We start from the raw sequence: 117,011 nt of genomic DNA on the forward strand, positions 1-117,011 counted from the left end.
TATCTTTGAAATTGTAAGGTTAAATGCATTTTTTTAACAAAAGATTTTGAAGGTTGGAAAGTAAAACTTAGTTAAGCATTAAGGGATTAAGGTCCTTACCCAGGTGTTTCATCCTTTAGCTCTTCTCTAACCCTTTCTTACCCAGTTCCAAAGCTTGTAAATGAAAGAATATGATTACAATTTTACAAATCCTAAAGGAAATGAGAGAAAACAGCCAGAGTAAAGAGATCATAAATGATGTTGCCATTGCTAAGGGTGAAGGATAAAGAGGGTCAATTCTGGGAGACTCTAAATGAGTCAAAGAAAGTTTTATTTGCACTTGTTGCCTTAAAAATTAACTTACCCTACTACTATACACCTCTTCCCCATAAGAGATGGTTACCAACAAATGAATTTCCTGCAATATTTACTACATCTTATGCTCCATTCATCTAAAAGAAGTATGTATGATGTATATTGTTAGAGATCTACTGTTATACAATTTGTTTAATAGGGCCATAGGTCATAAAACTTTATTGAAATTTTTTACATTTATTTCAGGATTTTTAGAATATTGTTGATCTTTAATGGATTAAGTCAAGAGTAACTGCATTATGATATCCATGACAGTCAGTATAGATCATAAGTTGATAAAGTGCTTATTTTCAAAAGTATCAGAACACAATTGATGTTTACAATTTTCAGATTTTCACTAGAAAAAGGTTTGAAGTTTCATCGTGCTCTTTATTTTTTTGGAAAGAAATAAACTTTACGCATAAGTGTTGATGCTGTGTAAGGTATTTGCTTGTTTTTGTGAAGTATGTTATCACCTGGAACATACGATTCATAATGAATAGCTACTTCTCGTGTGACTCTAAGGAGCATTGAGGCCAAGTCGTCATCCTGAGCATCTTCAATTAATACTTGAGCCAGAAAATGTAGAAATACACTTCCATTCAATCCTTTGTTTCCAGACTTGAATGCATACATACCTGTAAGAATAGACAGATTATCAAAGACAGAAAGGGATTCTCTAAGGGCTACAAGCATGTTAAGACCAACATACCTAAGATATGCTAAATCTTTTTAAACCATAAGGGATCTTATGTGAGCCATTATCAATTTCAGGCTTTGTTTCAGCTGTGTAGATTTTCTCCAGTTAAGAACAACTGCAGTGTAACTTCACATAATATTTATCATGATTTTTGCAGAACCCATTCATAAACTTTAATACTGGTGTAGCTAATTTCTCTATGTCAAATAACCTATTATTACACTTGGATAAAGCACAAACACTAAAGATTTTGAAAGTCTCCACAGGTTTGGGTTGAATTATAAACACAAAGAGATTGTATTAGCTATGTAATCATCAAGCACAAGATGAAATTAAATCTTTTTAAAACATAAGGGATTCTAAGAGTGCTTTAGATACTGCAATGTTACTTCACCTAATTTTTGTCATGATATTTTTCAGAACTCATTCATCAACTTTAGTACTGGTCCAGCTAATATCTCCTTATCCAGTATGCTACCTCTACACCTGGATAAAGCTGAAGACTCAACTTTTCAGTAGTCTCGGCCTTAGGTATCAACATATGATAGCAGTATACCTGCATTACATGATGAGAAAAAAGGAGAGATAGGTAGTATGTTTGAGGAAAGCAACCTGGATGTTTTGGCTCTGAGTGAAACGAAGCTCAAGAGCAAAGAGGAAGAGCGGTTTGGGAATGTCTTAGGAGTAAAGTCAAGGGTTGATGAGAGGACAAGGGCAATGGGGGTAGCAGTACTCCTGAAGCAGGAGTTGTGGGAGTATGTGATAGAGTGGAAAAAAGTAAACTCTAGATCGATACGGGTAAAACTGAAAGTGGATGGAGAGAGAGGGGTGATTATTGGTGCCCATTCACCTGGTCATGAGAAGAAAGATCATGAGAGGCAAGTGTTTTGGGAGCAGCTGAGTGCGTGTGTTAGCAGCTATCATGTACGAGACCAGGTTATAGTGATGGGTGATTTGAATACAAAGGTGAGTAATGTGGCAGTTGAGGGTATAATTGGTGTACATGGGGTGTTCAGTGTTGTAAGTGGAAATGATGAAGAGCTTGTAGATTTGTTGCTGAAAAAGGACCGGTGATTGGGAATACCTGTTTTAAAAAGAGATATACATAAGAGTAAGTATGTAAGTAGTATGGCTAGAGAGTGTTATTGGATTACGTGTTAATTGATAGGCGCATGAGAGAGACTTTTGGATGTAAAATGTGCTGAGAGGGGCAACTGGAGGTATGTCTGATCACTACCTTGTGGAGGCGAAGGTGAAGATTCGTAGAGGTTTCTAGAAAAGAAGAGAATGTAGGGTTGAAGAGAGTGGTGAGCGTAAGTGAGCTTGGAAAGGAGACTTGTGTGAGGAAGTATCAGGAGAGATTGAGTGCAGAATGGAAAAAGGTGAGAGCAAATAATGTAAGGGGAGTGGGGAAGGAATGGGATGTATTTGGGGAAACAGTGATGGCTTGCGCAAAAGATGCCTTTGGCATGAGAAAGATAGGCAGTGGGCAGATTAGAAAGGGTAGTGAGTGGTGGGATGAAGAAGTAAGATTGTTAGTGAAAGAGAAGAGAGAGTCATTTGGACAGTTTTTGTAGGAAAATAATGCAAATGACTGGGAGATGTATAAAAGAAAGAGGCAGGAGGTCAAGAGAAAGGTGCAAGAGGTGAAACAGAGGGCAAATAAGAGTTGGGGTGAGAGAGTATCGTTAAATTTCAGGGAAAATAAAAAGATGTTTTGGAGGGAGGTAAACAAAGTGCGTAAGACAAGAGAACAAATGGGAACACTGGTGAAGGGGGCTATTGGGGAGGTAATAACAAGTAGTGGGGAAGTGAGATGGAGTGAGTATTTTGAAGGTTTGTTGAAAGTGTTTGATGATAGAGTGGCAGATATAGGGTGTTTTGGTCGAGGTGGTGAGCGAATGGAGTGGGTCAGGGAGAAGGTTTGGTAAACAGAGAAGAGTTAGTGAAAGCTTTGCGGAAGATGAAAGCCAGCAAGGAGGTGGGTTTGGATGGTATTGCAGTGGAATTTTATTAAAAAAAAGGGGGTGACTGTGTTACTAACTGGGTGGTGAGAATGTTCAATGTATGTATGACTCATGGTGAAGTGCCTGAGAATTGGTGGAATGCATGCACAGTGCCATTGTATAAAGGCAAAGGGGATAAAGGTGAGTGTTCAAATTATAGAGGTATAAGTTGTCCCTGGGGATAGGGGAGAAAGAATACTTCCCACGCATTCCTCACGTGCCGTAGAAGGTGACTAAAGGGGACGGGAGCAGGGGGCTAGAAACCATCCCCTCCTTGTATTTTAACTTTGTAAAAGTGGAAACAGAAGGAGTCACGCAGGGAGTGCTCATCCTCCTCGAAGGCTCAGATTGGGGTGTCTAAATGTGTGTGGATGTAACCAAGATGAGAAAAAAGGAGAGATAGGTAGTATGTTTGAGGAAAGGAACCTGGATGTTTTGGCTCTGAGTGAAACGAAGCTCAAGGGTAAAGGGGAAGAGTGGTGTGGGAATGTCTTGGGAGTTAAGTCAGGGGTCAGTGAGAGGACAAGAGCAAGGGAAGGAGTAGCACTACTCCTGAAACAGGAGTGGTGGGAGTATGTGATAGAGTGTAAGAAAGTAAATTCTAGATTGATATGGGTAAAACTGAAAGTTGATGGAGAGAGATGGGTGATTATTGGTGCATATGCACCTGGGCATGAGAAGAAAGATCATGGGAGGCAAGTGTTTTGGGAGCAGCTGAATGAGTATGTTAGTGGTTTTGATGCACAAGACCGGGTTATAGTGATGGGTGATTTGAATGCAAAGGTGAGTAATGTGGCAGTTGAGGGAATAATTAGTATACATGGGGTGTTCAGTGTTGTAAATGGAAATGGTAAAGAGCTTGTAGATTTATGTGCTGAAAAAGGACTGGTGATTGGGAATACCTGGTTTAAAAAGTGAGATATACATAAGTATACGTATGTAAGTAGGAGAGATGGCCAGAGAGCGTTATTGGATTACGTGTTAACTGATAGGCACGCGAAAGAGAGACTTTTGGATGTTAATGTGCTGAGAGGTGCAACTGGGGGGGATGTCAGATCATTATCTTGTGGAGGCAAAGGTAAAGATTTGTAGGGGTTTTCAGAAAAGAAGAATGTTGGGGTGAAGAGAGTGGTGAGAGTAAGTGAGCTTGGGAAGGAGACTTGTGTGAAGAAGTACCAGGAGAGACTGAGTACAGAATGGAAAAAGGTGAGAACAAAGGAGGTAAGGGGAGTGGGGGAGGAATGGGATGTATTTAGGGAAGCAGTGATGGCTTGCGCAAAAGATGCTTGTGGTATGAGAAGCGTGGGAGGTGGGTTAATTAGAAAGGGTAGTGAGTGGTGGGATGAAGAAGTAAGATTATTAGTGAAAGAGAAGAGAGAGGCATTTAGACAATTTTTTCAGGGAAAAAAAATGCAAATAAGTGGGAGATGTATAAAAGAAAGAGGCAGGAGGTCAAGAGAAAGGTGCAAGAGGTGAAAAAGAGGGCAAATGAGAGTTGGGGTGAGAGAGTATCATTAAATTTTAGGGAGAATAAAAAGATGTTTTGCAAGGAGGTAAATAAAGTGCGTAAGACAAGGGAGCAAATGGGAACTTCAGTGAAGGGGGCTAATGGGGAGGTGATAACAAGTAGTTGTGATGTATGAAGGAGATGGAGTTAGTATTTTGAAGGTTTGCTGAGTGTGTTTGATGATATAGTGGCAGATATATGGTGTTTTGGTCGAGGTGGTGTGCAAAGTGAGAGGGTAAGGTAAAGGACTTGGTAAACAGAGAAGAGGTAGAAAAAGCTTTGCGGAAGATGAATGCCGGCAAGGCAGCAGGTTTGGATGGTATTGCAGTGGAATATATTAAAAAAGGTGGTGACTGTATTGTTGACTAGTTGGTGAGGTTATTTAATGTATGTATGAATCATGGTGAGGTGCCTGAGGATTGGCGGAATGCGTGCATAGTGCCATTGTACAAAGGCAAAGGGGATAAGAGTGAGTGCTTAAATTACAGAGGTATAAGTTTGTTGAGTATTCCTGGTAAATTATATGGGAGGGTATTGATTGAGAGGGTGAAGGCATGTACAGAGCATCAGATTGGGGAAGAGCAGTGTGGTTTCAGAAGTGGTAGAGGATGTGTGGATCAGGTGTTTGCTTTGAAGAATATATGTGAGAGATACTTAGAAAAGCAAATGGATTTGTATGTAGCATTTATGGATCTGGAGAAGGCATATGATAGAGTTGATAGAGATGCTCTGTGGAAGGTATTAAGAATATATGGTGTGGGAGGCAAGTTGTTAGAAGCAGTGAATAGTTTTTATCGAGGATGTAAGGTATGTGTACGTGTAGGATGAGAGGAAAGTGATTGGTTCTCAGTGAATGTAGGTATGCGGCAGGGGTGTGTGATGTCTCCATGGTTGTTTAATTTGTTTATGGATGGGGTTGTTAGGGAGGTGAATGCAAGAGTTTTGGAAAGAGGGGCAAGTATGCAGTCTGTTGTGGATGAGAGAGCTTGGGAAGTGAGTCAGTTGTTGTTCGCTGATGATACAGCGCTGGTGGCTGATTCATGTGAGAAACTGCAGAAGCTGGTGACTGAGTTTGGTAAAGTGTGTGAAAGAAGAAAGTTGAGAGTAAATGTGAATAAGAGCAAGGTTATTAGGTACAGTAGGGTTGAGGGTCAAGTCAATTGGGAGTTAAGTTTGAATGGAGAAAAACTGGAGGAATTAAAGTGTTTTAGATATCTGGGAGTGGATCTGGCAGCAGATGGAACCATGGAAGCGGAAGTGAGTCATAGGGTGGGGGAGGGGACGAAAATTCTGGGAGCCTTGAAGAATGTTTGGAAGTCGAGAACATTATCTTGGAAAGCAAAAATTGGTAAGTTTGAAGGAATAGTGGTTCCAACAATGTTGTATGGTTGCATGGCGTGGGCTATGGATAGAGTTGTGCACAGGAAGGTGGATGTGCTGGAAATGAGATGTTTGAGGACAATATGTGTTGTAAGGTGGTTTGATCGAGTAAGTAATGTAAGGGTAAGACAAATGTGTGGTAATAAAAAGAGTGTGGTTAAGAGAGCAGAAGAGGGTGTTTTGAAATGGTTTGGTCACATGGAGAGAATGAGCGAGGAAAGATTGACCAAGAGGATATATGTGTCAGAGGTGGAGGGAACGAGGAGAAGTGGGAGACCTAATTGGAGGTGGAAAGATGGAGTGAAAGAGATTTTGAGTGATCTGGGCCTGAATATGCAGGAGGGTGAAAGGCATGCAAGGAATAGAGTGAATTGGAACAATGTGGTATACCGGGGTCGACGTGCTGTCAATGGATTGAACCAGGGCATGTGAAGCGTCTGGGGTAAACTATGGAAAGTTGTGTGGGGCCTGGATGTGGAAAGGGAGCTGTGGTTTCGGTGCATTATTACATGACAGCTAGAGACTGAGTGTGAACAAATGGGGCTTTTGTTGTCTTTTTCTAATGCTACCTCACACACATGAGGGGGGAGGGGGTTGTTATTCCATGTGTGGCTAGGTGGTGATGGGAATAAATAAAGGCAGACAGTATGAATTATGTACATGCGTATATATGTATATGTCTGTGTGTGTATATATATGTATACATTAAGATGTGTAGGTATGTATATTTGCATGTGTGGATGTGTATGTATATACATGTGTATGTGGGTGGGTTGGACCTTTTTTTTGTCTGTTTCCTTGTGCTACCTCACTAACGCGGGAGACAGCGGCAAAAAAAGAAAATAAATGAATAAATAAATAAAAGTTTGTTGAGTATTCCTGGAAAATTATATGGGAGGGTATTGATTGAGAGGGTGAAGGCATGTACAGAGCATCAGATTGGGGAAGAGCAGTGTGGTTTCAGAAGTGGTAGAGGATTGTGGATCAGGTGTTTGCTTTGAAGAATGTATGTGAGAAATGCTTAGGAAAGCAGATGGATTTGTATGTAGCATTTATGGATCAGGAGAAGGCATATGATAAGAGATGATAGAGATGCTTTGTGGAGGTATTAAGAGTATATGGTGTGGGAGGTGAGTTGCTAGAAGCAGTGAAAAGTTTTTATTGGGGATGTAAGGCATGTGTACGAGTAGGAAGAGAGGAAAGTGATTAGTTCCCAGTAAATGATGGTTTGCGGCAGGGGTGCGTGATGTTTCCATGGTTGTTTAATTTGTGTAGGGATGGGGTTGTTAGGGAGGTGAATGCAAGAATTTTGGAGAGATGGGCAAGTATGCAATCTTTTGTGGATGAGAGGGCTTGGGAAGTGAGTCAGTTGTTGTTCGCTGATGATACAGCGCTGGTGGCTGATTCGGGTGAGAAATTGCAGAAGTTGTTGACTGAGTTTGGTAAAGTGTGTGAAAGAAGAAAGCTGAGAGTAAATGTGAAGAAGAGCAAGGTTATTAGGTTCAATAGGGTTGAGGGACAAGTCAAGTGGGAGGTAAGTTTGAATGGAGAAAAACTGGAGGAAGTGAAGTGTTTTAGATATCTGGGAGTGGATTTGGCAGCGAATAGAACCATGGAAGCGGAAGTGAGTCACAGGGTGGGGAGGGAGCAAAGGTTCTGGGATTGTTGAAGAAAGTGTGGAAGGCGAGAACATTATCTTGGAGAGCAAAAATGGGTATGTTTGAAGGAATAGTGGTTCCAACAATGTTATATGGTTGTGATGTATGGGCTATAGATAGGGTTGTGCGAAGGAGGGTGGATGTGTTGGAAATGAGATGTTTGAGGACAATATGTGGTGTGAGGTGGTTTGATCGAGTAAGTAATGAAGGGGTAAGAGAGATGCGTGGTAATAAAAAGAGCGAGGTTGAGAGAACAGAAGAGGGCGTATTGAAATGGTTTGATCACATGGAGAGAATGAGTGAGGAAAGATTGACAAAGAGGATATATGTGTCAGAGGTGGAGGGAACCAGGAAAAGTGGGAGACAAAACTGGAGGTGGAAGGATGGAGTGAAAAATATTTTGAGCGATCGGAGCCTTAACATACAGGAGGGTGAGAGGCGTGCAAGGAATAGAGTGAATTGAAAGGATGTGGTATACCGGGGTCGACGTGCTGTCAATGGATTGAACTAGGGCATGTGAAGTGTCTGGGGTAAACCATGGAAAGTTTTGTGGGGCCTGGATGTGGAAAATGAGCTGTGGATTCGGTGCATTACACATGACAGCTAGAGACTGAGTGTGAATGAATGTGGCCTTTGTTGTCTTTTCCTAACTTTCTCACATGTACATGGGGGGAGGGGGGTGCCATTTCATGTGTGGCGGGGTGGCAACAGGAATGGATGAAGGCAGCAAGTATGAATATGTAAATGTGTATATATGTATATGTCTGTGTACATATACATTGAAATGTATAGGTATGTATATGTGTGTGTGTGTGTGGGCATTTATTTATATACATGTGTATGTGGGTGGGTTGGGCCATTCTTTCATCTGTTTCCTTGAGCTGCCTCGCTAATGCGGGAGACAGCGACAAAGTATAATAGAATAAAAAAAGTAACCTGCTTACATAGTTGAAATGTGATTATCAAAGAATTCTTTTTCCCCAGTAAAGGCATGCAAAGAAAATTTGCAAAATAAAGTATTTTGGCATACATGTATACTGTACGTACCAGGATAAGAAGCCCACATCATAAGCATGTCTGCATTTTCAGGTATAACATATTCCTCTATGATATTAGTTTGTTGAGAATCAGCTTGTACCCTGAGAGCTTTTGGTTGCTTTAGGCAGACTCCCTTATCAGTTTCCTCCCCCCGACAGGCCTGAAATAATATAGAAAGGAAACAGCAAGTCATTTTATGCACACAGTTAACGTTACAAGAACATTAGCGGTTAAGGAAAGTTTATGAAGTTATGTAAGTAATGCTGAAGTCTATCTGCTGTCATTTTAATATTCAGTTGTTCATTTTACAATAGGTTGTTCCTAGCAGAATCTCCCACTTATAGCTAATATTATGTTATTCTGAAAAAAAAAAAAAGCATTACAAGCTGTCATACACAAAAGAATTTATTTACTCGTGTTTTCCTTTTACCACCTTCCCACATCCATTCTTCCCAGATACCCATACTACCTTTACTTCAACTCCTCAGGATCTCTCCTCTCTGTTTGTAATTTCCACTATATCTTTAGCTCACATATTTCTTCAACTGTAGGAGCTCCCATCTCTTAACCTCTAATAACCATCATACATATCTATAAACATTTTTGCACTTGTACTATTAACTTCATCCTGACTTAGCTTATTCTCCATATCTAATATTGTTCTGCTGTCAAGAAAGTGCTTTCTCACTTCATTTCTGACTAGTTCATATGCCTAATATCCCATTCTTTCCTGTAGCTGATTATTACTTCAACAGAGAACCAAACTCTGTTAACCCTTTGTCTATGGTGTTCTCAGTATTACATGAAGTGCTGCCATTAAGATATCCAAGTGAAACACCAAAGCAGTAGTCTCTTTAGACTTATTATACAATTTGTTAAACTCTGTAGTATTACTACGAGGACTATATTACTCTTAGATATGTCTTGGATTTATTTTGGGCCTTGATCACCAACTGTTTCTAGCTAATACTATACATCCCTCCGAGATTTCTGTTTGAAAAGATTGAATGATTTTCTCTCTTCTAATCATACTATTTTCATCATACATGAAAAACTTTTCATACATCCATTACCACCGCCTCTTTACAGTAACCTATCAGTCCCATGCAAACACCAGTGTAACCATATAAGGCATCAGTGTAATGTTCATTTATAATTGGTGTATGGGCAACAATTAGAATTTATTCTTTTTGTGTCTTAGGCTCTGGCCATGGGCAAAAGTTCTCATTGAAGCCAAGCCTTAAGTATGAAATAGGTTAAAAAGGTAGAGAATAGATAGAAAAAAGTTAAGACCATCTAAAAGCTTTAGGGGAACTGGAAATTATTCTTTGTAAAATATGTTTGGTTGTTAAAAAAGATATAGCCTTAGTTGCCTGTACCATATCAACTGACATAAAAGATAAGTAAAGAGTTTCAAAGCTTAGAGGTTTAGAAATAGAAACAGACATCACAATACTTAACTCTTTAGTTGCCAGTGACTATTGTAGGTTTGAGGGAGGTTTTGGAAAGCATTATTGGTCATTGGTATATAAGTGCATTTGGTTATCTATCACAGATAGAAAATTGTTAATGAAAAGAAGAAAGGCTTAGGGGCAATACACACCCAGTTGGACATCACTGTTGATACAGGAAGAGGGAGAGGTTAATCAATCAACAATTAAGATGGCAGATTTGCCAGAGAGGAAGCTAGTTGTGAGAGAACAGAGTATGGAAGAAACACTAAAAGAGATGTGTCTTGATATAAGACTCTGATGCCACATTCAGTCTGCCTTGATTTAAGATTCTGATGCTAAATACAGTCAGAAGCTTTTGATGCATCAAGGGCTACATTTTAGGATTTTCCAAATCTTTTGGAGAAGATGACCAGGCATTTGGATCTAACCTTGTAAAAGAAATATTGATGATATTCATTTCAAGCTAGAAGTTTCAGTTTTCTAAATTATTTCTTACATTTTTCATATGTTTTTTTTTTTTTTCATACTATTCGCCATTTCCCGCATTAGCGAGGTAGCGTTAAGAACAGAGGACTGGGCCTTTGAGGGAATATCCTCATATGGCCCCCTTCTCTGTTCCTTCTTTTGGAAAATTTAAAAAAAAATGAGAGGGGAGGATTTCCAGCCCCCCCGCTCCCTTCCCTTTTAGTCGCCTTCTACGACATGCAGGGAATACGTGGGAAGTATTCTTTCTCCCCTATGTATATTTATCTATTTATTCACTTTGCCCCGCCGCCGTCTCCCGCGCTAGCGAGGCAGTGCAAGGAAACAGACGAAAGAATGGCCCAACCCACCCACACACACATGCATACACATACACGTCCACACACACCACACATACACACCTATACATCTCAACGCACACATATACACACACACACAGACATATACATATATACCCATGTACATAATTCATACTGTCTGCCTTTATTCATTCCCATCGCCACCCTGCCACACATGGAATAACAACATCCTTCCCCCTCATGTGTGTGAGGTAGTGCTAGGAAAAGACAACAAAGGCCCTATTCGTTCACGCTCAGTCTCTAGCTGTCATGTAATAATGCACCGAAACCACAGCTCCCTTTCCACATCCAGGCCCCACAGAACTTTCCATGGTTTACCCCAAACGCTTCACATGCCCTGGTTCAATCCATTGACACCATGTCGACCCCAGTATACCACATCGTTCCAATTCACTCTATTCCTTGCACGCCTTTCACCCTCCTGCATGTTCAGGCCCCGATAACTCAAAATCTTTTTCACTCCATCTTTCCCCCTCCAATTTGGTCTCCCACTTCTCCTCGTTCCCTCCATCTTTGACACGTACATCCTCTTTGTTAATCCTCCTTACTCATCCTCACGAGTCCAAATTATTTCAACAAAGCCACTTCTGCTCTCTCAACCACTCTTCTTATTACCACACATATCTTTTACCCTTTCATTACTTAGTCAATCAAACCACATATATTTTATTTCATATATATTTGTCATTTCCCATATTAGTGAGGTAGTGTTAAGAACATGAGGATAGAGGACAAAGAGGATATATGCATCAGAAGTGGAGGGAACAATCACCCCGCCAATTAATACCAATTTCTCAACTGCCCATATCCCATATCTCTTGCACATGCTATCACTGCTTCACTAAATATCTCCCATTCCCCTTGCTTCATTTGCTTACAACTTTAGCTATTCTATACCCAATCTCTTCTAGTATTTCACACACACACACACACACACACACACCTCTTTTTTCCAAGCTCATTTCTTTCTCACCCTCTTCTCATTCATATTAGTTTCCCCTCCCAAGACATTAACATCTAGGAGTCTATCTTTTGCACACCTATAAATTTGTACAGAGTCCAACACTTCTCTCTGACCAGGTTCCCTACTCACTGATGTATATTTATGCATGTCAAAAAAAAAAACGTATTCCTAATCACCATACCATTTTCTGCACACAACTCCACATATATATGTATATGTGTGTGTGTGTGTATATGTGTGTATGTAAAATGGGAAACAGAAGAAGGAGTCACGCGGGGAGTGCTCATCCTCCTCGAAGGCTCAGACTGGGGTATCTAAATGTGTGTGGATGTAACCAAGATGTGAAAAAAGGAGAGAGAGGTAGTATGTTTGAGGAAAGGAACCTGGATGTTTTGGCTCTGAGTGAAACGAAGCTCAAGGGTAAAGGGGAAGAGTGGTTTGGGAATGTCTTGGGAGTAAAGTCAGGGGTTAGTGAGAGGACAAGAGCAAGGGAAGGAGTAGCAGTTCTCCTGAAACAGGAGTTGTGGGAGTATGTGATAGAATGTAAGAAAGTAAATTCTCGATGAATATGGGTAAAACTGAAAGTTGATGGAGAGAGATGGGTGATTATTGGTGCATATGCACCTGGGCATGAGAAGAAAGATCATGAGAGGCAAGTGTTTTGGGAGCAGCTGAATGAGTGTGTTAGTGGTTTTGATGCACGAGACCAGGTTATAGTGATGGGTGATTTGAATGCAAAGGTGAGTAATGTGGCAGTTGAGGGAATAATTGGTATACATGGGGTGTTCAGTGTTGTAAATGGAAATGGTGAAGAGCTTGTAGATTTATGTGCTGAAAAAGGACTGGTGATTGGGAATACCTGGTTTAAAAAGCAAGATATACATAAGTATGCGTATGTAAGTAGAAGAGATGGCCAGAGAGCGTTACTGGATTACGTGTTAATTGACAGGCATGCGAAAGAGAGACTTTTGGATGTTAATGTGCTGAGAGGTGCAACTGGAGGGATGTCTGATCATTATCTTGTGGAGGCTAAGGTGAAGATTTGTATGGGTTTTCAGAAAAGAAGAGTGAATGTTGGGGTGAAGAGGGTGGTGAGAGTAAGTGAGCTTGGGTAGGAGACTTGTGTGAGGAAGTACCAGGAGAGACTGAGTACAGAATGGAAAAAGGTGAGAACAATGGAAGTAAGGGGAGTTGGGGAGGAATGGGATGTATTTAGGGAATCAGTGATGGATTGCACAAAAGATGCTTGTGGCATGAGAAGAGTGGGAGGTGGGTTGATTAGAAAGGGTAGTGAGTGGTGGGATGAAGAAGTAAGATTATTAGTGAAAGAGAAGAGAGAGGCATTTGGACAATTTTTGCAGGGAAAAAATGCAATTGAGTGGGAGATGTATAAAAGAAAGAGACAGGAGGTCAAGAGAAAGGTGCAAGAGGTGAAAAAGAGGGCAAATGAGAGTTGGGGTGAGAGAGTATCATTAAATTTTAGGAAGAATAAAAAGATGTTCTGGAAGGAGGTAAATAAAGTGCGTAAGACAAGGGAGCAAATGGGAACTTCAGTGAAGGGCGCTAATGGGGAGGTGATAACAAGTAGTGGTGATGTGAGAAGGAGATGGAGTGAGTATTTTGAAGGTTTGTTGAATGTGTTTGATGATAGAGTGGCAGATATAGGGTGTTTTGGTCGAGGTGGTGTGCAAAGTGAGATGGTTAGGGAAAATTATTTGGTAAACAGAGAAGAGGTAGTAAAAGCTTTGCGGAAGATGAAAGCCGGCAAGGCAGCAGGTTTGGATGGTATTGCAGTGGAATTTATTAAAAAAGGGGGTGACTGTATTATTGACTGGTTGGTAAGGTTATTTAATGTATGTATGACTCATGGTGAGGTGCCTGAGGATTGGCGGAATGCGTGCATAGTGCCATTGTACAAAGGCAAAGGGGATAAGAGTGAGTGCTCAAATTACAAAGGTATAAGTTTGTTGAGTATTCCTGGTAAATTATATGGGAGGGTATTGATTGAGAGGGTGAAGGCATGTACAGAAGCATCAGATTGGGGAAGAGCAGTGTGGTTTCAGAAGTGGTAGAGGATGTGTGGATCAGGTGTTTGCTTTGAAGGATGTATGTGAGAAATACTTAGAAAAGCAAATGGATTTGTATGTAGCATTTATGGATCTGGAGAAGGCATATGATAGAGTTGATAGAGATGCTCTGTGGAAGGTATTAAGAATATATGGTGTGGGAGACAAGTTGTTAGAAGCAGGGAAAAGTTTTTATCGAGGATGTAAGGCATGTGTATGTGTAAGAAGAGAGGAAAGTGATTGGTTCTCAGTGAATGTAGGTTTGCGGCAGGGGTGTGTGATGTCTCCATGGTTGTTTAATTTGTTTATGGATGGGGTTGTTAGGGAGGTGAATGCAAGAGTTTTGGAAAGAGGGGCAAGTATGAAGTCTGTTGGGGATGAGAGAGCTTGGGAAGTGAGTCAGTTGTTGTTCGCTGATGATACAGCGCTGGTGGCTGATTCATGTGAGAAACTGCAGAAGCTGGTGACTGAGTTTGGTAAAGTGTGTGAAAGAAGAAAGTTGAGAGTAAATGTGAATAAGAGCAAGGTTATTAGGTACAGTAGGGTTGAGGGTCAAGTCAATTGGGAGGTAAGTTTGAATGGAGAAAAACTGGAGGAAGTAAAGTGTTTTAGATATCTGGGAGTGGGTCTGGCAGTGGATGGAAGTGGAAGTGGATCATAGGGTGGGGGATGGGGCGAAAATTCTGGGAGCCTTAAAGAATGTGTGGAAGTCGAGAACATTATCTCGGAAAGCAAAAATGGGTATGTTTGAAGGAATAGTGGTTCCAACAATGTTGTATGGTTGCGAGGCGTGGGCTATGGATAGAGTTGTGCGCAGGAGGATGGATGTGCTGGAAATGAGATGTTTGAGGACAATGTGTGGTGTGAGGTGGTTTGATCGAGTAAGTAATGTAAGGGTAAGAGAGATGTGTGGAAATAAAAAGAGCGTGGTTGAGAGAGCAGAAGAGGGTGTTTTGAAATGGTTTGGGCACATGGAGAGAATGAGTGAGGAAAGATTGACAAAGAGGATATATGTGTCGGAGGTGGAGGGAACGAGAAGTGGGAGACCAAATTGGAGGTGGAAAGATGGAGTGAAAAAGATTTTGTGTGATCGGGGCCTGAACATGCAGGAGGGTGAAAGGAGGAATAGAGTGAATTGGATCGATGTGGTATACCGGGGTTGATGTGCTGTCAGTGGGTTGAATCAGGGCATGTGAAGCGTCTGGGGTAAACCATGGAAAGCTGTGTAGGTATGTATATTTGCGTGTGTGGACGTATGTATATACGTGTGTATGGGGGGGGGTTGGGCCATTTCTTTCGTCTGTTTCCTTGTGCTACCTCGCAAACACGGGAGACAGCGACAAAGCAAGAAAAAAGAAATTAGAAAACAGTAAAATTCAAGATGCTGAAGGAGAATGAAGATGCTGTAAGTAGAAGGCAGGCAACCATCAGTAAGGGAAGCACTACCAACTGGTTACTGGGAGAGTTTATGATGGGAACATAGTGAGCCAACACTCATATTTGACATCCTCCGCTTGCTCATTTTACTTTTTGTTTTTCTCACTTTTCCTCAACTACATGCGAGTTGCTGGCATTAGATCCTCAAACTCACTATCTCCATCTCATACACAATACTTTTTATCACACATGTCCACCATTTTCCACATCAGTGAGTTCTTGCCAGAGACAAAGAAATGGCCTCATTAACTCCACTCTCTAGCTGTCATGCACAATGTATCAAGAGCAGAGCCACCTCCAATTTGGTGATCTTGAAGGCACTGGACCATGAGTTTTACAGGTATGGATTTTCAGTATTCTACCTTTACCAAAGCACAATCTAACCAAATCCAATTGCAAGTGCAAGCTGATGAAAGAAAATAATCAAAATCTTGCAAAAACTCTATTCCCAACATTTCAGACAAATCCCATTTCATTACAGTATGTTCCATTAAACATTTTCACTTTGTAATAAATGTTTTTGATTTTTTAATGATGTTAATGTTTCTAGAAAACTTTCATCAAATTTCATTTAATCTGACCAAATATTAAAATCACATTGCACTTTCTTTAGCAGTTCAAAGAGGCATATGAAAATTTTCTTATCCTGTATATAAAACTTAAGGGAAAAATGTAAATTAATTTGCTTACTTTTTAAAAAGTTTACCCACTTGAAACTTACAAGTCACCTTTACATAACATGAATAAATGAATGATGATTGAGGCTACTGGATCACTTTTTTGATACCATAAGCAAGATTCAAGTAAGCTCAATACTGATTTGTTGTATTACCTGAATGAAAAACATCTTTGGTTTTCCAGCAAGTGATGGACATTTCTCAGCATTGAAGTTCTTCCATAGTTCTATTGTGTCAACCTTTGCATCATAAGTCCAGATGAACTCCTTATTGGTCTTTCCATGTAGACCTCCATGACTCATGAACACCAATACCAGTCCATCAGAATCAGTGTGGTCTTGTTGAGAAACTGTAGAGTAACAGGTGAAATTATTGACTGAAGACTCAAGTAAATAATCCTATAGAGAGTCTCCTGAAGGTAAGAATATCATGCCTATTTACATATGTAATAGTATCAAAACAGTGATACTTTATAATGCATGTGCTTCAGATACATGAAAGCAGATAAGGGTGGCAGTCATGGTAGTCTCCTATATTAATAACTTTTTCATTAATACCATTATCCTACAGGATCGTCATATAGTAAATGAACATTCATGGTGCAGGTCACAGGTTACATTTATGAATATGAAGGAGAAAATGACAAATGCCAACAGCAAAGGTAGCTACATGCTTCCCTAATAGACTGTCATTCCTATATGCCTCTCCTTGTTTATAATTACCTATTTATACAGTATGGGAGGAGTTTTAAACTTGTGTGGCCTTTCTCTTGAGCATTTTTCACAACCATATAACTTTTTGATTTTCCTTATACTCATCCTCCTCGAAGGCTCAAATTGGGGTGTCTTAAATGTGTGCGGATGAAATCAAGATGAGAAAAAAGGAGAGATAGGTAGCATGTTTGAGGAAAGCAACCTGAATGTTTTGGGTCTGAGTGAAACAAAGCTCAAGAGTAAAGGGGAAAACTGGTTTGGGAATGTCTTGGGAGTAAAGTCAAGGGTTGGTGAGAGGACAAGAGCAAAGGAAGGAGTAGCAATACTCCTGAAGTAGGAGTTGTGGAAGTATGTGATAGAGTGTAAGAAAGTAAACTCTAGATTGATATGGGTAAAACCGAAAGTAGATGGAGAGAGATGGGTGTTTATTAGTGTCTATACACCTGGTCATGAGAAGAAAGATCATGAGAGGCAAGTGTTTTGGGAGCAGCTGAGTGACTGTGCTAACAGCTCTGATGTGCAAAACTGGGTTATAATGATGGATGATTTGAATGCAAAGATGAGTAATGTGGCAGTTGAGGGTATAATTGGTGTACATGGGGTGTTCAGTGTTGCAAATGGAAATGGTGAAGAGCCTGTAGATTTGTGTGCTGACAAAGGACTGGTGGTTGGGAATACCTGGTTTAAAAAGAGAGATACACATAAGTATATGTATGTAAGTAGGAGAGATGGTTAGAGAGCGTTATTGGATTACATGTTAATTGATAGGCACATGAAAGAGAGACTTTTGGATGTTAATGTGCAGAGAGGGGCAACTGGAGAAATGTCTGATCATTATCTTGTGGAGGCAAAGATGAAGATTTGTAAAGGTTTTCAGAATAGAAGAGAGAGACTGTTGGGGTGAGGAGAGTGGTGAGAGTAAGTGAGCTTGGAAAGGAGACTTGTGTGAGGAAGTACCAGGAGAAATTGAGTGCAGAATGGAAAAAGGTGCGATCAAATAACGTAAGGTGAGTGGGGGAGGAATGGGATGTATTTAGGGATGCAGTGATGGTTTGTGCAAAAGATGCCTGTGGCATGAGAAAGGTGGGAGGTGGGCAGATTAGGGGTAGTGAGTGGTGGGATGAAGAGGTACGATTGTTAGCAACAGAGAAGAGAGAGGTGGTTGGGCGATTTTTGCAGGGAAGTAGTGTGAATGACTGGGAGATGAATAAAAGAAAGAGGCAGGAGGTCAAGAGAAAGGTGCAAGAGGTGAAAAAGAGGGCAAATGAGAGTTAGGGTGAGAATATCATTAAATTTTAGGGGGAATAAAAGATGTTTTGGAAGGAGGTAAATAACTTGCTTAAGACAAGAGAACAAATGGGAACATCGGTGAAGGGGGTTAATGGGAAGGTATTAACAAGTAGTGGTGAAGTGAGGAGATGGTGTGGGTATTTTGAAGGTTTGTTGAATATGTGTGATGATAGAGTGGCAGATATAGGGTGTTTTAGTTGAGGTGGCGTGTGAAGTGAGAGGGTCAGGGAGAATGATGTGGTAAGCAGAGAAGAGGTAGTGAAAGCTTTGCAGAAGATGAAAGCCGGCAAGACGACAGGTTTGGATGGTATTGCAGTGGAATTTATAAAAAAGGGGGTGACTGTGTTGCTGACTGGTTGGTAAGGATATTCAATGTATGGTTCATGGTGAAGTTGCTGAGAATTGTCGGAATGCATGCATAGTGCCATTGTATAAAGGCAAAGGGGATAAAGGTGAGTGTTCAAATTACAGAGGTATAAGTTTGTTGAGTATTCCTGGGAAATTATATGTAAGGGTATTGATTGAGAGGGCAAAAGCATGTACAAAGCATCAGATTGGGGAAGAGCAGTATGGTTTCAGAAGTGGTAGAGGATGTGTGGATCAGGTGTTTGCTTTGAAGAATGTATGTAAGAAATACTTAGAAAAACAAATGGATTTGTGTGTAGCATTTATGGATCTGGAGAAGGCATATGATAGAGTTGATAGAGATGCTCTGTAGAAGGTATTAAGAGTATATGGTGTGGGAGGTGAGTTGCTAGAAGCAGTGAAAAGTTTTTATCAAGGATGTAAGGCATGTGCACAAGTAGGAAGAGAGGAAAGTGATTGGTTCCATGAATGTCGGTTTGCAGCAGGGGTGCATGATGTCTCCATCGTTGTTTGATTTGTTTATGGATGGGGTTGTTAGGGAGGTGAACGTAAGAGTTTCAGAGAGAGGGGCAAGTATGCAATCTGTTGTGGATGAGAGGGCTTGGGAAGTAAGTCAGTTGTTGTTCACTGATGATACAGTGCTCGTGGCTGATTCAGGTGAGAAACTGTAGAAGTTGGTGACTGAGATTGGTAAAGTGTGTGAAAGAAGATAGCTGAGAGTAAATGTGAATAAGAGCAAGGTTATTAGGTACAGTAGGGTTGAGGGACAAGTCAACTGGGAGGTAAGTTTGAATGGAGAAAAAATGGAGGAAGTGAAGTGTTTTAGATATCGGGGAGTGGATTTGGCAGCAGATGGAACCATGGAAGTGGAATTGAGTCACACGGTGGGGAGAGGCGAAGTTTCTGGAAGCATTGAAGAATGTGTGGAAGGCGAGAACATTATCTCGGAGAGCAAAAATGGATATGTTTGAAGGAATATTGGTTCCAGTAATGTTATATGGTTGCGAGGCATCCGCTATAGATAGGGTTGTGCAGATGAGGGTGGATGTGTTGGAAATGAATTGTTTGAGGACAATATGTTGTGTGAGGTGGTTTGATCGAGTAAGTAATGAAAGGGTAAGAGAGATGTGTGGTAATGAAAAGAGTGTGGTTAAGAGATCTGAAGAGGGTGTATTGAAATGGTTTGGTCACATGGAGAGAATGAGTAAGGAAAGACTTACAAAGAAGATATATGTATCAGAGGTGGAGGAAATGAGGAGAAGTGGGAGACCAAATCGGAGGTGGAAGGGTGGAATGAAAAAGATTTTGAGCGATCAGGGCCTGAATATACAGGAGGGTGAAAGGCATGCAAGGAATAGAGTGAATTGGAACGATGTGGTATACCAGGGTTGACATGCTGTCAATGGATTGAACCAGGGCATGTGAAGCATCTGGGGTAAAGCATGGAAAATTTTGTGGGGCCTGGATGTGGAAAGGGAGCTGTGGTTTCGGTGCATTACACATGGCAGCTAGAGACTGAGTGTGAACGAATGTAGCCTATGTTGTCTTTTCCTAGTGCTACCTCGCACGCACGTGGGGGGAGGGGTGCCATTTCATGTGTGGTGGGGTAGCGGCAGGAATGGATAAAGGCAGCAAGTATGAATATGTACATGTGTATATGTCTGTGTATGTACATGTATGTATATGTTGAAATGTATAGGTATGTATATGTGTGTGTGTGTGTGTGTCGGCGTTTATGTATATACATGTGTCTGTGGGTGGGTTGGGCCATTCTTTCGTTTGTTTCCTCGTGCTACCTCGCTAACACGGGAGACAGCAGCTAATTATAACAAATAGATAAATAAAATATAAATAAATACTATTTCCATTCACAGTTTTCTCAGTATATCCTATTCATCCACAGCTTTAATACCATATTGATATACTTCTTTACATCTTTTCTAATAAGTTCCTAACTTAATTCTTTTTATGACCTCTAAATCCGATACATATATGGAAAAAAAACACGGGAAAATGAAACATGACAGGTTCCCAAAAGTACTTTCATGTAATGATTACATCGTTAGGGGAGATACAATAATGAGATAGATGATAAAGAACAGACAGTTGATATACATGGAAGAGATGTTGCTAAGATGTCATTGGTAAACAAGCATTACTAGATAGTTGTGTTTGGGACTGGCAACATGCATGTCATAAAATCTTTATTATATGGGAAAAAAAGGGAACTGTTTACAAAATTTTCTCACAGAAAACAGAGACTGTTATCTAGGAAACAGAGGAAACAGAGATTGTTATCTAGGAGAGCAAAAATGGGTAAGTTTGAAGGAAAAGTAGTTCTAACAATATTGTATGGTTGTGAGGCATGGGCTATTATAGACAGGGTTGTATGGAGGAGGGTGGATGTGTTGGAAATGAAATGTTTAAGGAAAATATGTGGTGTGAGGTGGTTTGATCAAGTAAGTAATGATCAGGTAAGAGAGATGTGTGGAAATAAAAAGAGTGTGGTTGAGAGAACAAAAGAGGGTATGTTGAAGCGGTTTGGACATACAGAGAAAATAAGTAAGGAAAGGTTGACAGAGAGGATATATATGTCAGAGGTTGAGGGAACAAGGAGAAGCAGGAGACTAAATTGGAGGTGGAAGGATGGAGTGAAAAAGATTTTGACCGATTGGGGCCTGAACATACAGGAGGGTGAGATGCTTGCAAGAAATAGAGTGAATTGGAATGATGTGATATACCGGGGTAAACATGCTGTTATGGACTGAACCAGGGCATGTGAACGTCTGAGGTCAGCCATGTAAAGGTCTGTGGGGCTTGGATGTGGATAGGGAGTTGAGGTTTTGGTGCATTACACATGACAGCTAGAGATAATGTGAATGAATGTGACCCTTTTTTTTGTCTGTTTTCTTGGGGCTACCTCGCTGAAACAGCAGGTAGTGATGCTGTTTCCTGTGGGGTAGGGTAGCCCCAGGAATGGATGAAGGCAAGCAATTTAATTTTCCCTTAACCCTATTGAACCTAATAACCTTGCTCTAATTCACGTTTATTATCGACTTTCTCCTTTCACACATTTTTCCAAACTAAGCCACCAACTTCTGCAGTTTCTAACTCAAATAAGCCTTCAGAGCTGTATTATCGGCGAACAACAACTGACTTACTTCCCAGGTCCTCTCATCCTCAACAGACTGCATACCCCCTTGCTGTAGACCAACCTTCACAGGAAACCAATCACTCTCCTCTCTTCCTGCTTGTACACATGCCTTACATCCCCAATAAAAACTTTTCACTGCTTTTAGCAGCTTACCTCCCACACCATATACTCTTAAGACCTTCCACAAAGCATCTCTATCAACCCTGTCATATGCCCTCTCCAGATCCATAAATGCTACGTACAAATTCATTTGTTTTTCTAAGTATTTCGCATACATACCACAAAGCAAGTACCTGATCCACACATCCTCTACCACTTCTGAAACCACACTGCTCCTCCCCAATCTGGTGCTCTGTACATCCCTTCATCCTCTCAATCAATACCCTCCCATACATTTTTCCAGGAATACTCAACAAACTTAGGCCTCTGTAGTTTGAACACTCACCTTTATCCCCTTTGCCTTTGTACAATGGCACTATGCATGCATTCCACCAATCCTCAGGCACTTCACCATGTTCCATACATACACTGAATATTCTTATCAACCAGTCAACAACACAGTTACCCCCCTTTCTTAATTTATTGTACAGCAATACCATCCAAACGTGCTGCCTTGCCAGATTTCATCTTAACCATACCATTCTCCCTGACCCTCTCACTTCGTACACCACCCCAACCAAAACACCGTACATCTGCCACTCTATCATCAAACACATTCAACAAACCTTCAAAATACTTACTCCACCTCCCTTTTCACTTCATCACTTGTTATTACTTTCCCCCATGCCCCCTTCACTGATGTTGCCATTTGTTCTCTTGTCTTATGCACATTATGTACCTCCTTCCAAAACATCTTTTAATTCTCCCTAAGGTTTGATGATACTCTCTCACCCCAACTCGTATTTGCCCTTTTTTCAACCCTTACACCTTCCTTTTGACCTCCTGCTGCTTTCTTTTATACATCTCCAAGTCGTTTGCACTCCTTCCTTGTAAATATTGTCCAAACGCCTCTCTTGTCTCTTTCGCTAACAACTTTACTTCTTCATCCTACCACTCACAACCCTTTCTAATCTGCCCAACCCCTCGTTTCTCATGCATCTTTTGCACATGCCATCACTGCTTCCCCAAATACATTCCATTCCTCACCCACTCCCCTCATGCCATTTGCTCTCACCTTTTGCCATTTTACACTCAATCCCTCCTGGTACTTCCTCACACAAATCTCCTTTCCAAGCTCACTTACTCTCACCACTCTTCTCCCAACATTGTCTCTTCTTTTTTGAAAACCTATACAAATCTTCATCTTTGCTTCCATAAGATAGTGATCAGACATCCCTCCAGCTGCCCCTCTGAGCATATTAACATCTAAAAGTCTCTCTTTTACATGCCTATCAATTAACACGTAATCCAATAATGCCCTTTGACTCTCTCCTACTCACATATATATATTATTATTATTATTATTATTATTATTATTATTATTATTTTTTTTTTTTTTTTCTTTTTTCAAACTATTCGCCATTTCCCGCGTTAGCGAGGTAGCGTTAAGAACAGAGGACTGGGCCTTTGAGGGAATATCCTCACCTGGCCCCCTTCTCTGTTCCTTCTTTTGGAAAATTAAGAAAAAAATGAGAGGGGAGGATTTCCAGCCACCCGCTCCCTTCCCTTTTAGTCGCCTTCTACGACACGCAGGGAATACGTGGGAAGTACTATTATTATTTATTTTATTTATTTTGGTGTCGCTGTCTCCCGTGTTAGCGAGGTGGCGCAAGGAAACAGACGAAAGAATGGCCCAACCCACCCACATAGACATGTATATGCATACACGTCCACACACGCACATATACATACCTATACATCTCAACGTATGCATATATATACACACACAGACATATACATTAATACACATGTACATAATTCATACTGTCTGCCTTTATTCATTTTCATTGCCACCCCGCCACACATGAAATAACAACCTCTTTCCCCCACGCTGTGCACGAGGGAGTGCTAGGAAAAGACAACAAAGGCCACATTCGTAACACTCAGTTTCTAGCTGTCATGGGTAATGCACCCAAAACCACAGCTCCCTTTCCACATCCAGGCCCCACAAAACTTTCCATGGTTTACCCCAGATGCTTCACATGCCCTGGTTCAATCCATTGATGGCATGTCGCCCTGATATACAGCATCGTTCCAATTCAATTTATTCCTTGCATGTCTTTCACCCTTCTGTATAATCAGGCCCCGATCGCTCAAAATCTTTTTCACTCCATCCTTCCACCTCCAATTTAGCCTACCACTTCTCATTCCCTCCACATCTGACACATATATCCTTTTTGTCAATCTTTCCTCACTCATTCTCTCCACATGACCAACCCTTTCAATACACCCTTTTCTGCTCTCTCAACAACACTCTTTTTATTACCACACATCTCTCTTATCCTTTCATTACTTACTCGATCAAACCACCTCATACCACATTATTGTCCTCAAACATCTCATTTCCAACACATCCACCCTCCTCCGCACAACCCTTTCTATAGCCTATGCCTCGCAACCATATAATATTGTTGGAACCATTATTCCTTCAAACATACCCATTTTTGCTCCGAGATAATGTTCTCGCCTTCCACACATTCTTCAACGCTCCCAGAACCTTCGTCCCCTCCCCCACCCTGTGATTCACTTCCGCTTCCATGGTTCCATCCGCTGCTAAATCCACTTTCTAAGCCCTCTCATCCAGAATAGACTGCATACTTGCCCCTCTCTCTGAAACTCTTGCATTCACCTCCCTAACAACCCCATCCATAAACAAATCAAACAACCATGGAGATATCACGCACCCCTGCAGCAAACTGACATTCACTGAGAACCAATCACTTTTCTCTCTTCCTACTTGTACACATGGCTTATATCCTTGATAAAAACTTTTAACTGCTTCTAGCAACTTACCTTCCACACCATATACTCTTAAACAAAGCATCTCTATCAACTCTATCATATGCCTTCTCCAGATCCATAAATGCTGCATACAGATCCTTCTATTTCTTTAAGTATTTTTCACACACATTCTTCAAAGCAAACTTCTTTTATTCTCCTCAAAATTTAATATGTATACTTATGTATATCTCTCTTTTTAAACCAGGTATTCCCAGTCACCAGTCTTTTTTCAGCACACAAATCCTCAAACTCTTCCCCATTTCCATTCACAGCTCAGAATACCCCATGTGCACCAGTTATTCCCTCAACTGCCATATTACTTACCGCATTTAAATCACCCATCACTAATACCCAGTCTTGTGCACCAAAACTGCTGAGACACTCACTCAGCTGCATAAGCACCAGTAATCACCTATCTCTCTCCATCCACTTATAGTTTTACCTACATCAATCTTGAATTTGCACTCCTCTATCACACAATTTCATGACTCCTGCTTTAGGAGTACTGCCACTCCTTTCTTAGCTTTTGTCCTCTCACCAACCCCTGACTTTACTCCCAAGACTTTTCAAACCACTCTTCCCCTTTACCCTTGAGCATTGTTTCACTCAGAGGCAGAACGTCCTGGTTTCTTTCCTCAAACATACTACCTACCTCTCCTTTCTTCTTATCTTGGTTAGATCCACACACATTCAGACACCCCAATCTGAGCCTTTGGGAGGCTGAGCACTCCCCGCTTGACTCCTTCTTTTCATTCTCCTTTTAGAAATTGAAATACTAGAGGGGAGGGTTTCTAGCCCCCCCTCCACACACACACACACACACACACACACACACCTCCACCCACCCACCCACCCTCTTTAGTCACCTTCTACAACACATGGGGAATACATAGGAAGTATTCTTTTTCTCCTATCCCCAAAAGAAGGAACAGAGAAGGGGGCCAAGTGAGGATATTCCCTCTAAAGCTCAGTCCTCTGTTCTTAACGCTACCTCACTAACATGGGAAATGGCGACTATACATGTATGAAAATATTTATGAGTGTGGGTGTGTTGGAAATGAAATGTTTTAACAAAATATGTGATATTAGGTGGTTTGATCAAGTAAGTATTGAAAAAGTACGAGAGGTATGCTAATAAAAAAGAGTTTGGTTAAGAGAGGTGAAGAGGGTGTGCTGAAATGGTTTGGACATACGAAAAGAATGAGTAAGGAAAGGTTGACAAAAAGGATATACAGTATGTTGCAGAAATGGAGGGAACAAGGAGAAAGGGAAAACCAAATGGAAATGGAAGGATGGAGTGAAAAAGTTTTTGAGTAATTGGGGCCTGAACAGAAGCTGTTGGAAGCAGCAACCAAATGTATAGAGGTAGAATGGCAACATCATGACCAAAAGAAAATGCAGGTTAAAGAGAAGTGATGCCATTAGTGTAGGGGGAAGATTTCCAGCCCCCATGCTCCTGCCTGTCATAGTTGCCTTCTGTGACATAGGGGAGATATGTGGGCAGTTTTTTTTCTAACGTAACTCCATGGGTTCCATGTGTTTTCTTTTATTCAGGATTAGCTACAGGATTATGGTAAATATCAATATGATAGTAAGTGCATTGCACATGACAGCTAGAGACTGAGTGTGGACGAATGTGGTCTTTTTTGCCTGTTTTCCTGGTGCTACCATGCATTGCACATGACAACTAGAGACTGAATGAGATCAAATGGGGCCTTTTTGTCTGTATTCCTGGTGCTGCCTCGCTGAAGCAGGGGATAGCGATGCTGTTTTCCTGTGGGGCAGGGTAGCAACAGGAATGGATGAAGGCAGACAACTATTAATACGTACATGTGTATATATGTATATGTCTGTGTGTGTATGTAAATGTCTGTATATATGTATATGTATTCATTTATTCATATTTAGTATACATAATCGGTTTCCTGTGTCGGCGAGGTAGTGCCAGGAAACAGACAAAGAAAGAATGGCCCATCCACTCATATACTCATTTATGTACATAAACGCCCACATATGCACATATACATACATATACATACACATACACAGACATTACATACACATGTGCATATTCATACTTGCTTGCCTTCATTCATTCCTGTTGCTACTCTGCCCCATGGGAAAACAGCATCGCTATCCCCTGTTTCAGTGAGGCAGTGCTAGGAATACAGACAAAAGGCCCCATTTGTTCACATTCAGTCTCTAGTTGTCATGTGTAATGCACCGAAACCACAGCTCCCTATCCACATCCAGGCCCCACAGACCTTTTCATGGTTTACCCTAGACACTTCACATGCCCTGGTTCAGTCCATTGACAGCACATCAACCCTGGTATACTACATTGTTCCAATTCACTCTTTTCCTTGCATGCCTCTCACCCTTCTGTATGTTCAGGCCCCGATCACTCAAATTCTTTTTCACTCCATCCTTCCACCTCCAATTTGGTCTACCGTTTCTCCTTGTTCCCTCCATCTCTAACACATATATCCTCTTTGTCAATATCTCTTCACTCATTCTCTCCTTGTGTCCAAACAGCTTCAATACACCCACTTCTGCTCTCTCAACCATACTCTCTTTATTTCCACACATGTATTTGTATGTATACGTGTATGTATGGGTGTTTATGTATGTATTTGTGTATGTGAGTGGATGGGCCATTCTTCGTCTGTTTCCTGGTGCTGCCTCGCTTGATGTGGGAAACAGCGATTAAGTACAATACATAAATAGATGAGGTGGAAGGATGGAGAGAAAAAGATTTTGAGCGACTGGGGCCTGAACATACAGGAGGGTGAAAGGTGTGCATGGAATAGAGTGAATTGGAACGATGTGGTATACTAGGGTCAACATGCTGTCAGTGGATTGAATCAGTGCATGTGAAGCGTCTGGGGTAAACCATGGAAATTGTATAGAAACTGGAGGATGGCCAAGATCATGCCTCTCTCTCAGGAATGGCCATAAGAGGAAGATGTGATATAAGGCTGTTGGTAAATGTATAATGTAATCTGTACACATCTCAGTCATTTCAAACCCATATGTTATATAAGTGAGGCAAGTGAATTAGCCAGAGTGATGTTAAGTAAAGTAATATAGAGAGAAATATGTGTATCAAGAATAAATGGTATTATTTATGTTTGGAGAAAGAGCCATGTTTATTTTGCTATTATGACTATATTTTAATAGATTTTTATCTGTTTGGTATTTGACCAACTTGAGAAGAAGGGTACAATTACAGCCATCAGCTGTCGGGATATCTTAGCCAGATTGTGAGGGAATCTGTGTCTAGCCCAAATCTCTTTCTTAACAGAAGCTGTCAAAACAGTTATCTGTTTTAATGGGCCTATCAGCTGATTATACACCCTTTAATGTGTAAGGAGAGGAGGTAGGATGTAACAATATACATTTCAACGTATACATACATATACATACACAGACACATACATATATACACATTTACATATCCATACTTGCTGCCTTCATTCATTCCCGTCGCCAGCCCACCACACACAAAATAGCACACACACACACACACCAGCGAGACAGTGCCAGGAACAGACAAAAAAGGCCTCATTCGTTCACACTCAGTCTGTAGCTGTCATGTCTAATGCACCAAAACCACAGCTCCTTTTCCACATCCAGGCCCCACAGACCTTTCCATGGTTTACCCCAGACACTTCACATGGGGATAGGAGAGAAAGAATACTTCCCACGCATTCCTCATGTGTCGTAGAGGGCGACTAAAGGGGACAGGAGCGGGGGGCCAGAAACCCTCCCCTCCTTGTATTTTGACTTTTTAAAAGGGGAAACAGAAGAAGGAGTCACGCAGGGAGTGCTCATCCTCCTCGAAGGCTCAGATTGGGATGTCTAAATGTGTGTGGATGTAACCAAGATGAGAAAAGAGGAGAGATAGGTAGTATGTTTGAGGAAAGGAACCTGGATGTTTTGGCTCTGAGTGAAACGAAGCTCAAGGGTAAAGGGGAAGAGTGGTGTGGGAATGTCTTGTGAGTAAAGTCAGGGTTTAGTGAGAGGACAAGAGCAAGGGAAGGAGTAGCACTACTCCTGAAACAGGAGTTATGGGGGTATGTGATCGAGTGTAAGAAAGTAAACTCTAGATTGATATGGGTAAAACTGAAAGTTGATGGAGAGAGATGGGGGATTATTGGTGCATATGCACCTGGGCATGAGAAGAAAGATCATGAGAGGCAAGTATTTTGGGAGCAGGTGAATGAGTGTGTTAGTGGTTTTGATGCACAAGACCAGGTTATAGTGATGGGTGATTTGAATGCAAAGGTGAGTAATGTGGCAGTTGAGGGAATAATTGGTATACATGGGGTGTTCAGTGTTGTACATGGAAATGGTGAAGAGCTTGTAGATTTATGTGCTGAAAAAGGACTGGTGATTGGGAATACCTGGTTTAAAAAGCGAGATATACATAATTATACGTATGTAAGTAGGAGAGATGGCCAGAAAGCGTTATTGGATTACGTGTTAATTGAGAGGCGTGCGAAAGAGAGACTTTTGGATGTTAATGTGCTGAGAGGTGCAACTGGAGGGATGTCTGATCATTATCTTGTGGAGGCGAAGGTGAAGATTTGTAGAGGTTTTCAGAAAATAAGAGAGAATGTTGGGGTGAAGAGAGTGGTGAGAGTAAGTGAGCTTAGGAAGAAGACTTGTGTGAGGAAGTACCAGGAGAGACTGAGTACAGAATGGAAAAAGATGAGAACAAAGGAGGTAAGGGGAGTGGGGGAGGAATGGGATGTATTTAGGGAATCAGTGATGGCTTGCGCAAAGGATGCTTGTGGCATGAGAAGCATGGGAGGTGGGTTGATTAGAAAGGGTAGTGAGTGGTGGGATGAAGAAGTGAGATTATTAGTGAAAGAGAAGAGAGGCATTTGGACGATTTTTGCAGGGAAAAAATGCATATGAGTGGGAGATGTATAAAAGAAAGAGGCAGGAGGTCAAGAGAAAGGTGCAAGAGGTGAAAAAGAGGGCAAATGAGAGTTGGGGTGAGAGAGTATCATTAAATTTTAGGGAGAATAAAAAGATGTTTTGGAAGGAGGTAAATAAAGTGCGTAAGACAAGGGAGCAAATGGGAACTTCAGTGAAGGGGGCTAATGGGGAGGTGATAACAAGTAGTAATGATGTGAGAAGGAGATGGAGTGAGTATTTTGAAGGTTTGTTGAATGTGTTTGATGATAGAGTGGCAGATATAGGGTGTTTTGGTCAAGGTGGTGTGCAAAGTGAGAGGGTTAGGGAAAATGATTTGGTAAACAGAGAAGAGGTTGTAAAAGCTTTGTGGAAGATGAATGCCGGCAAGGCAGCAGGTTTGGATGGTATTGCAGTAGAATTTATTAAAAAAGGGGGTGACTGTATTGTTGACTGGTTGGTAAGGTTATTTAATGTATGTATGACTCATGGTGAGGTGCCTGAGGATTGGCGGAATGCTTGCATAGTGCCATTGTACAAAGGCAAAGGGGATAAGAGTGAGTGCTCAAATTACAGAGGTATAAGTTTGTTGAGTATTCCTGGTAAATTATATGGGAGGGTATTGATTGAGAGAGTGAAGGCATGTACAGAGCATCAGACTGGGGCAGAGCAGTGTGGTTTCAGAAGTGGTAGAGGATGTGTGGATCAGGTGTTTGCTTTGAAGAATGTATGTGAGAAATACTTAGAAAAGCAAATGGATTTGTATGTAGCATTTATGGATCTGGAGAAGGCATATGATAGAGTTGATAGAGATGCTCTGTGGAACGTACTAAGAATATATGGTGTGGGAGGCAAGTTGTTAGAAGCAGTGAAAAGTTTTTACCAAGGATGTAAGGCATGTGTACATGTAAGAAGAGAGGAAAGTGATTGGTTCTCAGTGAATCTAGGTTTGCGGCAGGGGTGTGTGATGTCTCCATGGTTGTTTAATTTGTATATGGATGGGGTTGTTAGGGAGGTGAATGCAAGAGTTTTGGAAAGAGGGGCAAGTATGCAGTCTGTTGTGGATGAGAGAGCTTGGGAAGTGAGTCAGTTGTTGTTTGCTGATGATACAGCGCTGGTGGCTGATTCATGTGAGAAACTGCAGAAGCTGGTGACTGAGTTTGGTAAAGTGTGTGAAAGAAGAAAGTTAAGAGTAAATGTGAGTAATAGCAAGGTTATTAGGTACAGTAGGGTTGAGGGTCAAGTCAATTGGAAGGTAAGTTTGAATGGAGAAAAACTGGAGGAAGTAAAGTGTTTTAGATATCTGGAAGTGGATCTGGCAGCGGATGGAACCATGGAAGCGAAAGTGAATCATAGGGTGGGGGAGGGGGTGAAAATTCTGGGAGCCTTGAAGAATGTGTGGAAGTCGAGAACATTATCTCGGAAAGCAAAAATGGGTATGTTTGAAGGAATAGTGGTTCCAACAATGTTGTATGGTTGCGAGGCATGGGCTATGGATAGAGTTGTGCGCAGGAGGGTGGATGTTTTGGAAATGAGATGTTTGAGGGCAGTATGTGGTGTGAGGTGGTTTGATCGAGTAAGTAATGTAAGGGTAAGAGAGATGTGTGGAAATAAAGAGTGTGGTTGAGAGAGCAGAAGAGGGTGTTTTGAAATGGTTTGGTCACATGGAGAGAATGAGTGAGAAAAGATTGACCAAGAGGATATATGTGTCAGAGGTGGAGGGAACGAGGAGAAGTGGGAGACCTAATTGGAGGTGGAAAGATGGAGTGAAAAAGATTTTGAGTGATCGGGGCCTGAACATGCAGGAGGGTGAAAGACGTGCAAAGAATAGAGTGAATTGGAACAATGTGGTATACCGGGGTCGACATGCTGTCAATGGATTGAACCAGGGCATGTGAAGCGTCTGGGGTAAACCATGGAAAGTTCTGTGGGGCCTGGATGTGGAAAGGGAGCTGTGGTTTCGGTGCATTATTACATGACAGCTAGAGACTGAGTGTGAACGAATGTGGCCTTTGTTGCCTTTTCCTAGTGCTACCTCGCACACATGAGGGGGGAGGGGGTTGTTATTCCATGTGTGGCAGGGTGGCGATTGGAATGAATAAAGGCAGTCAGTATGAATTATGTATTATTATATTATTTTGCTTTGTTGCTGTCTCCCGCGTTTGCGAGGTAGCGCAAGGAAACAGACGAAAGAAATGGCCCAACCCACCCCCATACACATGTATATACATACATGTCCACACACGCAAATATACATACCTATACATCTCAATGTACACATATATATACACACACAGACACATACATATATACCCATGCACACAATTCACACTGTCTGCCTTTATTCATTCCCATCGCCACCTCGCCACACATGGAATACCATTCCCCTCCCCCTCATGTGTGCGAGGTAGCGCTAGGGAAAGACAACAAAGGCCCCATTCGTTCACACTCAGTCTCTAGCTGTCATGCAATAATGCCCGAAACCACAGCTCCCTTTCCACATCCAGGCCCCACACAACTTTCCATGGTTTACCCCAGACACTTCATATGCCCTGATTCAATCCACTGCCAGCACGTCAACCCCGGTATACCACATCGATCCAATTCATTCTATTCCTTGCCCTCAACAGTAGGGTTGAGGGTCAAGTCAATTGGGAGGTAAGTTTGAATGGAGAAAAACTGGAGGAAGTAAAGTGTTTTAGATATCTGGGAGTGGATCTGGCAGCGGATGGAACCATGGAAGCGGAAGTGAATCATAGGGTGGGGGAGGGGGCGAAAATCCTGGGAGCCTTGAAGAATGTTTGGAAGTCGAGAACATTATCTCGGAAAGCAAAAATGGGTATGTTTGAAGGAATAGTGGTTCCAACAATGTTGTATGGTTGCAAGGCGTGGGCTATGGATAGAGTTGTGCGCAGGAGGGTGGATGTGCTTGAAATGAGATGTTTGAGGACAATGTGTGGTGTGAGGTGGTTTGATCGAGTAAGTAATGTAAGGGTAAGAGAGATGTGTGGAAATAAAAAGAGCATGGTTGAGAGAGCAGAAGAGGGTGTTTTGAAATGGTTTGGGCACATGGAGAGAATGAGTGAGGAAAGATTGACCAAGAGGATGTGTCGGAGGTGGAGGGAACGAGGAGAAGTGGGAGACCAAATTGGAGGTGGAAAGATGGAGTGAAAAATATTTTGAGTGATCGGGGCCTGAACATGCAGGAGGGTGATGAATTATGTACATGTGTATATATGTATATGTCTGTGTGTGTATATATATGTGTACATTGAGATGTATAGGTACGTATATTTGCGTGTGTGGACGTGTATGTATATACATGTGTCTGTGGGTGGGTTGGGCCATTCTTTCGTCTGTTTCCTTGCGCTACCTCACTAATGCGGGAGACAGCGACAAAGCAAAATAAATATAATAAATACTTCACATGCCTCGGTTCAATCAATTGACAGCATGTCAACCCCAGTATACCACATCGTTCCAGTTCACTCTATTCCTTGCACACCTTTCACCTTCCTGTATGTTCAGGCCCCAATCGCTCAAAATCTTTTTCACTCCATCCTTCCTCCTCCAGTTTGGTCTCCCGCTTCTCCTCCTTCCCTCCACCTCTGACACATATCCTCTTTGTCAATCTTTCCTCACTCATTCTCTCCATTTGTCCAAACCATATCAACACACCCTCTTCTGCTCTCTCAACCATACTCTTTTTATTACCACACATCTCTCTTACCCTTTCATTACTTATTCGATCAAACCACCTCACACCACATATTGTCCTCAAACATTTCATTTCCATCACATTCACCCTCCTCTGCACAACCCCATCTATAGCCCATGCCTTGCAACCATATAACGTTGTTGGAACCACCATTCCCCCAAACACACCCATTTACACTCCGAGACAACACTCTTGCTCCCACACTCCCTTCTACAACACTCCCAGAACCCCCCACCCCTAAAATTATCTTTATGAAGTATTTCAACAGATAATGCACAGTTTTACCTTTGTACAACTGAAGTAAAAAGTTTGCTTTGTTCAGGTTCCAGTGGTCTTGTACCACAAATCCTAAGTGTTTAAAAGCTTTCATGCAGATGCTGAAATCATGTTTGGCACATGGACGTATCTGAGGAAAAACAATACCAGTACTTAAGTGTTTAGAGAGGAAAAGAAGTTTATGTTTAACATGAACTATCTTAGGCAATTTGATTCTCAAAACATACTCAATAATTATATACAGGTACATTTGCAAGAAATGCCTCAGTCAATAATGCAGTTGTGTTATCCTTTGCAATTGGTTATCAGCATATCTGTTATCTGCCACACATGTGTAATCAGAAGTATTTTGAATTGTATGGACATATATTTCATGTGTGGCGGAGTGGCGGTGGGAATGGATGGAGGCGGCACGTATGAATATGTACATGTCTGTATATGTATATGTCTGTGTATGTATATGTATGTATACGTTGAAATGTATAGGTATGTATATGTGCGCGTGTGGGTGTTTATGTATATACATGTGTGTGTGGGTGGGTTGGGCCATTCTTTCATCTGTTTCCTTGCACTACCTTGCTAATGCAAGAGATAGCAACAGAGTATAATAGAAAAAAAGAGATTAAGAATAGGAACAGACAGTGTTCAATAATTTTCTTTAGTTCTAGTAAATATAACAGAGTAGAAACAATATCAGGGTACTAGATATAATTAGATTAATTACTGATGAGGGATTCCCAGACTCTGCCTGCCTTTAGTCCTCAGCTAAGACAGAACTTCCAGACACCCCTGGCCTGTGACAAAGCTTGGTTTTCTTGTTATTTTATGAACCCAACAGATAGCCCAAGGATGCAGTTAAGAGAACTGAGATTTAGGGGTGCAGAACAGAGATTAAGAGCAAAGAGGGTGAAAAAATGGCTTTTGTTTCAGTCCAAGTGTTGGCCTTGATATCAGTGATTCTGATTCCTTTCTTATTCTTATATTAGAACTTTAAGTTCATTAAAACTGCTCTTATAAACTAAAGCTCCCTTTTTGTGTTAAAGAAACAAGACTGGAATCAAACTAGTAACCCATCTTTGTTCAAAAACCATATACCTATATGTAAAGAGAAATTTATATTCTGAAGTATGAAAAAAGTCTTTCTCTGGGGCATGAGCCATGAGAGATGTCTCCAATCTCCAGGGACAAGAAACCCATCTTATTGGTGAGGTTTGTGTATATCAGCTTTCATTAACCACCCTCCAGGTAATTAATGGCATGGCTTGGCTTGGGTTCACCCTTTGACCAATCGGTGACCCCCACACAGTTATAATGTGATCCTCAAGTAGTTGGCTGCAACTCGCCTCATTGTTCTTGGAACACAGACATTGATTTCATTGTGATTGTCATTTAGAGAAAGGTTTTCGAAAAAGAGAGGAAGAAAGAGAAGGATACACAACTAAGAAATTGGTTGCAGGACACTGTCTCAGTGAGAAAATGCTTCATACTTCAAAGCTTATATTGTATGTCTTTCCAGGGTCACTTTTTCTTGTGAGCCATGAGAGTAACACAAAATGGAGAAGGAAAGCCAGAAAAAAGTTAATTAAAAAGGCCAAGTATAGAAAGAATATTTCCTTAAGTCATCTTGGCACTCAAGTGTCCTTCTGCCCATGTTGGTACTCTTAAGGTCACACCATAATCAACTTTTTACACATAGAGGTAGGCATCATTGATAACAAAATGAAAATCAAAGATAAGAGAAAGTACCCCATGGGAAGATTATCTGAAAGGACAACAGTGTAAGTTACTTTCCTGAACCCATGAACCCAGATGAATAGGGAATAAAAATTTGGTTCCAGGCAAATATACAACTTATTGAGAGAAATTTTAAGATTCTTTGATTTGAAAGGGGGTTCCCTCTCAGTCTCTTATAATCACCATGAAACATCCAATTTCCATTGGCCATAAGGAGCAGTTCTCTTGTTCTGACAGGGCATTGCACCTCACTACTCTTCCCCTAGCACCAAAGCTATCAGGAGCATGGTTTCATAATAAGCCACTGATACACTAAAAGGCTACAGAAAAACTCCTTTGATTGTCAGGAAAACAGGCCATACAGGACTCTTGTAGTAGAAGCACAAGAAATTAATATATGTAAAGGTTAGAAAGGAACTCTAAAACATATAATTTCAAAATCAGAGGAATCTGAAACTTCAAGAAAAAATTGGGAGAGGGTTTCAATCAACAAAATGTATGGTGATACTTCAAGTGCTCCTTATATAGCACACTGTGCAACATCTGAAACTTGTTTGCATAACTTTCAGATTCCACAACTTTGACAGAGGCTCTTGAACAACAGTCAGTGTAATTATAAACTTGATACCTCAGCAAAGGAGAATAAAAAAACTGCAGAGTTCTGGAATTCAGGTTGGTCCTGTAATCCAGTTAGACAGGAAAAGGTCTCCCTAAGACACCTGGAAATGAGATGTAAAATTTTTTCTTTATGTCAACTGAGACAGCACAGGCAACTGAGGTCTTTATTGAGGCCATCTCATAAATGCTATACATATAGACTATACCCTAACTTAAGTCAGGTACCCATTTTATCAACCAACCCAAGGGGTGGATGAACAGCTGGGTTGACTGTGGGCTGACTATCACAACCAGGATTTGAATTTATACGCTTGACCGTGGGCTGCCCGTGAATGTGTTACAGTAAGTAACACTAACCACTACACCATGGAGGTCCATTTAACTGCATTATTTCATAATTAGAACACTGAGATTTTGTCCCACATTGAACATCGGAGAAACACTGGTAGGCAATACAGTATTGTTTTGTGGCAAAGCAGACCCACCAATGGTGAGCATCAGTGATGGAGCCCTTTTGAGTGAATCTCTTCCCATAATCAGTACTTTCTTCTCTCTTTTTTCTTTTTTTTTAGGTAGCCACAGAAGTATCATCAGTTAAGTCAAATATAATCCATAATGAACAGATTCCCACATAGCTTTCCATGGTTTACCCCAGACGCTTCACATGCCTTGCTTCAATCCACTGACAGCACGTCAACCCTGGTATACCACATCGCTCCAATTCACTCTATTCCTTGCCCTCCTTTCACCCTCCTGCATGTTCAGGCCCCGATCACACAAAATCTTTTTCACTCCATCTTTCCACCTCCAATTTGGTCTCCCTCTTCTCCTTGTTCCCTCCACCTCCGACACATATATCCTCTTGGTCAATCTTTCCTCACTCATCCTCTCCATGTGCCCAAACCACTTCAAAACACCCTCTTCTGCTCTCTCAACCACGCTCTTTCTATTTCCACACATCTCTCTTACCCTTACGTTACTCACTCGATCAAACCACCTCACACCACACATTGTCCTCAAACATCTCATTTCCAGCACATCCATCCTCCTGTGCACAACTCTATCCATAGCCCACGCCTCGCAACCATACAACATTGTTGGAACCACTATTCCTTCAAACATACCCATTTTTGCTTTCCGAGATAATGTTCTCGACTTCCACACATTCTTCAAGGCCCCCAGGATTTTCGCCCCCTCCCCCACCCTATGATCCACTTCCGCTTCCATGGTTCCATCCGCTGCCAGATCCACTCCCAGATATCTAAAACACTTCACTTCCTCCAGTTTTTCTCCATTCAAACTCACCTCCCAATTGACTTGACCCTCAACCCTACTGTACCTAATAACCTTGCTCTTATTCACATTTACTCTTAACTTTCTTCTTCCACACACTTTTCCAAACTCAGTCACCAGCTTCTGCAGTTTCTCACATGAATCAGCCACCAGCGCTGTATCATCAGCGAACAACAACTGACTCACTTCCCAAGCTCTCTCATCCCCAACAGACTTCATACTTGCCCCTCTTTCCAAGACTCTTGCATTTACCTCCCTAACAACCCCATCCATAAACAAATTAAACAACCATGGAGACATCACACACCCCTGCCGCAAACCTACATTCACTGAGAACCAATCACTTTCCTCTCTTCCTACACGTACACATGCCTTACATCCTCGATAAAAACTTTTCACTGCTTCTAACAACTTTCCTCCCACACCATATATTCTTAATACCTTCCACAGAGCATCTCTATCAACTCTATCATATGCCTTCTCCAGATCCATAAATGCTACATACAAATCCATTTGCTTTTCTAAATATTTCTCACATACATTCTTCAAAGCAAACACCTGATCCACACATCCTCTACCACTTCTGAAACCACACTGCTCTTCCCCAATCTGATGCTCTGTACATGCCTTCACCCTCTCAATCAATACCCTCCCATATAATTTACCAGGAATACTCAACAAACTTATACCTCTGTAATTTGAGCACTTACTCTTATCCCCTTTGCCTTTGTACAATGACACTATGCACGCATTCCGCCAATTCTCAGGCACCTCACCATGAGTCATTTTTTTTTTTTTATTATACTTTGTCGCTGTCTCCCGCGTTTGCGAGGTAGCGCAAGGAAACAGACGAAAGAAATGTCCCAACCCCCCCCCATACACATGTATATACATACGTCCACACACGCAAATATACATACCTACACAGTTTTCCATGGTTTACCCCAGACGCTTCACATGCCCTGCTTCAATCCACTGACAGCACGTCAACCCCGGTATACCACATCGCTCCAATTCACTCTATTCCTTGCCCTCCTTTCACCCTCCTGCATGTTCAGGCCCCGATCACACAAAATCTTTTTCACTCCATCTTTCCACCTCCAATTTGGTCTCCCTCTTCTCCTTGTTCCCTCCACCTCCGACACATATATCCTCTTGGTCAATCTCTCCTCACTCATCCTCTCCATGTGCCCAAACCACTTCAAAACACCCTCTTCTGCTCTCTCAACCACGCTCTTTCTATTTCCACACATCTCTCTTACCCTTACGTTACTCACTCGATCAAACCACCTCACACCACACATTGTCCTCAAACATCTCATTTCCAGCACATCCATCCTCCTGTGCACAACTCTATCCATAGCCCACGCCTCGCAACCATACAACATTGTTGGAACCACTATTCCTTCAAACATACCCATTTTTGCTTTCCGAGATAATGTTCTCGACTTCCACACATTCTTCAAGGCCCCCAGGATTTTCGCCCCCTCCCCCACCCTATGATCCACTTCCGCTTCCATGGTTCCATCCGCTGCCAGATCCACTCCCAGATATCTAAAACACTTCACTTCCTCCAGTTTTTCTCCATTCAAACTCACCTCCCAATTGACTTGACCCTCAACCCTACTGTACCTAATAACCTTGCTCTTATTCACATTTACTCTTAACTTTCTTCTTCCACACACTTTTCCAAACTCAGTCACCAGCTTCTGCAGTTTCTCACATGAATCAGCCACCAGCACTGTATCATCAGCGAACAACAACTGACTCACTTCCCAAGCTCTCTCATCCCCAACAGACTTCATACTTGCCCCTCTTTCCAAAACTCTTGCATTTACCTCCCTAACAACCCCATCCATAAACAAATTAAACAACCATGGAGACATCACACACCCCTGCCGCAAACCTACATTCACTGAGAACCAATCACTTTCCTCTCTTCCTACACGTACACATGCCTTACATCCTCGATAAAAACTTTTCACTGCTTCTAACAACTTTCCTCCCACACCATATATTCTTAATACCTTCCACAGAGCATCTCTATCAACTCTATCATATGCCTTCTCCAGATCCATAAATGCTACATACAAATCCATTTGCTTTTCTAAGTATTTCTCACATACATTCTTCAAAGCAAACACCTGATCCACACATCCTCTACCACTTCTGAAACCACACTGCTCTTCCCCAATCTGATGCTCTGTACATGCCTTCACCCTCTCAATCAATACCCTCCCATATAATTTACCAGGAATACTCAACAAACTTATACCTCTGTAATTTGAGCACTCACTCTTATCCCCTTTGCCTTTGTACAATGGCACTATGCACGCATTCCACCAATCCTCAGGCACCTCACCATGAGTCATACATACATTAAATAACCTTACCAACCAGTCAACAATACAGTCACCCCCTTTTTTAATAAATTCCACTGCAATACCATCCAAACCTGCTGCCTTGCCGGCTTTCATCTTCCGCAAAGCTTTCACTACCTCTTCTCTGTTTACCAAATCATTTTCCCTAACCCTCTCACTTTGCACACCACCTCGACCAAAACACCCTATATCTGCCACTCTATCATCAAACACATTCAACAAACCTTCAAAATACTCACTCCATCTCCTTCTCACATCACCACTACTTGTTATCACCTCCCCACTTGCGCCCTTCACCGAAGTTCCCATTTGCTCCCTTGTCTTACGCACTTTATTTACCTCCTTCCAGAACATCTTTTTATTCTCCCTAAAATTTAATGATACTCTCTCACCCCAACTCTCATTTGCCTTTTTTTCACCTCTTGCACCTTTCTCTTGACCTCCTGTCTCTTTCTTTTATACATCTCCCACTCAATTGCATTTTTTCCCTGCAAAAATCGTCCAAATGCCTCTCTCTTCTCTTTCACTAATACTCTTACTTCTTCATCCCACCACTCACTACCCTTTCTAATCAACCCACCTCCCACTCTTCTCATGCCACAAGCATCTTTTGCACAATCCATCACTGATTCCCTAAATACATCCCATTCCTCCCGCACTCCCCTTACTTCCATTGTTCTCACCTTTTTCCATTCTGTACTCAGTCTCTCCTGGTACTTCCTCACACAGGTCTCCCTCTCAAGCTCACTTACTCTCACCACCCTCTTCACCCCAACATTCACTCTTCTTTTCTGAAAACCCATACAAATCTTCACCTTAGCCTCCACAAGATAATGACCAGACATCCCTCCAGTTGCACCTCTCAGCACATTAACATCCAAAAGTCTCTCTTTCGCATGCCTGTCAATTAACACGTAATCCAATAACGCTCTCTGGCCATCTCTCCTACTTACATAAGTATACTTATGTATATCTCGCTTTTTAAACCAGGTATTCCCAATCATCAGTCCTTTTTCAGCACATAAATCTACAAGCTCTTCACCATTTCCATTTGCAACACCGAACACCCCATGTATACCAATTATTCCCTCAACTGCCACATTACTCACCTTTGCATTCAAATCACCCATCACTATGACCCTGGTCTCGTGCATCAAAACCACTAACACACTCATTCAGCTGCTCCCAAAACACTTGCCTCTCTTGATCTTTCTTCTCATGCCCAGGTGCATATGCACCAATAATCACCCACCTCTCTCCATCAACTTTCAGTTTTACCCATATTAATCGAGAATTTACTTTCTTACACTCTATCACATACTCCCACAACTCCTGTTTCAGGAGTATTGCTACTCCTTCCCTTGCTCTTGTCCTCTCACTAACCCCTGACTTTACTCCCCAGACATTCCCAAACCACTCTTCCCCTTTACCCTTGAGCTTCGTTTCACTCAGAGCCAAAACATCCAGGTTCCTTTCCTCAAACATACTACCTATCTCTCCTTTTTTCACATCTTGGTTACATCCACACACATTTAGGCACCCCACTCTGAGCCTTCGAGGAGGATGAGCACTCCCCGCGTGACTCCTTCTTCTGTTTCCCATTTTAGAAAGTTAATACAAGGAGGGGAGGATTTCTGGCCCCCCGCTCCCGTCCCCTCTAGTCGCTTTCTACGACACGCGAGGAATACGTGGGAAGTATTCTTTCACCCCTATCCCCAGGGATAATATACATATATACATACATATACACATACACACACATATACATACATACACACATATACACACACACACACATACATATATATACATATGAGAAAATGTAAGAAACAATTTAGAAAACTGAAACTTCTAGCTTGAAATGAATGAAAAAAAAGAGTCATACCATGAGTCATACATACATTAAATAACCTTACCAACCAGTCAACAATACAGTCACCCCCTTTTTTAATAAATTCCACTGCAATACCATCCAAACCTGCTGCCTTGCCGGCTTTCATCTTCCGCAAAGCTTTCACTACCTCTTCTCTGTTTACCAAATCATTTTCCCTAACCCTCTCACTTTGCACACCACCTCGACCAAAACACCCTATATCTGCCACTCTATCATCAAACACATTCAACAAACCTTCAAAATACTCACTCCATCTCCTTCTCACATCACCACTACTTGTTATCACCTCCCCATTTGCGCCCTTCACTGAAGTTCCCATTTGCTCCCTTGTCTTACGCACTTTATTTACCTCCTTCCAGAACATCTTTTTATTCTCCCTAAAATTTAATGATACTCTCTCACCCCAACTCTCATTTGCCCTTTTTTTCACCTCTTGCACCTTTCTCTTGACCTCCTGTCTCTTTCTTTTATACATCTCCCACTCAATTGCATTTTTTCCCTGCAAAAATCGTCCAAATGCCTCTCTCTTCTCTTTCACTAATACTCTTACTTCTTCATCCCACCACTCACTACCCTTTCTAATCAACCCACCTCCCACTCTTCTCATGCCACAAGCATCTTTTGCGCAATCCATCACTGATTCCCTAAATACATCCCATTCCTCCCCACTCCCCTTACTTCCATTGTTCTCACCTTTTTCCATTCTGTACTCAGTCTCTCCTGGTACTTCCTCACACAGGTCTCCTTCTCAAGCTCACTTACTCTCACCACCCTCTTCACCCCAACATTCACTCTTCTTTTCTGAAAACCCATACAAATCTTCACCTTAGCCTCCACAAGATAATGATCAGATATCCCTCCAGTTGCACCTCTCAGCACATTAACATCCAAAAGTCTCTCTTTCACACGCCTGTCAATTAACACGTAATCCAATAACGCTCTCTGGCCATCTCTCCTACTTACATAAGTATACTTATGTATATCTCGCTTTTTAAACCAGGTATTCCCAATCATCAGTCCTTTTTCAGCACATAAATCTACAAGCTCTTTACCATTTCCATTTACAACACTGAACACCCCATGTATACCAATTATTCCCTCAACTGCCACATTACTCACCTTTGCATTCAAATCACCCATCACTATGACCCGGTCTCGTGCATCAAAACCACTAACACACTCATTCAGCTGCTCCCAAAACACTTGCCTCTCTTGATCTTTCTTCTCATGCCCAGGTGCATATGCACCAATAATCACCCACCTCTCTCCATCAACTTTCAGTTTTACCCATATTAATCGAGAATTTACTTTCTTACACTCTATCACATACTCCCACAACTCCTGTTTCAGGAGTATTGCTACTCCTTCCCTTGCTCTTGTCCTCTCACTAACCCCTGACGTTACTCCCCAGACATTCCCAAACCACTCTTCCCCTTTACCCTTGAGCTTCGTTTCACTCAGAGCCAAAACATCCAGGTTCCTTTCCTCAAACATACTACCTATCTCTCCTTTTTTCACATCTTGGTTACATCCACACACATTTAGACACCCCAGTCTGAGACTTCGAGGAGGATGAGCACTCCCCGCGTGACTCCTTCTTCTGTTTCCCATTTTAGAAAGTTAATACAAGGAGGGGAGGATTTCTGGCCCCCTGCTCCCGTCCCCTCTAGTCGCTTTCTACGACACGCGAGGAATACGTGGGAAGTATTCTTTCACCCCTATCCCCAGGGATAATATACATATATATATACATATACACATACACACACATACACACACATACGCACATATACACACACACACACATACATATATATACATATGAGAAATGTAAGAAACAATTTAGAAAACTGAAACCTCTAGCTTGAAATGAATGAAAAAAAAGAATGTCACATAATGGTTCAACCTCTGGCTACGGAAAAAAGGAAATGTATAATTTATTTACACAAACGTCAATAGCAGTTCTCAGCAATTTAACCACTGTATCAATAAGCTTCAATATCTAAGCTACATTTTTTCCAATTTCACTATTTTCCTTCACATTTTCAATTGTGTCTGAAGGTTCTACTTCAAGAGTGATTGTTTTTCCAGTAAGGGTCTTCACATCTTGGTTACATCCACACACATTTAGGCACCCCACTCTGAGCCTTCGAGGAGGATGCTTTACTTGTGGTGCTGACTTCCCTCTTTAAATTTGATCGCCGTTTCCCGCATAGTTCACTTTCTTAACATCAGCCCTGGTTTTGTTGGTAACTTCCATTAAGAATTCACAGGTGCTACCATTAGCTCCACCCAAGAGGAAGTTTAGAATGTCAAGATCAACAGTAGCACCCAAGTTGTCAATGTTGCTGATAAACACATATTCCTTACCCTGTTCAAGAAATTCTTGTAAAAGCCCTGAGTTTTTGAAGGACTGGTAGAAGTCACCGTGACCTGGAGGGTACCATGCTTCAAGATCAGCATCTTTCCCAGCAGTCTTTTTCAAGAATGTATGCGAGAAATACTTTGAAAAACAGGTGGATTTGTATGTAGGTTTTATGGATCTGGAGAAGGCATTTGATAGGGTGGATAGAGATGTTTTGTGGAAGGTTTTAAGAGTATATGGTGTTGGAGGTAAGTTGCTAGAAGCAGTGAAAAGTTTTTACCAAGGATGTAAGGCATATGTACGAGTAGGAAGAGAGGAAAGTGATTGGTTCTCAGTGAATGTTGGTTTGCAGCAGGGGTGAGTGATGTCTCCATGGTTGTTTAATTTGTTTATGGAGGGGATGGTTAGGGAGGTGAATGCAAGAGTTTTGGAGAGAAGGGCAAGTATGCAGTCTATTCTGGATGAGAGGGCTTGGGAAGTGAGTCAGTTGTTGTTTGCTGATGATACAGTGCTGATGGCTGATTTGGGTGAGAAACTGCAGAAGTTGGTGACTAAGTTTGGCAAAGTGTGTGAAAGAAGAAAGTTGAGAGTAAATGTGAATGAGAGCAAGGTTATTAGATTCAGTAGGGTTGAGGGACAAGTTGATTGGTAAGTTTGAAAGGAGATAAACTGGAGGAAGTGAGTGTTTTAGATATCTGGGAGTGGATTTAGCAGCAGAAGGAACCATGGAAGTGGAAGTGAGTCACAGGGTGGGGGAGGGAGTGAAGGTTCTGGGAGCGTTGAAGAATGTGAGGAAGGCGAGAACGTTATTTTGTAGAGCAAATATAGGTATGTTTGAAGGAATAGTGGTTCCAGCAATGTTTTATAGTTGCAAGGCATGGTTTATAGATAAGGTTTTGCAGAGGACGGTGGATATGTTGGAAATTTAATGTTTGACAATATATGGTGTGAGTTGGTTTGATCGAGTAAGTAATGAAAGGGTAAGAGAGATGTGTTGTAATAAAAAGAGTATGGTTGAGAGAGCAAAAGAGGGTGTGTTGAAATGGTTTGGACACATGAAGAGAATGAGTGAGGAAAGATTGACAAAGTGGATATATGTGTCAGAGGTGGAGGGAAGAAGGAGATGCAGGAGACCAAATTGGAGGTGGAAGGATGGAGTGAAAAAGATTTTGAGTGATCGGGGCCTGAACATACAGGAGGGTGAAAGGCATGCAAGGAATAGAGTGAATTGGAACGATATGGTATACCGGGGTCGACGTGCTGTCAGTGGATTGAACCAGGGTGTGTGAAGCGTCTGGGGTAAACCATGGAAAGGTCTGTGGGGCCTGGATGTGGAAAGGGAGCTATGGTTTCCGTGCATTACACATGACAGCTAGAGACTGAGTGTGAACGAATGTGGCCTTTTTGGTCTGTTCCTGGTGTTGCCTCAGTGGAGGAGGGATGCTATTTCGTGTGTTGTGGGGTGGCGATAGGAATGGATGAAGGCAACAAGTATGGATATGTACATGTGTGTGTATATGTATATCTCTGTGTATACATATGTATACATATGTATACATATGTATACATTGAAATGTATATGTATGTATATGTGTATGTGTGGGCGTTTATGTATGTACATGTGTATGTGGGTGGGTTGGGCCATTTCTTCGTCTGTTTCCTTGCGCTACCTCACTAATGTGGGACACGGCAGTTAAGTATAACAATAAAAAATAAATAATATATCAAAAGTCAGCGTCTTTTTATTATTTGCAGAATGGAAGCCCAATCGTAGGTAGCAGGCCAGACACAGGAGCATTAAAGTGGTGCTAAGAACCATCTTACACCCTCCATGTTTGGATTGCTGGTCTTACTTTCTGTCTTGTCAAACTGGGGTTATGGGGCAAGTCTTACCATCATCTTGTAAGCACTGTACACCTAGTCAGATCTCATTGATTTTCTACACATAAGTTCTCTTGCCTTCTTTTGTATGCAGTCTTTTTTTTAAATGTAATCATGGTAGAGTCTAATGAACTTATGGCACCAAGCCCCTAGCATCATAGGTTGCGAAGAATCTACGGGTTCCTGCCTGACTCTACTGCCAATGAGAGAGAGGGCTCAGACAGTAGTAGTACCAGCCTCTACCACAGCCTTTCCCTCTGTAAGAGACCAGCCACTTTTTCTGTTTACAAAACTAACATTCATGGTCTTTCTAGTAATCTCTATTCTGCTGAACACCATTTGTTTAGTACCTCTCCTAATACCTTACTTTTCTCTGAGACTTGACTATCTAATGATTTTGTCACTATCCTGTTTCTTGTATCTAACTATAATCTCCACTCACAATTCCAGTTCAAAGGTGGTGTTTGGTTTTATTCCAACATCAACACACCTGTAGCCTGCCTCAAGGACTCTGAGTCTCTAAACTTTGATGTTATCTGGCTCAAGGTCTGTCACTCAACTACCACTGTTTCCTTTGTTTTGCCTACTGCCCTCCTGATTCTACAAATTTCATTACTTTCTTACACTGTTTAAACTCCTACCATGAGATCATCTTTTTCACAAGCTGTGATCCTCTGCCTTGGAGATTTCAGTGTTTACCATTTGGAATGATTGAATTCCACTCATATGGATGGTAGAGGGATTAAAGCCCTCACATTCTCCATTCTCAATGATCTAGAACAAATTACCACCCACCCTATCCATATTCCTGACCATTGTGGCCACTTTTCCTAATATTCTGGATCTGTTTTTCACCTCTGCTCCTTCATGTTGTAGCTACACAATCTCATCCCCAACTGGTTCATATGACCACACTATCATAAATGTATCTGTTTTAATGACACTTTCCCTTCCAGTAGCCCCTTCTAAGTGTAAATATTGGTACCTCAACAAAGCTGACTGAAATAACTTACAAAATTTCTTTTCTGACTTTTCTTGATGTAGATTACTGTCTTTTTATGTGGTGATGCTTCTGTTACCACCAAATGCATAACATAGGTTATTGTTGTGGGAATAGAAGCATTTATCCTCTCTTTCTTCAAATACATCCTCTTCTTCCAATTCATGGTTCAACTGTTCCTATCCTGAGGCCATTCAGACTAAAGATCAGGCATATCATATTTGGAAAATTCTATTTCCTCTGACTCCCATTCAGCATTTAACATTCCCCATAATCATTGCAAGTACATTATTCATGAGGCATTCATTTATACAAAGGAAGTGTGATAACCTCTCCTCTTCATCCACTGATAGATTATTCTGTTCTATAGGTAAGGGCATCACTCACAACTTCTGTTGCTACACCTTTCCTTCTCTGTTTCATTCTGATGGCACTATAGCTGTCTCTTCCATAGACAAAGGAAGTCACTTTGGTTTTTGTTTCTATTCTACTCTACCTTAGATGACTAATATTCCTTTACTCCCATGATGCTCCTCGTACCAATCCTATGCCCCTTCCTGTGATTCCTTTTCAAACTGTCTGAAAATTGCTTCTCACACTGAACACAAACAAGGCATATGGAGCTGATGGCATCCATCCCTGTGTACTGAAAGAGTGTGCCTCCAAACTTGCACCTGTGATTGCTCGCTTGTTGCATTTCTGTTTAAAAACTATAACTTTTCCTTCTTCTTGGAAGCATGCAATGGTACGTCCCATCCCTAAGAAGAGTGTTCGTTCCAACCCCTCTAACAATTGTCCTGTTGCTTTGATGCCTACTATTTCCAAAGACTGAAACCCTCCTCAACTCCTATATCCTCATGCCCTTGAATCTCAGTCTTCTCTCTGATCACCAGTATGGCTTCTGTAAGGTGAGATCCATTGGTGATATTCTTTCTGTCTCACCAGTGTCTGTTCATCACGCCTGAATAATTCTGGGGAATCCTTTGTAGTTTCCCTTGGTATATCCAAAACTTTTAACAGGGTGTCTCATCTCCAAGCTCCCCTTTTTTGGCTTCCCTCCCTCATCTAGCTTCCTCTCTGGCCAATCTATCTCCATGGTTGTTCATGGATTAGCCCCTACCCTTTCTCCACAAACAGTGATGTCCCTCAAGGCTCTAGCCTGTCTCCACTTTTTCTCCTTTTTATTTATTTATTTATTTATTTTACTTTGTCGGTCTCTCGCATTAGCGAGATAGTGCAAGGAAACAGACAAAAGAATGGCCCAAGCCACCCACATACACATGTATATACATACATGTCCACACATGGAAATATACATACCTATACATCTCAATGTATACATATATATACACACAGAGACATATACATATATACACATGTACATAATTCATACTATCTGCCTTTATTCATTCCCATCGCCACCCCACCACACATGAAATAACAAACCCCTTCCCCCCGCATGTGTGCGAGGTAGCGCTAGGATAAGACAACGAAGGCCACACTTGTTGACTCTCAGTCTCTAGCTGTCATGTATAATGCACCGAAACCACAGCTCCCTTTCCACATCCAGGCCCCACAGAACTTTCCATGGTTTACCCCAGACGCTTCACATGCCCTGGTTCAATCCATTAACAGCACGTCGACCCCAGTATAACACATCATTCCAATTCACTCTATTCCTTGCACGCCTTTCACCCTCCTGCATGTTCAGGCCCCGATCACTCAAAATCTTTTTCACTCCATCTTTCCACCTCCAATTTGGTCTCCCACTTCTCCTCGTTCCACCTCTGACACATACATCCTTTTGGTCAATCTTTCCTCACTCATTCTCTCCATGTGACCAAACTATTTCAAAACACCCTCTTCTGCTCTCTCAACCACACTCTTTTTATTACCACACATCTCATTTACCCTATTATTACTCACTCGGTCAAACCACCTCACACCACATATTGTCCTCAAACATCTCATTTCCAGCACATCCACCCTCCTCCGCACAACTCTATCTATAGCCCACGCCTCGCAACCATATAACATTGTTGGAACCACTATTCCTTCAAACATACCCATTTTTGCTTTCCAAGATAATGTTCTCAACTTACACACATTCTTCAATGCTCCCAGAACTTTTGCCCCCTCCCCCACCCTATGATTCACTTCCGCTTCCATGGTTCCATCTGCTGTCAAATCCACTCCCAGGTATCTAAAACACTTCACTTCCTCCAGTTTTTCTCCATTCAAACTTACCTCCCAATTGACTTGTCCCTCAACCCTACTGTACCTAATAACCTTGCTCTTATTCACATTTACTCTCAGCTTTCTTCTTTCACACACTTTACCAAACTCAGTCACCAGCTTCTGCAGTTTCCCACACGAATCAGCCACCAGCGCTGTATCATCAGCAAACAACAAATGACTCATTTCCCAAGCTCTCTCACCCACAACAGACTGCGTACTTGCCCCTCTTTCCAAAACTCTTGCATTCACCTCCCTAACAACCCCATCCATAAACAAATTAAACAACCATGGAGACATCACGCACCCCTGCCGCAAACCAACATTTGGTGCCCCCAGCAAATTTATTGTGCACCCCATGATCATCCTGTGAGTGGTAGTGCAAAAGGATTACAGGTGGTCACAAAGGGTCTTAGTCAGACCCCAGTGGGTTGCTATTACTTAAGATGTTACAGTTCGTATTTTAGTACATACATTACATAGTTTCATAAGGTAAGTTTTACCGACTAGGTGCGAAAAGTGGATACACACTTGAAATTCAGGTATCTTGTTATTAACAATAAGTTGTCATATGATTTTTTTTTTTTTTTTTTTTTTTTTATCGCTGTCTCCCGCGTTTGCGAGGTAGCGCAAGGAAACAGATGAAAGAAATGGCCCAACCCCCCCCCCATACACATGTATATACATACGTCCACACACGCAAATATACATACCTACACAGCTTTCCATGGTTTTCCCCAGACGCTTCACATGCCTTGATTCAATCCACTGACAGCACGTCAACCCCAGTATACCACATCGCTCCAATTCACTCTATTCCTTGCCCTCCTTTCACCCTCCTGCATGTTCAGGCCCCGATCACACAAAATCTTTTTCACTCCATCTTTCCACCTCCAATTTGGTCTCCCTCTTCTCCTCGTTCCCTCCACCTCCGACACATATATCCTCTTGGTCAATCTTTCCTCACTCATTCTCTCCATGTGCCCAAACCACTTCAAAACACCCTCCTCTGCTCTCTCAACCACGCTCTTTTTATTTCCACACATCTCTCTTACCCTTACGTTACTCACTCGATCAAACCACCTCACATCACACATTGTCCTCAAACATCTCATTTCCAGCACATCCATCCTCCTGCGCACAACTCTATCCATAGCCCACGCCTCGCAACCATACAACATTGTTGGAACCACTATTCCTTCAAACATACCCATTTTTGCTTTCCGAGATAATGTTCTCGACTTCCACACATTCTTCAAGGCCCCCAGAATTTTCGCCCCCTCCCCCACCCTATGATCCACTTCCGCTTCCATGGTTCCATCCGCTGCCAGATCCACTCCCAGATATCTAAAACACTTCACTTCCTCCAGTTTTTCTCCATTCAAACTCACCTCCCAATTGACTTGACCCTCAACCCTACTGTACCTAATAACCTTGCTCTTATTCACATTTACTCTTAACTTTCTTCTTCCACACACTTTACCAAACTCAGTCACCAGCTTCTGCAGTTTCTCACATGAATGAGCCACCAGCGCTGTATCATCAGCGAACAACAACTGACTCACTTCCCAAGCTCTCTCTTCCCCAACAGACTTCACACTTGCCCCTCTTTCCAGGACTCTTGCATTTACCTCCCTAACAACCCCATCCATAAACAAATTAAACAACCATGGAGACATCACACACCCCTGCCGCAAACCTACATTCACTGAGAACCAATCACTTTCCTCTCTTCCTACATGTACACATGCCTTACATCCTCGATAAAAACTTTTCACTGCTTCTAACAACTTTCCTCCCACACCATATATTCTTAATACCTTCCACAGAGCATCTCTATCAACTCTATCATATGCCTTCTCCAGATCCATAAATGCTACATACAAATCCATTTGCTTTTCTAAGTATTTCTCACATACATTCTTCAAAGCAAACACCTGATCCACACATCCTCTACCACTTCTGAAACCACACTGCTCTTCCCCAATCTGATGCTCTGTACATGCCTTCACCCTCTCAATCAATACCCTCCCATATAATTTACCAGGAATACTCAACAAACTTATACCTCTGTAATTTGAGCACTCACTCTTATCCCCTTTGCCTTTGTACAATGGCACTATGCACGCATTCCGCCAATCCTCAGGCACCTCACCATGAGTCATACATACATTAAATAACCTTACCAACCAGTCAACAATACAGTCACCCTCTTTTTTAATAAATTCCACTGCAATACCATCCAAACCTGCTGCCTTGCCGGCTTTCATCTTCCGCAAAGCTTTCACTACCTCTTCTCTGTTTACCAAATCATTTTCCCTAACCCTCTCACTTTGCACACCACCTCGACCAAAACACCCTATATCTGCCACTCTATCATCAAACACATTCAACAAACCTTCAAAATACTCACTCCATCTCCTTCTCACATCACCACTACTTGTTATCACCTCCCCATTTGCGCCCTTCACTGAAGTTCCCATTTGCTCCCTTGTCTTACGCACTTTATTTACCTCCTTCCAGAACATCTTTTTATTCTCCCTAAAATTTAATGATACTCTCTCACCCCAACTCTCATTTGCCCTTTTTTTCACCTCTTGCACCTTTCTCTTGACCTCCTGTCTCTTTCTTTTATACATCTCCCACTCAATTGCATTTTTTCCCTGCAAAAATCGTCCAAATGCCTCTCTCTTCTCTTTCACTAATACTCTTACTTCTTCATCCCACCACTCACTACCCTTTCTAATCAACCCACCTCCCACTCTTCTCATGCCACAAGCATCTTTTGCGCAATCCATCACTGATTCCCTAAATACATCCCATTCCTCCCCCACTCCCCTTGCTTCCATTGTTCTCACCTTTTTCCATTCTGTACTCAGTCTCTCCTGGTACTTCCTCACACAGGTCTCCTTCTCAAGCTCACTTACTCTCACCACCCTCTTCACCCCAACATTCACTCTTCTTTTCTGAAAACCCATACAGATCTTCACCTTAGCCTCCACAAGATAATGATCAGACATCCCTCCAGTTGCACCTCTCAGCACATTAACATCCAAAAGTCTCTCTTTCGCACGCCTGTCAATTAACACGTAATCCAATAACGCTCTCTGGCCATCTCTCCTACTTACATAAGTATACTTATGTATATCTCGCTTTTTAAACCAGGTATTCCCAATCATCAGTCCTTTTTCAGCACATAAATCTACAAGCTCTTCACCATTTCCATTTACAACACTGAACACCCCATGTATACCAATTATTCCCTCAACTGCCACATTACTCAGGGAATAATTGGTATACATGGGGTGTTCATATGATTTACTTCTTTCAAATTTTTTGTTTCCTCTATCTTTCTGTAGAATTTCTAAGCTTTGATGTGACAAAAGATTTAATCTACTTATTATACTTCACTGCTGTTTCCCATGTCAGCAAGTTGACACCAGGAAACAAATGAGGAAAGACCCTTCCACTCATACACACACACACACACACATACATATTTTTTTTTTATTATTATACTCTGTCGCTGTCTCCCGCGTCAGCAAGGTAGCACAAGGAAACAGACGAAAGAATGGCCTAACCCACCCACATACACATGTATATACATAAATGCACACACATGCACATATACATATGTATACATTTCAATATATACATACATATACATACACAGACATATACATATATACACATGTACATATTCATACTTGCTGCCTTCATCCATTCCCATCACCACCCCACCACACATGAAATAGCATCCCCCCCTCCCCTCCACGAGTAACGCAAAAGGCCATATTCATTCACACTCAGTCTCTAGCTGTCATATGTAATGCACAAAACCACAGCTCCCTTTCCATATCCAAGCCCCACAAAACTTTCCATGGTTTACCCCAGATGCCACACATGCCCTGGTTCAATCCACTGACAGGACGTCGACACCAGTATACCGCGTTGTTCCAATTCACTCTATTCCTTGCAGCCTTTCACCCTCCTGTATGGTCAGACCCTGATCACTCAAAATCTTTTTCACTCCATCCTTCCACCTCCAACTTGGTCTCCCACTTCTCATTGCCTCCACCTCTGACACATATATCCTCTTTTTCAAGCTCTCCTCACTCATTCTCTCAATGTGACCAAACCATTTCAATACTTCCTCTTCTGCTCTCTCAACCACACTCTTTATTACCACACATCTCTCTTACCCTTTCATTACTTACTCGATCAAACCACCTCACACCACATATTGTCCTGAAACATCTCATTTCCAACACATCCACCCTCCTCCGCACAAACTTCTCTATAGCCCATGCCTCGCAACCATATAACATTGTTGGAACAATTATTCCTTCAAACATACAGAGTTTTGCTTTCCGAGATAATGTTCTTGCCTTCTACACATTCTTCAACACTCTCAGAACCTTCGCCCCATCCCCCACCCTGTGACTCACTTCTGCTACAATGGTTCCATACGCTGCCAAATCCACTCCCAGATATCTAAAACACATCACTTCCTCCAGTTTTTCTCCATTGAAACTTAATTCCCAATGTGCTTCTGCCTCAACCCTACCAAACCTAATGAACTTACTCTTATTCACATTTACTCTCAGCTTTCATCTTTTACACACTTTACCAAACTTCTGCAGTATAAAAGAAAGAGGCAAGAGGTCAAGAGAAAGGTGCAAGGGAGGGTATGGTTCAATCCATTGACAGCATGTCGACCCCGGCATACCACATCGTTCCAATTCACTCTATTCCTTGAATGCCTTTCAGCCTCCTGCATGTTCAGGCCCCGATCACTCAAAATCTTTTTCACTCCATCTTTCCACCTCCAATTTGGTCTCCCACTTCTCCTCGTTCCCTCCACCTCTGACACATATATCCTCTTTGTCAATCTTTCCTCACTCATTCTTTCCATGTGACCAAACCATTTCAAAACACCCTCTTCTGCTCTCTCAACCACACTCTTTTTATTACCACACATCTCTCTTACCCTATTATTACTTACTCGATCAAACCACCTCACACCACATATTGTCCTCAAACATCTCATTTCCAGCACATCCACCCTCCTCCACACAACTCTATCCATAGCCCACACCTCGCAACCATACAACATTGTTGGAACCACTATTCCTTCAAACATACCCATTTTTGCTTTCCGAGATAATGTTCTCAACTTACACACATTCTTCAAGGCTCCCAGAATTTTCGCCCCCTCCACCACCCTATGATTCACTTCCACTTCCATGGTTCCATCTGCTGCCAAATCCACTCCCAGGTATCTAAAACACTTCACTTCCTCCAGTTTTTCTCCATTCAAACTTACCTCCCAATTGACTTGACCCTCAACACTACTGTACCTAATAACCATACTCTTATTCACATTTACTCTCAACTTTCTTCTTTCACACACTTTACCAAACTCAGTCACCAGCTTCTGCAGTTTCTCACCTGAATCAGCAACCAGTGCTGTATCATCAGCGAACAACAACTGACTCACTTCCCAAGCTCTCTCATCCACAACAGACTGCATACTTGCCCCTCTCTCCAAAACTCTTACATTCACCTCACTAACAACCCCATCCATAAACAAATTAAACAACCATGGAGACATCATGCACCCCTGCCACAAACCGACATTCACTGAAAACCAACCACTTTCCTCTCTTCTTACTCGTACACATACCTTACATCTTTGATAAAAACTTTTCACTGCTTCTAACAACTTGCTTCCCACACCATATATTCTTAATACCTTCCACAGAGCATCTTTATCAACTCTATCATATGCCTTCTCCAGATCCATAAATGTTACATACAAATCCATTTGTTTTTCTTAGTATTTCTCACATTCTTCAAAGCAAACACCTGATCCACACATCCTCTACCACTTCTGAAACCACATTGCTCTTCCCCAATCTGATGCTCTGTTCATGCCTTCACCCTCTCAGTCAATACCCTTCCATATAATTTACCAGGAATACTCAACAAACTTATACCTCTGTAATTTGAACATTCACCTTTATCCCCTTTGCCTTTGTACCATGGCACTATGCATGTATTCCGCCAATCCTCAGGCACTTCACCATGAACCATACATACATTGAATATCCTCACCAACCAGTCAACAACACAGTCACCCCCTTTTTTAATAAATTCCACTGCAATACCATCCAAACCCACTGCCTTGCCAGCTTTCATCATCTGCAAAGCTTTTACTACCTCTTCTCTGTTTACGAAACCATTCTCCCTGACCCTCTCACTTCGCACACCACCTCGACCAAAACACTCTATATCTGCCACTGTATCATCAGACACATTCAACATACCTTCAAAATACTCACGCCATCTCCTTCTCAATTCACTACTACTTGTTATTACCTCCCCATTAGCCCCCTTCAATGATGTTCCCATTTGTTCTCTTGTCTTACGCACTTTATTTACCTCCTTCCAAAACATCTTATTCTCCCTAAAATTTCAAGATACTTTCTCACCCAACTCTCATTTGCCCTCTATCCATAGCCCACACTTCACAACCATATAACATTGTTGGAACCACTATTCCTTCAAACATACCCATTTTTGCTTTCCGAGATAATGTTCTCGACTTCCACACATTCTTCAACGCTCCCAGAACTTTCGCCCCCTCCCCACCCTATGATTCACTTCCGCTTCCATGGTTCCATCCACTGCCAAATCCACTCCCAGATATCTAAAACACTTCACTTCCTCCAGTTTTTCCATTCAAACTTACCTCTCAATTGACTTGCCCCTCAACCCTTCTGTACCTAATAACCTTGCTCTTATTCACATTTACTCTAAGCTTTCTTCATTCACACACTTTACCAAACTCAGTCACCAGCTTCCGCCATTTCTCACACAAATCAGCCAGCAGGGCTATATCATCAGCGAACAATTACTGACTCACTTCCCAAATAACCTTGCTGTTATTCACATTTACTCCCAGCTTTCTTCTTTCACACGCTTTACCAAACTCAGTCACCAGCTTCTGTAGTTTCTCACCAGAATCAGCCACCAGCTTCTGTAGTTTCTCACCTGAATCAGCCACCAGCTTCTGTAGTTTCTCACCTGAATCAGCCACCAGCTTCTGTAGTTTCTCACCTGAATCAGCCACCAGCGCTGTATCATCAGTGAACAACAACTGACTCACAACGAACTTATACCTCAGTAATTTGAGCACTCACCTTTGTCCCCTTTGCCTTTGTACAATGGCACTATACAAGCATTCCGCCAATCCTCAGGCACCTCACCATGAATCATACATACATTAAATAACCTTACCAACCAATCAGCAATACAGTCACCCCTTTTTTAATGAATTCCACTGCAATACCATCGAAACCCGCTGCCTTGCCAGCTTTCATCTTCCGCAAAGCTTTTACTACCTCTTCTTTGTTTACCAAATCATTTTCCCTAACCCTCTCACTTTGCACACCACCTCGACCAAAACACCCTATATCTGCCACTCTATCATCAAACACATTCAACAAACCTTCAAAACACTCACTCCATCTCCTTCTCACATCACCAGTACTTGTTATCACCTCCCCATTAGCCCCCTTCACTGAAGTTCCCATTTGTTCCCTTGCCCTACACACTTTATTTACCTCCTTCCAAAACATCTTTTTATTCTCCCTAAAATATAATGATACTCTCTCATCCCAACTCTCATTTGCCCTCTTTTTCACCTCTTGCACCATTCTCTTGACCTCCAGCCTCTTTCTTTTATACATTTCCCACTCATTTGCATTATTTCCCTGCAAAAATCGTCCAAATACCTCTCTCTTCTCTTTCACTAATAACCTTACTTCTTCATCCCACCACTCACTACCCTTTCTAATCTGCCCACCTCCCACGCTTCTCATGCCACAAGCATCTTTTGCGGAAGCCATCACTGCTTCCCTAAATACATCCCATTCCTCCCCCACTCCCCTTACCTCCTTTGTTCTCATCTTTTTCCATTCTGTACTCAGTCTCTCCTGGTACTTCCTCACACAAGTCTCCTTCCCAAGCTCACTTACTCTCCCCACTCTCTTCACCCCAACATTCTCTCTTCCTTTCTGAAAACCTCTACAAATCTTCACCTTCGCCTCTACAAGATAATGATCAGACATCCCTCCAGTTGCACCTCTCAGCACATTAACATCCAAAAGTCTCTCCTTCGCACGCCTATCAATTAACACGTAATCCAATAACGCTCTCTGGCCATCTCTCCTACTTACGTATACTTATGTATATCTCTCTTTTTAAACCAGGTATTCCCAATCACCAGTCCTTTTTCAGCACATAAATCTACAAGCTCTTCACCAGAGTGAAGAACATGCAGGAGAGTGAAAGGAGGGCAAGGAATAGAGTGAATTGGATCGATGTGGTATACCGGGGTTGACGTGCTGGCAGTGGATTAAATCAGGGCATGTGAAGCGTCTGGGGTAAACCATGGAAAGTTGTGTGGGGCCTGGATGTGGAAAGGGAGCTGTGGTTTCGGGCATTATTGCATGACAGCTAGAGACTGAGTGTGAACGAATGGGGCCTTTGTTGTCTTTTCCCAGTGCTACCTCGCACACATGAGGGGGGAGGGGGATGGTATTCCATGTGTGGCGAGGTGGTGATGGGAATGAATAAAGGCAGACAGTGTGAATTGTGTGCATGGGTATATATGTATGTGTCTGTGTGTGTATATATATGTGTACATTGAGATGCATAGGTATGTATATTTGCGTGCGTGGACGTGTATGTATATACATTGTGTATGGGGGTGGGTTGGGCCATTTCTTTCGTCTGTTTCCTTGCGCTACCTTGCAAACGCGGGAGACAGCGACAAAGCAAAATAAATAAATAAATCTGCAATCAGCACATAAATCTACAAGCTCTTCACCATTTCCATTTACAACACTGAACACCCTGGTGAAAAGCAAATGGATTTGTATGTAGCATTTATGGATCTGGAGAAGGCATATGATAGAGTTGATAGAGGTGCTCTGTGGAAGGTATTAAGAATATATGGTGTGGGAGGCAAGTTGTTAGAAGCAGTGAAAAGTTTTTATTGAGGATGTAAGGCATGTGTACGTGTAGGAAGAGAGGAAAGTGGTTGGTTCTCAGTGAATGTAGGTTTGCGGCAGGGGTGTCTGATGTCTCCATGGTTGTTTAATTTGTTTATGGATGGGGTTGTTAGGGAGATAAATGCAAGAGTTTTGGAAAGAGGGGCAAGTATGAAGTCTGTTGGGGATGAGAGAGCTTGGGAAGTGAGTCAGTTGTTGTTCGCTGATGATACAGCGCTGGTGGCTGATTCATTTGAGAAACTGCAGAAGCTGGTGACTGAGTTTGTTAAAGTGTGTGAAAGAAGAAAGTTGAGAGTAAATGTGAATAAGAGCAAGGTTATTAGGTACAGTAGGGTTGAGGGTCAAGTCAGTTGGGAGTTAAGTTTGAATGGAGAAAAACTGGAGGAAGTGAAGTGTTTTAGATATCTGGGAGTTGATGTGGCAGCGGATGGAACCATGGAAGCGGAAGTGAATCATAGGGTGAGGGAGGGGGCAAAAATTCTAGGAGCCCTGGAGAATGTGTGGAAGTCGAGAACATTATCTCAGAAAGCAAAAATGGGTACGTTTGAAGGAATAGTGGTTCCAACAATGTTGTATGGTTGCGAGGCGTGGGCTATGGATAGAGTTGTGCACAGGAGAGTGGATGTGCTGGAAATGAGATGTTTGAGGACAATATGTGGTGTGAGGTGGTTTGATTGAGTAAGTAATGTAAGGGTAAGAGAGATGTGTGGTAATAAAAAGAGTGTGGTTGAGAGAGCAGAAGAGGGTGTTTTGAAATGGTTTGGTCACATGGAGAGAATGAGTGAGGAAAGATTGACCAAGAGGATATATGTGTCTGAGGTGGAGGGAACGAGAAGTGGGAAACCTAATTGAAGGTGGAAAGATGGAGTGAAAAAGATTTTGAGTAATCGCGGCCTGAACATGCAGGAGGGTGAAAGACGTGCAAGGAATAGAGTGAATTGGAATGATGTGGTATACCGGGGTCGACGTGCTGTCAATGGATTGAACCAGGGCATGTGAAGCGTCTGGGGTAAACCATGGAAAGTTGTGTGGGGCCTGGGTGTGGAAAGGGAGCTGTGGTTTCGGTGCATTATTACATGACAGCTTGAGACTGAGTGTGAACGAATGGGGCCTTTGTTGTTTTCCTAGCGCTACCTCACGCACATGAGGGGGGAGCAGGTTGTTATTACATGTGTGGCGGGGTGGCGATGGGAATGAATACAGGCAGACAGTATGAATTGTGTACATGTGTATATATGTATATGTCTGTGTATATATATATATGTATACGTTGAGGTGTATAGGTATGTATATTTGCGTGTGTGGAAGTGTATGTATATACATGTGTATGTATGTGGGTTGGGCCATTCTTTCATCTGTTTCCTTGCGCTACCTCGCTAACACAGGAGACAGCGACAAAGCAAAATAATAATAATAATAATAATAATAATAATAATAATAATATTGGGAGCAGCTGAATGAGTGTGTTAGTGGTTTTGATGCACGAGACTGGGTTATAGTGATGGGTGATTTGAATGCAAAGGTGAGTAATGTGGCAGTTGAGGGAATAATTGGTATACATGGGGTGTTCAGTGTTGTAAATGGAAATGGTGAAGAGCTTGTAGATTTATGTGCTGAAAAAGGGCTGATGATTGGGAATACCTGGTTTAAAAAGCGAGATATACATAAGTATACTTATGTAAGTAGGAGAGATGGCCAGAGAGCGTTATTGGATTACGTGTTAATTGACAGGCGTGCGAAAGAGAGACTTTTGGATGTTAATGTGCTGAGAGGTGCAACTGGAGGGATGTCTGATCATTATCTTGTGGAGGCTAAGGTGAAGATTTGTATGGGTTTTCAGAAAAGAAGAGTGAATGTTGGGGTGAAGAGGGTGGTGAGAGTAAGTGAGCTTGAGAAGGAGACCTGTGTGAGGAAGTACCAGGAGAGACTGAGTACAGAATGGAAAAAGGTGAGAACAATGGAAGCAAGGGGAGTGGGGGAGGAATGGGATGTATTTAGGGAATCAGTGATGGATTGCGCAAAAGATGCTTGTGGCATGAGAAGAGTGGGAGGTGGGTTGATTAGAAAGGGTAGTGAGTGGTGGGATGAAGAAGTAAGAGTATCAGTGAAAGAGAAGAGAGAGGCATTTGGACGATTTTTGCAGGGAAAAAATGCAATTGAGTGGGAGATGTATAAAAGAAAGAGACAGGAGGTCAAGAGAAAGGTGCAAGAGGTGAAAAAAAGGGCAAATGAGAGTTGGGGTGAGAGAGTATCATTAAATTTTAGGGAGAATAAAAAGATGTTCTGGAAGGAGGTAAATAAAGTGTGTAAGACAAGGGAGCAAATGGGAACTTCAGTGAAGGGCGCAAATGGGGAGGTGATAACAAGTAGTGGTGATGTGAGAAGGAGATGGAGTGAGTATTTTGAAGGTTTGTTGAATGTGTTTGATGATAGAGTGGCAGATATAGGGTGTTTTGGTCGAGGTGGTGTGCAAAGTGAGAGGGTTAGGGAAAATGATTTGGTAAACAGAGAAGAGGTAGTGAAAGCTTTGCGGAAGATGAAAGCCAGCAAGGCAGCAGGTTTGGATGGTATTGCAGTGGAATTTATTAAAAAAGGGGGTGACTGTATTGTTGACTGGTTGATAAGGTTATTTAATGTATGTATGACTCATGGTGAGGTGCCTGAGGATTGGCGGAATGCGTGCATAGTGCCATTGTACAAAGGCAAAGGGGATAAGAGTGAGTGCTCAAATTACAGAGGTATAAGTTTGTTGAGTATTCCTGGTAAATTATATGGGAGGGTATTGATTGAGAGGGTGAAGGCATGTACAGAGCATCAGATTGGGGAAGAGCAGTGTGGTTTCAGAAGTGGTAGAGGATGTGTGGATCAGGTGTTTGCTTTGAAGAAAGTATGTGAGAAATACTTAGAAAAGCAAATGGATTTGTATGTAGCATTTATGGATCTGGAGAAGGCATATGATAGAGTTGATAGAGATGCTCTGTGGAAGGTATTAAGAATATATGGTGTGGGAGGAAAGTTGTTAGAAGCAGTGAAAAGTTTTTATCGAGGATGTAAGGCATGTGTACGTGTAGGAAGAGAGGAAAGTGATTGGTTCTCAGTGAATGTAGGTTTGCGGCAGGGGTGTGTGATGTCTCCATGGTTGTTTAATTTGTTTATGGATAGGGTTGTTAGGGAGGTAAATGCAAGAGTTTTGGAAAGAGGGGCAAGTATGAAGTCTGTTGGGGATGAGAGAGCTTGGGAAGTGAGTCAGTTGTTGTTCGCTGATGATACAGCGCTGGTGGCTGATTCATGTGAGAAACTGCAGAAGCTGGTGACTGAGTTTGGAAAAGTGTGTGGAAGAAGAAAGTTAAGAGTAAATGTGAATAAGAGCAAGGTTATTAGGTACAGTAGGGTTGAGGGTCAAGTCAATTGGGAGGTGAGTTTGAATGGAGAAAAACTGGAGGAAGTGAAGTGTTTTAGATATCTGGGAGTGGATCTGGCAGCGGATGGAACCATGGAAGCGGAAGTGGATCATAGGGTGGGGGAGGGGGCGAAAATCCTGGGGGCCTTGAAGAATGTGTGGAAGTCGAGAACATTATCTCGGAAAGCAAAAATGGGTATGTTTGAAGGAATAGTGGTTCCAACAATGTTGTATGGTTGCGAGGCGTGGGCTATGGATAGAGTTGTGCGCAGGAGGATGGATGTGCTGGAAATGAGATGTTTGAGGACAATGTGTGGTGTGAGGTGGTTTGATCGAGTGAGTAACGTAAGGGTAAGAGAGATGTGTGGAAATAAAAGAGCGTGGTTGAGAGAGCAGAAGAGGGTGTTTTGAAGTGGTTTGGGCACATGGAGAGAATGAGTGAGGAAAGATTGACCAAGAGGATATATGTGTCGGAGGTGGAGGGAACGAGGAGAAGAGGGAGACCAAATTGGAGGTGGAAAGATGGAGTGAAAAAGATTTTGAGTGATCGGGGCCTGAACATGCAGGAGGGTGAAAGGAGGGCAAGGAATAGATTGAATTGGAGCGATGTGGTATACCGGGGTTGACGTGCTGTCAGTGGATTGAATCAAGGCATGTGAAGCGTCTGGGGTAAACCATGGAAAGCTGTGTAGGTATGTATATTTGCGTGTGTGGACGTATGTATATACATGTGTATGGGGGGGGGGGGTTTGGGCCATTTCTTTCGTCTGTTTCCTTGCGCTACCTCGCAAACGCGGGAGACAGCGACAAAGTATAAAAAAAAAAAAATAATAATATATAATATATATCCCCTATCCCTGGGGGTAGGGGAGAAAGAATACTTCCCACGTATTCCCTGCGTGTCGTAGAAGGCAACTAAAAGGGGAGGGAGTGGGTGGCTGGAAATCCTCCCCTCTCGTTTTTTTTTTTTATTTTCCAAAAGAAGGAACAGAGAAGGGGGCCAGGTGAGGATATTCCCTCTAAGGCCCAGTCCTCTGTTCTTAACGCTAACTCGCAAATGCGGGAAATGGCGAATAGTATGAAAAAAAAAAAATATATATATATATATATATATATATATATATTTGCTCTGAAGAATGTATGTGAGAAATACTTAGAAAAGCAAATGGGTTTGTATGTAGCATTTATGGATCTGGAGAAGGCATATGATAGAGTTGATAGAGATGCTCTGTGGAAGGTATTAAGAATATATGGTGTGGGTGGCAAGTTGTTGGAAGCAGTGAAAAGTTTTTATCGAGGATGTAAGGCATGTGTACGTGTAGGAAGAGAGGAAAGTGATTGGTTCCCAGTGAATGTAGGTTTGCGGCAGGGATGTGTGATGTCTCCATGGTTGTTTAATTTGTTTATGGATGGGGTTGTTAGGGAGGTGAATGCAAGAGTTTTGGAAAGGGGCAAGAATGAAGTCTGTTGTAGATGAGAGAGCTTGGGAAGTGAGGCAGTTGTTGTTCGCTGATGATACAGCGCTGGTGGCTGATTCATGTGAGAAACTGCAGAAGCTGGTGACTGAGTTTGGTAAAGTGTGTGAAAGAAGAAAGTTAAGAGTAAATGTAAATAAGAGCAAGATTATTAGGTACAGTAGGGTTGAGGGTCAAGTCAATTGGGAGGTAAGTTTGAATGGAGAAAAACTGGAGGAAGTAAAGTGTTTTAAATATCTGGGAGTGGATCTGGCAGCGGATGGAACCATGGAAGCGGAAGTGAATCATAGGGTGGGGGAGGGGGCGAAAATCCTGGGAGCCTTGAAGAATATGTGGAAGTCGAGAACATTATCTCGGAAAGCAAAAATGGGTATGTTTGAAGGAATAGTGGTTCCAACAATGTTGTATGGTTGCGAGGCGTGGGCTATGGATAGAGTTGTGCGCAGGAGGGTGGATGTGCTGGAAATGAGATGCTTGAGGACAATGTGTGGTGTGAGGTGGTTTGATCGAGTAAGTAATGTAAGGGTAAGAGAGATGTGTGGAAATAAAAAGAGCGTGGTTGAGAGAGCAGAAGAGGGTGTTTTGAAATGGTTTGGGCACATGGAGAGAATGAGTGAGGAAAGATTGACCAAAAGGATATATGGGTTGGAGGTGGAGGGAACGAGGAGAAGTGGGAGACCAAATTGGAGGTGGAAAGATGGAGTGAAAAAGATTTTGAGTGATCGGGGCCTGAACATGCAGGAGGGTGAAAGGCGGGCAAGGAATAGAGTGAATTGGAATGATGTGGTATACCGGGGTTGATGTGCTGTCAGTGGATTGAATCAGGGCATGTGAAGCGTCTGGGGTAAACCATGGAAAGCTGTGTAGGTATGTATATTTGCGTGTGTGGACGTGTATGTATATACATGTGTATGGGGATGGGTTGGGCCATTTCTTTCGTCTGTTTCCTTGCGCTACCTCGCAAACGCTGGAGACAGTGGCAAAAAAAAAAAAAAAAAAAAAGATATATACATACACAGACATATACACATGTACATATTCATACTTGCTTGCTTTCATCCATTCTCAGGGCCATGCCATCACACAGGAAACAGCATCATCACCCCCTGCGTTAGTAAGGTAGCACCAGGAAAACAGACAAAAACAGATTAGATTTGTTCACACTCACTCTTTAGCTGTCATGTATAATGCACTGAAAGCAAAACCCTTTATCCTCATCCAGGCTCCACAGACTTTTCCATGGTTTACCCCAGATATTTCACATGCCCAGGTTCAGTCCACTGACAGCACGTAGACCCTGGTATACCACACTGTTCCAGTTCTCTTAATCCTAGGACACCTCTCACTCTCCTGCATGTTCAGGCCCCAATCGCTTAAAACCTTTTTCACTCCATCCTTCCATCTCCACTTTGGTCTCCCACTTCTCCTTGTTCCCTCTACCTCTGACACATTTATCCTCTTTGTCAACCTTTCATCACTCATTCTTTCCATGTGTCCAAACCATTTCAACACACCCTCTTCTGCTCTCTCAACCATATTCTTTTTATTACCACACATCTCTTTTACTCTTTCATTACTTACTTGATCAAACCACCTCACACCCAATATTGTCCTGACATTTTTTTCCCAACACATCCACCTTCCTTTGTGCAACCTTATTCCTCGCAACCATATAATATTGTTGGAACTACTATTCCTTTGAAGATACTCATTTTTGCTCTCCGTGATAAAGTTCTCTCTTTCCACACATTCTTCATCACTCCCAAAACCTTCGCCCCCTTCCCCACCCTATGACTCAATTCCACTTCCATGGTTCCATTCACTGCTAAGTCCATTCCCAGTTATCTAAAATACTTCACTTCCTCCAATTTTTCTCCATTCAAGCTTACATCCCAACTAACTTGTCCCTCAGCCCTGCTGAACATGATAACCTTGCTCTTATTCACATTTGTTCTCAACTTTCTCCTTTCACACACTTTTCCAAACTCAGTCACCAACTTCTGCAGTTTCTCACTTGAATCAGCTACCAGTGCTGTATCATCAGTGAACAACTGACTCATTTCCCAGGCCCTGTCGTCCCCAACAGACTGCATACTCGCCCCTCTCCAAAACTTTTGCGTTTACCTCCCTAATCATCCCATCCATAAACAAATCAAACAACCACGGGGGACATCACACACCACTGCAGTAGACTGAACTTTACTGGGAACCACTCACTCTCCTTTCTTCCTACTCATGGACATGCCTTCCCCCCTTGATAAAACCTTCTCACTGCTTCTAGCAGCTTACCTCCCACACCATAATATACTCTTAAGACCTTCCGCAAAAGATATTTTGTGAATTTCTCTTCATCTTTTATTTGTTATGGGAAGAAGGAGTTCATGAGATTAAAGACCCAGGTCCTCATAAGTTATTTATATTTTATTTCAGTATTGTGTACAGTTTCTTATGCATTATAAAAAACAGAAATATGGTACTTACAGGAGGTCCTCCCAGTGAAAAGCGGTCATGTACGAAGATAAGAGCCAGACCCCTATGCTTGTGTTCCATATTATAACTCCTCGAGAGGTAACTTACTGGCATGACAGCATTAGGCCGACTACATGGAAGTGAAGAAAAAATGGACATCAAGACATTATATGTAAGTACAGGTAATTAACAAGCTTGCACACTGGAGTTGGACAATATTTTAGGCTGTTGTGCCCATCCACTCAAAAATTTATGGAAATGTTCAGATTTGCATTTAGTCGTCAGCTTGAAATGTGAACTTTGTTTCACAGTGAGTGATTGCATAAGGTGAAAGTGTTTTTGTGCAAAAAATAATAGTGATAATGCAGTAGTAAGTTCCTTGACACATGAATCGTTGAATCTCATTACCTAGAATGGAAAGTCGTTCTTCCTAGGTATAAAGTACCAACAATGAGATTTTTGCCATGGTGTTAGGGTTAGTATGATGTGCTCACGACTTGACGTGTTGACAAACGACATTTTTCTCACCTGCTCCCCCTTTCCCTTACATGTCTTGCTTGATGTATGTTTATTTATTTATTATACTTGATTGCCATTTCCCATGTCATCAAGGTAGCATCAGGAAATAGACAAAAAATGGCCCATCCACTCATATACACATACATATTATTTATCTATTTATTTATTTTCCTTTGTCGCTGTCTCCCGTGTTAGCGAGGTAGCACAAGGAAACAGACAAAAGAATGGCCCAACCCACCCACATACACATGTATATACATACACGTCCACACACGAAAATATACATACCTATACATCTCAACATATACATATATATACACACACAGACATATACATATATACACATGTACATAACTCATACTGTCTGCCTTTAATCATTCACATTGCCACCCTGCCACACATGAAATATCAACCCCCTCCCCCCTCATGTGCGCGAGGTAGCGCTAGAAAAAGACAACAAAGGCCACATTTGTTCACACTCAGTCTTAAGCTGTCATGTAATAATGCACCGAAACCACAGCCCCCTTACCACATCCAGGCCCCACAGAACTTTCCATGGTTTACCCCAGATGCTTTACATGCCCTGGTTCAATCCATTGACAGCACGTCGACCCTAGTATACCACATCGCTCCAATTCACTCTATTCCTTGCACGCCTTTCACCCTCCTGCATGCTCAGGCCTCAATCATTCAAAATATTTTTCACTCCATCTTTCCACCTCCAGTTTGGTCTCCCACTTCTCGTTCCCTCCACCTCTGACACATATATCCTCTTTGTCAATCTTTCCTCACTCATTCTCTCCATGTGACCAAACTATTTCAAAACACCCTCTTCTGCTCTCTAAACCACACTCTTTTTATTACCACACATCTCTCTTACCCTTACATTACTTACTCGATCAAACCACCTCACACCACATATTGTCCTCAAACTTCTCATTTCCAGCACATCCACCTCCTCTGCACAACTCTATCTGTAGCTGATGCCTCGCAACCATATAACGTTGTTGGAACCACTATTCCTTCAAACATACCCATTTTTGCCTTCTGAGATAATGTTCATGACTTCCACACATTTTTCAACGCTCCCAGAATTTTTGCCCCCTCCCCCACCCTATGATTCACTTCCGCTTCCATGGTTCCATCAGCTGCCAAATCCACTCTCAGATGTCTAAAACACTTTTCTTCCTCCAGTTTTTCTCCATTCAAACTTACCTCCCAATTGACTTGTCCCTCAACTCTAGTGTACCTAATAACTTTGCTCTTATTCCCATTTACTCTCAGCTTTCTTCTTTCACACACTTTACCAAACTAAGTCACCAGCTTCTGCAGTTTCTCACATGAATCAGCCACCAGCGCTGTATCATCAGCGAACAACAACTGACTCACTTCCCAAGCTCTCTCATCCACAACAGACTGTATACTTGCCCCTCTTTCCAAAACTCTTTCCTTTACCTCCCTAACAACCCAATCCATAAACAGATTAGACAACCATGGAGACATCACACACCCCTGCAGCAAACCTACATGCACTGAGATCCAATCACTTTCCAATCTTCCTACACATACACACGCCTTACATCCTCGATAGAAAGTTTTCACTGCTTCTAACAACTTGCCTCCCACACCATATATTCTTAATACCTTCCACAGAGCATCTCTATCAACTCTATCATATGCCTTCTCCAGATCCATAAATGCTACATACAAATCCATTTGCTTTTCTAAGTATTTCTCACATACATTCTTCAAAGCAAACACCTGATCCACACATCCTCTACCACTTCTGAAACCACACTGCTCTTCCCCAATCTGATGCTCAGTAAATGCCTTCACCCTCTCAATCAATACCCTCCCATATAATTTACCAGGAGTACTCAAAAAACTTATACCTCTGTAATTTGAGCACTCACTTTTATCCCCTTTGCCTTTGTACAATGGCACTATGCAAGCATTCCGCCAATCCTCAGGCACCTCATCGTGAGACATACATACATTAAGTAACCTTACCAACCAGTCAACAATACAGTCACCCCCTTTTTTAATATATTCCACTGCAATACCATCCAAACCCACTGCCATGCTGGCTTTCATCTTCCGCAAAGCTTTTACTTCCTCTTCTCTGTTTACCAAATCATTCTCCTTAGCCCTCTAACTTTGCACACCACCTCAACCAAAACACCCTATATCTGGCACTCTATCATCAAACACATTCAACAAACCTTCAAAATACTCACTACATCTCCTTTTCATATCACCACTACTTGTTATCACCTCCCCTTTAGCCCCCTTCACTGAAGTTCCCATTTGTTCCCTTGTCTTACGCACTTTATTTACTTCCTTCCAAAACATCTTTTTATTCTCCCTAAAATTTAATGATACTCTCTCACCCCAACCCTCATTTGCCCTCTTTTTCACCTCTTGCACCTTTCTCTTGACCTCCTGCCTCTTTCTTTTATAAATCTCCCAGTCATTTGCATTATTTCCCTGCAAAAATCGTCCAAGTGCCTCTCTCTTCTCTTTCACTAATAATCTTACTTCTTCATCCCACCACTCACTACTCTTTCTTATCTGCCCACCTGCCACAGTTCTCATGCCACAAACATCCTTTGCACAAGCCATCACTGCTTCCCTAAATGCATCCCATTCCTCCCCACTCCCCTTACCTCCTTAGTTCTCACCTTTTTCCATTCTGTACTCGTTCTCTCCTGGCACTTCCTCATACAAGTCTCCTTCCCAAGCTCACTTACTCTCAGCACTCTCTTCACCCCAACATTCTCTCTTCTTTTCTGAAAACCTCTACAAATCTTCACCTTCACCTGCACAAGATAATGATCAGACATCCCTCCAGTTGCACCTCTCAGCACATTAACTTCCAAAAGTCTCTTTTTCGCACGCCTATCAATTAACACGTAATCCAGTATCGCTCTCTGGCCATCTCTCCTACTTACATACGTATACTTATGTATATCTCTCTTTTTAAACCAGGTATTCCCAATCACCAGTCCTTTTTCAGCACATAAATCCACTAGCTCTTCACCATTTCCATTTACAACACTGAACACCTTATGTACACCAATTATTCCCTCAGCTGCCACATTATTCACCTTTGCATTGAAATCACCCATCTCTATAACCCAGTCTTGTGCATCAAAACTACTAACACACTCACTCAGCTGCTCCCAAAACACTTGCCTCTGATGATCTTTCTTCTCATGCCCAGGTGCATATGCACCGATAATCACCCATCTCTCTCCATCCATTTTCAGTTTTACCCATATCAATCTAGAGTTTACTTTCATACACTCTATCACATACTCCCACCACTCCTGTTTCAGGAGTAGTGCTGCTCCTTCCCTTGCTCTTGTCCTCTCACTAACCCCTGACTTTACTCCCAAGACATTCCCAAACCACTCTTCCCCTTTACCCTTGAGTTTCGTTTCACTCAGAGCCAAAACATCCAGGTTCCTTTCCTCAAACATACTACCTATCTCTCCTTTTTTCTCATCTTGGTTACATCCACACACATTTAGACACCCCAATCTGAGCCTTCGAGGAGGATGAGCACTCCCCGCGTGACTCCTTCTTCTGTTTCCCCTTTTAGAAATTTAAAATACAAGGAGGGGAGGGCTTCCAGCCCCCTGCTCCCGTCCCCTTTAGTCACCTTTTATGGCACTTGAGGAATGCATGGGAAGTATTCTTTCTCCCCATCCCCAGGGGATATATATAGCATAATTCCTATTTGATTAAGCAGTCCATCACTTATTCCTTCTTTCACTTATTTACCAAGAGTATTGTCACAAGAAGTGTGGATAAATGAGGTTTTACTGTAACAGGCCTTACATACTTTTTAGAACAAATATATGATTTACCAATCATATTCATGACCACCAGCTTGTGGTTGTGGAATGTGACTAAGTGTGGCAGGTTGTGGCTCTTGTGGCTCCTTATTTTGAATGAATGGTGATGATTTGAGGCTCTTAGAGTCTTCTTATGTATATCTCTCTTTTTAAACCAGGTATTCCCAATCACCAATCCTTTTTCAGCACATAAATCTACAAGCTCTTCACCATTGCCATTTAGAACACTGAACACCCCATGTACATCAATATATATATATAGGGGAGTAAGAATACTTCCCACGCATTCCTCACACGTCGTAGAAGGTGACTAAAGGGGACAGGAGCGGGGGGGCTAGAAACCCTCCCCTCCTTGTATTTTAACTTTCTAAATGGGGAAACAGAAGAGGGAGTCACACGGGGAGTGCTCATCCTCCTCAAAGGCTCAGATTGGGGTGTCTAAATGTGTGTGGATGTAACCAAGATGAGAAAAAAGGAGAGATAGGTACTATGTTTGAGGAAAGGAACCTGGATGTTTTGGCTCTGAGTGAAACAAAGCTCAAGGGTAAAGGGAAAGAGTGGTTTGGGAATGTCTTGGGAGTAAAGTCAGGCGTTAGTGAGAGGACGAACAAGGGAAGGAGTAGCACTACTCCTGAAACAGGAGTGGTGGGAGTATATGATAGTGTAAGAAAGTAAACTCTAGATTGATATGAGTAAAATTGAAAGTTGATGGAGAGAGATGGGTGATTATTGGTGCATATGCACCTGGCATGAGAAGAAAGATCATGAGAGGCAAGTGTTTTGGGAGCAGCTGAGTGAGTGTGTTAGTAGTTTTGATGCACGAGACCGGGTTATAGTGATGGGTGATTTGAATGCAAAGGTGAGTAATGTGGCAGTTGATAGAATAATTGGTGTACATGGGGTGTTCAGTGTTGTAAATGGAAATGGTGAAGAGCTTGTAGATTTATGTGCTGAAAAAGGACTGTTGATTGGGAATACCTGGTTTAAAAAGAGAGATATACATAAGTATACGTACATAAGTAGGAGAGATGGCCAGGGAGCGTTATTGGATTACGTGTTAATTGATAGGCGCGCGAAAGAGAGACTTATGGATGTTAATGTGCTGAGAGGTGCAACTGGAGGGATGTCTGATCATTATCTTATGGAGGCGAAGGTGAAGATTTGTAGAGGTTTTTAGAAGAGAGGAGAGAATGTTGGGGTGAAAGGAGTGTTTAGAGTAAGTGATCTTGGGAAGGAGACTTGTGTGAGGAAGTACCACCAGGAGAGACTGAGCACAGAATGGAAAAAGGTGAGAACAAAGGACGTAAGGGGAGTGGGGGAGACATCCCTCCAGTTGCACCTCTTAGCACATTAACATCCAAAAGTCTCTCTTTCACGCGCCTATCAATTAACACATAATCCAATAATGCGCTCTGGCCATCTTTCCTACTTACATGCATATACTTATGTATATCTCTCTTTTTAAACCAGGTATTCCCAATCACCAGTCCTTTTCAGCACATAAATCTACAGGCTCTTCACCGTTGCCATTTACAACACTGAACACCCCATGTACATCAATATATACATATAGGGGAGTAAGAATACTTCCCACACATTCCTCACGTTTCGTAGAAGGCAACTAAAGGGGACGGGAGCGGGGGGCTAGAAACCCTTCCCTCCTTGTATTTTAACTTTCTAAATGGGGAAACAGAAGAGGGAGTCACACAGGGAGTGCTCATCCTCCTCGAAGGCTCAGATTGGGGTGTCTAAATGTGTGTAGATGTAACCAAGATGAGAAAAAAGGAGAGATAGGTATTATGTTTGAGGAAAGGAATCTGGATGTTTTGGCTCTGAGTGAAATGAAGCTCAAGGGTTAAGGGAAAGAGTGGTTTGGGAATGTCTTAGGTGTAAGAAAGTCAGGGGTTAGTGAGAGGACAAGAGCAAGGGAAGGAGTAGCACTACTCCTGAAACAGGAGTGGTGGGAGTATGTGATAGAGTGTAAGAAAGTAAACTCTAGATTGCTATGGGTAAAACTGAAAGTAGATGGAGAGAGATGGGTGATTATTGGTGCATATGCACCTGGGCATGAGAAGGAAGTTCATGAGAGGCAAATGTTTTGGGAGCAGCTGAGTGAGTGTGTTAGTGGTTTTGATGCACGAGACTGGGTTATAGTGATGGGTGATTTGAATGCAAAGGTGAGTAATGTGGCAGTTGAGGGAATAATTGGTGTACATGGGGTATTCAGTGTTGTAAGTGGAAATGGTGAAGAGCTTGTAGATTTGTGTGCTGAAAAAGGACTGGTGATTGGGAATACCTGGTTTAAAAAGAGAGATATACATAAGTATACGTATGTAAGTAGGAGAGATGGCCAGAGAGCATTATTGGATTATGTGTTAATTGATAAGCGCACGAAAGAGAGACTTTTGGATGTTAATGTGCTAAGAGGTGCAACTGGAGGGATGTCTGATCATTATCTTTTGGAGGCGAAGGTGAAGATTTTTAGAGGTTTTCAGAAAAGAGGAGAGAATGTTGGGGTGAAAGGAGTGTTTAGAGTAAGTGATCTTGGGAAGGAGACTTGTGTGAGGAAGTACCACCAGGAGAGACTGAGCACAGAATGGAAAAAGGTGAGAACAAAGGACGTAAGGGGAGTGGGGGAGACATCCCTCCAGTTGCACCTCTTAGCACATTAACATCCAAAAGTCTCTCTTTCACGCGCCTATCAATTAACACATAATCCAATAATGCGCTCTGGCCATCTTTCCTACTTACATGCATATACTTATGTATATCTCTCTTTTTAAACCAGGTATTCCCAATCACCAGTCCTTTTCAGCACATAAATCTACAGGCTCTTCACCGTTGCCATTTACAACACTGAACACCCCATGTACATCAATATATACATATAGGGGAGTAAGAATACTTCCCACACATTCCTCACGTTTCGTAGAAGGCAACTAAAGGGGACGGGAGCGGGGGGCTAGAAACCCTTCCCTCCTTGTATTTTAACTTTCTAAATGGGGAAACAGAAGAGGGAGTCACACAGGGAGTGCTCATCCTCCTCGAAGGCTCAGATTGGGGTGTCTAAATGTGTGTAGATGTAACCAAGATGAGAAAAAAGGAGAGATAGGTATTATGTTTGAGGAAAGGAATCTGGATGTTTTGGCTCTGAGTGAAATGAAGCTCAAGGGTTAAGGGAAAGAGTGGTTTGGGAATGTCTTAGGTGTAAGAAAGTCAGGGGTTAGTGAGAGGACAAGAGCAAGGGAAGGAGTAGCACTACTCCTGAAACAGGAGTGGTGGGAGTATGTGATAGAGTGTAAGAAAGTAAACTCTAGATTGCTATGGGTAAAACTGAAAGTAGATGGAGAGAGATGGGTGATTATTGGTGCATATGCACCTGGGCATGAGAAGGAAGTTCATGAGAGGCAAATGTTTTGGGAGCAGCTGAGTGAGTGTGTTAGTGGTTTTGATGCACGAGACTGGGTTATAGTGATGGGTGATTTGAATGCAAAGGTGAGTAATGTGGCAGTTGAGGGAATAATTGGTGTACATGGGGTATTCAGTGTTGTAAGTGGAAATGGTGAAGAGCTTGTAGATTTGTGTGCTGAAAAAGGACTGGTGATTGGGAATACCTGGTTTAAAAAGAGAGATATACATAAGTATACGTATGTAAGTAGGAGAGATGGCCAGAGAGCATTATTGGATTATGTGTTAATTGATAAGCGCACGAAAGAGAGACTTTTGGATGTTAATGTGCTAAGAGGTGCAACTGGAGGGATGTCTGATCATTATCTTTTGGAGGCGAAGGTGAAGATTTTTAGAGGTTTTCAGAAAAGAAGAATGTTGGGGTGAAGAGAGTGGTTAGAGTAAGTGTGCTTGGAAAGGAGACTTGTGTGAGGAAGTACCAGGAGAGACTGAGTACAGAATGAAAAAAGGTGAGAACAAAGGAGGTAAGGGGAGTGGGAGAGGAATGGGATGTATTTAGGGAAGCAGTGATGGCTTGTGCAAAAGATGCTTGTGGCATGAGAAGCATGGGAGGTGGGCAGATTAGAAAGGGTGGTGAGTGATGGGATGAAGAAGTAAGATTATTAGTGAAAGAGAAGAGAGAGGCATTTGGACTATTTTTGCAGGAAATTAATGCAAATGACTGGGAGATGTATAAAAGAAAGAGGCAGGAGGTCAAGAGAAGGGTGCAAGAGGCAAAAAAGAGGGCAAATGAGAGTTGGGGTGAGAGAATATCATTAATTTTTAGGGAGAATAAAAAGATGTTGTTCAAGAATTAATTTTCCAAAAGAAGGAACAGAGAAGGGGGCCAGGTGAGGATGTTCCCTCAAAAGCCCCAGTCCTCTGTTCTTAACACTACCTCGCTATTGCGGGAAATGGCGAATAGTTTGATAATATTAAAAAAAGATGTTTTAGAAGGAGGTAAATAGAGTGCGTAAAACAAGGGAACATCAATGAAGAGGGCTAATGGGGAGGTGATAACAAGGAGTGGTGATGTGAGAAGGAGATGGAGTGAGTATTTTAAAGGTTTGTTGAATGTGTTTGATGATAGAGTGGCAGATATAAGGTGTTTTGGTCGAGGTGGTGTGCAGGGAGAATGATTTGGTAAACAGAGAAGAGGTAGTAAAAGCTTTGCGGAAGATTAAAGCTGGCAAGGCATCGGGTTTGGATAGTATTGCAGTGGAATTTATCAAAAAAGGGGGTGACTGTATTGTTGACTGGTTGGTAAGGTTATTTAATGTATGTATGTATGAGGTGCCTGAGGTCTGGCAGAATGCTTGCATAGTGCCATTGTACAAAGGCAAAGGGGATAAAAGTGAGTGCTCAAATTACAGAGATATAAGTTTGTTGAATGTTCCTGGGAAATTATATGGGAGGGTATTGATTGAGAGGGTGAAGGCACGTACAGAGCATCAGACTGTGGAAGAGCAGTGTGGTTTCAGAAGTGGTAGAGGATATGTGGATCAGGTGTTTGCTTTGAAGAATGTATGTGAGAAATACTTAGAAAAGCAAATGGATTTGTATGTAGCATTTATGGATCTGGAAAAGGCATATGATAGAGTTAATAGAGATGCTCTGTGGAAGGTATTAAGAATATATGGTGTAGGAGGTAAGTTGTTAGAAGCAGTGAAAAGTTTTTATTGAGGATGTAAGGCATGCGTACGTGTAGGAAGAGAGGAAAGTGATTGGTTATCAGTGAATGTTGGTTTGCGGCAGAGGTGAATGATGTCTCCATGGTTGTTTAATTTGTTTATGGATGGGGTTGTTAGGGAGGTGAATGCAAGTGTCTTGGAAAGAGGGGCAAGTATGCAGTCAGTTGTGGATGAGAGAGCTTGGGAAGTGTGTCAGTTGTTGTTCGCTGATGATACAGCGCTGGTGGCTGATTCATGTGAGAAACTGCAGAAGCTGGTGACTGAGTTTGGTAAAGTGTGGGAAAGAAGAAAGCTGAGAGTGAATGTGAATAAGAGCAAGGTTATTAGGTACAGAAGGGTTGAGGGACAAGTCAACTGGGAGGTAAGTTTGAATGGAGAAAAACTGGAGGAAGTGAAGTGTTTTAGATATCTGGGAGAGGATTTGGTAGTGGATGAAACCATGGAAGCGGAAGTGAATCATAGGGTGAGGAGCGGGGCAAAAGTTCTGGGAGCGTTGAAGAATGTGTGGAAGTCGAGAACGTTATCTTGGAAAGCAAAAATGGGTATGTTTGAAGGAATAGTGGTTCTAACAATGTTATATGGTTGTGAGGCATGGGCTATAGATAAAGTTGTGCGGAGGAGGGTGGATGTGCTGGAAATGAGATGGTTGAGGATAATATATGGTGTGAGGTGGTTTGATCGAGTAAGTAATGAAAGGGTAAGAGAGATGTGTGGTAGTAATAAGAGTGTGGCTAAGAGAGCAGAAGAGGGTGTTTTGAAATGGATTGGTCACATGGAGAGAATGTGTGAGGAAAGATTGACAAAGAGGATATATGTGTCAGAGATGGAGGGAACGAGGAGAAGTGGGAGACCCAATTGGAGGTGGAAAGATGGAGTGAAAAAGATTTTGAGTGATCGGGGCCTGAACCTGCAGGAGAATGAAAGACGTGCAAGGAATAGAGTGAACTGGAACGATGTGGTATACCGGGGTCGACGTGCTGTCAATGGATTGAACCAGGGCATGTGAAGCGTCTGGGGTAAACCATGGAAAGTTTTGTGGAGCCTGGATGTGGAAAGGGAGCTGTGGTTTCGGTGCATTATACATGACCGCTGGAGACTGAGTGTGAACAAATGTGGCCTTTGTTGTCTTTTCCTAGTGCTTCCTCACACACATGTGGGGGGAGGGGGTTTTTATTTCATGTGTGGCAGGGTGGCAACGGGAGTGAATAACAGTATGAATTATGTACATGTGTATATATGTATATATCTGTGTGTGTATATATATGTATACATTGAGATGTATAGATATGTATATGTGCTGTGTGTGGACGTGTACATACATGTGTATGTGGGTGGGTTGGGCCATCCTTTCGTCTGTTTCCTTGCGCTACCTCGCTAACGCGGGAGACAGCAACAAAGTATAATAGATATGAATATATATATACACATACATACATAAATGCCCATACACACACTCACTCTTTAGCTTTCATGTGTAATGAACCAAAACCACAGCTCCCTATCCATGTCCAGGCCCCATAGACCTTTCCATGTTTTACCCCAGATGTTTGACATGCCCTGGTTCTGTCCATTGCAGTCCATTGACAGCACGTCGACCCTGGTATACCACATCATTCCAGTTCACTCTCACCCTCCTGTATGTTCAGCCCCAATCGCTCAAAATCTTTTTCACTCCATCCTTCCACCTCTAGTTTGGTCTTCCGCTTCTCCTTGTTCCCTCCACCTCTACACATATCCTCTTTGTAAATCTTTTCATATCTTTGAATATTTTTAGATCAATTCCTTCTTCCTCAAGCAGCAGTAGTATTCCTCAAAGTTATTTTCTGTCTCCTATTCTCTTTCTGTTTATCAGATATTCCCTTTCTTCTAAAAGTACCTCAGTTCACTCTGTTGCTAGTGTCTTAACACTGTATTCTCTACTTCTTTCAAATCTGCTCCAACTTCCCTTGATTTCCTCAGTGAAGATTGAGACAGGATTTACCAGTAAGGTAGACATAACCTTGTTTAGTTTAATGCCCCAGTATTATTCTTATTTCTTTTTGAAGGTCCTCATTATATACTTTCAAATCTCCATTGTTAACTTTGCAGTGCCACTACTCAACACAGTAAACATACTTAGTATTATTGTAACATTATAGCTACCATGGAAAAATTACACTACACAAACTGCTAATTCTGCTAATTAAGAATTTTGTTCAGTTGCCAACTGTTCCTCTCTTTTGAAGAGTTGTTTCAATTATTGTTAAAAGTAGTCTTCATATATCTGAGGTGGTTCTGGCAATAAACGATGATTTGATAGAGTGAAGTATAGTGCAATTTGACCATCAGTTATTCCAATCTAAGCTTAAAATTTGACCCATTTCCCCTATGCCTACACTCTTGATTCTCTCTCCCTATTCTGTACACATTACCAACAATTCTGCTTCTGACAGCTGGCTGCTTCTGTGTTCCTACTATTAGCAAGTATTGGCATGCTTCTTCATCACACAATTACTGTGTGGCTGTTGGCATGTCATGGATGGGTATTTTTGATGTATGCTTCTTTTTCTACTTCACACCTGACATCACCATGAATGATACACAGCATATGAGACTTACAACATCTCTGTCTGGCCCTAGATATGACAGTGCATTAGATATAGGTTTGGCCTTTAATCTTACATATCACCAGACACCCATCCTGTGATCTCACTCCAGCTAAGAAGGCCAGTGCTCTCCTTATTCTAATGTGCAGAAACAGGACTTGTATGTGGCATTTATGGATCTGGAGAAGAGTAGATCATACAATTGATGAAATTGCTTTGTGGAAGGTGTTACCAATGTATGGTATGGAAGGAAAGTTGTTAAATATATATTGAGAAGGTTTTACAAGAGAGTAGGGAGTGTGTATGTAAATAGGAGGGAAAGTGGTTCGAAGGGTAGGTGGGTCTGCAGCAGGGGTATGTGATATCATCATGGCTGTTTAACCTGCTTATGGATCAGATGATGAGGGAGGTGAATGCAAGGGTCTTGAAGAGAGGAAGAGGTTTGCAGTTTGTTGGAGGAAGTAGGGCCTGGGAAGTGAGTAAGTTAGCTGATGGCAAAAATCAAGTAAGAAATTGCAGAAGCTGGTGTCTGAGTTTGGGAGAGTGTGTGAAAGGAGAAAGTTGAAAGAACATGTGAATAATAGGAAAGTTATTAGGTTTAGCAGTGGATAGAGACAGGTTGGTTAGAGTGTGAATCTGAATGGAGAGAACCTGGAGGAAGTGAGCTGTTTTAGATGCCTGGGAGTGGACATGGCAGCAAGTGGAACCATGGAAACTGAAGTGAATCAAAGGGGGAGTAATGATACTGGGAGCATTGAGGAAAGTGTGCAAAGAGAGGTCATTGTCTGAAAGGGTGAAGATGGGCATGTTTGAAGGTATAGTAGTCTCAATGGCATTCATGGATGCAAGGCATGGGCTATAGATGAGAATATATGGAAAAGGGTGAATTTGTTGGAAATGAAATGTGTAAGGTCAATTTGTGGTGTAAGGAGGGTTGATTGAATAACAAATAATATTGTAAGAGAGAGATGTAGTAATAGAAAGAGTTTGGTTGAGAGAACTAAAGGTTACTGATATAGTTTTGATTTATGAAGAGAATGAGTGAGAAGAACTTTCTGGGAAGGTGGATGATAAAACACTTCCTGTACTGTATATTGTCTGAATTTGAGAGGTAAAAGTTTGTCATGCCTCAGGCATGGATACTCTTCTTTTCACTGTCCACAATGTTAAACAGTATTGGGTAGATTTAAACAATGTAAGTATCAGTACAAGACATTAATTTCCTGAAGGATAAGTAATACTTGACAAAGGAAGGATAACTAATAAATTTAGGTTGAACTAACTTGATATTGAAAAACTAACAATGAAAGCAGTTTTGAAAGTCTCTGCATACTTACTTCAGTATATCCTGTATAGGGTACCCAAAACCTTGCCTCAAAGCATCACTTGTGTCCAAAATCGAGTTGTTAGCCAGATCAGGACTTTCACTCCTGGTTTAAAATTTGGTGAAGTTAGAAACATATGATCTAAAGTATATGGTAGCAATTAGATGCTTAAGTCAAAGTGAAGTAAGCAGGATATGAAAATACAGTAACAAAAATGATTTTGAACTCAAAGATGAAGATGATCTTGTATCAAGTGTGATGTAAGCATGAATTCAATATCTCTAAATCCAACAATTTCTACAATATGGTTTTTTTTTTATTATTATACTTTGTCGCCATCTCCCGCGTTTGCGAGGTAGCGCAAGGAAACAGACGAAAGAAATGGCCCAACCCCCCCCCCATACACATGTATATACATACGTCCACACACGCAAATATACATACCTACACAGCTTTCCATGGCTTACCCCAGACGCTTCACATGCCCTGCTTCAATCCACTGACAGCACGTCAACCCCGGTATACCACATCGCTCCAATTCACTCTATTCCTTGCCCTCCTTTCACCCTCCTGCATGTTCAGGCCCCGATCACACAAAATCTTTTTCACTCCATCTTTCCACCTCCAATTTGGTCTCCCTCTTCTCCTTGTTCCCTCCACCTCCGACACATATATCCTCTTGGTCAATCTTTCCTCACTCATCCTCTCCATGTGCCCAAACCACTTCAAAACACCCTCTTCTGCTCTCTCAACCACGCTCTTTTTATTTCCACACATCTCTCTTACCCTTACGTTACTCACTCGATCTAACCCCCTCACACCACACATTGTCCTCAAACATCTCATTTCCAGCACATCCATCCTCCTGCGCACAACTCTATCCATAGCCCACGCCTCGCAACCATACAACATTGTTGGAACCACTATTCCTTCAAACATACCCATTTTTGCTTTCCGAGATAATGTTCTCGACTTCCACACATTCTTCAAGGCCCCCAGGATTTTCGCCCCCTCCCCCACCCTATGATCCACTTCCGCTTCCATGGTTCCATCCGCTGCCAGATCCACTCCCAGATATCTAAAACACTTCACTTCCTCCAGTTTTTCTCCATTCAAACTCACCTCCCAACTGACTTGACCCTCAACCCTACTGTACCTAATAACCTTGCTCTTATTCACATTTACTCTTAACTTTCTTCTTCCACACACTTTTCCAAACTCAGTCACCAGCTTCTGCAGTTTCTCACATGAATCAGCCACCAGCGCTGTATCATCAGCGAACAACAACTGACTCACTTCCCAAGCTCTCTCATCCCCAACAGACTTCATACTTGCCCCTCTTTCCAAAACTCTTGCATTTACCTCCCTAACAACCCCATCCATAAACAAATTAAACAACCATGGAGACATCACACACCCCTGCCGCAAACCTACATTCACTGAGAACCAATCACTTTCCTCTCTTCCTACACGTACACATGCCTTACATCCTCGATAAAAACTTTTCACTGCTTCTAACAACTTTCCTCCCACACCATATATTCTTAATACCTTCCACAGAGCATCTCTATCAACTGTATCATATGCCTTCTCCAGATCCATAAATGCTACATACAAATCCATTTGCTTTTCTAAGTATTTCTCACATACATTCTTCAAAGCAAACACCTGATCCACACATCCTCTACCACTTCTGAAACCACACTGCTCTTCCCCAATCTGATGCTCTGTACATGCCTTCACCCTCTCAATCAATACCCTCCCATATAATTTACCAGGAATACTCAACAAACTTATACCTCTGTAATTTGAGCACTCACTCTTATCCCCTTTGCCTTTGTACAATGGCACTATGCACGCATTCCGCCAATCCTCAGGCACCTCACCATGAGTCATACATACATTAAATAACCTTACCAACCAGTATGGTATTATGATAATAATGAATCTGCAAGTGTTTTGAGTAAAAATACGCATAAAATTTTACATTGAAATTAGTAACATAGTTTAAAGATTAATTGTAATTCCCTATCCTCCTCATTATTTATGACAGGATATCCCCTAAATAGTTCATATTATCTAGTATAAAGTCTCAAGATTAGTAAGGCTAATTCTGATTTTTTAATAGATAGGATGCTTTGTTATACATTTGTTTCATACTTGTCCACCATAATCTGCATTCATGAGGTAGCATCAGGAACAAATGAAGAAATGCCGCATTTGGTCATGTCCATTCTGTAGCCGTCTTGTTTAATCCACCAAAAACACAGTCCTCTAACCTAAATCAGACCCTACTGACCTTTTCATAGTTTCCCTCAGGTGCTTCAAATCCCATGGTTCATTCCACTGACAGTATGTTGCCTCCTGTATACCACATTACTCAAATTCACTCTGTACCATGCATGCCCATCACCCTCCTTCATCTTCAGACCGTAATCTCAAAGATTTTTTTCACTCCATCCTCCCCTCTCCAATATGGTCTCCCCCCTTCTCCTTGTCCCCTCCACTTTTGATACTTATATCTTCTTTGTCACCCTCTTCTCACTCACTCTCTTCATATGTCCAAACCACTTCAGCACACCCTCTTCAGCTGTATGGACCACACTCATTATTACCACACCTGTCTCTTATCCTTTTATTACTTGCTCGATCAAACCACCTCACACCACATATTGTCCTCAAACATTTCATATACACTGCATGTACCCTCCTCCAAATTTTCTCACCCATTGCCCATGCCTTGCATCCATACATCACTGGGACCACTGTATCTTACAACATACTCATATTTGCCCTCCAGATAACAACACCTCTATCCACACATTCTTCAATGCTCCCATAACATTTGCCTCCTCAACCACCTTATAACTGAGTTCTGCTTCCATGGTTTTACTCAATGCCTTGTTCACTCTCAAGTATCTAAAACACTTTACTTCCTCCAAACTGTGTTCATGCAAACTCTCAGATTCACGTTCAACTAATGTCCCTCTGCCTTGCTGAACCTAATGATTTTGCTTTTATTCACATTTACTCTCAAAATTCTTCTACACAATCTCCCAAAGTCATTCTCCAACTTCTGCAGTTTATCATGCAAATCTTCTACCAGTCTTGTGTCATCACTACACAACAACTGATTCACTTCCCAGGCCCCCATCATGCCTATCTATCTATATCTTTGATGCCCATTCCCTCCAGGAACTCCCATCAAGAGGTGTCCACAGCAAAAGAGTCTCCACTTATCCCTGTCCTTACATGCCTCCCTCAAGTACACCATTCCACGCATTCTTCCACTATTTCTCTCCCTTCAGTATTCCTCCACCGTACAGACTGCATACTCTCCCCTTTCTCCAAAACCCTTCCATTTACCTCCCTCACCACCCCATCGATAAACAAATTAAACAGCTATGGTGACATCTTACACCCCTACCTCAGACCAGTCTTCACTTAGAGCCATTCACTCTTCTCTCTTCATACTTGTAGATGTGCTGTACTCTCTTGCTATAAAGTTATCCTTAGATAATGCATGCAATTATGTGATAATATCATGGAAAACCTCTGGCAAAATTACATGTTATGTTATTGTAATAGATGAGATGCTATTCAAAATTTGTAGACCAGCTGTTTTAATGGATGAGATACTGTTCAAAATGTGTAAACCATCTGTTGTGATGAATGAGGTGCTGTTCAAAACTCATAACCCTGCAGCTGTAATGGGTGAGATACTGCTGAAAACTTGTAGACCAACTATTGTAATGGATGAGATGCTGTTCAGAACTTTTAGACTGCCTGTTGTAATGCATAATATGCTGTTCAAAACTTGTAGACCACTTGTTGTACTGCTTAAGATTCTGTTCAAAACTTTGAAGCCAGTTTTTTTAATGCTTGAGATGCTGTTCAAAACTTTTATACCAGCTTAGATATGCATGGTATGCTGTTCAAAACTTGTAGACGAGCTGTTGTAATGCATGATATGCTGTTCAAAACTTGTAAACCAGCTGTTATAATGGATGAAATGCTGTTCAAAACTTGTAGAACAGTTGTTGTACTGCTTAAGATTCTGTTCAAAACTTTTAAGCCAGTTGTTGTAATGCTTGAGATGCTGTTCATAACATTTATACAAGCTTAGTAATGCATGGGATGCTGTACAAGACTTGTAAACCAGCTGTTGTAATGGGTGAGATGTTCAAAATTTGTAAACCAGCTGTTGTAGTGAATAAGATGCTGCTCAGAACTTGTAGATTAGCATGCATGCCTTTCATCCTCCAATATGTTCAGTCCCAGAGCACTAACAACTTTTTTTTTGTCCATCCTTCCATTTCAGTCTCCCCCTTCTTGTTCCTTCCACATCTAACACATGTATCTTCTTTGACAACCTCTCGTCACTCATTCTCTCAGTTTGTCCAAACCATTTCAGCACACCCTCTTCAGCTTACTCTTCTCACTACCACACCTCTCTCTTACCCTTATATTACCTACTTAGTCAACAGTTTAGCCTGCTCTGTGACATGCTGCATACAGGGGGCAGGCCTGAGCTGGTATGTGCCTGATGCATATGCCACTCATGACTCTGATGTTTGTGTTTGGGAGCTATCCACCCACAAGGTTGCTATGGATGGCTGTCACTCTATACTTTCTGAGCCGGCCTAGAGATGTCTTCGCTGTGGAGAAGATTTGGGAAAAGAGCCCTGATTGTCCAATAGGTAAGCCAAGATGGTGCTGTGTTAAATGGAAGACAAAAGCATGTCATTGGGGTACAGGAATTGCTCAATTATGTACTGAATAATCTGTATCATTATTATGATGATTGACGTATTTCTTGAGTATGATAGCACTGTATATCTACTTAAGGTTATTTCTGGATAGCTAGTCTTTATTTTCATTTTACCATTATATGGGAGAGGCATTATATGTTACATTAAATTCTGTTATTTTCCCACGTACTATACAGGATCAAACCTGGAAGTATACAAACCAAACTTATTTTTCCTGGGCACTGCTTGACTTGGATTGGCCTAGCCAGTAACATTGTTTCTATTGAGGTCATCAGCTTACATCAGGTCATATTGAATAAGCTTTTCCACTCTGGGCACCTTGTGGCCTGTGAGGTGACTGCATCATAGAAGAATGAGAATCATACCTACATTATGAAACATGTTGCTGGGGCTAGCCTTCCTTTATTCAGGAGGAAGGATACGATTCATCTGTAAAGACTTATACCCCTGTATTGAATAGTTTTGACATACTTGTTTTCTCTGCATATTCCTGAGCATCAACCCTTTATGTAAATCCCATGTGTGCACCCATTATGTATGGTGGATCCTTGGGGAGTAGAGGTAACTTCACAGGCAGAGGAATTAGCAAAGAAAAGTCAAGTAGGGTCAGTTGGGGACAAGTAGTATAAGTAGCAGGTTAGCACAGCTACAGGTCAACCCTTGGGTAACTTTTAGGAACAAGGCTGGTAGGGTCCAGTGCAGAGAGGGTCATAGTAAGGTGGCATACCCAAAACAGATGGAGGACCATCTCTTTCCTGCTGCTGCACACCCAGACATTAACAGTAATAATACAAACACACATACCGACAATAAAATAAAAAGGCAAATTCAGTCCAGATATCACCTCCAAAGAAAATGTTTGATATATACAAATGCCCAGAGCATCATTACAAAAATGCGTTGAACTCATATCCTGTGCAATTACTGAAAAACAGAACATTAATGCAGTCTCAGAACACTTAATCGCCGAGTTAGCGATACCCAGATACAAACTATTTACAAAAGATTGCTTGTACAGGGTAAGTGGTGAAGTTTTGATCTACATTGATAACAATCTGAGTGCTATTTGGATAAGCAAAGTAGACACATACACTTATGACTCTCTTTGTATTGGCATTACCAATAAGTTCAGAAGTGAATTATGTCTTGGCATTATTTACAGATTTTCTAAGCAAAAATAAGATTACGATTAGATGTTATACAATGAAATCAAAACTACAGTAAACAGTAAAGAGGATAATAGTATGAGACCTCAACATTCCAAACATAAACTGGAACACATTAATAGGTAACCGAGAGTGAACGAGACTAACGGAACTGAGTGAAGATGATTCTCTAGAACTTAATTAAAAAACCAACTAGAGGTAAAAACATTCTTGATCTTTTCCTCACCAGTAACACAAACTTAATCAACTCTGGTGAAGTAGGCAAGAGTTTGTCAAACAGTGATCACAGTTTGATTAGATTGGAGATAAATTTAGATTTTGAAATAAATAATAAACAAACAAATCCTAAATTACAGGTGAGCAAATTTTGAAAACAGTAGACATGAAATTCAAAGTACCAACTAGGCAAAACTTCTTGATGTTTACACAGTAGAGGAAATGTGGAATAATTTTAAAAACACACTACTTGAGATTGAAAATAAGTGAATTCCATGAATTACCAAGAGAACTTGCAATATTTCAAAACCATCATGGATGAAAAGGAGAGCAGGACTAATTTGTCAAGAAAACATATGAGAAAATCATATCAATGGGAACCAATGAAAATCACCAGGAATTATTCAGAATCCAAAAAGAGTGTAAAGAGGTAATAAGAGAGAGTAAATGAGGAAAAAAAAATTTCCTTGAAACATAAAAATAATCCTAAGGAATTCTTCAAATATACAAGACAAAGGAAGACAGTAAAAGAAGGAATTGGATCAATATGAAACAAACATGACACATTAACTACTGACAACAAGGAAATGGCTACCCTACTAAATTATTCTTTTAAATCCATATTCACAATTGAAGAAACATCTTGAATACGCAACCAGTGAAAATGTTTTAAGTATCTGATGAAGAGTTGAAGGTTAAAGAAGTAAAGAGCTCTGAAGTACGTAAATACCTGGACCAGTTGAATCCTAATAAATTCAATGGCTCAGATAGCTTGGCTCCAAGATTTTAAAACGAGGTCAGGAGACAGCTGATATACCCCATAACAAAAATATTCAACAAATCTCTGTTGGATGGTTAGGAGCTAACTGATTGGAAATGAGCAAATGTTACTTCTGTATATGTGATAGAGTGTAAGAAAGCAAAGTCTAGATTGATATGGGTAAAAGTGAAAGTGGATGGAGAGAGATGGGTGATTATTGGTGCATATGCACCTGGGCATGAGAAGAAAGATTGTGAGATGCAAGTGTTTTAGGAGCAGCTGAATGAATGTGTTAGTAGATTTGATGCACGAGACCGGGTTACAGTGATGGGTGATTTGAATGCAAAGGTGAGTAATGTGGCAGTTGAGGGAATGATTGGTGTACATGGGGTGTTCAGTGTTGTAAATGGAAATGGTGAAGAGCTAGTAGATTTATGTGCTGAAAAAGGACTGGTGATTGGGAATACCTGGTTTAAAAAGAGAGATATACATAAGTATACGTATATAAGTAGGAGAGATGGCCAGAGAGCGTTATTGGATTACGTGTTAATTCATAGGCGCGCGAAAGAGAGACTTTTGGATGATGATGTGCTGAGAGATGCAACTGGAGGGATGTCTGATCATTATCTTGTGCAGGCGAAGGTGAAGATTTGTAGAGGTTTTCAGAAAAGAAGAGAGAATGTTGAGGTGAAAAGAGTGGTGAGAGTAAGTGATCGTCGGAACGAGACATGTGTGAGGAAGTACCAGGAGAGACTGAGTACAGAATGGAAAAAGGTGAGAACAAAGGAGGTAAGGGGAGTGGGGGAGAAATGGGATATATTTAGGGAAGCAGTGATGGCTTGCGCAAAAGATGCTTGTGGCATGAGAAGGTGGGCAGATTAGAAAGGATAGAGAGTGGTGGGATGAAGAAGTAAGATTGTTAATGAAAGAGAAGAGAGAGGCATTTGGACAATTTTTTTAGGGAAAAAATGCAAATGACTGGGAGATGTATAAAAGAAAGAGGTAGGAGGTCAAGAGAAAGGTGCAAGGGGTGAAAATGAGGGCAAATGGAGAGTTGGTGGTGGTGAGAGAGTATCATTAAATTTTAGGGAGAATAAAAAGATGTTTTGGAAGGAGGTAAATAAAGTGTTTAAGACGAGGGAACAAATAGGAACTTCAGTGACGGGGGCTAATGGGGAGGTGATAACAAGTAGTGGTGATGTGAGGAGATGGAGTGAGTATTTTGAAAGTTTGTTGAATGTGTTTTATGATAGAGTGGCAGATATAGGGTGTTTTTGTCGAGGTGGTGTGCAAAGTGAGAGGGTTAGGGAAAATGATTTGGTAAACAGAGAAGAGGTAGTAAAAGCTTTGCGGAAAATGAAAGCCGGCAAGGCAGCGGGTTTGGATGGTATTGCAGTGGAATTTATTAAAAAAAGGGGGTAACTGTATCGTTGACTGGTTGGTAAGGCTATTTAATGTATGTATGACTCATGGTGAGGTGCCTGAGGATTGGCGGAATGCGTGCATAGTGCCATCGTACAAAGGCAAAGGGGATAAAAGTGAGTGCTCAAATTACAGAGGTATAAGTTTGTTGAGTATTCCTGGTAAATTATATGGGAGGGTATTGATTGAGAGGGTGAAGGCATGTACAGAGCATCAGATTAGGGAAGAGCAGTGTGGTTTCAGAAGTGGTAGAGGATGTGTGGATCAGGTGTTTGCTTTGAAGAATGTACGTGAGAAATACTTAGAAAAGCAAATGGATTTGTATGTAGCATTTATGGATCTGGAGAAGGCATATGATACAGTTGATAGAGATGCTCTGTGGAAGGTATTAAGAATATATGGTGTGGGAGGTAAGTTGTTAGAAGCAGTGAAAAGTTTTTATCGAGGATGTAAGGCATGTGTACGTGTAGGAAGAGAGGAAAGTGATTGGTTCTCAGTGAATGTAGGTTTGTGGCAAAGGTGTGTAATGTCTCCATGGTTGTTTAATTTGTTTATGGATGGGGTTGTTAGGGAGGTGAATGCAAGAGTTTTGGAAAGAGGGGCAAGTATGCAGTCTGTTGTGGATGAGAGAGCTTGGGAAGTGAGTCAGTTGTTGTTCGCTGATGATACAGCGCTGGTGGCTGATTCATATGAGAAACTGCAGAAGCTGGTGACTGAGTTTGGTAAAGTGTGTGAAAGAAGAAAGCTGAGAGTAAATGTGAATAAGAGCAGTACAGTACAGTAAGGTTGAGGGTCAAGGCAACTGGGAGGTAAGTTTGAATGGAGAAAAACTGGAAGAAGTAAAGTGTTTTAGATATCTGGGAGTGGATTTGGCAGCAGATGGAACCATGGAAGTGGAAGTGAATCATAGGGTGGGGGAGGGGGCGAAAATCCTGGGAGCGTTGAAGAATGCATAGAAGTCGAGAATATTATCTCGGAAAGCAAAAAGGGTATGTTTGAAGGAATAGTGGTTCCAACAATGTTATATGGTTACGAGGCGTGGGCTATAGATAGAGTTGTGCGGAGGAGGGTGGATGTGCTGGAAATAGATGTTTGAGGACAAGATGTGGTGTGAGGTGGTTTGACCAAGTAAGTAATAATACAGTAAGAGATATGTGTGGTAATAAAAAGAGTGTGGTTGTGAGAGCAGAAGAGGGTGTTTTGAAATGGTTTGGTCACATGGAGAGAATGAGTGAAGAAAGACTGACCAAGAGGATGTATGTGCCAGAGGTGGAGGGAACGAGGAGAAGTGGGAGACCAAATTGGAGGTGGAAAGATGGAGTGAAAAAGATTTTAAGTTATCGGGGCATAAACATGCAGGAGAGTGAAAGGCGTGCAAGGAATAGAGTGAATTGGAACGATGTGGTATACCAGGGTCGACATGCTGTCAATGGATTGAACCAGGCCATGTGAAGCATCTGGGGTAAACCATGGAAAGTTCTGTGGGGCCTGGATGTGGAAAGGGAGCTGTGGTTTCGGTGCATTATTACATGGCAGCTAGAGACTGAGTGTGAATGAATGGGGCCTTTGTTGTCTTTTCCTAGTGCTACCTTGCACACATGAGGGGGAGGGGGTTGTTATTGCATGTGTGGCGAGGTGGCAATGGGAATGAATAAAGGCAGACAGTATGAATTATGTACATGTATATATGTATATGTCTGTGTGTTTATATATATATGTATACGTTGAGATGTATAAGTATGTATATTTGCGTGTGTGGACAAGTATGTATATACATGTGTATGTGGGTGGGTTAGGCCATTCTTTCATCTGTTTCCTTACGCTACCTTGTTAACGCAGGAGACAGCGACAAAGCAAAAATAAAAAAGAAAATATATATATATATATATCCCTGGGGATAGGGGAGAAAGATTACTTCCCACGTATTCCCTGTGTGTCGTAGAAGGCGACTTAAAGGGGAGGGAGCGGGGGGCTGGAAATCCTCCCCTCTAATTTTTTTTTTTGATTTTCTAAAAGCAGGAACAGAGAAGGAGGCCAGGTGAGGATATTCCCTCAAAGGTCCAGTCCTTTGTTCTTAACGCTACCTTGCTAACGCGGGAAATGGTGAATAGTTTGAAAGAAAAGAAAGAAATAAAAGCCTTGCCGAAGATGAAAGCTGTCAAGGCAGCGGATTTGGATGGTATTGCAGTGGAATTTATTAAAAAAGGGGGTGACTGTAATGTTGACTGGTTGGTAGGGTTATTTAATGTATGTATGACTCATGATGAGGTGCCTGAGGACTGGCGGAATGCTTGCATATTGCCATTTGAGCAAAGGCAAAGGGGATAAGAGTGAGTGCTCAATTTACAGAGGTATAAGTTTCTTGAGTATTCCTGGTAAATTATATGGGAGGGTATTGATTGAGAGGGTGAAGGCATGTACAGAGCATCAGACTGGGGAAGAGCAGTGTGGTTTCAGAAATGGTAGAGGATGTGTGAACCAGGTGTTTGCTTTGAAAAATGTATGTGAGAAATACTTAGAAAAGCAAATGGATTTGTAACTAGTATTTATGGATCTGGAGAAGGCATAGAGTTGATAGAGATGCTCTGTGGAAGGTATTAAGAATATATGATGTGGGAGGCAAGTTGCTAGAAGCACTGAAAAGTTTTTATCGAGGATGTAAGGTATGTGTACGTGTAGGAAGAGAGGAAAGTGATTGATTCTCAGTAAATTTTGGTTTGCGACAGGGGTGTGTGATGTCTCCACGGTTGTTTAATTTGTTTATGGATGGGGTTGTTAGGGAGGTGAATGCAAGAGTCTTGGAAAGAGGGGCATGTATGCAGTCTGATGTGGATAAGAGAGTTTGGGAAGTGAGTCACTTGCTGTTTGCTGATGATACAGCGCTGGTGGCTGATTCGGGTGAGAAACTGCAGAAGTTGGTGACTGAGTTTGGTAAAGGGTATGAAAGAAGAAAGCTGAGCGTAAATGTAAATAAGAGCAAGGTTATTAGGTACAGTAGGGTTGAGGGACAAGTCAATTAGGAGGTAAGTTTGAATGGAGAAAAACTGGAGGAAGTGAAGTGTTTTAGATATCTGGGAGTGGATTTGGCAGCGGATGGAACCATGGAAGCAGAAGTGAATCACAGGGTGGGGGAGGGGGCAAAAGTTCTGGGAGCGTTGAAGAATGTGTGGAAGTTGAGAACATTGTCTTGGAAAGTGAAAATGGGTATGTTTGAAGGAATAGTGGTTCCAACAATGTTATATGGTTGCGAGGCGTGGGAAGTATTCTTTCTCCCCAATCCCTATCATGATGCTCTCAATTCCCAATACATACTCAGTTGTGCGGAGGAGGGTGGATGTTCTGGAAATGAGATGTTTGAGGACAATGTGTGGTGTGAGGTGGTTTGATCGAGTAAGTAATAATAGGGTAAGAGAGATGTGTGGTAATAAAAAGAGCACGGTTGAGAGAGTAGAAGAGGGTGTTTTGAAATGGTTTGGGCACATGGAGAGAATGAGTGAGGAAAGATTGACCAAGAGGATATATGTGTCGGAGATGGAGGGAACGAGGAGAAGTGGGAGACCAAATTGGAGGAGGAAAGATGGAGTGAAAAAGATTTTGAGTGATCTGGGCCTGAACATGCAGGAGGGTGAAAGGCGGGCAAGGAATAGAGTGAATTGGATCGATGTGGTATACCGGGGTCAACGTGCTTTCAGTGGATTGAATCAGGGCATGTGAAGCGTCTGGGGTAAACCATGGAAAGTTGTGTGGGGCCTGGATGTGGAAAGGGAGCTGTGGTTTCGGGCAGTATTGCATGACAGCTGGAGACTGGATGTGGACGGATGGGGCCTTTGTTGTCTTTTCCAAGCGCTACCTCGCACACATGAGGGGGGAGTGGGATGGTATTCCATGTGTGGCGAGGTGGCGATGGGAATGAATAAAGGCAGACAGTGTGAATTGTGTGCATGGGTATATATGTATGTGTTTGTGCGTGTATATATGTGTGTACATTGAGATGTATAGGTATGTATATTTGCGTGTGTGGATGTGTGTGTATATACATGTGTATTGGGGTGGGTTGGGCCATTTCTTTCTTCTGTTTCCTTGCGCTACCTCGCAGACGCGGGAGACAGCGACAAAGCAAAATAATAATAATAATATTTTCAAGTATAGAAGAATTTGAATATTTTCAAGTATAGAAGTGTTTGAAAATGTTATCTTTCAATTTTGAAACAAAATATTTTTTGAGCTAAAAAATACCTTCAGTTTTTGGCATTTTTGTCAGAAAAATAATTTCCTTTAAAAACTCATTATAAGAAATACTTTTCATGCTGAATACAAATCTGATAGAATATCATTTAGTTGTCTTTATGACATGCAATCAAGCTGTTAAAGGAAGTCAGTTTCAAAATATTTTCTGCTCATTTTCATTGTATTTACTGGGTATGTATCAGTAACTGAGAGCATTATATATTTTTCATGCTTATTTCAAGTATAAAAGTTCTTGAATATTTTATCTTTCAATTTTTAAATAAAAATAGATTTCCTTTAAAAATTCATTATAAGTATTGTTCATGCTGAATACAAATCCGCTGTTAAAATATAATTTAGTCGTCTTTAAGACATTCATTTAAGCTGTTAAATGAAGTCAGTTTTAAAATATTTTACACTCCTTTGCATTGTATTTACTGGGTATGTATCGGTAACTGAGAGCTTTATGTTATATTTTCTATGATTATTTCAAGTATAGAAGTGTTTGAATATCTTTTCTTTCAATTTTGAAACAAAAAGTTTTTGGGAGCTAAAAAAAATACCATGAATATTTGGTACATGTGGTATTTTTCTCAGAAAAGTGATCACAAAATCTTTTTCACTCCATCTTTCCACCTCCAATTTGGTCTCCCACTTCTCCTCGTTCCCTCCACTTCCGACACATATATCCTCTTGGTCAATCTTTCCTCAATCATTCTCTCCATGTGCCCAAACCATTTCAAAACACCCTCTTCTGCTCTCTCAACCACGCTCTTTTTATTTCCACACATCTCTCTTACCCTTACATTACTTACTCGATCAAACCACCTCACACCACACATTGTCCTCAAACATCTCATTTCCAGCACATCCACCCTCCTGCGCACAACTCTACCCATAGCCCACGCCTTGCAACCATACAACATTGTTGGAACCACTATTCCTTCAAACGTACCCATTTTTGCTTTCCGAGATAACGTTCTCGACTTCCACACATTCTTCAAGGCTCCCAGGATTTTCGCCCCCTCCCCCACCCTATGATTCACTTCTGTTTCCATGGTTCCATCCGCTGCCAGATCCACTCCCAGATATCTAAAACACTTTACTTCCTCCAGTTTTTCTCCATTCAAACTTACCTCCCAATTGACTTGACCCTCAACCCTACTGTACCTAATAACCTTGCTCTTATTCACATTTACTCTTAACTTTCTCCTGTCACACACTTTACCAAACTCAGTCACCAGCTTCTGCAGTTTCTCACATGAATCAGCCACCAGCGCTGTATCATCAGCGAACAACAACTGACTCACTTCCCAAGCTCTCTCATCCACAACAGATTTCATACTTGCCCCTCTTTCCAAAACTCTTGCATTCACCTCCCTAACAACCCCATCCATAAACAAATTAAACAACCATGGAGACATCACACACCCCTGCCGCAAACCTACATTCACTGAGAACCAATCACTTTCCTCTCTTCCTACACGTACACATGCCTTACATCCTCGATAAAAACTTTTCACTGCCTCTAACAACTTGCCTCCCACACCATATATTCTTAATACCTTCCACAGAGCATCTCTATCAACTCTATCATATGCCTTCTCCAGATCCATAAATGCTACATACAAATCCATTTGCTTTTCTAAGTATTTCTCACATACATTCTTCAAAGCAAACACCTGATCCACACATCCTCTACCACTTCTGAAACCACACTGCTCTTCCCCAATCTGATGCTCTGTACATGCCTTCACCCTCTCAATCAATACCCTCCCATATAATTTACCAGGAATACTCAACAAACTTATACCTCTGTAATTTGAGCACTCACTCTTATCCCCTTTGCCTTTGTACAATGGCACTATGCACGCATTCCGCCAATCCTCAGGCACCTCACCATGAGCCATACATACATTGAATAACCTTACCAACCAGTCAACAATACAGTCACCCCCTTTTTTTATAAATTCCACTGCAATACCATTCAAACCTGCTGCCTTGCCGGCTTTCATCTTCCGCAAAGCTTTTACTACCTCTTCTCTGTTTACCAAATCATTTTCCCTAACCCTCTCACTTTGCTCACCACCTCGACCAAAACACCCTATATCTGCCACTCTATCATCAAACACATTCAACAAACCTTCAAAATACTCACTCCATCTCCTTCTCGCATCACCACTACTTGTTTTCACCTCCCCATTTGCGCCCTTCACTGAAGTTCCCATTTGCTCCTTTGTCTTACGCACTTTATTTACCTCCTTCCAGAACATCTTTATACTCTCCCTAAAATGTAATGATACTCTCTCACCCCAACTCTCATTTGCCCTCTTTTTCACCTCTTGCACCTTTCTCTTGACCTCCTGTCTCTTTCTTTTATACACCTCCCACTCAATTTCATTTTTTCCCTGCAAAAATCGTCCAAATGCCTCTCTCTTCTCTTTCACTAATAATCTTACTTCTTCATCCCACCACTCACTACCCTTTCTAATCAACCCACCTCCCACTCTTCTCATGCCACAAGCATCTTTTGCGCAGTCCATCACTGATTCCCTAAATACATCCCATTCCTCCCCCACTCCCCTTACTTCCATTGTTCTCACCTTTTTCCATTCTGTACTCAGTCTCTCCTGGTACTTCCTCACACAAGTCTCCTTCCCAAGCTCACTTACTCTCACCACCCTCTTCACCCCAACATTCACTCTTCTTTTCTGAAAACCCATACAAATCTTCACCTTAGCCTCCACAAGATAATGATCAGACATCCCTCCAGTTGCACCTCTCAGCACATTAACATCCAAAAGTCTCTCTTTTGGGCGCCTGTCAATTAACACTTAATCCAATAATGCTCTCTGGCCATCTCTCCTACTTACATACGTATACTTATGTATATCTCGCTTTTTAAACCAGGTATTCCCAATCACCAGTCCTTTTTCAGCATTATAAGGAGTATTTTTCATTCTGATTACAATTATGGTGTTAAAATAACATTTAGTCTTCTTAATGACACTCAATTAGACTGTGAAATGAAGTCAATTTTAAAATATTTCTGTTACTTTGCATCCTATTTACTAAGTATGTATCGGTAACTGTTAGCATTATGATTTTTTTTTTTTTTTTTTTTTATACTATTCGCCATTTCCCGCGATAGCGAGGTAGCGTTAAGAACAGAGGACTGGGCCTTTGAGGGAATATCCTCACCTGGACCTCTTCTCTGTTCCTTCTTTTGGAAAAAAAAAGAAAAAAAAAAAAAAAGTTTTTGGTGCCAAAAAATACCCTTCAGTTTTTTGTTTTTCTCAGTAAAAAAGATTTCCTCTATAAACTCATTATAAGAAGTATTTTTCAAGCTGAATACAAATATGGTGTTCAAATAACGTCTAGTCCTTTTAATGACACTTAATTAAGCTGTTAAATGAAGTCACTTTTAAAATATTTCTGCTCGATTGCATCATATTTAGTGAGTATTTATCGGTAAATGAGAGCATTATGATATATTTTCTATGATTATTTCAAGTATCTTATCTTTCAGTTTTGAAACAAAAAAGTATTTTTAGCTAAAAAATACCCCTAACTGTTCAGGGGCATATCTAGAGGAAATAGCACATATGGTAAGCACTGAAATTGTGCCCCTGGCTTGATTAAAAATGTACTTACAGTGGATGTATATAAAAATATATATAGTGTTGTTATAAACTGTTGAAGAGTTAAGCCAAACATAAAATTTATATAAACTCTTAAAGACAAAGTTAAAGACTTATTTGATCAAAATTTTGATCAAAGTTTTTATCGGGGATGCAAGACATGCGTATGAGTAGGAAGAGAGGAAAGTGATTGGTTCCCAGTGAATGTTGGTTTGCAGCAGGGACACGTGAAGTCTCCATGGTTGTTTAATCTGTTTATGGATGGGGTTGTTAGGGAAGTAAATGCAAGAATTTTGGAGAGAGGGGCAAGTATGCAGTCTGTTGGGGATGAGAGGGCTTGGGAAGTGAGTCAGTTGTTGTTTGCTGATGATACAGTGCTGGTGGCTGATATGGGTGAGAAACTGCAGAAGCTGGTGACTGAGTTTAGTAAAGTGTGTGAAAGAAAGCTGAGAGTAAATGTGAATAAGAGCAAGGTTATTAGGTACAGTAGGATTGAGGGACGAGTAAATTGGGAGGTAAGTTTGAATGGAAAAAAACTGGAGGAAGTAAAGTGTTTTAGATATCTGGGAGCGGATTTAGCAGTGGTTGGAACCATGGAAGTAGAAGTGAGTCACAGAGTGGGAGAGGGGTGAAGGTTCTGGGAACGTTGAAGAATGTGTGGAAGGCGAGAACGTTATCTTGGAGAGCAAAAATGGGTATGTTTGAAGGAATAGTGGTTCCAACAAAGTTATATGGTTGTGAGGTGTGGGCTATAGATAGGGTTGTGCAGAGGAGGGTGGATGTGCTGGAAATGAAATGTTTGAGGACAGTATGTGGTGTGAGGTGGTTTGATCGAGTAAGTAATGAAAGGGTAAGAGAGATGTGTGGTAATAAAACGAGTGTGGTTGAGAGAGCAGAAAAGGGTGTATTGAAATGGTTTGGTCACATGGAGAGAATGAGTGAGGAAAGATTGACCAAGAGGATATATGTGTCAGAGGTGGAGGGAACGCGGAGGAGTAAGAGGCCAAGTTGGAGGTGGAAGGATATAATAAAAAAGATTTTGAGTGATCATGGCCTAAACATGCAGGAGGGTGAAAGGCTTGCAAGAAATAGAGTGAATTGGAACACTGTGGTATACCGGGGTCAACATGGTGTTAATGGATTGAACCAGGGCATGTGAAGCATCTGGGATAAACCATGGAAAGTTTTGTGGGGCCTGGATGTGGAAAGGGAGCTGTGGTTTCGGTGCATTACACATGACAGCTAGAGACTGAGTGTGAACGAAAGTGGCCTTTGTTGTCCTTTCCTAGCGCTATCTCATGCATGCAGGGGTAGGGGGGTGCCATTTCATGTGTGGCGGAGTGGCGACATGAATGGATGAAGGCAGCAAGTATGAATATGTACATGTGTATAAATGTATATGTCTGTGTATATATATGTATGTATACGTTGAAATGTATAGTATATCTATGTGCGTGGATGTATATACATGTGTATGTGGGTGGGTTGGGCCATTCTTTCATCTGTTTCCTTGCGTTACCTCGCTAACACGGGAGACAGCAACAAAGTATAATAAATAAATAAATAAATACTGATAGCTTTTGTTCACTTAATAATATTTTTTTCTACATTTTTATCCATCTGTTCAGAAAGCAAAAATTTTTGACTTTAGCAAATTTGGGAAGGCCATAAAATAATTTGCATACTGATAAGGTTAAGAGACATCACACAGCTTAACTTTGCACAGCAATTCCTAGGTACTCACCTCCACCACTACCACCAAACTCAGTTACCCTAAGAACCTACAGCCTTGTACATCAAGTAGTGTTACTTCGTTCTGGTCTGAGTAAAAAATGAAACATTCTAAAGAGGCCTGGAACTGAAGTTTTCCTGGCAATATATGAAGGAATCTGCTCTTTTAGAAATGTGAAAGAAAACTTGCCTTTCATTGTGGAATGATTTTGAGGGACATGATAAGGAAGTAAATAATGAATCACTCATTCACATCAAGAACAAAGTCCCCAGTAATGAGGAGAAACAGAGCAAAAGAATCTTGATGAACAGTTCATAGAACATTCGTATGAGCTGACTGTGAGGATTCAGCTATGTGTCTTAGGATCCACCACTCTGATTTATATGGGGATGAAAAAGAGGGACAAGTGAAGAAAGAAGTAGGAAAAGAAATTATGAACAGCCTGCAATGTTCAATGCAACAAATGATACAGTATGATAAGGACCAAGAGTGAGCATCAAGATAGTGCAGCCAGTCACAGCTTGTATTTGAAGAATATTACACAGGATTCTATGGAAGCAAGCAGGCACAGAAATACTGATAAAAATGTTGCAGCTGTTTCTTCCTCACCAGCCACCAATTCTAAGCAAAATTAACTGTGACCATTTCTACGGTCATATGAATTTTATGCAAATACATGATTGCAATTCTGGACAATAATAGCTGATTCACCATAGAGCTTTTGACCTTTCTGTAATTCTATAATGCAATGAAAAATTGCAAAGTCATATGAAATGGTTGCATCCATCATTTTTCTTCACACTTGCTCAGCTAATGATTATGAGTGGCATATGTAGAGCACTCTGGGCCCGTCAATGCTTAGCTTCTAAAGCTTTTTCACCTTAAACATGTTCATGAATGCTCAGTTTCTCTTCTGCTGTATTCATCACTTAAAAGAACATATTCCAGATATCTATACTCATAATGTCTGATAAATGTTTGCAAGTGCTTGAAATGCACCATAGGTGATGAAAAAAGTATCACTTTGGAGGTGAAAATAGGTAGTAAAGAATGTTGCACAGAATGTATCTCGATATCAAATACAGTATGTTATAGTGACCCCATTGAATGTTGATTTGTTGAAAGCTCTTTCTCCAGAAATGCATCTTGAGTGTTCACTGTGCTGTACAACATATAGGCCTACTTAATCATTGCTGTCTACTGATAGTACAGTATTGCATCGGCATTAAAAGATGATTTATATAGCACTGTCATATAAAGACTGCAGTAAGATAATTCTACTGGGAGGTGGAAGTGATCTCATAGGGGTTAACCAAGTGGATATAGTGACCTATTGACCTTGCAGAACAGATACCCTTCCCATGTAATTGCCAGTTTGATCTCATCATGCTAATGGATCACCCCATTAGAATGGCTGAGTGAGTGTACATTCACTGCAGTGTGATATAAATATGACTAGAGTTGTCAGTGAATGGCCATACCTGTACATCAGGCTTATTCCCTCTTGTACATATTTTCTTAAAAGTAATCTTATGTAATCATTGCTAAGGTTGTATGCATGTTTTCCACTTAAACCCCAAGCCTCTCAGTCAATTCCTCACATTTGTCCCTCTTCACATACTCAAATTTGATGTAGCTAGCCTGACTCTTAGCACACAGATGTAACAACAGTTTTACCCAACTGTGCATAGTCTTGTATCATGAAATATTTGTATGTAATACCATAAATATATATGAGTAACTTACATGATATTCCAGTTTCTTCATTAAAAAAATGAATTCTGCTGAACTCAAGTAACACACTATATATTCCTCTGAAGTCCATTCCCAGATATCTTGGATTAATCAGGTAAACGGCTTCTCAATTCAGTCATACGCATGCTCAACCCATACCCATGTGTTAAAGATGAACTTTCTCTGTAATATAAGCACTTCTTATTTTTCACTTTGCACAATAAGACCAAAGCCTTCATTCATATTACTTTTATCCTGATATATTTTTCTTGTTCCCACTTACCCACAGACAGCAGGGGTTGGATCTGGGAACTTGCTGGGTTGGGAACTGCCTGTCTTGTCAGAAGGCCTTGAGGTAGGTGTCTGCTCTAAGGACTGAGAAATACTTGCATTTTGTGAAGGATGAGATAAAGTAGTAATCTCCAATGCATTGATCTCTGCCATTTGGTCAGCATTCCAACCATCTTCAGTCAGCGCTTCTTTAGCACTAGTGTCTGAAGCCATCGCTGCACTCTTCTAGGAAATTTTTACCCTTGTCTGCAAAATACCAAAGAAATCATACTTGAAATATGTTCAACACTTTTTTATCTTCATTTCATTCATGTACATGTATTTAAACGAGGTCATTGCTGTTATACTAAGCACAGTATAGCATACTCATAAATGCATGCATTGTCTACCTATTCATTCCCACAAGGATATGAAAGTGATCATTATACTTCTTTTGAAGAACCAAATAAAAAGACCACTCTACATTCATAAATTACAGGCCTTTATCCTCATGGCTTCCTTTTCTTCACTACACCATTTTCATTATACCCCCATCTTAACTACACACTTATGAGCCAACCTCACTACACCCTCATCATCACTATACTCTTGACACAAATGGCCTTTGATCTGATCTGTAATGGTCGGTTCAAAGGCCATTTTTACTACAACCTCATCCTCATCTTCCCCACTCCCAAATATTTACTACACCCTATCAGGTCAGACCAAAGGGTATCTTTACTACATTCTCATGTTCATAACTCTCATATCTTTACTAAACCCTTATGGGTTAAGTCAAAGGCTAGCTTTGATATACTCTTATCTTCATTGCACCCTCATCACCACTACACACTATTTTACACTACACTCATCTTCATTGCCATCGCAGGCCTCTGATCCAACCCTAATAAGTAAGGCTAGGGACCACCTTCACTATATTCTTGCATTCAGTTCACTCTTGACACCACGGGCCTTAAACCTGATCCATTAGGTCAAACTCATCTTTAATATACTGACAATATTATTGGCCTTTGATTTTAGCTGTAAGGGTCAGGTCACAGACCATCTTCATAACTCTTCATCCTCAACTTCCTATATACCACTGGCCTTTAACCTGTCCCTTCTGGGCTATTTTAAAGCAGTGATGGTATAGTGAAGATGTGTTTGACCTGGCACTTTGGGGCCAGATCACTGGTCATCTGCACTACATTCTGCATACCAGTGACCTTTGATCTGGCCCATTCAGGTTTGGTCAAAGACCATATTTACTGAAAACAATCATTTGACTTGACTCTCAAAGGTCTTGTCAAACATTTATTTATTTATTTTATTATACTTTGTCGCTGTCTCCTGCGTTTGCGAGGTAGTGCAAGGAAACATAAAAGAATAGCCCAACCCACCCACATACACATGTATATACATACACGTCCAGACACGCACATATACATACCTATACATCTCAACTTATACATATATATACACACAAACAGACATATACATATATATATATATATATATACACATGTACATAATTCATAGTCTGCCTTATTCATTCCCGTCGCTACCCCGCCACACATAAAATGACAACCCCCTCCCCCCCGCATGTGCACAAGGTAGCGCTAGGAAAAAACAACAAAGGCCACATTCGTTCACACTCAGTCTCTAGCTGTCATGTATAATGCACCAAAACCACAGCTCCCTTTCCACATCCAGGCCCCACAAAACTTTCCATGGTTTACCCCAGATGCTTCACATGCCCTGGTTCAATCCATTGACAGCACATCGACCCCGGTATACCACATTGTTCCAATTCACGCTATTCCTTATACGCCTTTCATCCTCCTGCATGTTCAGGCCCTGATCACTCAAAATCTTTTTCACTCCATCTTTCCACCTCCAGTTTGGTCTCCCACTTCTCCTCGTTCCCTCCACTTCTGACAAATATATGTCCTCTTTGTCAATCTTTCCTCACTCATTCTCTCCATGTGACCAAACCATTTCAAAACACCCTCTTCTGCTCTCTCAACCACACTCTTTTTATTACCACACATCTATCTTACCCTTACACTACTTACTCGATCAAACCACCTCACACCACATATTGTCCTCAAACATCTCATTTCCAACACATCCAACCTCCTCCGCACAACTCTATCCATAGCCCACGCCTCATAACCATATAACAGTGTTGGAACCACTATTCCTTCAAACATATCCATTTTTGCTTTCCAAGATAATTTTCTCGACTTCCACACATTCTTCAATGCTCCCGGAATTTTCGCCCCCTCCCCCACCCTATGATTCACTTCCGCTTCCATGGTTCCATCCGCTGCCAAATCCACTCCCAGATATCTAAAACACTTCACTTCCTCCAGTTTTTCTCCATTCAAACTTACCTCCCAAATGACTTAACCCTCAACCCTACTGTACCTAATAACCTTGCTCTTATTCACATTTACTCTCAGCTTTCTTCTTTCACACACTTTACCAAACTCAGTCACCAGCTTCTGCAGTTTCTCACATGAATCAGCCACCAGCGCTGTATCATCAGTGAACAACAACTGACTCACTTCCCAAGCTCTCATCCACAACAGACTGCATACTTGCCCCTCTTTCCAAGACTCTTGCATTTACCTCCCTAGCAACCCCATCCATAAACAAATTAAACAACCATGGAGACATCGCTTTCTCCTGAGTTAGTGAGGCAGCGCAAGGAAATAGACGAAAGAATGGCCCAACCCACCCACATACACACGTATATACATACATGTCCACACACGCATATATACATACCTATACATATATATACACACAGACATATACATATATACACATGTAGATAACTCATACTGTCTACCCTTATTCATTCCCGTCGCCACCCCGCCACACATGAAACATGAAATGACAACCCCCTTCCCTCCACATGTGTGCGAGGTAGCACTAGAAAAAGACAACAAAGGCCACATTCGTTCACACTCAGTCTCTAGCTGTCATGTGTAATGCACTGAAACCACAGCTCCCTTTCAACATCCAGGCCCCACAAAACTTTCCATGGTTTACCCCAGATGCTTCACATGCCCTGGTTCAATCCATTGACAGCACGTCGACCCAAGTATACCACATCGTTCCAATTCACTCTATTCCTTGCACACCTTTCACCCTCCTGCATGTTCAGGCCCCGATCACTCAAAATCTTTTTCACCCCATCTTTCCACCTCCAATTTGGTCTCCGACTTCTCGTTCCCTCCACCTCTGACACATATATCCTCTTTGTCAATCTTTCCTCACTCATTCTCACCATGTGAAAAAACCATTTCAAAACACCCTCTTCTGCTCTCTCAACCACACTCTTTTTTATTACCACACATCTCTCTTACCCTTTCATCACTTACTCAATCAAACCACCTCACACCACATATTATCCTCAAACATCTCATTTCCAGCACATCCACCCTCCTCCGCACAACTCTATCCATAGCCTACGCCTTGCAACCATATAACATTGTTGGAACCACTATTTCTTCAAACATACCCATTTTTGCTTTCCAAGATAATGTTCTTGTCTTCCACACATTTTTTAACTCTCCCAGAAATTTCGCCCCCTCCCCCACCCTATGATTCACTTCCGCTTCCATGGTTCCATCCGTTGCCAAATCCACTCCCAGATATCTAAAACACTTCACTTCCGCCAGTTTTTCTTCATTCAAACTTACCTCCCAGTTGAATTGTCCCTGAACCCTACTGTACCTAGTAACCTTGCTTTTATTCACATTTACTCTCAGCTTTCTTCTTTCACACACTTTACCAAATTCAGTCACTAGCTTCTGCAGTTTCTCACCCGAATCAGCCACCAGCGCTGTATCATCAGCAAACAACAACTGACTCACTTCCCAAGCTCTCTCATCCACAACAGACTGCATACTTACCCCTCTTTCCAAAACTCTTGCATTCACCTCCCTAACATCCCCATCCATAAACAAATTAAACAACCATGGAGACATCATGCACGCCTGCCGCAAACCTACATTCACTGAGAACCAATCACTTTCCTCTCTTCCTACTCATACACATGCCTTACAGCCTTGATAAAAATTCAAAGAATCTTTATATTTTAAAGTGTACTTTCATGTCTTCTGGAACACTAGTCATGTTCTGTTAGTTTTTCACCTTATTCATACAAGCCTGTCAAACATAAACTGTCATTATATCAACTCAAGTTCTTAAGTGGGCTTTTCTTTTCTTCAGAATTACCTGCATACTGGGATGATATGGTTTATTCACATACTTTTGAAACTATTCAAAAAGATGCAAGAATATCTTCAGTTATCCATATAGTTACTGCTACAGTACTGGGCCTTTTATCAACCTTGAGCAGTGTAAAGCAGCAATATCACCTAAGTTTGTCAGTAAGAAAGACTGCTAGCAGCAAAACTGGTTGAAAGTATATTTTTCAGTAAAATAGAATGTAAAGTGATAATTGATTAAAGAATGATGGTGGAAGAAATAGCTTTAGCTTCCTGAAACTGCTTTAGTTCTCAAACTCAATGAATCTCTGCTGCCTTAGACTCCTAATGAGGGTGTTACCCTAAATTCCTGGCCTGATTTATCTGTTTATGATAAACATACTGATGCACCTCACCACCAAACTTGTGGCTATTTTATGTTACAGCCTTCTGACATGAGTTTCATCAATTCATATGTCTGGTGATTTATGTATATTCATTTGTAGCTAAACAATAAAGTTCACATTTTCAAACTCACTTAAGTAACATGACATTAGCATCAGTTACAAGATATACATGATGTGCTAGTAAGTCTTACCTGTATTTCCCTTTCACCTCATATTTTTTTTTTTATCTCTGGCTTATTTTTTGCTAGCTGAATCGCATTTAGCTCGTCAGATTCTCTACTTACATAGTAAACTGTACAGCAGGTTAGTATTTAGTCTGCCTGTTAGATAGTGACTGTCACAGGTAAGAACAATGCTCACATATCATTATCATGATAGAGCTGCTAAAGGAGATAAGGTCATAGAATCTTATCTCTCAAAAGATAGCGACTTTATTTGTTATGCCAGACCACATACAGCCAAACATATTCATGACAAACATGAGGATGGTATAGGATGAAGATGAAAGATGGTATAGAATAAATTTGATATTCGGGGATAGAAAGAAATCACCATTTAATAGGGAAAGGAAGAGAGTTTTTAGAAGAATCATAATAGAAAAACAACCACAATAGATAACCTAGATCTATGTGATAATTAGGCTCCCTCTGTCTGCCTCTAAAATGGTAATAGACTTCCTAGTAACAAGGCTCTTCCTTTTCCCAAATTACATAGTTATTTATTGGCCTGATACAGAAAATGTTTGCCACATGAAAACAAAGTTTTCGCTATGTGAATCCATATGAACTAAGAATTTCTATGCTTAATTGTATCAGGACTACAGATATTCAAATCAATGTATGATATACTGATTTCATGCACATCAAGCATAGATTATGTTTTTAGGTGTGAATGTTAATCAGCAATTAAAAAGTTTCAAGTGTTTCATTTTCTAAGATTTTATTGCTAAGATGTATGAATCTGCAATGCTGTACTGAGTACTTTTGAGTCTTTAATTCAAAGGCCTCAACATAGGCTGAGACCCTCATCAAGGCTATACCTCAGAGGAAATATAAAAAGAGCCAAAACAAAGAGATTAATCTTTAGAGTTTTTCTGATAGAAAACCTACCTTTTAAAAAGGAGAAGCTATTATTTATTTAGTGAAAATAATAAGGATATTGAGTTCCAAATGTTATTTCTGAAGAGAAATAGAAATCTCCAAGTGCTTACCCCGGAGTTGCTAACTAGCACAGGGTAGTTATGTGATACACTTGCTTGCTGGGTATTGTGTGATTTAGCTAATGGTAGAAGCATCCTTGATTATGGAACAACCTACAAAATTGAATCATTGTTGTACTTAGTAAAAACGAAAAGAGAATGGGCAGCATTTCATGAGGAAAATGGGTCAATATTTTGAGGTCAAAAGAGCATAGGTAATAAATCAAACTGCTTTACATTTGACCTTAAAGTAAGTATAGGTTAAGCATCCCAGATGTGAGAGCAGTACTGTATAAAAAGGCAAAGCAAATCAATCCCACGCACAATTAGGGCAAATGAACAAAGAGAAAAATCTTTGGCATCTGAATAAGACACTCAGGTTTTTAGAGACAAACTTAGTTCTGTGTGTAATGTGAAATTTCTGAGAGAAATCAGTTGTTAATGTGAAAGGGATTTTACTGTATTGAGTGATGAAGTCAGAGAAGTATAAAAGGAGATGGGAGGTTATAAGGAGTATCAGCAAGAGAAAAGGAAGAAACAGTCCTGAAAACATTTAAGTTTAATAGGTTGTGCCTGCTTCACTGAGAGATCCTATCAAAATCTGAATATACACAATTAGATATAAAGTGAAGAGATTTAGATTGGGCAACAGAAGATACAGAGGATTTGAGAGAAAAATAAAGTGTTAGGTTAACAGCGTACGAGGGAACGGTATTATGTATTAATGGATATCACTAATAGATAGATGTTAAGAGACAGGAGAGAATCCAGAGGAACATTCCCTTGACAGGTGAAGAGGGAGAAATTTATCCATGGACTATTGCAAATGCAGACTAACTCCAAAGGAAGTTGGGAAGGGAACAGAGAGGGGAAGGAAAGCGAAGGGAGTGTTGAGGTGAGACCGTGAAGTCGTCACATGCTTTCAAGATATGCAACATAGAATTTTCCAGTTTCTCAGAGAGAATGACCAAACATCAGTAACATGGGAAAGAATACCAGTGGTGGATCCCATTTGTGGAAAGGAGACAATCTGAGTCAAAATGCTTGTTGAAAAGGGAGATAAGGAGAGATTTAAAGACTATAGAAATATAAAAAAAAATCGCAGCAACAAAACAATAGTTGAAAGAGACAGGTTTTACTAATGCAAGTGTCCAAGAAGAAGGAAAATGTTCATGTAGAAGGAATATAAACAAGCAAACATATACATATCCAAGAAGTCATTCCTTCACTTAACAACAATACCACTCTGTCCATACATCTAGCTTGAGTCCAATGGGAGGTATTGCTTGAAAGACTGTTGAAATATAGATTAAGAAGTGTATCAGGATGTGAACAGCTAGACACTGCAGGTATAAGCTTGAAAGTTCTTAAAAATAGGACTAAGGAAGATGGAGTATTGCAGACTCTTCAAGAATTCACATTAGAGGGATGGCCTGATTTGAAGAGACACTTCAGTAGAAAAACATTTTTTTTTTTTTTTTTTTGCTTTGTCGCTGTCTCCCGCGTTTGCGAGGTAGCGCAAGGAAACAGACGAAAGAAATGGCCCAACCCACCCCCATACACCTGTATATACATACGACCACACACGCAATATACATACCTACATAGCTTTCCATGGTTTACCCCAGACGCTTCACATGCCTTGATTCAATCCACTGACAGCACGTCAACCCCGGTATACCACATTGCTCTAATTCACTCTATTCCTTGCCCTCCTTTCACCCTCCTGCATGTTCAGGCCCCGATCACACAAAATCTTTTTCACTCCATCTTTCCACCTCCAATTTGGTCTCCCTCTTCTCCTCGTTCCCTCCACCTCCGACACATATATCCTCTTGGTCAATCTTTCCTCACTCATTCTCTCCATGTGACCAAACCATTTCAAAACACCCTCTTCTGCTCTCTCAACCACGCTCTTTTTATTTCCACACATCTCTCTTACCCTTACGTTACTTACTCGATCAAACCACCTCACACCACACATTGTCCTCAAACATCTCATTTCCAGCACATCCATCCTCCTGCGCACAACTCTATCCATAGTCCACGCCTCGCAACCATACAACATTGTTGGAACCACTATTCCTTCAAACATACCCATTTTTGCTTTCCGAGATAATGTTCTCAACTTCCACACATTCTTCAAGGCTCCCAGAATTTTCGCCCCCTCCCCCACCCTATGATCCACTTCCGCTTCCATGTTTCCATCCGCTGCCAGATCCACTCCCAGATATCTAAAACACTTCACTTCCTCCAGTTTTTCTCCATTCAAACTCACTTCCCAATTGACTTGACCCTCAACCCTACTGTACCTAATAACCTTGCTCTTATTCACATTTACTCTTAACTTTCTTCTTTCACACACTTTACCAAACTCAGTCACCAGCTTCTGCAGTTTCTCACATGAATCAGCCACCAGCGCTGTATCATCAGCGAACAACAACTGACTCACTTCCCAAGCTCTCTCATCCCCAACAGACTTCATACTTGCCCCTCTTTCCAAAACTCTTGCATTCACCTCCCTAACAACCCCATCCATAAACAAATTAAACAACCATGGAGACATCACACACCCCTGCCGCAAACCTACATTCACTGAGAACCAATCACTTTCCTCTCTTCCTACACGTACACATGCCTTACATCCTCGATAAAAACTTTTCACTGCTTCTAACAACTTGCCTCCCACACCATATATTCTTAATACCTTCCACAGAGCATCTCTATCAACTCTATCATATGCCTTCTCCAGATCCATAAATGCTACATACAAATCCATTTGCTTTTCTAAGTATTTCTCACATACGTTCTTCAAAGCAAACACCTGATCCACACATCGTCTACCACTTCTGAAACAACACTGCTCTTCCCCAATCTGATGCTCTGTACATGCCTTCACCCTCTCAATCAATACCCTCCCATATAATTTGCCAGGAATACTCAACAAACTTATACCTCTGTAATTTGAGCACTCACTCTTATCCCCTTTGCCTTTGTACAATGGCACTATGCACGCATTCCGCCAATCCTCAGGCACCTCACCATGAGTCATTTTTTTTTTTTTTTTTTTTTTTCAAACTATTCGCCATTTCCCGCGTTAGCGAGGTAGCGTTAAGAACAGAGAAACCATGAGTCATACATACATTAAATAACCTTACCAACCAGTCAACAATACAGTCACCCCCTTTTTTAATAAATTCCACTGCAATACCATCCAACCTGCTGCCTTGCCGGCTTTCATCTTCCGCAAAGCTTTTACTACCTCTTCTCTGTTTACCAAATCATTTTCCCTAACCCTCGCACTTTGCACACCACCTCGACCAAAACACCCTATATCTGCCACTCTATCATCAAACACATTCAACAAACCTTCAAAATACTCACTCCATCTCCTTCTCACATCACCACTACTTGTTATCACCTCCGCATTTGCGCCCTTCACTGAAGTTCCCATTTGCTCCCTTGTCTTACGCACTTTATTTACCTCCTTCCAGAACATCTTTTTATTCTCCCTAAAATTTAATGATACTCTCTCACCCCAACTCTCATTTGCCCTTTTTTCACCTCTTGCACCTTTCTCTTGACCTCCTGTCTCTTTCTTTTATACGTCTCCCACTCAATTTCATTTTTTCCCTGCAAAAATCGTCCAAATGCCTCTCTCTTCTCTTTCACTAATACTCTTACTTCTTCATCCCACCACTCACTACCCTTTCTAATCAACCCACCTCCCACTCTTCTCATGCCACAAGCATCTTTTGCGCAATCCATCACTGATTCCCTAAATACATCCCATTCCTCCCCCTCTCCCCTTACTTCCATTGTTCTCACCTTTTTCCATTCTGTACTCAGTCTCTCCTGGTACTTCCTCACACAAGTCTCCTTCCCAAGCTCACTTACTCTCACCACCCTCTTCACCCCAACATTCACTCCACAAGATAATGATCAGACATCCCTCCAGTTGCACCTCTCAGCACATTAACATCCAAAAGTCTCTCTTTCGCACGCCTGTCAATTAACACGTAATCCAATAAGAAAATAGAAAAACATGCTTTTGAAATTAGAGGTAAGTTATGTTGACAGAAAGCTGCATAAAATTAACAGAATTATAGTGCCTATGGAACTAATTATTAAGGTCCTCATACATTCAAAAATGTCATCAAGATATAGAAAAGACTAAGGATAGCAAGAAATCTTGTGTACTGGCCTGGAAAGGGGGCTGAACTTGAGGACCTGATTAGTGCTTGTGCCACCTGTAATGCTTATAGTAACCACCAAGCAAGGAAACCATTGATGCCTCATGAAGTCCCTAAACTCCCTTGGCAAAATCTTGGAACTGATTTATATGAGATAAAAAGGAAAGAGATCCTGTTGCTTGTTGATTATTACAGCAAATATTTTGAGTTTGACTTGTTAGAAAATACCCATTCCAGTACTATTGTGAAATACTGTATCATTTTGCTAGGCATGGAATACCTCAGACTGTTCACAGTGACAATGGTCCACAGTCTACAGCTGTAAAACTTAAAGAATTCTGTAGGTCATATTGAACAGACAACACAGTATCATCCCCCTATTATCCAAAAAGTAATATCTTGGCAGATAAAAGTGTACAGACAGTAAAGAAGCTGATGAAGAAGGCAGCCAAAGACAAGGATCTTTATCTAAGTGTTCTGGATAATAGAAATACTCCTGTTGAGGGTGCAGCAAGCCCCAGTCAGCCACTGTTTGTTAGGAGAACACAACCCGCTTCTGAAGACTTGTTACAACCAGAGACACAAGACTCACTGACTATCGGACACCTACTTCAAGACTCACAAGATGGACAGAAACTTTATTATGGCAGAAGCTCAAAGCTATTGCCTGAACTGGAAGAGGGAAATGCGGTTATAATCAATGATGGCACAAGTAAAGAGTTAAAATGGGTATAGTGGTTGTTCCTAGATCATATTTGGTGAAGAATAGTGATGTTCAGATTTACAGGAGGAATAGGCAGCAACTTCATAAGACAGGATAAAGCCCAAATTCTTCAAAACATGCTAGTGGTTATGTGGACCTAAATGATGGATGTCATGAAGGAGAGTATTATGTGTCACCAGGAATCAACAATAGAGAGTTGAAGTGGAAGAAGTAATGACAAGTGCAATTAACACAAACGGGGAAGGTACACTAAAGAGGAGACAGCATGATTCTAGTGAGTTAGAACATCTAGTGGTTAGACTAGTACAAACCACTAAGAGGTTAGATCTATAAATGTATGATGTTAATCTTTGTACTTTGCATGTCTATAAGTAATGCTGTGCAATTTGTTTGGTTATTTTACTTTTTGTTTCGTTTTGGGGCAAAATATAATTACAATTATTCAGTTTCATATGGAAATTATATTTTCATTATGACATTGAGTTATATTTGTTTTTGTAGCAGGCAATTATACATATTTCTCATTAAAAGGACTTGTCTTGATGCAAGGGATTAAGGTGTGATTTTGTAATGTTGGAACAATAACAATAGCTTGGCGCCACTTATGTAAAAGATGTTTGTCTCAAGTTCTCTTCCTTCTTCACCTTAGAGCCACCTTGACATGGCACATATTATACACACCATCAATTTCTTTAAAGAACTTAAAGGCTGTGATCAGTTCACCCATACTGCAACCTTTCCCAATAACTACTCTGACTTGATTCTGTTGTTTGTTACCATACTCTGGGCCTTCGTAGTAAGCTCTTTGTCCTTCTTTAGTTGCCGTTGCAAAGCATGAGAAGCATTCTAGGTTTGGCCTTAGGTAGGAATGAATAGCTTTTTGAATATTTCCTGATCCATATACTTGAAGACTATTCTGGTATCGACCAGCATACAGTTTGTCTCCTTAACAACTCTTGTGTGACTATGTTGATGATTTAGGGATAATATACACTCCCAAGTCCTAACACACACTGAATTCTGAAGCTTATTCTTGCTTATTTCTTGTGTGTGTGCTTAAACATGTGACAGCCTATTAGTAATGTATGAGGAATTAGTTCTACACTCATGGGAACCCATCTCGAGCTAGCTCTGCTAACATAAACTTTTCAAACCTACGTATGCTGCCTACATTCACAACTTCAATTATCATTTTATTCCATCCATCCATTGCTCTAACACTATCAAAGTACTTCAAATATCTTTTATGACAATTTCCCTGCTTCCATTTATGTTATTCCCTGTTTTTCTCTATTCTACATCTCTCGAAGAAGTTTGCATTGTCTTCATTATCAAGCTGGTTTAAAACCGAGTTCGTGATCAAGTCACTCTACACTCTTCTGTTCCATCCTGGGCAAATTTAAGTTCCTTAGTTTTTCCATGCAACCCAGCTTTCCCAATTCCAGTGTCAACCTTTGTCAAGTGTGATGGAGAAATGTGCATATACGGAGAAAAGCATACGGGATTCATTTGCTTGCTTTTCATAATATGGAAAGTACATAGATACACTTGTTCGCTTTTTGATGGAAAACTTTTGATGAAGTCATTACCTCAAGGGAAGAGGTGAGTCCACCACAGATTGAGATATGGAAGCTCTTACTCTGCAAGTGTTCTACTATGGAAAATATCATGCAGAGATGTGAGAAGTTTAGGTATGAGTACAGTAACCCAATAGAATGCAGGCATTTTAACAGAGATTAGGTAACAATATATGGTTTAACAGATGCAGTTTTTTTGCAGTTCTTACGAATAGAACTTGTTATTAAGGAATTGCTCTTTGAGGGAGTTACTGGCTAAAGAAAGACAGTAAATGATAAAGATTGGTAAAGCCAAAATCTGAATGGGTATGGAAGGCACAAAGAGAAATTGGCAAAAAATTCCAAATCTACTACGAACTCCCTAGTCACATGAACTGTTTGCAGGTCTTTCTCTTGGAATCATATTAGGCAATAGCTCAGAAGGGTGTGGTGCTCACGTAGTATCCTGGAAGGACACGGCACTAGGGCAATAACCTGGAATGACGCGTCACCTGGACAATAGCCTGGAACAGCACAGGGGCCATAGCCTAAAACCACGAGTCACTCAGGCAATTGCTCGGAACAGCACACAGGAAGTAGCCATGAACAGGTCACAGGCAATAGTCCGGAATGTGGTTCTTAAAAAAAAAGTACAGGAAAAGTTACATGTCAATTGGAAGTTCATGGCATATATATATATATATATATATATATATATATATATATATATATATATATATATATATATATATATATATTCTTTCTTTTTCTTTCCTTTTACACTATTCGCCATTTCCCGCGTTAGCGAGGTAGCGTTAAAACCCATACAAGTCTTCACCTTAGCCTCCACAAGATAATGATCAGACATCCCTCCAGTTGCACCTCTCAGCACATTAACATCCAAAAGTCTCTCTTTCGCACGCCTGTCAATTAACACGTAATCCAATAACGCTCTCTGGCCATCTCTCCTACTTACATACGTATACTTATGTATATCTCGCTTTTTAAACCAGGTATTCCCAATCAGAAAAGAAGAGTGAATGTTGGGGTGAAGAGGGTGGTGAGAGTAAGTGAGCTTGGGAAGGAGACTTGTGTGAGGAAGTACCAGGAGAGACTGAGTACAGAATGGAAAAAGGTGAGAACAATGGAAGTAAGGGGAGGGGGGAGGAATGGGATGTATTTAGGGAATCAGTGATGGATTGCACAAAAGATGCTTGTGGCATGAGAAGAGTGGGAGGTGGGTTGATTAGAAAGGGTAGTGAGTGGTGGGATGAAGAAGTAAGATTATTAGTGAAAGAGAAGAGAGAGGCATTTGGACGATTTTTGCAGGGAAAAAATGCAATTGAGTGGGAGATGTATAAAAGAAAGAGACAGGAGGTCAAGAGAAAGGTGCAAGAGGTGAAAAAGAGGGCAAATGAGAGTTGGGGTGAGAGAGTATCATTACATTTTAGGGAGGATAAAAAGATGTTCTGGAAGGAGGTACATAAAGTGTGTAAGACAAGGGAGCAAATGGGAACTTCAGTGAAAGGCGCAAATGGGGAGATGATAACAAGTAGTGGTGATGTGAGAAGGAGATGGAGTGGGTATTTTGAAGGTTTGTTGAATGTGTTTGATGATAGAGTGGCAGATATAGGGTGTTTTGGTCGAGGTGGTGTGCAAAGTGAGAGGGTTAGGGAAAATGATTTGGTAAACAGAGAAGAGGTAGTAAAAGCTTTGCAGAAGATGAAAGCCGGCAAGGCAGCAGGTTTGGATGGTATTGCAGTGGAATTTATTAAAAAAGGGGGTGACTGTATTATTGACTGGTTGGTAAGGTTATTTATTGTATGTATGACTCATGGTGAGGTGCCTGAGGATTGGCGGAATGCGTGCATAGTGCCATTGTACAAAGGCAAAGGGGATAAGAGTGAGTGCTCAAATTACAGAGGTATAAGTTTGTTGAGTATTCCTGGTAAATTATATGGGAGGGTATTGATTGAGAGGGTGAAGGCATGTACAGAGCATCAGATTGGGGAAGAGCAGTGTGGTTTCAGAAGTGGTAGAGGATGTGTGGATCAGGTGTTTGCTTTGAAGAATGTATGTGAGAAATACTTAGAAAAGCAAATGGATTTGTATGTAGCATTTATGGATCTGGAGAAGGCATATGATAGAGTTGATAGAGATGCTCTGTGGAAGGTATTAAGAATATATGGTGTGGGAGGCAAGTTGTTAGAAGCAGTGAAAAGTTTTTATCGAGGATGTAAGGCATGTGTACATGTAGGAAGAGAGGAAAGTGATTGGTTCTCAGTGAATGGAGGTTTGTGGCAGGGGTGTGTGATGTCTCCATGGTTGTTTAATTTGTTTATGGATGGGGTTGTTAGGGAGGTGAATGCAAGAGTTTTGGAAAGAGGGGCAAGTATGAAGTCTGTTGTGGATGAGAGAGCTTGGGAAGTGAGTCAGTTGTTGTTCGCTGATGATACAGCGCTGGTGGCTGATTCATGTGAGAAACTGCAGAAGCTGGTGACTGAGTTTGGTAAAGTGTGTGAAAGAAGAAAGTTAAGAGTAAATGTGAATAAGAGCAAGGTTATTAGGTACAGTAGGGTTGAGGGTCAAGTCAATTGGGAGATAAGTTTGAATGGAGAAAAACTGGAGGAAGTAAAGTGTTTTAGATATCTGGGAGTGGATCTGGCAGCGGATGGAACCATGGAAGCGGAAGTGGATCATAGGGTGGGGGAGGGGGCGAAAATTCTGGGAACATTGAAGAATGTGTGGAAGTCGAGAACATTATCTCGGAAAGCAAAAATGGGTATGTTTGAAGGAATAGTGGTTCCAACAATGTTGTATGGTTGCGAGGCGTGGGCTATGGATAGAGTTGTGCGCAGGAGGATGGATGTGCTGGAGATGAGATGTTTGAGGACAATGTGTGGTGTGAGGTGGTTTGATCGAGTAAGTAATGTAAGGGTAAGAGAGATGTGTGGAAATAAAAAGAGCGTGGTTGAGAGAGCAGGAGAGGGTGTTTTGAAATGGTTTGGGCACATGGAGAGAATGAGTGAGGAAAGATTGACCAAGAAGATATATGTGTCGGAGGTGGAGGGAACGAGGAGAAGTGTGAGACCAAATTGGAGGTGGAAAGATGGAGTGAAAAAGATTTTGTGTGATCGGGGCCTGAACATGCAGGAGGGTGAAAGGAGGGCAAGAAATAGAGTGAATTGGATCGACGTGGTATACCGGGGTTGACGTGCTGTTAGTGGATTGAATCAGGGCATGTGAAGCGTATGGGATAAACCATGGAAAGCTGTGTAGGTATGTATATTTGCGTGTGTGGACGTATGTATATACATGTGTATGGGGGTGGGTTGGGCCATTTCTTTCGTCTGTTTCCTTGCGCTACCTCGCAAACGCGTGAGAGCGACAAAGCAAAAAAAAAAAGAAAAAAAAAAAAAAAATATATATATATATATATATATATATATATATATATATATATATATATATATTCCTGTGAGTCCGCGGGGACTCATAGAAATAACTTGATCACGCGCAAAATTGTGACCGAGAGGATCACAATTTTGCGCGTGATCAAGATGAAACACGATAAGTGGGAACTTATCGTGTTTCATTTTCCCCGTGGACTCATAGGAAATATATATATATATATATATATATATATATATATATATATATATATATATATATATATAAATATATATATATATATATATATATCCCTGGGGATTGGGGAGAAAGAATACTTACCCACGCATCTCCTGCATGTCGTAGAAAGCGACTAAGAGGAGCAGCAGTGGGGGGCTAGAAACCCTTCTCTCCTGTTTTATTACTTTCCAAAAGAAGGAACAGAGGAAGGAGCCAATTGAGGATTTTCCTCTAAGGCTCAGTCTTCTGTTCTTGAAGCTACCTTGCTAAGGCAGGAAACGGCAAACAGGTATGATATATATATATATATATATATATATATATATATATATATATATATATATATATTATTTTTTTTATTATTATACTTTGTCGCTGTCTCCCGCGTTTGCGAGGTAGCGCAAGGAAACAGACGAAAGAAATGGCCCAACCGCCCCCCCCATACACATGTATATATATATACGTCCACACACGCAAATATACATACCTACACAGCTTTCCATGGTTTACCCCAGACGCTTCACATGCCTTAATTCAATCCACTGACAGCACGTCAACCCCGGTATACCACATCGCTCCAATTCACTCTATTCCTTGCCCTCCTTTCACCCTCCTGCATGTTCAGGCCCCGATCACACAAAATCTCCTTCACTCCATCTTTCCACCTCCAATTTGGTCTCCCTCTTCTCCTCGTTCCCTCCACCTCCGACACATATATCCTCTTGGTCAATCTTTCCTCACTCATCCTCTCCATGTGCCCAAACCACTTCAAAACACCCTCTTCTGCTCTCTCAACCACGCTCTTTTTATTTCCACACATCTCTCTTACCCTTACGTTACTCACTCGATCAAACCACCTCACACCACACATTGTCCTCAAACATCTCATTTCCAGCACATCCATCCTCCTGCGCACAACTCTATCCATAGCCCACGCCTCGCAACCATACAACATTGTTGGAACCACTATTCCTTCAAACATACCCATTTTTGCTTTCCGAGATAATGTTCTCGACTTCCACACATTTTTCAAGGCTCCCAGAATTTTCGCCCCCTCCCCCACCCTATGATCCACTTCCGCTTCCATGGTTCCATCCGCTGCCAGATCCACTCCCAGATATCTAAAACACTTCACTTCCTCCAGTTTTTCTCCATTCAAACTCACCTCCCAATTGACTTGACCCTCAACCCTATATATATATATATATATATATATATATATATATATATATATATATATATATATATATATATATATATATCTTTTCTTTTAAACTATTCGCCATTTCTCGCATTAGCGAGGTAGCGTTAAGAACAGAGGACTGGGCCTTTTTTGGAATATCCTCACCTGGCCCCCTCTGTTCCTTCTTTTGGAAAATTAAAAAAAAAAGAGAGGGGAGGATTTCCAGCCCCCCGCTAATATATATATATATATATATATATATATATATATATATATATATATATATATATATATATATATATAAATATATATATATATATATATATATATATATATATATATATATATATATATATATATATATATATATATGAAAAGGGAAGGGAGCAGGGGGCTGGAAATCCTCCCCTCTCATTTTTTTTTTAATTTTCCAAAAGAAGGAACAGAGAAGGGGGCCAGGTGAGGATATTCCCTCAAAGGCCCAGTCCTTTGTTCTCAACGCTACCTCGCTAATGCGGGAATGGCGAATAGTGTGAAAGAAAGAAGAAATATATATATGAATGTGACCAACTTTCTGTGCTGACTAGTCAAAGCTCCCCAACTCTGAAGACCATTATTGACCAATTGGTCCGGAACATTTGTGACATGTATCGTCTCCATATTTAAAATCATTTACATCCGTATCACTGTTTTCGTTGAAATTACTATCATTAGTAACATTAGAAAGATAGGGATGGATAGGATAAATAGTCAATGTGAGTATAATTTCACAAATATCAAGAGAATTTAAATGTTAATGTTTCATGTGGCATAGAGGTCACAATATTTTCAATTGACGTTAATATAATAATAAGTAAAACTTACAACAATAGTTAGATCCTTTAATATAGAGACCAGCCAACAAGTACAGCTGAATTCAAAAATAATCTTTAAACAATTTGCTGCACAATGGAAAAGATTCACAATATATTTTGGATTTCACTTTAATATAGCATGGATTAAAAGTAGCAAGCAACACGCAGGATTACATTCATTTGAAGAACTAATAAGGTTTGAAAATGTAACATATCTGTAAAGATATGTTTCAAGATAGTCAAACTGTTCTCTTATCCACTTTGGAAGATGGCAAACAGAAAACATTTTTGGTAAGATGATAAAAATAGCACAAATTAAAAGGTTATGACAATGTCGGATGGCAAGGAAGAAGTATCAGTACACCATACATAACGTTTCATTTTCATAATCTATTTTATGTCAACAAAT

At 41.2% G+C, this 117,011-nt stretch overlaps 1 protein-coding gene across 4 annotated transcripts; it reads right to left on the reverse strand.

Moving 5' to 3' along the window:
• Window positions 1-276: 276 nt before the first annotated feature.
• LOC139757902 (caspase-1-like) lies at window positions 277-103,630 on the reverse strand. Of its 4 annotated transcripts, none has more exons than XM_071678845.1 (8): window positions 103,549-103,630; window positions 98,648-98,901; window positions 78,707-78,799; window positions 65,280-65,397; window positions 33,452-33,572; window positions 16,218-16,411; window positions 8,632-8,782; window positions 277-971 (listed from the first exon to the last, which is right to left on the reverse strand). In XM_071678845.1, exons 2-8 carry the CDS (start codon window positions 98,866-98,868, stop codon window positions 724-726), a joined length of 1,146 nt encoding a protein of 381 aa, XP_071534946.1. In that variant the 5' UTR covers window positions 98,869-98,901; window positions 103,549-103,630; the 3' UTR covers window positions 277-723. The 4 variants fall into 4 exon arrangements, with proteins under 4 accessions (XP_071534946.1, XP_071534948.1, XP_071534947.1 ...); XM_071678847.1 differs by having other exon boundaries at window positions 512-971; window positions 98,755-98,901; XM_071678846.1 differs by having other exon boundaries at window positions 512-971; window positions 98,755-98,901; window positions 103,456-103,594.
• Window positions 103,631-117,011: the final 13,381 nt, after the last annotated feature.

Source organism: Panulirus ornatus, chromosome 28 (genome assembly GCF_036320965.1).
Source record: "Panulirus ornatus isolate Po-2019 chromosome 28, ASM3632096v1, whole genome shotgun sequence".
NCBI classification, from domain to species: Eukaryota; Metazoa; Arthropoda; class Malacostraca; order Decapoda; family Palinuridae; genus Panulirus; species Panulirus ornatus.

Bases quoted from the DNA above. Each gene is read 5' to 3' on its own strand.
- LOC139757902 (XM_071678845.1), bottom strand. From the start codon at position 98,868: ATGGCTTCAGACACTAGTGCTAAAGAAGCGCTGACTGAAGATGGTTGG. The intron at 65,398-78,706 runs GTAAGTATGCAG...ACTTCCATGTAG, and splicing joins CCTATACAGGATATACTGAA to TCGGCCTAATGCTGTCATGC. The intron at 16,412-33,451 runs GTAAAACTGTGC...GTTACTCTACAG, and splicing joins TTTACTTCAGTTGTACAAAG to TTTCTCAACAAGACCACACT.